Source organism: Schistosoma haematobium, chromosome 6 (genome assembly GCF_000699445.3).
Source record: "Schistosoma haematobium chromosome 6, whole genome shotgun sequence".
Lineage (NCBI taxonomy): Eukaryota > Metazoa > Platyhelminthes > Trematoda > Strigeidida > Schistosomatidae > Schistosoma > Schistosoma haematobium.
In genome coordinates, this window is record NC_067201.1 from 1,474,486 (window position 1) to 1,618,664 (window position 144,179).

Genomic DNA, 144,179 nt, shown 5'->3' on the forward strand with positions numbered 1-144,179 from the left:
ATGTTGTCCGGTCCTGCTGCTTTGCCACTCTTGATTTGTCCGATGGCCTTGCTGATTTCTTCAATTGTTGGTGGGCCAACATTGATTGGGAGGTCCGTGGGTGCTGCTTCGTTGTTGGGTGGGTTCAGTGGAGCTGGTCGAGTCAACAGTTCTTTGAAGTGTTCTACCCACCTGTTTTGTTGCTCTTCAATGTTGATGATTACCTCGCCTTCCTTGCTTTTCACTGGTCGTTCTGGTTTGCGGCGATTTCCAGAGAGTTTCTTTGTCGTGTCATACAATTGTCTCATGTTTCCTTCTCTTGCAGCCTTTTCCGCCGTCGTTGCTAAATCTTCCACATATTTACGTTTGTCGGTTCTGATGCTCCTCTTCACTTGTTTGTTTATTTCCGTGTATTCAGCTTGTGCCTTGGCTTTTTCTGCTCTTGTTCGGCTGGTATTGATCGCTGCCTTCTTGTTCCTTCTTTCTTGAATCTTATCCAGTGTATCAACAGTGATGGTGCTTCTTGTGACCCAGGACCTCATGACATGTTGAGGTGATTGTCTCTTTGATCCCCTTCCAGTTGCTCTCCACAGTAGTTCCTTCTTCATTGAGTAGATCATGAAAGGCCTGGAACTTGTTGCTGAGGACTATCTTGAATTTGTTGAGTTTGTTAGTATCCTGGAGAAAGGCCGTATTGAACTTTTGTGATATTGTCCGCCCCGTTGTCCAGTGCTTCTTGAGTTTCAATTTCATCTTGGCGACCAGCAAGTGATGATCTGATGTTATATCAGCTCCTCTCTTGGTTCTCACGTCCTCTATAGTCCTCCTGAACGTTTTGTTGATGCAAATATGGTCGATTTGGTTTTGTGTAGAGTGATCCGGTGAAGTCCATGTGGTTTTGTGAATGAACTTATGTGGGAATATGGTGCCGCCTATGACCAGTTTATTGAAGGCATATAGGTTTGCAAATCTCTCACCATTTTCGTTCCTTTCTCCCAGTCCGTGTCGTCCCATGATCTCTTCATATCCAGTGTTGTCCGTTCAAACCTTGGCATTGAAATCTCCCATCAGAATGGTCAGGTCCTTTGTTGGGCACTTCTCGATGATTGACTGCAGCCTATCGTAGAATTGATCTTTAGCGTTTTCATTGTAGTCGTTGGTAGGCGCATAGCATTGGATGATGTTCATTGAAATGCCCTCTTTCTTTGTTTTAAACGAGGCTTTGATGATCCTTGGTCCATGAGATTCCCATCCTATAAGTGAATTTTGTGCTTGTTTGGACAGCATCAGTGCGACTCCTTGTGTTTGTGAGGCATCTTCTTCTTCATGGCCGGAGTATAACAGGAGCTCTCCTGTAGTTAGTCGTTGTTGTCCAACTTGCGTCCAATGTGTTTCACTGTTCGCAATCACCTATAGGTTGTAACTACTCATTTCTGCAGCAATTTGGAAGGCTCTCCCGGTGTCCTCCATTGTACGATTATTCCATGTACCTGAATAAATGGTTGCTCTAGTTGTCAGAAGGGGCATCGGCTTCGTTACTTCCGAAGGAACTTGGCTCTCATCATGAGGCGTCTTAGTTCTTCTAAATGAAGACCTTCTGACTCTCAGGGCAGAGTTTAAAAGGTTTGAATGATTTTTTCTGGTTAACGTTTTTTATGGAGTTAATTTTCTACGGGATGGGGTGGCTAACTCCATGCCCATGTCCAAACGTAACATGTGCTATCTTGAGATGTAAGGTGGCGGTTGAATTTGGTCGAAACGTAATCCTGGACAAGGATCTCGTGATATTTGTCACTTGTCGATTGGTCGCACCAACGATACTGAGGTAACGAATGCTCCCTGACGGATTCGATTCCTATAATCCACCTCAGCGTTTATAGACGTTATCACTCAACTACTGGGTCCGCGACCAACCTCCTGTAAATATTTGGTGGTGTCGTGACGTCTCTCCGATCTGATCGTATATTCGAAGATTCTGGGTTCGAGCAGCGAGTGTGAGATTGTGGATGCGTACAACTGATGGGTCCCGTTCTAGGACGAAATCGCCATTCAGTGCATCCAGGTTTTCAATGATGTTCTAACATTGATCCATTCATGATAACATTCAAAACTCATTCTATCGTTTGTTGTTTTTTGATGCAACCTTTCTAACTACTCATAAGTAGGATAAGTGTTTTACAAAGATTGTGGAATTATATGGTCTTTGTCGGGTAGTGAACTTAGACGATAGGTGAAAACCAGGAAACACTCGATTTGTCAACAGCTTGCATAAATGACCCCACAAAATTCTGAATCACAGATCTTCAAGTTTCATAGTGATAATAAATACTCTGACTGGTTTGTCACACTACTGTTTGCAGATGTCGGATGTTTGGATATAGCCAGTAAGAAACCCTGGATCCGAACCTCTTTCCAGTTAACTTTCATAAGCAAGGCATACCTGCAATCTTAAAAGGGTTGGTTTTTTGGAGGAGTCCAAACGCGCGTAATCTGTATCATAATTGTCCTAATAGTTTAGTCCATGATGATGATGTAATGCAACGATAATCTGAATTGATTAATTTATACGAATCCATACTCGTTGGATGTTTAAATGACGATTTTGTTCAATATCATTTAATTGATTGTTTGAATTTTCATAGAACAGCATATTTACGTGAAATGATTTTGAAAGAACGAAGGAATCAAAAAGAAAAGAAAGGAGAAGCAACAAACCAAAAGAATGAACTAATAAGAATATGAACTGAAATCAAAGTAATGACTAATTATTGTTGGATAGTAAATAGTTTAGTCAGTTTGAAAGTTATCATTGTGATGTTGGGGAGATTGGTAAACTTTTGATTGGGATCGTGAATGGATGAATATTAGACCACTGTTGAGAACCTGGAAGCATCAGATGGCCGTCTTGTCCTAGTATGGGACTCACTAGCAGCGCTCATCAACAATCGTGCTCTCAGGATTCAAACTCAGGACTTTTGATCTCATGTGCAAATGTTTAACCTATAGACCACTGAGCCGGTCAGCATCCAGTGGTGTTAATGTCTGTCTTCGCCCAATCTACAATATTGTGAGACTGTCAACCAACACAGCACACACGGTTGAACTCCACTGGTCACGGCTTCTTACTAGAACTCGACGAAATCAATCTTGGAGTCAGTCACTAGCGAGTATATGATGAGGAGTCTATTACTAGAACGAAACAACCGTCCAGGACTTCCAGATTTTCAATTGTGGTCCAGATTACATCGACTCACGAATTCAACTATTAAATAACTTCAATCCCTACTATCTCTCGCTCTGGTTTGTTGAGTTGAGAGCACTGTTTTACACATATAATACTTTTAAAAAGAGAATGACATGATAAAATAGAGGAATCGATGGTTGGCTATCATGCTTAAACTAACAGTTTTAAAATATCTGCAGAATATTCAAACATAAGGATATTTGAGCATACAATGGATTCTGTAATAACTTCATCATCAGACACAACAATCCATAAGTCCATAGTTATTTTGATATTTTACAAAAACCAAATTAAGGCATGCATTAATGAATTTCACAATGTTATATGTGAAAGACGGTGAGCGTTCTTACCTGTCACTAGAGAAATTCTTCAAGATGGTGTGATTTGTAAATTAGCAAGCTTACTTAATGAGGGTCAGAATGATTTGTAGTAAAGTGCCAAGGTTTTAACGATATAATAATAATAATAGTGGTGATAATAGTGATAATGTTGTGTGAATACAATATGTAATAAGAGGGGTATGGTCAAGGTAATTATGATATAAAAGAATTATTATGAATTGTGGCAGAATAATGGGTGAATCAAGAAAGATGTAAACACGTAAAGAATTTTCAAGGGGTAGATCGACAGGAGCTGCCGAACATACTTACTTACTTACTTACTTACTTACGTCTGTTACTCTTTGTGGAGTAGCATAGACCACCCACCAGCATTCCTATCCAACTTTATCCTGGGTAATCCTTTCCAGCTCTTTCCAGTTATTTTTCATCCTTTCCATATCTGCTTCTATTATCCGACGCAATGTGTTTTTTGGCCTTCCTCTTTTTCGCTTCCATTCAGGATTCCAAGTTACGGCTTGCCTCGTGATGCAGTTTGACGATATGCGTAATGTATGTCCTATCCATTTCCATCGTCTTTTCCTAATTTCTTCTTCAGCTGGAAGTTGGCTTGTTCTCTCCCACAGAAGGCTATTGCTGATGGTAACCGGCCAGTGGATGTTGAGTATCTTTCGTGAGCAGCTATTTATGAATACTTGTACTTTCTTGATTGTGGTTGTTGTAGTTCTCCAAGTTTCAGCTCCATACGGTAGAACTGCCTTGACGTTCTTATTGAAGATTCTCACTTTGATATTGGTTGAAAGTTGTTTTGAGTTCCATATGTTCTTCAATTGTAGGAATGCGACCCTTGCTTTGCCGATCCTCACCTTTACGTCTGCATCTGAGCATCCTTGTTCATCGATGATGCTTCCCAGGTATGTAAAGGATTCTACATCTTCCAAAGTTTCGCCATCAAGAGTGATTGGATTGCTGTTTTCCGCTTTGAATTTGAGGACTTTGGTTTTCCCTTTGTGTATACTGAGGCCTGCTGATTCAGAGACTGCTGCTATACTGGCTGTCTTCATCTGCATCTGTTCGTGTGTACGTGATAGGAGGGCTAGGTCGTCTGCGAAGTTCAAATCGTCTAATTGATCCTGAGCTGTCCATTGTATTCCGTGTTTTCCTTCAGATGTCGAGGTCTTCATAATCCAGTCGACCACCAGAAGAAAGAGGAAGGGAGAGAGTAAACAGCCTTGTCTAACTCCGGTCCTTACTTGGAATGCATCTGTCAGCTCTCTTCCATGCACTACTTTGCACTGTAGTCCGTCGTATGAGTTCCGGATAATGTTGACAATCTTCTCAGGAACTCCGTAGTGTCGAAGAAGTTTCCATAATGTCCTCCTATCTACACTGTCAAATGCCTTTTCATAATCAATGAAGTTGATGTATAGTGATGAATTCCACTCAACTGATTGTTCGACGATGATCCGTAGTGTTTCAATTTGGTCTGTGCACGACCGATCCTTACGGAACCCAGCTTGTTGATCTCGAAGTTGGGCGTCTACTGCATCTTTCATCTGGTTCAGCAACACTCTGTTGAAGACTTTTCCTGGTATTGACAGTAGTGTAATGCCTCTGTAGTTTTCACACTTGCTCAGGTCTCCTTTCTTTGGAATCTCGGTGAGGTGTCCTTCTTTCCAGTCCATCGGCACTTGTTCCCCCTCCCAAATCTTTTTGAATAGAAGATGAAGCATGTTTGTAGTTTCTTCGATGTTTGACTTCAGTGCTTCAGCTGGTATGTTGTCGGGTCCTGCTGCTTTCCCGTTCTTGATTTGTCTGACGGCCATTTCGATGTCTTCCTTCGTTGGTGGGTTGACGTCTATGGGAAGATCTATGTGTGTTGCTTCGATGTCCGGTGGATTCATTGGAGCCGGCCTATTCGGGAGTTCCTCGAAGTATTCTACCCATTTGTCCCGCTGTTGTTGAATTTCAGTTATTGGCTTGCCTTCTTTGTCTTTGACCGGTCTCTCTGGGTTACTGTATTTCCCTGATAGTTTCTTCGTTGTATCGTAAAGCTGTTTCATATTTCCTTCTCTTGCAGCGTTTTCCGCCGTCGTTGCTAGTTCTTCTACGTATTTATTCTTGTCTGCTCTAATGCTCATCTTCACTTGCTTGTTTGCTTCTATGTACTCAGCTTGTGCTTTGACCTTCTCTGCTCGTGTTCGAATGGGTGCTGTTACTTGCTGTCTTCTTGTTCTTTCTTTCTTTGATCTTATCCAATGTTTCCATAGAGATCCATTGCCTATGATCATGGTTCTTGAGGCCATGAACCTCCTGACACGTTGAAGTTATCTCTTCTTTGATACCTTTCCAGTTGTCCTCCATAGTAGTTTCTTCTTCTTTCAGTAGATCCTGTAAAGCTTGGAACCTGTTGTTGAGAGCTATCTTGAATTCATTGAGTTTGTTAGTATCATGAAGGAAGGCTGTAGTAAATCCTTGTAATCCCGTTCCTTCAGTTGGCCACAATTACATGGTGATCTGAAGCTTTGTTAGCTCCTTTCCTGGTTCCCACATCTTCCATAGTCCTTTGCGATTTTTTATTGATGTAAATATGATCTATATGGTTCTCTGTAGTGTGGTCCGGTAGGATCCATGTAGCTTTATATATACGTTTGTGTGGAAATATTGTGCCTCCTATGACCAATTTGTTGAATGCACACAGATTCGCAAATCTTTCTCCATTTTCGTTTCTCTCACCCAGTCCATGTCGTCCCATAATATCTTCATATCCGGTGTTGTTTATTCCGACTTTTGAGTTTAGATCTCAGAATGGTGAGGTCGTTTCTTGGGCACTTCTCTATGATTGACTGCAGCCGCTCGTAGAACTGATCTTTAATGCCGTCGTTGCTATCATTAGTGAGTGCATAACATTGGATAATATTCATTAAGATCCCCTCCTTCTTTGTTTCGAATGATGCTTTGATGATTCTGGATCCGTGAGATTCCCATCCTACAAGTGCATTTCGTGCTACTTTGGACAGCATAAGAGCGACTCCCTGAGTATGTGGAGCATTGTCCTCCTCGTGACCGGAGTATAGCAGCATCTCTCCCGTAGCTAGCCTTTTTTGTTCAGCTTGAGTCCAATGGGTTTTGCTGATTCACAGTACTGACAAATTGTATCTCTTCGTTTCCGTCGCTATTTGACTGGTCTTCCCGGTCTCCAACACTGTTCGGACGTTCCATGTACCTACAAAAATTTTTGCCCTGGTTGTTAGAAGGAACATCGGCCTCGTGGCTTCCGAAGGAACTCGGCTTTCACCATGAAGCGTCATAATTCTTCTAAATGAAAACCTTCTAACTCTCAGGGCAGAGTTAAAATGCTTTGAACTATTTTTTCTGGTAAGCGTTTTTTTAGCGAGTTAGTTTTCTACGGGATGGGGACGCTAACCCCATGCCCAACCCTCCTCCTTTACCCGGGCTTGGGACCGGCAGTTACTCTAGAAGAGCTACAGGCGGAGTTGAGATGTCGAACTATTATACACATATTAAAGATCCTATCATCGTTTAACTATCGTTGATTTCTTGTATGGCTGCTGGTTTGGCTGAGAATATGTGTAACATGACAGTGGGAAGTGTTTTTTCAGCAGATCATCTTAGTCGAGTTGTTTAAATGTTACCTTCTGTGACCTCACTGAAATCGGGTTTTTGATAGGGGGTTTCATTACGGACCGTGTCAGAAGTGATTTTTCACAAAATGACTCTAAAATGTACCTTGTAATATTGAAAGAGATGATCGATTTGGATTGAGTGAATATACGGGTTTTACTCTAAATATTCATCAACCAGAAACCAACTACATATGCGCAGTGATTTTATTTGGTGTGATCAAATGCAATAAACAAGAACATTTAGTTCACTTAAATTGTGTGTAGTTTGAAAGTACACCGATGTTTATTCTTCAGAGCTCCGACAATTTTCAATATACCTGCTGGTCTACTTCCCAATGGAAACTGACATAGATTCTAATTTCACAATCACTGTCAGTTCCTTCAACGTAACAGATACATCTTTTCAATCATTGTCAACTAACACGAAGCCTGCGTTTAAAGGCTCTTCTCGATTGCTTTCAATCACTCAAGATTGAACCTTGTAGCATGTAACAACAAGACTGATGGTGACACTAAAATAGAAGCATCAAAAAAACATGATTCAGGTAATCAGTAATCAGTTACTCTACGTATGGAATTAAAGAAATCATGGTTTAGTTGCCCAACAAGATTAAGTCATTCATAACTTATCAAACAGATGATTGATTCTAGAATATGTCTACCAGAAGTGACTGAAGCTGAACTTCATGTTCATTTTCACGCTATAATAAACTATCTGTTATTTTATAGTAGATCAAGTCACCATTTTTCGAAAGCACTCTGATCATGCATGCCATTGTAAATCTGCCAAGAAATCCTCCACATCGTTTCGTGAACCTCTACAATATTGCAATCTGCAGGCACTTAGAACCAGTTGAATTTCAGTTTAGAGTTATCAGAAAAGGAAAGTTACAGAATCTTGTGATTTTGATGAAATTATATAAATCTATATCACATATGTTACATGAAGCCAACCCGTTTTCAATGATTCAGTTTTTTAAAGATGGAACTACTATTCAATATATTGTTGATTGCATTAAACTTTTAAATGAGTGAGTAGCGAAATATCACAGTATTCGATCTGTGTAGATTCCATCTATTTAAAGCACAAATCAAATTATACACTTGCATTTGATGGAACACAGAGATAACTCTGTGAAATACATTATCAAGCAGATTGATATTTGAAGACACGAATTATTGAATTGCGATCCACTTTTGAATGTTGCATAAAACCTAAAAGTAACTTGCTCGATTCTGATTGCTTCATCCCCATAATATGGTTCAATCAAGAGATAATCCAGGTAATCCAGGTAACAACAAGAGTCATTACTGAAATAAAAACAGGGAAATTTCCACGGAAGGTATCCACCAAAAGGAGAGGGAATTAATGTTTCATCATAAAAACAATCAGGACAGCTTGATAGACTAAATTACATCATTCGTAGCAACTGTAATTTATTGAAAATTTATTTTTTGAATCAATTTTAATAGTTCCTATTTATTTGTATGGAAATTTGTAGAGATTCTAGCATATCAACAGTTGATTTGATGAGTCGATGAATGCTAGAACACCATTAAAAACCTGGGAGCACTGGTCGGCTGTCTCTTCTACGTATTAGACTCCTTGCAAATGCGCCTCCTCGTCGAGTATGAATCAGTTGCCCACACCAGACACTGGTTGAAGTGTTCAGCAAAATCATAGGTTGACAGAAGTTAGACGTAAACAGCGTTGAATGCCAGCCCAGTTGTCTAGAATCTAGTCGTTCGTGAGTGTGGCTGAGTGCGAGATCGTGGACACCCAGTGCTGAGGAGTCTCGTACTAGGACAAGAAAGTCATCCAGTTGCACACAAAAAATTTTAATTTTTCCGTACTATGATCTCCTAATATTACTGCATTTCCACTTTGTAAATCAAATTAATCTAAACATTTCTGATGCAAAATTTGTACGCTTGTTTCGTCATAATAATAAATACTACTACTGACTTGAAGTTGTGAGCAGCTAGGGGGAACTCGCATCATCAGTGAATTCAGTGTTATTCTGCTATGATATTTGTTCTTTCTATATGCAAATTCTGACTTACACTACACTGCTGTTATTGTAAGTTTTGACTTGAAAAACTAACTGTTTACATGTCATTCACCCATGTTCATAAATTACAGTTCAATTAATTAATGACATAATGGTAACTAAGCAAAAATCTCATAAGGCTTCATGTAAGACAAAGAGAGAAAAGGTGTAAATATAACACAGAGATGAAAATTTATGGTTCAATGAAAAAACCAAACTGTTCTCTCGAACAACTAAGTTCTCATTTACTTTTTACTTACCCTGATCAATTTTCAAATATGAATTATGACTGTTCACTAAAACCGAATCACTTACTGGGTTATAAGAACACTTTTAGCTGTCGTTTCATATTTTCCGCGCATCATCTCATGAATATTAGCCTATTAATTATATTACAACAATAAGCGGTAGTTTCAGTTCATCGTCCTATTTGGTTATCAGGACTCAGTAGCTAAGTGGACAACGCGATGGAGTTCGAGGCGAACGGTACTGGATCCGAGTCCCTGAGTGAACATCAAATATGGGATTGAGTTACATCTAGCTGGCAAGTATCAAATCGAATAAAATTCGTATTCTGGTTTCCGCTGCTAGCCCCTTGTTATAGGAGAATTTAAGACATTTGGTCGACTATTTGTGAATCGCGAATAAACTTGGTGTCTAAACTGGGGTTTGGTTCACTTGTTAATTAGGGTTCGTAATTTGCAAATAGATCGATAGTCCATATTTCAATAACTGGAACGAGCAAACCTTGGACGTGTTATAAAGTTTTTCAACTTTTTAGGTTCCCGGAGCAAAACTCCCAAGTACCAAACCAAAGACAAAAGAAACCAAACTGTCGAAATAATAATCTTTATGTCATGTCCAAGTTTTGCTCCTTTCAGCTATTTAAGCATGGACTGTCGATCTACTTGCAAATTACGATCCTAAATTAACAACAGAACCAAACTCCAATTTATATACCAAGTTTATTCGCGATTCACAAATAGTCGACCAAATGTCTTTGGATCTCCCGAAACACTCCTACCCGTCTTTTTGTTTATAGTACATGTGACTTGATGCAAGTGGGTCCTTCAGTTTTGTGTGGGAACACTTAACTTTCACACCACTGAGTCAACGTCATGGACGCACACTTCTGACAAAACGACCTTTCAGTGGTCTCAGGTTTTCAAGGGCCGTCCAGTCCGAACAGGCTCATGATTTCGACGAATTCAACAATCTCCTTAATCCATTGCCAAAAAATGATTGGTAAAAGAACATACACACTTTTGAATTAACACTCCCGAACGAACATAGAGATCCCTTTGTGTCACTAAATAAACAAGAAGGGACTTTTATAAGGAAAAATAGATAGTGGCTGTCAATGGAATCCGGTATACGCGTTTCATCTCGTTTGGGACTCGTCAGTTGGATGTACTTGCATTTCAGAGTTCGGGATCACTCTGGGACTCGAACCGAGTACCGTTCGCTTCAAGCGCAATATCGAAGCAGTTCTCACAGGATGCACATATACCGATGAAAGTGCTAAAAGCCAAACATTGAACATTTCATCATGAACATTGTAAGAGTTTTCTGGGAATTGACTGAGATCATGAATCGATTGATGTTATACCACTGTTGAACAATTGGAGACAATGGACAGCCGCTACGTCCTATTATGAGACTTCTCAGCAGTGCGCATCCACGATCCCACCCGCGGGAATCGAACCCACAGCCTTTAGTCTTACGCGCGAGCTCTTAGCCTACTAAACCAATGGACCGGCATCCAACGGTGTTATTGTATAACCTCAACCAATTCACGGACATTGCGCGACTATCTTCCATTGTAATGAGGCAAATACCTGTCCCTACCCAACACGGATTAGCTGAGTTGGTCACGGCGTTAACGCGCGAGACTGAAGGCCGTTGGAAGAAATCCTGCGATCGGAATCATTGGTGAGCACTGCTGAAGACTACCACAATAGGACGAAGTGGTCGTTCAGTTCTTTCGAATTTTCAATGGTAGTCTAACATCAAACGTTTCATGACCTCAACCGATAACTTACTAATCTTCAAAACCCTATACTGATAATTTCTGATAATTTTTGAATAAACATATTTAGACAATGATTAAAAACCAGAAAGCATTAGGTAGTCATGATAAATCTGAATGAATTCTATAAACAGCCTGAAAGTCAACATGATTATTCGTGAATTAAGTATAGTACATTCGTACTTGAATTCATCAGTCGGTTTAAACTGGACCACAATGGAAAAACCGTTTTGGTCCATTGTGGGACACCCCGGTAGTGCACATCCACGATCCCGCCTCGCGAGATTCGACTGACTGGTTCAAGCTCAAGATGTTAGTGGTGACTGTCCATTCAGTAGTCTGTATCACAAGCTGGCTTCATTTGAAAAGTCACTGAAAACCTATAAGCACTGGAATGTTATCTCATCCAAGTATGCAACTAGTCAACATTGTGCAATCATGATCCTAACAATGATCAGCGCTGGTAAGGAACGACAAATGCGCCATACTGCCAGTTGACTGAATGTAGGAATATAAACAAATAGATGTCAACTTATTGGCCATAAGATCGACTCCTGTTGAAGTATTAGTTGTTTCAATCGTTAAGCGTTCCATGCCACTACAAAGCATCAGTTCAATACTTAATGCTCTTCAATGTTTATTTAACTAAAAGTCTTTTAATCATATGAGCTATAAATGAAAGTCATTTAAACATAAAACCTAATCATGATATTCAACTGTTTCAGAGAACAGTTCAGTCTTTGAACTAGGCATTACTTCCACTTCTTCTTAATATCACCTTAGAAATTCATTTCTCATTACCAAGTCCTATACACATTTACAGTCGTTTGTAAAGACTGCAGAAACCGTTTCATGAGCAAACTGACTTCAGAAATAATTCACTAACTAACCACATTTAACAATTCAAACTGTACTGGATAACATGAACATTCAAACTATACTCTGTTTAATGAGTTTGAGTGAAATTAACCGATTGTCCAATAGTGGAACTGTTTCTTCTCTACTTCATTGAAGTGAATTAACGATCTTCTCAACTAAATATTTTGCTTATTTCTTCATTCTATACTTCATCTCCTCTCAACCCACAAAAAGGTTATTGTTGAAATAAATGGATTACACGTTGTTTATTTTGAGATGATGGAGATCAATAATTCAAGTGGATGATATCGATGGAGTTTTATTTTCTGAGCTGGACGGTTTCGGCATCTATCACCACACTCTATCTCATAATTCTAATGATATGGTGTTCTCTTTGCTCTATTCTGTACAGTGGGCGTAATATGAATCTTGGTTAAAATAAGAATATCAATTTCTAATGATTTGTTTATATGACTGACAGTGAGCCACACACACACACACAGAACAGAGATGAGTGAAATTCTTTGGTTGTCTTTTGGCTGAAAATTCATAGACAGTATTACTTAAGGTAAGAATAAACACAGTGACCATTTACCATTTAATTTAAAATGAGTCTAGTGGTCGTTTATTCGTAGAATCATCTGGTTTTTACGTCCTCAGCTTGTCAATTGATTATTCCGATTCCCTGAGACATTTGTAGTTTGAAATATTCCCATATTGTAAATTCAGAACAACATATATATAAGCGAACAATATTGTTTTCGATTACATCCTCATCAGGCTTTACTCTAATATACAGTAATATTTATATGCATATACGAAATTGGTGGAGAAGATTTGTAGCTCAGGTGGATGATTTTGATGGAGTTTTGTTCTCTGAGCTGGATGGTTTGGTCGTGGAGCTTTCATCGTTCTTCTGAACGACATCATCAGCACAAACTTCAGATAGAAGTGAAGTGTTCGAATTTCTCCATATGTGTTTCACAGCTTGTTCTGTGCACCTCGATGTTGATTGGTTCTTGTTGACCTTAAATTTATCATTGTTTACTTCTTTGTTTTGGTTGTGTCTCCCATTGGTTTGATTTTTGTTCCCATATTTATGCATGGTTTTCCTGATTGGTTGATAAATTGGATTGATTTCAATATGTTTGTTGATTGCTGATTGACCTGAGTGCCAGGCTTCTAAAAATTCTCTGGTGTTTTTGGAGTTTTCTCTGTCTAAGATTTCTACATTTTCCCAATCAAATGAGTGTCCGTAGTTATCCACGTGTATTGAAATAAGTGAAGAAATATCATGGCGTTTGACTGCTAATTGATGTTCATGTAGGCGTAGGTGGAGGGGACGTCCGCTTTGTCCGATGTAGTGTTTGTCGCAGTTGGTACAGTTTATTTTGTAGATAATGTAGATAATGATCAAACATTATCTACAAAATAAACTGTACCAACTGCGACAAACACTACATCGGACAAAGCGGACGTCCCCTCCACCTACGCCTACATGAACATCAATTAGCAGTCAAACGCCATGATATTTCTTCACTTATTTCAATACACGTGGATAACTACGGACACTCATTTGATTGGGAAAATGTAGAAATCTTAGACAGAGGAAACTCCAAAAACACCAGAGAATTTCTAGAAGCCTGGCACTCAGGTCAATCAGCAATCAACAAACATATTGAAATCAATCCAATTTATCAACCAATCAGGAAAACCATGCATAAATATGGGAACAAAAATCAAACCAATGGGAGACACAACCAAAACAAAGAAGTAAACAATGATAAATTTAAGGTCAACAAGAACCAATCAACATCGAGGTGCACAGAACAAGCTGTGAAACACATATGGAGAAATTCGAACACTTCACTTCTATCTGAAGTTTGTGCTGATGATGTCGTTCAGAAGAACGATGAAAGCTCCACGACCAAACCATCCAGCTCAGAGAACAAAACTCCATCAAAATATACGAAATTATCAAACCAATCAAGGTAGTTTATAAGTCAATGATAACAATGAAAACGATTACATAATAAGTAAAATGTGAAATGTACAAATTGATGGTGTGACAACAGATGCAGTAGTTTTTGGTAAGCAATAATAATAAAGGTTCAAATCAATGTTACATAATCTGAAATAGGTCAATGATTAGAAAAGTATAGACAGTGAGATAACAATTATAAAATTATAAGATGACGTAATAAGAAATGTTCAGATAATTGGACCATGAAACGTATAGTTGAGAGAAAATAAAGTGGTAGGAGGGTGTGAAGAAAAACAATAAAAGGAGAGAAAGTTAGAAAAAGAATAAATAAATGAATAAATTCATTAATTACTTAAGGCCAAGGGAGAGATAAGGGAGTTACAAATCTCTTCTGAACACAAAGATTTGGCTTGTTGGCTCGGATTCCCATGGCTTCTGCTATGGGAAACGAATGATATCTTGAGATGTAACTTCCCTGTTCACCAATGTACCGTTAACAGAGACTATCGACTTTGTGTGCCAACAACTGCAGGAAAAACAAATCAAATCCCTTCGTGGTTAGGAAAAGGTTACGTCAAAACAATACGCAGCTCGGTTCTATCACACTTGATCGTTAGCGGTCATACAGTGGACAGAAACAAGTCGTTCAAACTTATTTATCGGATTCCTACTAGTTTTCCTTATGGTGTTCGATCTCGTCTCTTACACATAGCAGAAGCTATGGGAATCCGAGCCAACAAGCCAAATCTTTGTGTTCAGAAGAGATTTGTAACTCCCTTATCTCTCCCTTGGCCTTAAGTAATTAATGAATTTATTCATTTATTTATTCTTTTTCTAACTTTCTCTCCTTTTATTGTTTTTCTTCACACCCTCCTACCACTTTATTTTCTCTCAACTATACGTTTCATGGTCCAATTATCTGAACATTTCTTATTACGTCATCTTATAATTTTATAATTGTTATCTCACTGTCTATACTTTTCTAATCATTGACCTATTTCAGATTATGTAACATTGATTTGAACCTTTATTATTATTGCTTACCAAAAACTACTGCATCTGTTGTCACACCATCAATTTGTACATTTCACATTTTACTTATTATGTAATCGTTTTCATTGTTATCATTGACTTATAAACTACCTTGATTGGTTTGATAATTTCGTATATGCATATAAATATTACTGTATATTAGAGTAAACACTTGTAGTTTTTACGTGCTGTGCACATTGGTCCATCGAACTGTGGTGAATCATCCTGATAATGCCATCCACATTGCGTTCTGTGTATCGTTTTATAAAACCCACTGAGATGGAAAAATGCATCTCTATCCGATGTTCTGGATATAAACATTTGGCTGTTGACCAAATGTATATTTCCATTGAATAATAAAAAATACTAGCACGAAAACGTCGTCCACTGCTTTCAGGTTCTTGATGGTAGTCTTGTCATCGAATGACTTTTTCAAAAATTTGGGCTTTTACGAATCAGTGTATTGTCCTATGCAGGTCTAAATATAATTTTATCATTTACAAACCTCCGATTCTCAGCAACTGAAAACCATATAATTACATAGGTGATAATTTTAAGAACATGCTAATGTGTATACCACCTTTCACTTTTCCTCAGTCAAAGGTGTGTCATACACATTGAAGGCTATGCCTAATTAGCGGATGGGTAGACGAGATTCCGCTTGTCATCTGACATGGTTTCTGACAACCTTGAATGTAATAATGGCAAATGGAACAGCGCTGAAATGTTAAGCAGTGTTATCATAACAATTCATAGGCACACTAACCATTACATTCAACTAGGCAGATAAATAAGGACTAGAAGAGTGTGAACAGTTTCTCGTGCCATACCTATTGCGAATAGAACTTGATCTATAATGACACAGTTGGTAATTTTATAACGAATTGTCGTAAACTACAGATTATTTACTTAACGAGTTGTATTTTTTAAATGACTTCATTTTTATGACTAGAATAAGTCATATTTGCGACTTCTGTTTTGTTACACTTCAGATAGATTTACATACACTAGATAAGCTGCATAATGTAAAACGTGGATTGTTTGTGTCTGAAGATGTGAGACAAAATTACTTCAGTGAATACAACGATGTTTGAATTCATGAGTCGATCCAAGCTAGACGACCATTGAGAACTTGGAAGCACTGGACAGCTGTTTGGTCTTAGTATGAGACTCATGAATTCAACTGTTAAGATCACTGAACTAAGCAAATCCTCACTCCGATATATTAATGCTCTGTTAAAGTTTATCAGGGAAAGGAAGGCTGCAGATATATCTCAACATTCAATACCATTATTAACCTGATTGCTGATAGACGGCTTTTGAATCAACAACTTGATTGACACATCTTTTTCATCAACATACAATCCCATGGTGATATTGTTTCACGCAAGGCAGTGACAAAAGTTGCGTAAAGATACTGACCTTAAAAATCAACGTTTTATGAAACAAATAGTTGAAAACCAAACTGGCCACTTCAAAAATGTTTCTTCAAACTCGATGGATGATAGTCATGATACTTCACAAAACTAGTCATTTCACAATATTAGTGATGGTCCGAGTGTTTAATATGTAGGCAGGTGTTTAATCACAAAATGACATGTTCTTCAATGTTCGAACCCTTTATTACAACTCGCTAGATTGTCGCTCACTATTTGTGAACGTGTATATCAGCTGAGACTAATGCTTCCGTCATACAAGCAACCCTACAAACTCTGACTCGTTGAACATATAGACGATCTGCTGTAGTTTCGTTTTGAATACTGCCAGAATATATTTCGAAATTAAACAAATTATTTGTGTCCACCAGTAATGTAACAGATATTTATGCATAAGTGTGCTTATACGTTGTCACTGTCAGAAGTGTTTGTGACACGATGTTGTTGCAAAACGGCTTGAACAGGCTGAAGGTAGCGTTCAGTGATGGGTGATTTGATACTGACAAACCAACAGACTACTAATGCATTTTAGTTGATAGTTTGTTCAGATTACGAAGGAAAGTATGCAACACCAACCAGACGTGAAATGCCTGGCAGCAGAAGGTTGAGAATATCTTATTGAAATGAACATGAATGTCAACGGGGAATATTTATAGTAGAAATAGGAATGAATGAATGAATGGTACAGTTTTTGAGGGTGAACTATTTAATTTATGGTTTTTATATTTTATGAAGACACTCTGTGAGTCTGCATTAAACAATAAATTGGTCTTGCACACCCGCATTTACACTCACTACAGCCACAGTACATGAATATCGCTGAAGATTAGTCTACGTTGCTTATTAATAGGAGTCTGCAACCTTGAGGTAGGAGAGAAGTTCACAGAACTCCTACTCAACTCGAGTAGACAGCGATCATCGGTATAAATTGCAAATACTGATGATCTATATGCTGATTGTGAAGAAATGAATGACCAGCTAAATTCATTGATATGGACCATTATAAAGTGGAGAGATTTAAAAGAAAAAGGAACATACACATTCCTTAGTAGTCGCAAACACTTTGTACAACGAAGCACACAATATATTTCAGTTTAGTTTTCCATCCATTTTGAATCGAACTTCCTCCTTTTCATAATTGTTGCTTATATTTTAATCCTGTGAGAGTCTTAAATCTGATTAAAATTTGCAGTTAACTTTGCAGCTGCTGTGAACTGATTCAACTTGAAGTGACGTTTCTTCAGGTGTTATCATCAATCAAAGTATTGAAGCGGTATTAATAACACGTTAGACGCATTAGTTTCATGTGTTTACAGGGCTTCACAGGAATCGGAGCACCAGCTTCTGACTTAATGAAAAACACATAATGTATCCATGAGACTAATGCACCCAAGAGGAGTGTCTTAATGTTACCAAGTTCTTCAGGTCTCAGGTTGTTTGTTTGATGTTCTTATATTGACTAATACATTGTGAGAGAATGCTATCGGAAAGGTAAATAGAGTGAACCAACAACCTTCCTGTGGTCGCTACCTTCAAATTATTTGTGTACTTTTAGAGAATGTGAAATGATATCTCTACAAGTTACTTGGTCGAACTCAGTATTCTGTTTTCTTGTAGAATGAAATCATTGTGACATGTAGTGCGTGTCCAGTGTTGCTAAGTATTAATCATCACGTGACTGACCTCCATCCGTATTTTAGTGTGCACTAAAGTAAGTGAAATCTTACGTTTTGTTCTTCCTACTAAAATTTAGAACAGAACTGTGTATAAATTCATGAATTATCCGATCGTTTACAGGAGCGGGAACGTGTGTGACACTGTATATATAGCTCAAAGGTGAAATATCAATGATGTTGTTAAGTTCCACTCAGGCCGATTCAAATAAGTTGTTGAGAACACTGTTTACACCTTATTTTCTGTGAATTACCGCAGACAGTATATTTGACACACAACTGTGGATTTACCTTCTCTGAGATGGAGAGAAAAGGCCAGAATATACAACTGAAAGTTTAAACCTGAGGAGAAACATTACGAGTTAGTGAAAAGCATGAGAGCTGGTCTGTATGATAATACTCTGGTTCTTAGTGGCGAAACTCTATTTAGAAGTGAGTTTGAAATCGTATGTAGTAGGTTTGAGAATACAGTAATGTTGTGTAAAATAGCTAGTAACGTCCGCATGGATGTTGTTTGAATTAGCTTGTGCTACACTGTGGTTTAGTTCGGGTGTCGGATCGTCTCGAACTGTCATCACAACGAGGAATAGGGAGGAAGGAACTATAGACTCTATTCTTGGACGGGAGAAATTGACGTTTTCATATCGATTTGATACAGATCTAAGATAGTTGTACGATATTGGCCATTGGGTCCATTTCGAAGGATCGTTTTACGACCGATAACGATTCATAATTATTAGCTGTGTGAAATAAATATGAGTGTATCTTCGTCACCAATATGTGAGCCTTGCCAAGGATTTTATTTTTTCAACGCTGAAATACCCACTGCGACGATCAAATTTACGACATAAAGTATGACTAGCGGCATTATCATTTAGGCAGGAAATACTATCAGGAGTAGTGAATTATCCATCAAGCTTGTCAAAATACACCAGAAATCTACGTTCTAGGACGGCATCTCAAAATGTTCTGATAGTTCAAAGTACATATCTCAAGTAGTGAATTAGAGAGTTTGTACGATAAATAAGACTGGAAATAAAAAATAACTATAGTGAGGAGCATATGCTAGTGGGAGTTATTGAGTTAGAGTTTTTGTAGATAGTGAAAATGTATGTGGGGCTCATATCTGGTCTAGAATCATTAACGTCAGCCTAATATCCAAGATATTCAAAACCAGATAAAATAAAATGAACATTTTTATTTGAATTAACGGCAAATGTTTCTCGTGGAGACGACGTAAAGAAGTAGCAAGTCACTGGTAATGAGACATTTTATGAGAACCACGAATATTGCAATTATCTGGACAAACGTCAACACTTTCAAGATCAGTGAATACATTATAGATCAGTTCATGAAATATGGCTATAGAACAGCCTAAATGTGTGGAAAGTAGTCCTATTTGAATAGACAACAAAGAGTGATGGTCGTTGTTAAATTTGATGAAAGTTTATCCAAACGATAATGAAGATTGACATCGTTTAAATGGGGTTCACAAAATACTTAGGAAAAGTGAACATGACTGGAAATGTCTTCAGTTTCAACTGTGGTGCGTTTGTTTCAAAAAACGGGAATTCAATGTTAAAAATTGAAATTGAATCCCTTGAAAACACTTAACTTAGGAGGCCATGAAATCTGTAATCGAAGCATCGAAAATTGCCTTAAAGCTATTGAAGGCGAGTGAAGATTTTGTCCAATTAAGACAAAGCCCGGAATAAAATTATGAACTGTATACTGCCTGCTTCAACAATAAAATTATGGACCGAAACATAGAGGTATATAATGGTCCTTATATGTGGAAGTACACTTCGAACTCATGGTTAAAGAAAAAATACGATCATCAGAGGCTCGAATCTTATTAAGGTTCAATAACAGGATTTGATATTATTATTAGCAAAAGGAACAATAGGTCTACATATCAAATTTGTCTATCCAAGTTTCTCACAAAACTCAAAATTCAGCATCACGAAGAAGACAGGATTTCCGAGGATGCAGTTTGCCACTGGAAAAACATTTATCATTCCTGCGTTCATCTTATTATGGTTTATTGAATTTGTTTGTGGAGGCCAGTGGGTATCCATAGTGAGTATCAAAGTGGGTAACGAGACGATGTGTCAAGTTATCAATACTGAGTTCAATCAATGACCAATGATTGACATAAACACTGCAGTGTATTTGTTTCCAAAAAACTGTCATCTTATTTTGCAGTGCTGAGGCAAAACTGTTACTAGTTCATTCAATCCAAATTGTTCGTCATTCCTCCTTGAATATCAACGGAACTCCAGAATTATTTCATAATCGGCATTCCTAACACCTAATTTACGGTAGTCTTTCATCTAGCTTTCATTAAACATTAATATTCAAATAACGAAAGATTTGAGGTGCTTAATTAACTATTGATACAGTATTGCGACTTTTCAATTTCGAACAATCAACGTCGTCAATTTAAATGATATTTTCCGGTAGTGAGACTTCATAAAACTGGACATTCACAATGAACTCTTTGTTGATCGCAATTGTTACAAAATCACATATACACGATATTGTTATTTACAAGGGTAATTTTTTAGGCTCAAGTAAAAGTTGTAGTGACCTACTTTTATGACGAGAACACGATTGTTATAATGGAAACGATTATAATTATAACCACTTGTACCAGTGATTGTTTTTGTGTACCTGTTTGTGTAAGTGCACGAAAAGTCACTCCCTTCCATTGCTTTTTGAATTTGCATGAACTCTTGTACGCTCAGTAGTTCCGCTTGTAAACTTTGGCACGACCTCGGTATTATTTCAATACCAAGTGATCGCCAAAAAATACATCTTAATGCAACCTTCAACTGCCCTCTGATATTTGGTTCACGTAGAGATTCAACCTGATAACTTGCACCTGGTATTCCTGTAGTTTTGAACATAGTCACAGACGCCCACTACAAACTTATCAATTTTACTTGACGGAAAACAGTGACTTAGTTACAGACAACCATGTTTTATATTCTATTGAAAAAGTACATCAGTTAGTACGCAAACAGTCAAAAACGTGATATGTAGTTTGATGAAAAACTATCCGATTTATTGAAATGCTTAATAAAGTGTAAAGTGCTTTTAATAAAATAAAAAGAGAAAATGACAAAGTCACCAAGACGAACACAAATGATAGGACGTTTGTGAGAATCATGGATTAATGTTTATTTCTTCTGTAAAGCGATATGCATATGAAACAGCCAATACATACAATGATGGAAGTAGCAACTATTGGGATAACAATGTTAACATAATGACTTGACTTGGTCTTTTGTGTATCTTCAGTTATTTCAATAGTTGTATTCTGAAAAATACGAAACTACTATAATTACAAAATACCAAATATTTACCAAATGAGTTTCAGTGTTTTGAGTAGTTAACTCCAATTCTTTTCTTATGTCAGCTTCAGTAGTCCGTGAAGTCGTTTCTTCTTGTCTGATGAGTGGTGGTTCAGTTGACACGTTGATGTTTGAGCTATTCTGTAGAATGAAACAGTGGCATTATTGCTAAATAATTACTTATTATTCACTATACACTATTGTCAGTTGTGATAACAGAACAGAATTTAGCAAACAGTTAAATAATTTACTTTGGCGCAATGTGGTCGCTGAATGATAATATAGAATATCTGCTGTCGATTTGACAACAAATATTCTATGAGCTGAAAAATTAGCATGTTTCCAGGCATTAATGTTGAACAACGATTCTACCCATCGTTGGATATTCACATGTCAACGAAGCGTTGTATTCATATGTGACTAAATTTTGCCAACGTATACAATGCTTTGATTTATGCACTGTGTTGAGTATACAAAGAATTACCCATTCGTCACAATAAAACATTCCTCCGAGTAAACAGATTTACAATGTAGTATATGCAAATATTGAAAACAACCAGTGAAGTCTACCAATTACTTACTTTATTCTGACAACCATTTACTTTGAATTCATGGCTATCCATATCATTGTTTGTAATGCACTTGTTTGCTCTTTCACACCAAATACACGTTGTATTTGGTGTTTTTGCGTCTTTACATGCTTCAGTTGAATTGTGTTTTGGACAATCTTCAGTGAAAAGAATATGGTGATTGCATGTCAAATGATCAAACAAACGATAAATGAATTACAAAACATGTGACTATAACTCAATGATATTATGGCGATTTCGGAGCTGAGTGACTGTTTCCCTTCACTAACCATTGATCATCACATTGCGCAATGAGAAATCCAATACACTTTCAATGTGATTCACATTTCACTGTACATACTCAGCAGAACGGAAACACTTTCAAACCATGAAAATCGTCAATATTTGTGAAACTGTACAAGTATCTACTGCTTATGATAAACTGAAATATGAACACTTGACTTGCCTATACTTTCGATTAATCGGATGAGTAGGATAATGCAGAGATTTAGGAAATTAAGCTTCTATTCTCAAAGTTATTACCATTTCATGAAATGCATCTACGATTAAAACACCTCACACAAAATCAGTATTTGTGTACCTAGTATAAAAACTTATATCATCTAATCCATCGTTTCGTAAGATTTCCTTCAAGTGAATTTCATCAAAGTGATGGCTTCTATAATAGTTCAAAATCCGTCCCTCATCATTTTGAATATTCAACAGCGAATTGATTTGTAGTGTAACGTCAGTTGAGACTCATGTCTGGTTATCATTTAATGACTGGCTGAATTTACACAATAAATTTCCAATTTAATGAAACACAATTGATGTGTTCAAGTGTGAAACTGATAAAATTCGATAAAATAAGGATTAACATTCCCCCGGAAACTTCATACTCCACCAACGTTCTACTTTTGATCCACTCACCAGGGACATCCCTATTAATCTTTCTCCCATCTAGTGCGATAAAATATACAGAAGAAGACACTTGAAATTCCGATTTCGATTTTAAGTATAACAAGTTGTAGCTCGTTTAAGGCGCGATCTAAATGAAAAACTCTTTTATTGCTGATAGCCGATACAATGGCAGTCAAACAACATCCTCGCAAAATATGCTTTACATCTTTTTTCGCTCCGAAGGTGGCCGACGATATACCAGCAGGTATACAAAACCGATACCATTAAATTTCTGATTTGTTTCACAAAGGTGTTAGTGGAACATCTTTGAAAATTACGTTTACCTCGTTATAAATTGCTTTACAAATAGTCAAAGTTGAGAATCCGCAATACGTTTCAACCAGTCATCACGTACCACTTGACGAAATATTGAATGAATTTTCCCATATTCACTCATAAAACACTGCATCCGAACTAATCGCTTACACTGAAATCTTTTCCTGGAACCCAACTCCATCTTTCAACATCATATAATCGTGTCAGTGTAGCATGACGTTTGAGCGTTGAATAAAACAACAATCGGTTCTGTATGATAAAAAACACTTCGTTTTGCATTTGTAGTGATATAAGTATAGACGGAAAAATTGACCAGTCGATTAGCTGGTGAGTGAATAAATGAGTATATATATATATCGTGTCAGATACCATCGTTCATATATTTTTGTCTGGATGAGTCAATCGTTAAACATGTACGGAATACTTCTCCAAATATACATCCGCTCTTTTGCGATGAAGATATTCACACATCTTCGTTATAATACTCAGTATATCATGTTAAGCAAGCGCTAGCAGACGTGGATCGTGAAATTCATTCAAATCTGCTACATGATTCTAACAAGGATGAAGCTTGTTGAACTGATGACACAGATACTTTGATTTCAACTTGGAAAATTTCATCTGTCTACTGTTCCGAAGACTTCATCACAAACACTAGATATTTCCAGGATGAGGTTCGACTGTGACTTTTGATCACATCTGATACTACAGTCTTGCATCAAGATGTCTAAACATTTATCTTTCGCTGAATTTCCAAATAACAGGAACGCGAGTTAACGAAATCCATCTTGATTTAATTTCTCATAATTTTCCTTAACACTTCAATGACATATCGATCAATTTATTTTACGTACGTAACAAGCGATTATTGTAGACTGTAATAAAGGTGTATTACATGACTATGATAGATTATAGCAAATATCTGTGTTGGGAGAATGACGATAGGGTACAAATAGATAGTAACATAAGGCAAACAGATTATAGTTCATGTAGGTCAGTTTGAATTAGAATATAAGTAATATTTCTTACCTTTTTCTCCACACTGAATTTTACCGTAAGCGAATATTGTTGATTGTACATTATTAGTTTTCTTGGGAATCTGAAAAGAAGTTATGTAAGTCTATGTGAAGATCTATCAACACACAACGACCTATATCAAAACCAACTGATCATTGAAGTAATATGTCGTCATTCACATTATCTTACACAAAAGCAACTAGCACACTCACAATAAGCATTCTGATCTCCTCAGTTCCCTGAGAACTATGCTCTATCTAGTCTACAAAGATGTGGTGGATCACTTCAGTTTTCAACTTCTGTGAAGTTAGATTAACGATCTATTTAACATTGGTATGAGGCAATAGATTGTGAGATCAATATCTACGTCCGTTAATAATAATGTGGTTGTGAATAACCGCGATGCATCTGCATGTGAATTTGTTGTCATGTGGTGGAATTGTGTTCATGTGCTCACTTCCATCCATTACACTTGTTTTCCCAAGATGGTTCTTCCTATAATGTATCCTGAGTACCTCGAAACAATCAAAACTAATTCAGTTCAACACACATACATTCCTTCATCTCACAATCTATCTCTACTTATCCAACATACATGATGTTGAAATTAGAGTCCAATATCAAAAATTGATAATCAAATATCTACACAATGAGAAACGATCGATATTTATCCACAAATCACGTAGAATATTCAGCAATAACTTTTCAAAGCAGCCGATTATCAAAAGATGATAGCATTCAGCTGTCTCTGCACAGTAATCTAACATGTTCTCTTTTTTTCTTTAATAGGAGCGAAGACTGAAGTGCTTCCTTAGATATCACGTCACTTCTTCTTGTTCACTGCTTCAAAAACTGGCTGGAATAAAGTATGTTACCAAATGACGGTTGATAGTTTCATGTAGTTTCTTTGCACATCACAATATTTTGACCCCTTTCTATCGTGTCTAATGAATATTGATGCATTCGACAGTATAGCTATGCACGATCTAGTTGAATAATCTGAAGTACTCGAAACAACACAATATTGACACTCAAATGTACAACTTACGTTCTCATAATAGAAAGATATCTTCCCATTCGAATGTATCACAGTGGTTATCTTGGCTGTAACACCTGAAAACAGAGAACGATCGATATTTAAATTTTGAGTGATTAATGATGAACATGTTATTGTTAGACGTGAATTTGTATGTGCCTACTCACAAAGTGAACAGATTTGAGCAGATATTTACTGTTTTATCTCAAATAATTTCTTCGGTTGAACTCGTAATAAATATAATCTAGTGAACGCTGTTTAAATGAAACATGGATGCGTTCTTCGAAATGAATGTCGGATGATTCGTTTTTGAGGATTTATTACACCCACATTTTCTTATTGAAACAACCACTTATCAGGCTTCTGATTAGATCTGTTTCTTGAAGACATCTTCACATTGTTACAATATTCCCCTTAAATATCCATGGAACAATCGATCCTAAGTACAGATGACATGAGCGGTCAAATATTTGCATACAAACACCACTTGGTATTTGAGTTGTTTATGCAACATATAGGCATATCAGTGTTTGTTAGTGATTTTTACGGATATCACAGTGTGGTCACACTTGATTACTTCTGTCAGTTTTTGAAATGAATTCAATTAAGCAAACTGAACAAATACAATGTAAGTAAATACAATGAATGATGGTGTAAGTGTAAGTTTTTCACATGCGATCAAACATTCATTCTATGGATACATACTTTTATCACCAACCGTTAGATTATAAGAACTTCTGACAGCTAAAAATGTCGCTAAAATAATTAAAACAAAAGAAATTTTTGTTTACATATCTGATTGATGAATGTTCATTTCTTTCAATAAACTTATTTCAATACAGAATAACTTTGCACCGGTTTAATTAAATAAGAGTTTCAAGGATCCAACACAGAATGACTTTGACTTCAATTAAATGATAGTTTGAAGGATCATTATCATTATTTCATCGACGTGATGTATGTTTCAACCCAAAAAACTGAGAAGAATATTTCACTTCTGAAAGGTTGGTTTTAACAGCTTTTGGCTAATTAAGAAACCGTATAAATATACCAGACAATACACATACAAAATTGTTTTCTAAAATTGTGTCATTCCAATGGAACAGTGTTCTCTCAATCTGAAACTAATCATTACACAGAAATGCTACTCAAAAGCCATTAATTCCGATAAGTGAACAAAAAGAATGAACTTCATTTTGATGTTCTGAGTGCTCCGGTACAAATTACTCATGTTGAACTTGTTGAATGTTCATGTTTGTTCGTTGGTTTGATGCTTGAAGATGAGAAGGAGTTCGAACTTCATGGTCACACAAACGTGATCACAGAGAAAGTGTTGAATATCCAATGTTCCACAGGTAGTGACCAAAAGACATTAAACTTATAGGAACCGTGTAAATGACAGAGACGATTTGAAGGACAATACAATTTGATAGTTCATGTGCCTCATTAATGCAAACTGATTTCTCACACAACATTGCTTATTGTTCTACCTGTGATCAATTCGACTCACTGAATCTACCAAGACAAATCATATTAATGAGATATCAGTTTTATGGTAGTTTGAACAGATTGAAGAGTGGAGGATTTCAAATTCAGCCATTACATCAATGGACATATTTTTACACTCAATCGATTTGTGTTTATTTTGAAGTGGGTCGCTGTTTTATTTAAGATTATCGCTTGACAGTGATGAACAGTTGTTGTGAACATATTTGAAAGTATCAAATCGCCAAAACAAAATAATCACTGTGTACTTGTCAGCTCTCATGAAATAATCAAGTTAAATATTGAATAATTTATGCAAACAAAACGTAAGAAATAAAACACAAAACAAAATATCACTGAATAATTGACGAACTTACGATCAATCAAAAACTCGGATTCAGGTGATTGTTGGAAATCTACAAAACTTCCAATTGATCCTATGACCGTTTTATTGAACAAATTCATTGTACCTGTGTTTATTGAATGAGAACATGAAATTGGATTGTTAATCTATAGTGAATGAATGAATGAAATACCATGAAATTAACTGGACATTAAAATGAATTGCATGAACAGCAACCAGTTTACTGTAAGACGTCAAACTGTTCAGTGCTCAAAGATGGAAAGACATCAGTGGAAGTTTTAAATTTTCGAAAAGCATAAAATGGATTTACTAAAGAAAATAAAAGAACTTTGATTCACAAAATGACGTGTGAATAAACAAAACTCAGTAACAATTTTATTTCATAGAAGATGATTCTCTTACCATAAGTGAGTATAACGAATTTGCTCACTTCAACTCCGTATATTTGAAAAGGGAATTTTCTAACAATTTCCTTGAATATATACAAGCATAAAGATTAGTACCTCCACCGCAAAATGTAGTGAACTCACCTTTTCAGTAATCAATTTCTCGAACTTTGCATCATCAACTGGAAGAGTCTGATTAAAGCGAATAATTTGGGAATAGTGGTAGAAATGTGACTGAATATGTATATTGGAACATGACTGACTACTTACATATTTATATGAATCACTTTGAAAAATTACTTCTTCATTTGTCCCTACTGCAGGATCCTCACAGATGTCCTTACAGTCACAAAATGTCGAAAATAAGACGACGACTGAAAAGAGTGGTACCAACTGGTCAGATGAAAAGGTATATCTGGAATGGTTCAGTAAACAAAACAACGTTATCTCATTGAATGAAATTAAAATTCATACAAGTCAGCCATTTCCCTTGGCGGCGCGTTCAATACTCACCTCATTTTGATCAAAGCGTTATTAAACGTTTGCAGAAATTGTAGTGTTTATATATATATTTTGCAAGTGCTTGTATGTTTCTTTCTGTCTGGATGATTCAAAATGACCATTGAGACGATTGAATGTCATAGAATGATATGATTATTGTTTAGTAATTCACGTGGTACATGAACTGATTGGTATGGAATATTCTTTTAACTACTGAGGTATGTAATCTGATATTTGTACACCGTTAATTAAAATCTCCCAACTGTAATGATGAAAAATATTTGGCTTTTAGGGTTCAAAATTTTGTGCGTCTAATTACAAAACATATTTCTATTGACCTCAGTTGTCTGAAGAAATATGAAGGATCATACTTTGTTGTTGTCTAACACCACATTCTATCGTATTAATCAATTATTATGGTATTCTCTATTCTCTATTCTGTATAATGATTGTAATATGAATCTTATTTAGGATAAGAATATATCGCTTTCTAATAATAAGTTGTTAATGTAACTGACAAACACGTACACACACACAAAACAAATATGAGTGAAATTCTCATTTAACTAAGGATCACTACTTTTCTCAGAAAGAAATGAAAACAAATCTTTTGGCTGTCAATTCATTTAAAGTATTACTCCAGACAAGAATAAACACTGTGACCATTTACCATCTAATTCAAAATGTATTTAGTGGTCGTTTTCTCATAGAATCTTCTAAACTACACCTCCTCAGTTTATCAATCTATGGATGGCCCATTACTTATTCCGATTTCTTGAGATTCGACTGATGAATACGTTCTGCGCATATCTGTCTGTGGGACTGTGATGGATCATGCTGGATCTATAATTCACATCACGTTCTGTGTATTGTTTTATAGTAATCATTGAGACGGATCAACTCATCACCACCCGATATTTTGGATAAACACATTCACCTGTTGACCAAATATATGATTTCATTGAATATTGATTAAGGTTAGAGATCATCGTTTTGTGCATGCGATCAAAGTTTACATGAGTTTGAATAAACTTCGTCATGTCATTTCCTATTGAAAATATTCGTAATTTGTCTACAGAATTAAAGTGGATTTGAACGGAATGATGAGTTCTTAATCCAGATAGCGTTAGTTCACTCGAAACTGTGTTGACAAGATAATTCACATAGGTTTTTATTATATCCTTTTTGTAAATGTTCTAGGATTATTGCCGATTCTTATTCCAGGTAAATGAGGAGGGCTCGGAATGGATTCATCATTTCCATTCTGTTGAAAATAATCTCGCCAAAACTTTTGACTAAAATAAACAAGTTATACCACTCGAAATCTGACCTGGAAGTTGGAGGATGTTCTTTAACGAGAATTATGATGCTTCATTCCAAAAGTCGAGATTCTTTAGAAGTCACGAGACCGATTTTTCTTCTAACAACCAAAGCAACAACTAATTGATGTAGGATATATTTTAAAGCCTTATACTACAACATACTACAATGCCAACCTGTGTTGTTTACAGACGAACGGTATTAGATTCATCAATCATTTAACATTCCTTAGCTACAATTAGCTTTGCCACAGGTATATAAATGTCCTTAAGCTATCTACATTAAGTTCATCATAAACGTCTGTAATGTAAATCGTCATGTTCTTAACTGTTGTTCTTCAATTGTCATACACAACATTACCCTACTCGCTAATCAAGCTTATAAATGCACTGTATTATATCATCCATGCCATTTCAATTTAACAATCATTTGAATAACCTTCACGTATTTGTGTTTATGAATTTCTCAATCATATTAGTTGCCCAAAAAGAACGAACATAGTTTAGATAAGAAAGTTATCAAAGTGGGGTACTATCATACAACACTAGTATAATAACTAAGGTATCAGGTAGTTGTTGGCCAAAAATACATCGCAAATCAAAACTTCGGAGCCTACCGTTGAAATAAACCCTATGTAGACGAATATTTTTAAATTGAGATTGATAATGTAGTCAGGCAGCTCGGATTTGTTAACTCTACAAACCTTTGCTGTCTAAGAGTCACCTAAAACCATAGTATCTGTTTCCCATTGGCTAATGCTCAATCAGTACTATAACTAGTTATGCATAATGATTTCAGGATTTCGAAACAAAGCATTGTCATGAATTGACAATCACGTAATATGATTGGTGAAATCGATGAAATTATTAACAAAATCGGTCAACAAATTAACTCATAATTATCATTAAATGGTGCTGTGTTTTCGTCATCTTCATCCATTACAGATTATTTCAGTATGTTTCTCTATCGGCAGCCTATTTAGTAAATATACTGAAGATGACACAGGTATTCAGTGTTTGACAACGCTTCTACCAGTAACACCTAATATGATTTGTACCCATCGAGAGAAATCAAAAGGCAGAGTCGAGGAGATCGGAAGAGTGTGTTTAGCGATAACCAATATATCGGAATTCTCTGATCTAATCTGGCTAGCGATTGCAGTAGCAGTTGAGCACGGCGTTACCACACGTGATCTAGTGCGGATGCCTGACCGAGCGCCTTCAGCTAGATGAGTCCACTAAAACATATGGTCAGCATCCAATGTCGAAAACTTACAGGGCTATTTATTTTGGGGATTTAATTACCGCTACAATACCAAAACCTTGTCAGTCTAATTAACGGTTAAGTGTCACAATCACGCATGCAAATCATCTGTATAAGTAGTCGAGTAAATCTCCTGCAAACTAAACACATCGCTCTTGAATATACCCCAACACTGACTAAGGTTCAAACGATTATCACAGACATGAGTTAGGAGTGTATTCCACTTGGTGAAAACTTATATTCTCACTGATAATCACATGAGCATCGCTCACTGTTAATCATCTTGAAAAGACTTATTTAGAAAAAAACATCTTGCAGCACCACATCACCTATAATTGTGTCACATAGGCATAGTTGATTTCAACAACTTCAATCACTATATCTCAATTGAATCGTTTTCCGCCTCATGCTAAACTGGATACTTGCAAGTAACTTGTATGCACCATCAGCCGGTAGGTATAAATATAAATAAATCTTCTATGGCAGATCAGAACATTGAGTCTAGAGCATGTCTCATACAAATGCAGTCATGTTTAACGAATCGCTCTTAGTTATCTGTCCGAAATTCACATAGTTATCACTGTTCATGCACTAAAAATGTTCTGATAACCATTCGTATGTATTACTAGTATTACTAAATACTAACTGGAAAACTGGTTGAAATCCTTCTCCACGGCTGTACTTTTGTGCTTTCAGTAAGCCTACTCATACAGATGCAATTGAAATCAACTCATATGTACAGCTTACTGGCATAAGCGCCATTTGAATTCATAAGTTAAACTAAAAGTAGTACAAATATTAACATCTCTACAATATGGATTGTTTTTAATCTTTCTAAACACAAAATGTTTGAACTACCTATAAGTTAGAATATCAGTCAGCGGCTATTACTACGCACATTACGGCGATTTATTGAAATACATCTACACGAAATCATTCTTGATTATTATAGTCCCAGTTTGTTCAACTCCTATATAACATTCACGTAGGATTCTATTTTTGCATGTGAGTAATAAAACCAGACATTTTAGAGTTACCACATGTATTTCTCGATCAGTTACTGCCGTCTTCCTTTTGGTTTATCTCTCAGCTCATCAATGGCCGGAGAATTCTTATTATTTTTACAGTAACCTCCGATGCGTGACAATCACACTCAACTCGGTGTCAGATGAACGTCATGTTAACTCTGGTGAGTGGGTAGTGTAGTAGCATTTGACCCTTAACAAAAATCCTCAAGGCTGAACACGAGACAATCGGGAAATTGAAATTGAAAACTTAGATCGATGAAAGACTCAACTAAGGATATCGCGGGAAAATTAATTCAACTCAAGCAGACGGCATGGCTCAGACTTGCTAGCGTGTTCATTCTTGTTTGCTGTCTTATCACTTTTATGATTATTAAATATATTGTTGTGGTTGCAGTTTAAACCTGTTCCCCACCATATATTGAAGATGATTACGATGGTACGAGCCAATGTGGACAATGAAGTGAATTCCACCTAAACTTTTATAGGTTGAGCAATTATGACAAACCTACAATCTTAGAATTAGGTCAATCAATGGAGTGGTACTAATAACGAAATAGACCATAATTCTACATAATCACTCTCTGAGGAAAGCACTTTCATGATCAAATATTTTTCGACCATGATCTTTGAAGCAGCATATGCCTGCTTATGAGATGGCTATTTGCCAATTAAGCTACAGGACAAGTTCCCTTACACGAAAATAGTTACAAACACTGAAGACTACTTACATGAGGAGACGTAAAATACTGAAGTATGAAGAAAAAGCGAGCCGATTTTTGAGGAACGTCCGCTCTCGTTTGGCGATGTGTTCATAGCCCATACCCATGCAAGTAAGTGTTAGAGGCGGCCAAACCAAAACGTGCCATCAGTGCTTGAAGTCGCTCACTTCTGGTCTGAGCCATGTTTGTATAGGCGGATTACTTGGTTGGGGTTCGCGTGACTATCGTATCCAATAGTTGAGGACTGGGTTATATGGCCCAGAACCAGTCACAATGAAACATGTGTATTCACTATTTGCATTCCTTTAAACCGTGAGAATAGAATTATTTCATATTTTGCTTTCTACGAACCAATTGTTTCTTCCTGCATTGTATTCTTCCATATATTACTACTATTGACGTAACTACTTCTATGAATTTGGTGTTAATCTTGTTGTATTAATGAGGTGTGACAACTTGGACCGATACATATATGTGCCCGGTCCTACGTTGCAGCTAACTGACTAACTGACTAAGACTGGAGAAATAATTTTAGTTAGGTATGCCAAAACAATAACACTAGGAGTTGGCAACATACTGAATCGAGTAAAGGTGTTTCATCTCATTGAAGCTGACTGACTGACTTGTCGCTTTTACCAAAGGAGTCCTACTCACTACCTTTGCGATTTCAGGGTATCATTTACTGGAATAAAAAGGCAAAACGCAAACATCGAGCACTAATCAGGTTGATGGAGACGGAGAGTTCACCTAGGGTGGTTGGCAAATCCTGATTCCAAACCGAGTGACACACCAACCTACTTTGGTCACTGACAACTATGAGAAGCCATTTCCTGACCTTACCTCACTGCATTGTGTATAAAACGTCTATTCAAGGGCTTCGGAAGTGATCCTCTAAGAATCACATCGGTTCGGTTGCTCAACCAGTGTTAAAGTTGGACTGAAGACATTTGGCTTACTGAAACGCATATTGAATATTAATTATTTCACTGTGTTTTCTGGATGTGTTTGTTTTACTCATCTTCTGAACTCGTATACATCACTATTTTCAGACATTTTGATTTCTTTTGGTTTTTAGTCTGTTATTTCGAAATTTTGCTCCGGGAACCTACAGATATAAAGGTTTGTTTTTCAGTTGTTATGATAATTGCTAGAACGATATTTGGGTCGACCATTAGTACAATGCGAACAAAAGTTTTCAACTATATTGGAGCTTGTTTCTATTGTTAATCTGGGTTCGTAAATTGTAAACAGTTCAATATACGGAAGCGAGCAAAAACTTGGGAGTAACACCCAGTATTCCAGCACAAATCAGTATTATCTATGTGTCGCATATCTACTTTAGCTGTACAATCACGTTAAATTCTGTTCGAACTAAATAGATTAATAGTAGTTGAAGTGCGCAATCGTGCAGCGACGCGTTTATAGTCCTAAGCAAAGGATAATGTACGAAGACCAATAGTGGTCAGAGGAGAAGGTAATACCAAGATAATTGAACTTCGACACTGTGTTTATCAAAAAGCCTCCGATGGTACAAGCATTATAGGATCCCAAAGTGATGTTTAAATGCTGTTCATGTCTCGTGCTAAAGTTGGCAGCTTGAAATTTAGATGGATTGAGTAAGAGACCATCAACAACAGGCTAACAATCAATTCGAGACAGAAACTCATTCATTTCTACGGGATGTTAATAGGTAGAAATCCGCATAAATCAGTGAGATCATCCGCATATCTCACAAAAGTGTTTTCTATGGAAGATCGCAGATTATGCAGAAAAAGAGGGAAGGACAGGTGAGAGAACGGCTTCTTGTGGTACACCCTCATGAGACGGCAGAGACTTTGAACACTTTTCTCTAAACACAGTGTACTGTTCCGGTGAGTTATCTGTAAATAATTCCCAGTCAATCGTTCAAAACATGTTTTTCAGATTTCGGATATTTTTCTGAGTGATTCCTATATTTGACTTTCTCGGTTTGATGCAAGAGTGTAATTTTTCCATGCTTACCACAAACTTTGGGTAGAACACGAATTATACAGTGATCCGAGCTAGACAATGGAGCCCGTTTAAGAGTCACATATATTCCCACATCATTAATGAAAACGACGTCTAAATGAGCATCCAAACGGGTAGGAAAATGTACTACATTTTGGTGACCTAGTGATGTAAGGAAGCTACAGTCACATAAGTTGAAATCACCACATACAACTGAAAGTGAATCACTGACTGTAGTCACAGCGAATCCAGTGAATTTATTGTGTTGCCAATATTCTCCATTCTTGTTTCGCGGTCCATGACTCTGCTCGCACGTAGTCCCTTCTGCTTTTACCATTTCTTGGCACGATCTTGGATTTCATTCGATATCACGAGATCACCAATTAAATAAACTTGTTTCTATTTCGCCTTCTGAATTATTTGGCACATATTTCTCAGTAGCGGTGTTCATAGTCAACTGGGACTCGACACCACGCTACAATTGGTGAGCCGTTTTCTGGAACATGCCACAAACACTGGTCCTTTCGTCTCCGGAAGTCATGTTGATGAGTCTTTTGTTTTTCTATCCGCGTCTGCCGTGTGTTTTTATGTTAATTTTAATATATACTATACTCGGCATGGTGGATAGCGATAAGAGTGGCATTAATATCATAGACTTTGATATACAGGACATCCACTTTAGACCTGTAGCATTTATTCCCCATGACCCTGAGGTATGATTTGCCGCACTAGAGTCTCAATTCGAGACTCGCCGAATTACGAGCCAAAAGCAGAAATACACCTTGTGATGTAAGGAAGCTACAGTCACATGAGTTGTAATCAGCACATACAACTGAAAGTGAATCACTGACTGTAGTCACAGCGAATCCAGTGAATCCGTCGTCGAAAACAGATAGCGCAGATGATGTGCAGTCTGTAATCACGTAGATGTTGGTAACATAAACATATTTGTATTTATTCAGATGTTTTGGACGACATCTTAAAGTTAGACAGTCGATGAAATCATTTGAAACCTTGAAATACTCAAAAGCAGGTCGATACCAGTTCACGTTTACAAACGTAGCTATACCGGCCACACCTCTTTTTATTGTTTGATCGATCCTGATGATAGATTTTCAACTCGCGTGATGATACTAAGCAATTGTCCTGTAAACCATCTAAGGAAGATTTCTGAATTCTGATGATAACACAATAACGTTACATATTCTGACTTAGTAGGAATTGTAGATAGTCCACCTTGTTAATAATAATTTATATTCTGAAAATAATAATTACAGAATTCACACCAGTTTACAGGCATGATCAATTTGATATAAATAATAACGTTAGACGTGTGATAAAAGAAAGTTTTAAGTATACTGGTTCGGTGAAACTCTATTTTATGGACGACCTTTGAACGTATTTTTAAGTGACCTTGAGAACATTAGTTAATCAGAAGAGAGTTAGTATAAAGAAAAATATATTATAAAAAAGTTATGAATTATAATGGATATTCTTCTTTTACATGATTTAACAACTTGTTGAGGTTTGATAAAGGTTCAGAAGTTTTTAAATCATAGTGCATGTGGTATAAGAACTCGTCCATATGGCTCCATAATTATCGTCTACTGGAGCCGTGGTAGGGTCGTAAAAATACTTCAGCCTAGACTACATGCCTTCAATATTGTTTGTATGACGTTTGTGCACTACAATATCGGTATAGATGAAGGTGCCAGGCTGAACGTACTCCTTGATGATTGGTATTATTGTCATTGCCTGACGGTTTCTCACTCTTAGAAAATGTCCCTTTTGAGTTGAACGATCGTAAAACCCAAGTACCTGTCAAGTATATACACGGAAGTGCTACTTACCCAATCTTCCTTGATAAAACGTCCTTTACTGTATTTTCGCTTTCTAACTACTGTCTCATCTCTTTCCACTGTTTGTTCAACTCCTCCAAATGATTCATGTACTCGTGTCATTTTCATTGCGCATCACCTCTTCTCTAAAATCTGCTGTAAAACGATCGAATGTAAGCATCTCGCATCGAACTTAGCGCCGTGACCTTGAAACTCCTCAAACGCTTCTGATTGGCTCGTCCATAAATTAGAGTCCTACCACTGGTTCAGTAGTTGTTTAAGTAGTACATATATTACAGCAATCCAATGCATCAGCCGTGAATTTTTAATATTTCTTGAATGGACAGCCTTTGGATTTATTAACGGAGTAATTAAGGTAATTTCGTGTGCCAGATAGAATTAATGATAATTATCTGCAACTAGAGAAATTAAAAACGAAAACACAGAGCACAGAAAAACAAAGCAGTAATTACCAAAATATGCAAATCACGTCTACCAAAATGCGTGTGTCATGTGACACAGTGATATACCGTTTATGTTATTCGAATCAGTTAAACTTGCTAGCGACGATGTTAACATATTGACAGCTAGTGGGTGGTTTTACTTAGGGAATTCACTAATAAAGTGATCAGCAACCAGAAGATCGTAAATTGACATACGATTAATGTTCATTCTCTTCAACGCATTTTGCCAAATACTGCCATGTCTTTTATTTTACTTTTTGTAACGTAAGCACTGAAAGGTCGTAGGCTTTTCATAAAAGCACCTGTGTAGTTTTTGCGATTATCAGGTATAATGAGACGTTAAAACAAAATGAAAATAAAATAACCTGTTGAAATAAATAGATACCAGAAACAGGTAACTAAACTTGACTTGTCGTTTTCGTGCAAGTTATTCATGTTATCCATGTTTCTCATTTATTTGAGAATCAGGAGGGGCTTCATAAGCATCGGTTTTTTATTACTTGTTTAAAATATACAAAATCAATGACAAAATCTTGTAAAATCCTGATGTGTCTGACTTCGAACCTGAACTTTTGTACGACAGTGCAGGACGTCACATAAAAAATAAGCAAGACTGAGAAAAATAAATTTGTCAACACTGCTCAGTATTGTATTCTGCAGAAAAGTTAATTGCTTCAATTCATATCAAAGTCTACCCTTGTAACGTGTACCCACAGAATTGTTAACTAGTGGACCTCGATCCCACCTATTTCCTTTTGAATATTATGGTGATATAGTAAAACTTGTCACACAAAATAATATTTGACGCGTTACACTTTTTCTATTATACTACTATTCATATATCCTAATGATGTCCTTCGGGAATTTGGGCAAACAAGATTGGTAACGAAGAAATGTTCAAAAGATTTTAGTATGAGGCTGAAAACATTTCAACTATAATGTATTATTAGACCTTCCTTTCGAAAATTTTTCATTTATCCTTTTTTCAAAACCAAAACAATTATTATCAAAACAATAATGAGTTTTCACTGAACGTGACTGGATTAATATGGAGTGAGCTCGTTGCTCAAACATCAATAACTGATCTATTTATTCAAAGGGAATTGACTATAAAGCAAACAAAATCGATTAAATTGCACGGAATGGATCCAATAGAAAAGAAGTACTACATGGTAAGTGAATGACGCATAAAATCTAGAGTTACAGATAAGTGACCAAGAGTAAACTGCAGATTGTCGATGCTTTGAATTTCGTTGTCAAGGAAGACACTGAAAGCTGCATGACTAAATCATCTGACTCACAGAACAACTGAAGGTGATAAACTATACTACGTTGACTATTTTCCATAAGTGGATTTTTAGTCCCCTAACACTTTCAATCAGATGGTTCATGACTGGCAGTTGTTTTCAATGTTGTGCCATCAGTTGGGGATATCGCGGGAAAATTAATTCAACTCAAGCAGACGGCATGGCTCAGACTTGCTAGCGTGTTCATTCTTGTTTGCTGTCTTATCACTTTTATGATTATTAAATATATTGTTGTGGTTGCAGTTTAAACCTGTTCCCCACCATATATTGAAGATGATTACGATGGTACGAGCCAATGTGGACAATGAAGTGAATTCCACCTAAACTTTTATAGGTTGAGCAATTATGACAAACCTACAATCTTAGAATTAGGTCAATCAATGGAGTGGTACTAATAACGAAATAGACCATAATTCTACATAATCACTCTCTGAGGAAAGCACTTTCATGATCAAATATTTTTCGACCATGATCTTTGAAGCAGCATATGCCTGCTTATGAGATGGCTATTTGCCAATTAAGCTACAGGACAAGTTCCCTTACACGAAAATAGTTACAAACACTGAAGACTACTTACATGAGGAGACGTAAAATACTGAAGTATGAAGAAAAAAGCGAGCCGATTTTTGAGGAACGTCCGCTCTCGTTTGGCGATGTGTTCATAGCCCATACCCATGCAAGTAAGTGTTAGAGGCGGCCAAACCAAAACGTGCCATCAGTGCTTGAAGTCGCTCACTTCTGGTCTGAGCCATGTTTGTATAGGCGGATTACTTGGTTGGGGTTCGCGTGACTATCGTATCCAATAGTTGAGGACTGGGTTATATGGCCCAGAACCAGTCACAATGAAACATGTGTATTCACTATTTGCATTCCTTTAAACCGTGAGAATAGAATTATTTCATATTTTGCTTTCTACGAACCAATTGTTTCTTCCTGCATTGTATTCTTCCATATATTACTACTATTGACGTAACTACTTCTATGAATTTGGTGTTAATCTTGTTGTATTAATGAGGTGTGACAACTTGGACCGATACATATATGTGCCCGGTCCTACGTTGCAGCTAACTGACTAACTGACTAAGACTGGAGAAATAATTTTAGTTAGGTATGCCAAAACAATAACACTAGGAGTTGGCAACATACTGAATCGAGTAAAGGTGTTTCATCTCATTGAAGCTGACTGACTGACTTGTCGCTTTTACCAAAGGAGTCCTACTCACTACCTTTGCGATTTCAGGGTATCATTTACTGGAATAAAAAGGCAAAACGCAAACATCGAGCACTAATCAGGTTGATGGAGACGGAGAGTTCACCTAGGGTGGTTGGCAAATCCTGATTCCAAACCGAGTGACACACCAACCTACTTTGGTCACTGACAACTATGAGAAGCCATTTCCTGACCTTACCTCACTGCATTGTGTATAAAACGTCTATTCAAGGGCTTCGGAAGTGATCCTCTAAGAATCACATCGGTTCGGTTGCTCAACCAGTGTTAAAGTTGGACTGAAGACATTTGGCTTACTGAAACGCATATTGAATATTAATTATTTCACTGTGTTTTCTGGATGTGTTTGTTTTACTCATCTTCTGAACTCGTATACATCACTATTTTCAGACATTTTGATTTCTTTTGGTTTTTAGTCTGTTATTTCGAAATTTTGCTCCGGGAACCTACAGATATAAAGGTTTGTTTTTCAGTTGTTATGATAATTGCTAGAACGATATTTGGGTCGACCATTAGTACAATGCGAACAAAAGTTTTCAACTATATTGGAGCTTGTTTCTATTGTTAATCTGGGTTCGTAAATTGTAAACAGTTCAATATACGGAAGCGAGCAAAAACTTGGGAGTAACACCCAGTATTCCAGCACAAATCAGTATTATCTATGTGTCGCATATCTACTTTAGCTGTACAATCACGTTAAATTCTGTTCGAACTAAATAGATTAATAGTAGTTGAAGTGCGCAATCGTGCAGCGACGCGTTTATAGTCCTAAGCAAAGGATAATGTACGAAGACCAATAGTGGTCAGAGGAGAAGGTAATACCAAGATAATTGAACTTCGACACTGTGTTTATCAAAAAGCCTCCGATGGTACAAGCATTATAGGATCCCAAAGTGATGTTTAAATGCTGTTCATGTCTCGTGCTAAAGTTGGCAGCTTGAAATTTAGATGGATTGAGTAAGAGACCATCAACAACAGGCTAACAATCAATTCGAGACAGAAACTCATTCATTTCTACGGGATGTTAATAGGTAGAAATCCGCATAAATCAGTGAGATCATCCGCATATCTCACAAAAGTGTTTTCTATGGAAGATCGCAGATTATGCAGAAAAAGAGGGAAGGACAGGTGAGAGAACGGCTTCTTGTGGTACACCCTCATGAGACGGCAGAGACTTTGAACACTTTTCTCTAAACACAGTGTACTGTTCCGGTGAGTTATCTGTAAATAATTCCCAGTCAATCGTTCAAAACATGTTTTTCAGATTTCGGATATTTTTCTGAGTGATTCCTATATTTGACTTTCTCGGTTTGATGCAAGAGTGTAATTTTTCCATGCTTACCACAAACTTTGGGTAGAACACGAATTATACAGTGATCCGAGCTAGACAATGGAGCCCGTTTAAGAGTCACATATATTCCCACATCATTAATGAAAACGACGTCTAAATGAGCATCCAAACGGGTAGGAAAATGTACTACATTTTGGTGACCTAGTGATGTAAGGAAGCTACAGTCACATAAGTTGAAATCACCACATACAACTGAAAGTGAATCACTGACTGTAGTCACAGCGAATCCAGTGAATTTATTGTGTTGCCAATATTCTCCATTCTTGTTTCGCGGTCCATGACTCTGCTCGCACGTAGTCCCTTCTGCTTTTACCATTTCTTGGCACGATCTTGGATTTCATTCGATATCACGAGATCACCAATTAAATAAACTTGTTTCTATTTCGCCTTCTGAATTATTTGGCACATATTTCTCAGTAGCGGTGTTCATAGTCAACTGGGACTCGACACCACGCTACAATTGGTGAGCCGTTTTCTGGAACATGCCACAAACACTGGTCCTTTCGTCTCCGGAAGTCATGTTGATGAGTCTTTTGTTTTTCTATCCGCGTCTGCCGTGTGTTTTTATGTTAATTTTAATATATACTATACTCGGCATGGTGGATAGCGATAAGAGTGGCATTAATATCATAGACTTTGATATACAGGACATCCACTTTAGACCTGTAGCATTTATTCCCCATGACCCTGAGGTATGATTTGCCGCACTAGAGTCTCAATTCGAGACTCGCCGAATTACGAGCCAAAAGCAGACATACATTTTCGATCTTGAATCGCTGCCCTGGGACCACACCGTGGCTGTTCGTGAGGTGATCCTCAATACTTATGTCCCTAATGTTTATAATCGTCTCAAGGAGGCGATTCTTCGACATTTTCTCCCATCCAGAGAAGAATGCTTGAGGAAACCTTGAGCACGTCACCCTTTGGGTGATGCTAAACCCAGTCATCACTTTACGCGCCTGCGATCCTCTGCAAGACCAACAGTATCCGATTCAGAATTAGGTAAAGAATTATGGCACGAGTCTCCACCTGCTCACATCCAGCCAACACTGACGGTTCTGCTCGAGGACGCATCAATCCATCAGGTCGCCCTCATAGCAGACAAGATCTTAGCGAGAGCTGGGAGTACAGACGATTACGTAGTTGCAGCAACCGCATGTCCTAACGTAGATCTGGACGCCAAGCATTATTCAACTCACAGCGATCAGAGCCGGTGTATCCGCACACGTCTTAGCTTTCGAGACCGTTGTGACATAATCCAACCCTAAGTCCTCGAGCCCGCTCACGTTCTCGCAAACCCGTCACCACTCGCTTCACGAGGGCATCTTCCAAGCCACGCCGAAAGGCGGCTTCGGAAGTGAAAGAAAGCTGATGCTGGTTCCATCGGTTCTTCGGGTTTAGCGCCCATCAATGTCGAGCGCCATGCTCATACAAGGCGGGAAACTCCAAAGCCGGCGAGTAAAAGCGACCATACTCGCCGACCACTCCCCCTAGGTTGGCCGTTTATTCTATGTACACGATTACCACACAAACGCCAGGTTCGTAGTAGACACCGGGGCCCAAGTCTCGGTCGCACCACGAGGTAGCAGCATGCCACAAGCTACAATGCTTCGACTACGCGCTGCAAATGGCTCAGTCATTCACGTTAACTTGCGGCCAACCTGGGCAACCGACGACGGTATCTGTGATCGTTCATCATTACCGATGTTCCCACGGCCATACCAGGTATCGATTTCCTACAGCACTATGAATCGCTTGTCGATTCACGCAAGCTGCAGCTGATCGTTTCTTCGTCGAACAGTAAATTCATGGGCTGGAAAGCCCACATGAACGCGTACCGAATCCTCGGCACTTTTAACCCGAGTGACGATAAATTCCACGCTCTGTTCGAAAAATTCCCCGCATCAACTAAACCACTCGGGGAGCTTCCATCGGTGACCAATCGTGTGGTACACCACATAGTCACCCGCGGACCGCTAGTCACGGCACGACCTCGCCGACTAGCACCGGCCATATCAGCCTTCGCTAAACCTGAGTTCGACAGTTTACTAGCCACTGGTATTATTCGTCTTTCTCCCAGTCCGTGATTCTCTCCTCTTCATATGGTGCGTAAAAGATGGGGTTAGTTGAAGACCCTGCGGCGACTACCGCGCTTTAAACGTAGTTACGCGCTTTGATAGCTACCTCATCCTGCACATACACGACATCACGGCATCGCTCAAGGGCACGACCACCTTTTCTAAGATCGATCTGGCACGAGCATTTCATCAGATCCCAGTCGCTCTTGAAGATATCGAAAAAAACTGCCATCACCATTCCTTTCGGTTTGTTTGAGTTCCTACGAATGCCTTTTGGATTACGGAATGCTGCTCAAACTTTTCGAAGGTTTATCGATAGCAATGTACGAGACCTAGATTTTGTTCACGTCTATATTGATGACCTGCTAATCGTATCATCAAACGTATATGAATATTGTCAACATCTTACACAATTGACTCCAACGACCTTCGGGTAATGGGATAGTAGTCAACCCAGACAAGTGTGAGTTGGGTAAACCTGAAATAATATTTTTGAATCACATCATTAAGCAAGAGGGTATTCTGCCTTGCGAGGACAAAGTACGAGCAATAAAAGAGTACAACGTGCCGTCCTCACTCAAGGAACTGAAGGCATTCCTCGGTTTGGTTAACTTCTACCGACGTTTCATCCCACACGCGGCAGAACGGTTACGACCACCAGCCAACTTACTTCGTGGCAACCCATGCAAATTAGGAATGAACGATACCACGCATACTGCATTTACAGAGATCAAAACGGCTCAAGCGCATGTCACACTTCTTGCTCACCCCGACACACTAACCACGCTTAGTACAGCGGTTGATGCATCTGATTTTGCTATAGAAGCCGTTATGCAAAAACATCTCCGGTAGTTGGCAACCCCTCGAGTTTTTCTCACGACGCCTTACTCCCACGGAGACGAGATATAGCGCTTTTGTTCGCGAACTGCTAGCAGCTTAATGTGCCATCAAACATTTCTGGCACGCAGTAGGAGGTCGCCATTTCATCTTATTCACCGACCACAAGCCTTCAACGTACGTTTTGCATACCAAGTCTGAACACTACTCACAACGAAAGTGCAGACATTTGGACTATATCTCCCAGTTCACGACAGACATTCGTCACATCGAAGGCGAGTCGAACTGTGTTGCCGATGCTCTATCACGTACCCAAGCGAATGCAGTTACTCTGCCGGTGCTCGATCTTCCTGCTATGGCCGCCGCCCAAGCAAACGATCCCTGTTGTACAAAAGCACCACAATCTACGTCCCTTCAGTATCAGGTAGTACCACTAGCCACGACTTCAGGCACCATCTTCTGCGAAACTTCCCCGTCGAACCCTCTGCTTACCGTCGTCTCGTATTTGATGCCCTGCATGGATTGTCTCATCCAGGTATCACAGCTACACTACGTCTCATCGCTCCACGATACGCCTGGCCGTCCATAAAGAAAGATGTTCGTGTGTGGGCGAAGCAATGCTTACAATGTCAACGATCAAAAGTGCACAGGCACGTAGCCGACCCCTTGACACTTTCGCTAAGCCTGATGCTCGCTTAGATCACGTTCACTTAGACATTTTAGGCCCCTGCCACCATCTCATGGGTATGATCACGTACTCACGTGCATCGACCGTGATGTTCTTCGAGAATTTGGGCAAACAAGATTGGTAACGAAGAAATGTTCAAAAGATTTTAGTATGAGGCTGAAAACATTTCAACTATAATGTATTATTAGACCTTCCTTTCGAAAATTTTTCATTTATCCTTTTTTCAAAACCAAAACAATTATTATCAAAACAATAATGAGTTTTCACTGAACGTGACTGGATTAATATGGAGTGAGCTCGTTGCTCAAACATCAATAACTGATCTATTTATTCAAAGGGAATTGACTATAAAGCAAACAAAATCGATTAAATTGCACGGAATGGATCCAATAGAAAGAAGTACTACATGGTAAGTGAATGACGCATAAAATCTAGAGTTACAGATAAGTGACCAAGAGTAAACTGCAGATTGTCGATGCTTTGAATTTCGTTGTCAAGGAAGACACTGAAAGCTGCATGACTAAATCATCTGACTCACAGAACAACTGAAGGTGATAAACTATACTACGTTGACTATTTTCCATAAGTGGATTTTTAGTCCCCTAACACTTTCAATCAGATGGTTCATGACTGGCAGTTGTTTTCAATGTTGTGCCATCAGTTGGGGATTATGTGTTCTGTGAGTCAGATGATTTAGTCATGCAGCTTTCAGTGTCTTCCTTGACAACGAAATTCAAAGCATCGACAATCTGCAGTTTACTCTTGGTCACTTATCTGTAACTCTAGATTTTATGCGTCATTCACTTACCATGTAGTACTTCTTTTCTATTGGATCCATTCCGTGCAATTTAATCGATTTTGTTTGCTTTATAGTCAATTCCCTTTGAATAAATAGATCAGTTATTGATGTTTGAGCAACGAGCTCACTCCATATTAATCCAGTCACGTTCAGTGAAAACTCATTATTGTTTTGATAATAATTGTTTTGGTTTTGAAAAAAGGATAAATGAAAAATTTTCGAAAGGAAGGTCTAATAATACATTATAGTTGAAATGTTTTCAGCCTCATACTAAAATCTTTTGAACATTTCTTCGTTACCAATCTTGTTTGCCCAAATTCCCGTAGGACATCATTAGGATATATGAATAGTAGTATAATAGAAAAAGTGTAACGCGTCAAATATTATTTTGTGTGACAAGTTTTACTATATCACCATAATATTCAAAAGGAAATAGGTGGGATCGAGGTCCACTAGTTAACAATTCTGTGGGTACACGTTACAAGGGTAGACTTTGATATGAATTGAAGCAATTAACTTTTCTGCAGAATACAATACTGAGCAGTGTTGACAAATTTATTTTTCTCAGTCTTGCTTATTTTTTATGTGACGTCCTGCACTGTCGTACAAAAGTTCAGGTTCGAAGTCAGACACATCAGGATTTTACAAGATTTTGTCATTGATTTTGTATATTTTAAACAAGTAATAAAAAACCGATGCTTATGAAGCCCCTCCTGATTCTCAAATAAATGAGAAACATGGATAACATGAATAACTTGCACGAAAACGACAAGTCAAGTTTAGTTACCTGTTTCTGGTATCTATTTATTTCAACAGGTTATTTTATTTTCATTTTGTTTTAACGTCTCATTATACCTGATAATCGCAAAAACTACACAGGTGCTTTTATGAAAAGCCTACGACCTTTCAGTGCTTACGTTACAAAAAGTAAAATAAAAGACATGGCAGTATTTGGCAAAATGCGTTGAAGAGAATGAACATTAATCGTATGTCAATTTACGATCTTCTGGTTGCTGATCACTTTATTAGTGAATTCCCTAAGTAAAACCACCCACTAGCTGTCAATATGTTAACATCGTCGCTAGCAAGTTTAACTGATTCGAATAACATAAACGGTATATCACTGTGTCACATGACACACGCATTTTGGTAGACGTGATTTGCATATTTTGGTAATTACTGCTTTGTTTTTCTGTGCTCTGTGTTTTCGTTTTTAATTTCTCTAGTTGCAGATAATTATCATTAATTCTATCTGGCACACGAAATTACCTTAATTACTCCGTTAATAAATCCAAAGGCTGTCCATTCAAGAAATATTAAAAATTCACGGCTGATGCATTGGATTGCTGTAATATATGTACTACTTAAACAACTACTGAACCAGTGGTAGGACTCTAATTTATGGACGAGCCAATCAGAAGCGTTTGAGGAGTTTCAAGGTCACGGCGCTAAGTTCGATGCGAGATGCTTACATTCGATCGTTTTACAGCAGATTTTAGAGAAGAGGTGATGCGCAATGAAAATGACACGAGTACATGAATCATTTGGAGGAGTTGAACAAACAGTGGAAAGAGATGAGACAGTAGTTAGAAAGCGAAAATACAGTAAAGGACGTTTTATCAAGGAAGATTGGGTAAGTAGCACTTCCGTGTATATACTTGACAGGTACTTGGGTTTTACGATCGTTCAACTCAAAAGGGACATTTTCTAAGAGTGAGAAACCGTCAGGCAATGACAATAATACCAATCATCAAGGAGTACGTTCAGCCTGGCACCTTCATCTATACCGATATTGTAGTGCACAAACGTCATACAAACAATATTGAAGGCATGTAGTCTAGGCTGAAGTATTTTACGACCCTACCACGGCTCCAGTAGACGATAATTATGGAGCCATATGGACGAGTTCTTATACCACATGCACTATGATTTAAAAACTTCTGAACCTTTATCAAACCTCAACAAGTTGTTAAATCATGTAAAAGAAGAATATCCATTATAATTCATAACTTTTTTATAATATATTTTTCTTTATACTAACTCTCTTCTGATTAACTAATGTTCTCAAGGTCACTTAAAAATACGTTCAAAGGTCGTCCATAAAATAGAGTTTCACCGAACCAGTATACTTAAAACTTTCTTTTATCACACGTCTAACGTTATTATTTATATCAAATTGATCATGCCTGTAAACTGGTGTGAATTCTGTAATTATTATTTTCAGAATATAAATTATTATTAACAAGGTGGACTATCTACAATTCCTACTAAGTCAGAATATGTAACGTTATTGTGTTATCATCAGAATTCAGAAATCTTCCTTAGATGGTTTACAGGACAATTGCTTAGTATCATCACGCGAGTTGAAAATCTATCATCAGGATCGATCAAACAATAAAAAGAGGTGTGGCCGGTATAGCTACGTTTGTAAACGTGAACTGGTATCGACCTGCTTTTGAGTATTTCAAGGTTTCAAATGATTTCATCGACTGTCTAACTTTAAGATGTCGTCCAAAACATCTGAATAAATACAAATATGTTTATGTTACCAACATCTACGTGATTACAGACTGCACATCATCTGCGCTATCTGTTTTCGACGACGGATTCACTGGATTCGCTGTGACTACAGTCAGTGATTCACTTTCAGTTGTATGTGCTGATTACAACTCATGTGACTGTAGCTTCCTTACATCACAAGGTGTATTTCTGCTTTTGGCTCGTAATTCGGCGAGTCTCGAATTGAGACTCTAGTGCGGCAAATCATACCTCAGGGTCATGGGGAATAAATGCTACAGGTCTAAAGTGGATGTCCTGTATATCAAAGTCTATGATATTAATGCCACTCTTATCGCTATCCACCATGCCGAGTATAGTATATATTAAAATTAACATAAAAACACACGGCAGACGCGGATAGAAAAACAAAAGACTCATCAACATGACTTCCGGAGACGAAAGGACCAGTGTTTGTGGCATGTTCCAGAAAACGGCTCACCAATTGTAGCGTGGTGTCGAGTCCCAGTTGACTATGAACACCGCTACTGAGAAATATGTGCCAAATAATTCAGAAGGCGAAATAGAAACAAGTTTATTTAATTGGTGATCTCGTGATATCGAATGAAATCTAAGATCGTGCCAAGAAATGGTAAAAGCAGAAGGGACTACGTGCGAGCAGAGTCATGGACCGCGAAACAAGAATGGAGAATATTGGCAACACAATAAATTCACTGGATTCGCTGTGACTACAGTCAGTGATTCACTTTCAGTTGTATGTGGTGATTTCAACTTATGTGACTGTAGCTTCCTTACATCACTAGGTCACCAAAATGTAGTACATTTTCCTACCCGTTTGGATGCTCATTTAGACGTCGTTTTCATTAATGATGTGGGAATATATGTGACTCTTAAACGGGCTCCATTGTCTAGCTCGGATCACTGTATAATTCGTGTTCTACCCAAAGTTTGTGGTAAGCATGGAAAAATTACACTCTTGCATCAAACCGAGAAAGTCAAATATAGGAATCACTCAGAAAAATATCCGAAATCTGAAAAACATGTTTTGAACGATTGACTGGGAATTATTTACAGATAACTCACCGGAACAGTACACTGTGTTTAGAGAAAAGTGTTCAAAGTCTCTGCCGTCTCATGAGGGTGTACCACAAGAAGCCGTTCTCTCACCTGTCCTTCCCTCTTTTTCTGCATAATCTGCGATCTTCCATAGAAAACACTTTTGTGAGATATGCGGATGATCTCACTGATTTATGCGGATTTCTACCTATTAACATCCCGTAGAAATGAATGAGTTTCTGTCTCGAATTGATTGTTAGCCTGTTGTTGATGGTCTCTTACTCAATCCATCTAAATTTCAAGCTGCCAACTTTAGCACGAGACATGAACAGCATTTAAACATCACTTTGGGATCCTATAATGCTTGTACCATCGGAGGCTTTTTGATAAACACAGTGTCGAAGTTCAATTATCTTGGTATTACCTTCTCCTCTGACCACTATTGGTCTTCGTACATTATCCTTTGCTTAGGACTATAAACGCGTCGCTGCACGATTGCGCACTTCAACTACTATTAATCTATTTAGTTCGAACAGAATTTAACGTGATTGTACAGCTAAAGTAGATATGCGACACATAGATAATACTGATTTGTGCTGGAATACTGGGTGTTACTCCCAAGTTTTTGCTCGCTTCCGTATATTGAACTGTTTACAATTTACGAACCCAGATTAACAATAGAAACAAGCTCCAATATAGTTGAAAACTTTTGTTCGCATTGTACTAATGGTCGACCCAAATATCGTTCTAGCAATTATCATAACAACTGAAAAACAAACCTTTATATCTGTAGGTTCCCGGAGCAAAATTTCGAAATAACAGACTAAAAACCAAAAGAAATCAAAATGTCTGAAAATAGTGATGTATACGAGTTCAGAAGATGAGTAAAACAAACACATCCAGAAAACACAGTGAAATAATTAATATTCAATATGCGTTTCAGTAAGCCAAATGTCTTCAGTCCAACTTTAACACTGGTTGAGCAACCGAACCGATGTGATTCTTAGAGGATCACTTCCGAAGCCCTTGAATAGACGTTTTATACACAATGCAGTGAGGTAAGGTCAGGAAATGGCTTCTCATAGTTGTCAGTGACCAAAGTAGGTTGGTGTGTCACTCGGTTTGGAATCAGGATTTGCCAACCACCCTAGGTGAACTCTCCGTCTCCATCAACCTGATTAGTGCTCGATGTTTGCGTTTTGCCTTTTTATTCCAGTAAATGATACCCTGAAATCGCAAAGGTAGTGAGTAGGACTCCTTTGGTAAAAGCGACAAGTCAGTCAGTCAGCTTCAATGAGATGAAACACCTTTACTCGATTCAGTATGTTGCCAACTCCTAGTGTTATTGTTTTGGCATACCTAACTAAAATTATTTCTCCAGTCTTAGTCAGTTAGTCAGTTAGCTGCAACGTAGGACCGGGCACATATATGTATCGGTCCAAGTTGTCACACCTCATTAATACAACAAGATTAACACCAAATTCATAGAAGTAGTTACGTCAATAGTAGTAATATATGGAAGAATACAATGCAGGAAGAAACAATTGGTTCGTAGAAAGCAAAATATGAAATAATTCTATTCTCACGGTTTAAAGGAATGCAAATAGTGAATACACATGTTTCATTGTGACTGGTTCTGGGCCATATAACCCAGTCCTCAACTATTGGATACGATAGTCACGCGAACCCCAACCAAGTAATCCGCCTATACAAACATGGCTCAGACCAGAAGTGAGCGACTTCAAGCACTGATGGCACGTTTTGGTTTGGCCGCCTCTAACACTTACTTGCATGGGTATGGGCTATGAACACATCGCCAAACGAGAGCGGACGTTCCTCAAAAATCGGCTCGCTTTTTCTTCATACTTCAGTATTTTACGTCTCCTCATGTAAGTAGTCTTCAGTGTTTGTAACTATTTTCGTGTAAGGGAACTTGTCCTGTAGCTTAATTGGCAAATAGCCATCTCATAAGCAGGCATATGCTGCTTCAAAGATCATGGTCGAAAAATATTTGATCATGAAAGTGCTTTCCTCAGAGAGTGATTATGTAGAATTATGGTCTATTTCGTTATTAGTACCACTCCATTGATTGACCTAATTCTAAGATTGTAGGTTTGTCATAATTGCTCAACCTATAAAAGTTTAGGTGGAATTCACTTCATTGTCCACATTGGCTCGTACCATCGTAATCATCTTCAATATATGGTGGGGAACAGGTTTAAACTGCAACCACAACAATATATTTAATAATCATAAAAGTGATAAGACAGCAAACAAGAATGAACACGCTAGCAAGTCTGAGCCATGCCGTCTGCTTGAGTTGAATTAATTTTCCCGCGATATCCTTAGTTGAGTCTTTCATCGATCTAAGTTTTCAATTTCAATTTCCCGATTGTCTCGTGTTCAGCCTTGAGGATTTTTGTTAAGGGTCAAATGCTACTACACTACCCACTCACCAGAGTTAACATGACGTTCATCTGACACCGAGTTGAGTGTGATTGTCACGCATCGGAGGTTACTGTAAAAATAATAAGAATTCTCCGGCCATTGATGAGCTGAGAGATAAACCAAAAGGAAGACGGCAGTAACTGATCGAGAAATACATGTGGTAACTCTAAAATGTCTGGTTTTATTACTCACATGCAAAAAATAGAATCCTACGTGAATGTTATATAGGAGTTGAACAAACTGGGACTATAATAATCAAGAATGATTTCGTGTAGATGTATTTCAATAAATCGCCGTAATGTGCGTAGTAATAGCCGCTGACTGATATTCTAACTTATAGGTAGTTCAAACATTTTGTGTTTAGAAAGATTAAAAACAATCCATATTGTAGAGATGTTAATATTTGTACTACTTTTAGTTTAACTTATGAATTCAAATGGCGCTTATGCCAGTAAGCTGTACATATGAGTTGATTTCAATTGCATCTGTATGAGTAGGCTTACTGAAAGCACAAAAGTACAGCCGTGGAGAAGGATTTCAACCAGTTTTCCAGTTAGTATTTAGTAATACTAGTAATACATACGAATGGTTATCAGAACATTTTTAGTGCATGAACAGTGATAACTATGTGAATTTCGGACAGATAACTAAGAGCGATTCGTTAAACATGACTGCATTTGTATGAGACATGCTCTAGACTCAATGTTCTGATCTGCCATAGAAGATTTATTTATATTTATACCTACCGGCTGATGGTGCATACAAGTTACTTGCAAGTATCCAGTTTAGCATGAGGCGGAAAACGATTTAATTGAGATATAGTGATTGAAGTTGTTGAAATCAACTATGCCTATGTGACACAATTATAGATGATGTGGTGCTACAAGATGTTTTTGGGTAAATAAATCTTTTAATGTTACATATTGGAAGTATATTTGCTCAATATTCTCATGTTGAGGTTTGAGAGTTTTTGTTAGGATCCAATGCTATTACACCACTATACCATCAGGATCATCTTGATGTTGATTTGTTACCGAATTGGATAGAATTTTTTTGTACCGGTGGTTATCTAGATTATTAAGAATCCTTTGGGTATTCATAAGTTAAAAGATAAATTAGCAAGAGAGCGACAGTAACTTATCAGGAAATGCATATAGTAATTTTAAAATGTTTCGTTTAGTGCTTAACATGAAAACCCAGCTGAACATTATTTATACATCAAGTTGTTATGCCCCGATAACAATAATGAGTTATAATGTTTTCGGATCCAGTTATGGACCAATACTAAACGTATATCTTTATTGTATCATTGTTAAATAACTAAACAATTCATATTCATGTCTCTCTTTTATCATAAGCTTTTTTTTAACCTATGAACTGTTATTATACAATTTTCCATTCTTGAATCATTCCCTGTCTATTAGTCACTGCCTCCATCATTCACAGCCACATCTGGCCAATTCTTGTACAAATGTTGTTTCATATTTTATTGGTACGTTGTGGTCTGTTTGATTGGTATATAAACTCAGTATGTTTTAAATATAATGATTCACATTGCAGAGGCTCGGATTAGGGTTCTGGACTTAACTGGCTGGGCTAGGCGGAAAGCAGGACCAATCAGAGCTCTAGGCTGCTCGCACGTGTTTTACGTGTCCTTAATCCGATGGATAAGTTACTGCCCTCTAATCGGCGGTTACAAATTATAACACAAGTAAAACTGGATTACAACAAAGAAAAACGATTTAGTATAGAAATATTTTAACAAGTCACACAGGCCACACGCGGAGCCTTCAACCTAAAGGTCTGATCCACAAGGTAATGGAACATCTTAAGGAGTCCTATGGTAGTCGGTGACCAACGATTGGTTCATACGTCATTTGTTACTTCAGCATACTGGAGCCCATGTACATCATTGGTTTGGAACTCGGTTAAAGCGCCGGACATTCGGTTTTCGTCCTCTAAATTTCGTAAACAACACCCTCGCTATGAGAAGGCAGTGAGTAGGACTTCTCTGGCAGAGGCTATATACGCGTGGCCATGTGAGAGCATTTCGAGAGGGAGAGCGGACTCTCCCCACTCTCGGCCGTACCAGGGCATTTACTGTTTCAGTAAATTTGTCAAGTTTGGTAGGGTTTATTTAGTTATATGGAGATTTTTTGACCTCGTTATTACTTAATAGTACTAATAATATATACGGATGAATATCAAAAGTTCTTTAACGTGAAAATGGTGATAATTGAATGCATTTTAGACAGATAGCTAAATGCAGTTCGTTAAACATGAGTGTATTCATGAGAGACATGCTCCAGACTCAATTTTATGATTACCCATTAACTATTTATGCATATTAATGCCTACCACATGATGTTGCTTATAGGTTAGTTGCAAGTATGAAGTTTAACATAAGACGGGAAACTGTTTAATAAGGATAAACTGATTATAAGTTGCTGACAACAACTAAGCTTATGCGCCACAATTATAGATGATGTAATCTATTTATTACTTTTGTAGTGAACAAGAACATCGGTGGGGACAATCGAATGTATTTAACACAAAATTACAGGACTTGTTAATATAATCTAACAATCATAAAGCAAATGCTTAATTTGCAAAATGTCCATCAATTGTCTCAAAATGATTCAGACCTCATAGTTCTTGCATTTTCATACAAATTGTTGAGAAGCCGTGACCAGTAGAGCTTATCCGTGTCGGGTAGAAACAGGTGTCTACCTCAGGACAATGGAAGATGGTCGCTCAACTTTGTGGATTGGTTGAGGTTAGATATTAACACCATTAGATGCCGGCTCAGTGGTCCAGTAGGTTAAGCATTCGCGAACGAAACTGAGGGCCCTGGGTTCGAATCCCGTGAGCAGTATCGTGGATACGATTCGTACTGCTGAGGAGTCTCACAATAGGACGGAACGGCCGTCCAGTGCTTCCAGGTTTCCAGTGGTGGTCTAACATCAATCGGTTCATAATCTCAATCAAAAATTACATTCTGTTTCGATTCTTTACAGTTTGATCCTCTTATCTCTCTGCTGCCAGACATTCTGTTCACGACTAATATCATAAACTATCTATGTCAATATAAATAGCATACACCACACATTCAATTCTTGTTAATATTCGCTTAGAAATTCATTTCTCATTACCAAGTCCTATACACATTTACAGTCGTTTGTAAAGACTGCAGAAACCGTTTCATGAGCAAACTGATTTCAGATATAAATCACTAACTAACAACATTTGCACAATTTAAACTGTACTGCATAACATAAACATTCAAACTATACTCTGTTTAATGAGTTTAAGTGAAATTAACTGATTGTCCAACAGTGAAACTATTTCTTCTCTACTTCTATGACGTGACCTAACGATCTTCTCAATTAAATATTTTGCTTATTTCTTCATTCTATATTTTATCACTTTTCAACTCACAATGATATTTTACTTGAATTAAGAGAGTTATAGATTGTTTATTTTGAGATGATGAAGAAGATTTATAGTTGAAAAGTATGATTTTCATAGAGTTTTATTCTTTGAATTGCTAAAATCATTCAGCTCATAGAATAAAACTTCATCAACAGGATTGTTCACTTCTATATTCTACATTAAACTTACATAGTTTACTGTGTTCATTCATGAATGAAAACAATCAACTGATTATTTAATGATGATCATCTTTATAATCATTTGTTTCATATTGTTCATTTGAATCTTCCATCCTTAATATTTTACACTGTAAGTGATCAATCTCTTATTGGGAAGATTAAAACAATCTCTTAAAATAGACTGATGATCCATAGGTCATGTGATTGTAGTGACTCATATTTATCACGAGAACACGACTGGTTTAATAAAAACGCTTATTATTATAACCAACTGTACCAGTGTTTGTTTTAACGTGCTTTTGTTTGACTGTGCTAATGACAGCCATTTTGTGCTTCCATTCTTATACTCACACTTTTGATTGTGACTTCGCGCGAATTCGGTTACGTTCTGTAACCAAGCTTGTATCCTGGCACGATCTCGGTATCCTTTCGATACCACGAGATCGCCAGCGAATATATATATGGACTTGGTCCATTAACTGCCTTCTGATATTTGGCTTCTCGGAGATTTTATGGATTTGTTTGGTTACGTCCAACCTTCGCCTTCTGATTAACTTGGCACGTGTTTTTTGGCAGCAGTGTTCATAGTCAATCCCGACTCGACGCCACGCTACATGATAATTACAAGTTGTTGAGTTATTTTACCAACTCAGAATTCAAGAACAACGGAATTTCAACCGAACACAATTAAATAAGCACGCAGATGAACGTATTGTATACAGAATACAAAATCAAGCAGTCAACAAATACAATGGGATCATTTATTCATACAAACAGTACAAATCATTAAATTGTTTGTATTCACGTATACGATTTATAGAACAAAGGAATTTTGTCCAATTCATCAAATTGAATAAAACACAACACCAAGTTCTATCATTCCAGTTACATCAATTATAATGTCAAAGTGAATAATCTATGCATTTAATTAATCAACACATTTCTGTTGACCTCAGTTATTCACAGACATATCATTGATGATTACACTTTGTTTTCGACTATTGTAGTGATCAAGAACACGGGTGGGGACACTCGAATGTATTGATCATAAAAATTACAGACTGTCTCAATAAAATCTGAATACCATAAAGTCAATCGTTAATTTGCAAAATATCAATGCATCATATCAAACTGGACTGTTTTCGTTGCAAACACCAATCCATTGTCTCCCATTCCATTATACATGCGTTTTCTTACAAATTCCATTGTGTTCTCGCTCTTCCTTTTTTGATCTTTACCTCATCTTCTGCTGCCAGACATTACGTTTTAACTCGCGTCATATACTACTCATATTAATATAAGTAGCTCACACAACACTATCACCGCATTTCATTTCATTAATCAAATAATATGGTATTGTGCATAGTGACTATAATATGAATATAAAACTTAGTTGAAATTAAAAAAACAATATCGCATCCTAATAATGTGTTTATGTGACTGAAAATATGCCACACACACAGAACAGAAATGAGTGACATTCTCACTCCACGAAAGAATGCCACTTTTCTAAAAAGAAATTCAAATACAAATAAATCTTCTAGCCGTCAATCCATAAAAAGTATTACTTCAACTAAGAATAAACACTGTGACTGTTTGCCATCTAATTTCAAATGGAATTAGTGATCGTATTCTGATGAAATCATTTAGAATTCACGTCCTGTGTTTATCAATCTATGGATGACCCAATAATGATTCCGATTCTTTGAGATTCGACTAGTTATTACGTTCTGTGTACATTGCTTTATGAGATTGTAATGAAACATCCTGATGATATAATCCATATCACATTCTGTATATCGTCTTATAGTTATCAGTGAGACAGATTTACTCAACGTTACCCGATGTTCTTGAGAAACATATTTCACTGTTGGGAAAATGTATGTCTTCATTGAATATTGATTAGGCTTGGATATCATCGTCTAGTACATGTGATCAAATTCTACATAAGGTTGAATACACTTCTTTATATCATTTGATATTAAAGTTATTCTTTATTTTGGATAATGATGTATTCTGATTACAGAAAACGTTAGTTCCCATGGGACTGTATTGATTAGACAATCCACATACATTCTTATTGAAGTCAATTCTATGTTAAGGAATAAGATAAATTACGCAAAGCTTTAGTATATTTACATGAACATTATACTAACACATCAGCAGACCGCATGTAACTTTTCAAATAGATGAATTGATTTCCACTTTGAGTCACTTCATTCTTTATTGATTTGAAACACTATCCTAAGATTGGAAGATTCAAGCCAGCTGCTCAGTTTCATATAATCATTTTTTGTAGAATTTACATATTATTAGTGTTTTCATTTAATATGAATGCACCACAAATGGACGGTCAATTAATTAGATTCTTGATTTTATTAAAGTTATGAATGTTTACTGATACGGTTGGAAAACACAAATCGATAAAGTATCTAATGCTTGTTTAGTGCATTCAAGAACTATGTCGAATTTTTTGGAAGGATCACGTTTTTCCACCTGAAGATTAACTTACAAAAACACGTTTAGTCAGTGTTATATGCAACAATCAATTGATGTAAGCGTCTTTCAATTTAAGATTTAAAGGAATTCGAGTGATTATGTTACTTAACCATCAATCTAGTTGTTTAAACATAATGATTAATCTATAAAAACCAAACAAAAAAAGATGGACCAAGATGTCGTTATGTGCCAGTATAAGGCGTCATATAAAAAATAAGCACTATTGAGAAAAATAAACTCGTCAACACTGCTTAACTAGTCCGACACAATGTCAGTCTATCTATGTGTAAGATGATCAAAATCGTATCCTGTATATTATATCCTAGTGAAGATTACATTACGAGTAACTTCTGCTGAGACATATTCATTGACTAATATTATCTCTACATTCTTATGCTATGATTATTCAATAATTAGATTAGGTATATTTATATTCCTCTTATTATAAACTTTATTTTGACCGATATATTATTATTGTACGATTTACTGTGCTTAAGTTATGTTCAGTTTATTGACTACTGCCTTCCACATTCACAGTCACTTTATGGCAGTTTAGGAACCGAATATAACATCTAATTAACAAGACTTATCATTTGAAAGAACAAACAAACTGTGGTTTGAATGTGTTGATAATTTGCTAACGAATAGTTTCAGTTTTGTATAGGAATATAATTGGAAATGCATATTGTGACAATATATTCTTTTTTAATTATTTCATATTATAATTATTATTAGTAATAATAATAATATAAACCATAGTAATAAGTGATTAACTCCGCCTGTAGCTCTTCTAGAGTTTCTATGGATACTATCAGCAACAGCCTTCTCTGGGAGAGAACAAACCAGTTTCCAGCTGAAGAAGAAATTAGGAAAAGGTGATGGAAATAGGTAGGAAATACATTATGAAAATCATCAAACTGCATCACGAGGCAGGCCCTAACTTGGAATCCTGAAGGAAGGTGGAAAAAAAGAGGAAGGCCAAAGAACACATTACGTCGGGAAATAAAAGTAGATATGAAAAAGATGAATAACAACTGGAACAAGCTGGAAATGATTGTCCAGGACAGGGTTGGATGGAGAATGCTAGTGAGTGGCCTATGCTCCTTCACGAGGAGTAACAGGCGTTAGTAAGTAAGTAATAAGTGATTGATGCCAAATAACTCATATCATAAAAGATAATAAAGAAATAAGAAACAATCAAAACAATGTATTCGACTAGAGATAAACAAAATATTACAATCATATTTGTAATATAATAAAAGAAGAATAGAAAATAAACAAATTGTGATTATGTCATTGTTATTATTATCGATAAGAATAAAGATGAAAATGTAGAGGTAACAGCAACGGCGGCGGTGACTGCTGCTGCTGCTGCAGCGGTGGCATCCAATGCGGTGGGGATACAATACGGACAAACAGATACAGTTAATTGTTTGTATTTAAAAAAAATTTTTGATAATTTCTAATGGATATTTGTATATTGTGAATGACTAGCATTATGATTATGATGATTATTTATACCATTGGCTCGTGTTTTCTCCCAATTGATTGCATAATTGTTACTACTACTACCACTACTACTACTACTATTAGTAGTAGTAGTAGTAGTAGTAGTGGTAGTATTACTATTTCGATGATTTAAACCTGACGTTGAAGAGATTATTGAATTAGGCATTGTATATTGTATTGTACGAGTAGTATATAATGTTTTTGGTGTATAATTATGCGTTAATAATGTACTTGACGATGTATTATTTAATTGATTATGAGAATGATTAGGATGATGATGATGTTGATGTTGAAAATATTGATTCGTATTTATGGTATTTAATTTATTATTTCTATTTGACATTGTTGTATAACGTGTATTATTGATAATGTTCATAGGTGTTGTATTAGTCTGACTGATGATTCCACTGTTTGATTTTAAATGATTACCAGAAACAGTAATATTATTAGTATGATGATTATTAGTGTTTATAGTGTTACCACTACCGGCTGATGTTGCTGGAATAGCACCAATTCGTTGTAAATGACAATTTAAACATAATAAACGTTGTATAATACGTCCAGGTGTTCTAAGATCTGGTTCATTAAATGGATAACAACGATTATCCGCTTCATCACCTAAATTACGTTTACAATCCTAAATAAATAAACAAAATATTTACTGTAAACATCAACTATGAAACGCATTTATATCCAACTGACAAGTTCTAAACAGAACACAGAGATTGTCATTGGATTCTATTGCTTGTCATACAATAATGTAAACCAATATTAAGTTGAGTCAATTAGGACATACCTAAGCTCCGTTCCTAGAAATCATAAGTTCTATGTTGAATCAATAAAATGCAACCATCATTTTTCATTTATTCCTTCAATCATATTCTACACAGTTATCCTTTCAATGTTCTTAATCACAAAAACAGTCAGTCAGTCAGTCAGTCAGTAACAACGCAGAACTTCGTACGTACGTACATCAGTTCGAGTTGCCACACTACTTTAGCACAGAGATGCAGTTGTCGATTCAAATCCCATAGTGGTAGAGGCGGTAAGAGTATAAGCAGTAATCGGAAAGATTAGGGTTTGAAGATGTTTAGGCAAGTTTTTAATAAACATGATACATAATAAGAGTATAGAATTTATTTTGCCATTCGTTCAATTAATAAGAAATCATTGAACATCGAAGGGTAACTTCTATTAAAAATCTTCTTTCAAGCTCTAACTTTTACAATGTTTGTTTGTTTGTTTATTTTTTCATCCAACATTGTTGCCTATGAGACATAAGACATGTTCATTATAAAAGAAAGTTTTGGATACCTCTAGTCATCTTTCAATGATTCTGTAAATCTACTGAAATTCTCTGAATACTTGTTACGTTTGTTTTACAATGTTCTTACTCACTTCACCTCCAATAAATTGCGTATTGTTTTATACTACTTATTTATATTCAGTAAGTAGTTGTAATCGCAGAAATTTTTAAGCTTACGTTGTTAAAGCCGAGTTCTTTCAGAATTCATGAGACCGATGCCCCTTCTAACAACTAGGACAACAATTTTTAAAGGTACATGGAACGTCAGAACAATGTGGAAGACCGGGAAGACCAGTCAAATAGCAACGAAAAAGAGGAGATACAAATTGGCTGTACTGGGAATCAGAGAAACCCACTGGACCCAAGCTGGACAGAAAAGGCTAAATACGGGAGAGATGCTGCTATACTCCGGTCACGAAGAGGAAAATGCTCCACACACTCAGGGAGTCGCTCTAATGTTGTCCAAAGTAGCACGAAATGCACTTGTAGGATGGGAATCCCACGGATCCAGAATCATCAAAGCATCATTCAAAACAAAGAAGGAGGGGATCTTAATGAATATTATCCAATGTTATGCACTCACTAATGATAGCAACGACGGCATTAAAGATCAGTTCTACGAGCGGCTGCAGTCAATCATTGAGAAATGCCCAAGAAAGGACCTCACCATTCTGATGGGAGATCTAAATGCCAAAGTCGGAATAGACAACACCGGATATGAAGATATTATGGGACGATATGGACTGGGAGAAAGGAACGAAAATGGGGAAAGATTTGCAAATCTATGTGCATTCAACAAATTGTTCATAGGCGGCACAATATTTCCACACAAGCGTATACACAAGGCTACATGGATCTGACCAGACCACACTACAGAGAACCAGATAGATCATATTTACATCAATGAAAAATCCCAAAGGACAATGGAAGATGTGAGAACCAGGAAAGGAGCTAACAAAGCTTCAGATCACTATCTAGTTGTGGCCAATTTAAAACTGAATCTAAAGCAGCACTATTCAACTGAAGGAACAGGATTACAAAGATTTACTACAGCCTTCCTTCATGATACTAACAAACTCAATGAATTCAAGATAGCTCTCAACAACAGGTTCCAAGCTTTACAAGATCTACTGAAAGAAGAAGAAACTACTATGGAAGACAACTGGAAAGGTATCAAAGAAGCAATAACTTCAACGTGTCAGGAGGTTCATGGCCTCAAGAACCATGATCATAGGCAATGGATCTCTATGGAAACATTGGATAAGATCAAAGAAAGAAAGAACAAGAAGACAGCAAATAACATCACCCATTCGAACACAAGCAGAGAAGGTCAAAGCACAAGCTGAGTACATAGAAGTAAGCAAGCAAGTGAAGACGAGCATTAGAGCCGACAAGAAGAAATACGTAGAAGAACTAGCAAGGACAGCGGAAAACGCTGCAAGAGAAGGAAATATGAAACAGCTTTACGATACAACAAAGAAACTATCAGGGAAATACAGTAACCCAGAGAGACCGGTCAAAGACAAAGAAGGCAAGCCAATCACTGAAATTCAAAAACAGCGGAACATATGGGTAGAGTGCTTTGAGAAACTATTGAATAGGCCAGCTCCAATAAATCCAACAGACGTGGAAGCGGCACACACAGACATTCCTATAAATGTCAATCCACCAAAAACCGAAGAAATCACGATGGACATCAAACAAATCAAGAACGGGAAAGCAGCACGACCTGATAATATACCAGCTGAAGCACTGAAGTCAGACATCGAAGTCACTACAAACATTCTTCACTTCCTATTCAAGAAGATTTGGGAGGAGGAACAAGTGTTGATGGACCAGAAAGAAGGATACCTCATCAAGATTCCAAAGAAAGGTGGTCTGAGCAAATGTGAAAACTACAGAGGGATCACACTACTATCAGTACCAGGAAAAGTTTTCAACAGTGTCGCTGAACCGGATGAAAGACGCAGTAGACGCCCAACTTTGAGATCAATAATCTGGATTCTGTAAGGATCGGTCGTATACAGATCAAACTGAGACACTACGGATCATCGTCGAACAATCAATTGAGCGGAACTCGTCACTATACATCAACTTCATTTACTATGAGAATGCGTTTGACAGTGTAGATTGGAGAAGATTTTGGAAACTTCTTCGACACCATGAAGTTCCTAAGAAGATTTTCAACATTGTCCGGAACTCATACGACGGACTACAGTGCAAAGTAGTGCATGGAGGATAGCTGACAAACTCATTCCAAGTAAGGACCAGAGTCAGACAAGACTGTCTACTCTCTCTTTTCCTCTTTCTTCTAGTGGTTAACTAGACTGTGAAAACCTCGACATCTGAGGGAAAACATGGAATACAATAGACAGCTCAGAATCAGTTAGACTTTTTGGACTTCGTAGATGACCTAGCCCTCCTATCCTATACGCACGAACAAATGCAGATGAAGACAACTCATGTAGCAGCAGCCTATGCATCAGTAGGCCTCAACATGCACAAGGGGAAAATTAAAGTCCTCAAACACAACACGGAGAACAGCAATCCAATCACACTATATGGCAAAATTCTGGAAGATGTAGAGTCCTTCACATACCTGGGAAGCATAATCGATGAACAAGGAGGTTCAGATGCAGACGTAGAGGAGAGAATTGGCAAAGCAAGGACAGCATTCCCACAATTGAAGGACATATAGAACTCAAAACCACTTTCTACCAATATCAAAGTGACAATCTTCAATACGAACGGCAAGACAGTTCTACTGTACGGAGCTGGAACTTGGAGGACTACTACAACCATCGTCAAGAAGGTACAAGTAGTTATAAATAGTTTTCTACGCAAAATACTCAACATCCATTTGCCGGATACCATCAGCAATAGCCTTCTGTGGGAGAGCACAAACCAACTTCCATCTGAAGAAGAAATTAGGAAAAGACGATGGAAATGGATAGGATATACATTACGCAAACCATCAAACTGCATCACGAGGCAAGCCCTAACTTGGAATCCTGAATGGAAGCGAAAAAGATGAAGGCTAAAGAACACATTACGTCGGATAATAGAAGCAGATATGAAAAGGATGAATTACAACTGGACGGAGCTAGAAAGGATTGCCCAGGACAGGGTTGGATGGAGAATGCTGGTGAGTTGCCTATGCTCTTTCACGAGGAGTAACAGGTGTTAGTAAGTAAGTAATAAGTGGTTGATGCCAAATAACTCAATTCATAAAAGATAATAAAGAAATAAGAAACAATCAAAACAATGTATTCGACTAGAGATAAACAAAATATTACAATCATATTTGTCGGGAATCAGATGCAGATATCAAAAGAACGAATAGTAACTGGAAACAACTAGAAAGGATTGTCCAGGACAGATCTGGGCGGAGAATGCTGGTGAGAGGCCTATGCTCTTCCATGAGGAGTAAAAGAAGTAAATCAGTAAGTAAGGTTGGAAGTAGTGATTAAGTAACCTTGGACATGGTTTTCGTGTTAGCTGACACTTCGTGAAGCTCGAATAGAGGTTACACGACGCATTCTACTGAAACATATTACAACTGCTCTATTCGGACCGACTGGCCCCAGTCACTTAAGATTGAAACACAGTCCATGAAATTTCTTGTTACTTGGAGCAGTGGCCACAGTACTACTCGATTGGTTAAATTTAGGTCTACTTAGCTGATTTTTTTCTTGGTAGAACTTCCAAAATTCATACCCGCTAAACAAGCTAATAGCTATCTGAACCCAGTAGCTCAATGGAAAACACGTTAGTGTTTGAAACGATATGTACCTAGTTCATATCTCAATATGAACATGAACTCTCAAAAGTAAAACAAATCGCGTGTCGTGGATTTGCCTGCTAACAAGACTTACTAAGGATTCAGACTATTTTTGAAATACGACTGGAAACGAGAGCCGAGGACAGGGTTAGTTAGAGATTCCTGGTTGGTGCCTCATATTTTACTAGGGATAACCAGTATAAATAAATAACGTAATAATCGAATTAACAATAAAAATCTAACAATATTGTTATTCAATCAATCAAATCAAAGTGAAAATAAAGTTATGGTTTCAAACCTAGAACCCATTATACCTAAATAAAGATTGAGTACGCTTCATTTACATATATTTTTTCTATTTTTCCAAATGTCAAGTTTTCACTTTTTAATGGAAACATTTACAGCCCAACAAATTTGGTATAATCCAAAGTTATGTAGAAATAAGTTTATATTATCTATGAACTTATGGAAATATCATTCAATACCGTAATCAAATGACAATACATGAGAAAAGGTGAAACCATAATCTATGGACGAACCAATCAGGTATAAGATAACAGATCACAGATTATTGGCGAGAAATTCACTCATCCATTTGGCTAAATAGATTCATGGCATTATAGCTGATATCAGTTCGTGATGAGAACACTAAATCGAATTCCTAACCTTAATCATCAAATGCAAATCATAATTCGAATTCCTCACACAAGTTGATAACCCCCATTTGTCCTAGTTATTAGATGGACACTCAGTTCAGCTTCACTCAAAGGTCGTCCATAAATTATAGTCTCAACTATCATACTACTTATTATTTGGTTAGTAGTATACAACTTAAGATTAATAAATTTGATGCATTCTATTCAGAAATGAATATAAACTACTTACAATACAACGATAACAATCAATATGAAACTCTTTACCAAGTGCCACAATCCGTTTCACTTCATTTGAACCCTAAATTTAAGTGGAATAGAGAAGGAAAAGTAAAAAAGACAATAAATACATGAACGGAAATGACGAAAAACGCCGATAATCAGTTCATTTAATACTTTATGATTTACCTACTAGTGTGTGTACAGCTTACTAAACATGATAATTTTTTGTCGCTGATATATGATGATGTTCTCCAAGTAGTACATCTGTTTCAGACGACACATTGTCAATTCTTATTCTTCATAAAACAGTGGAACAATACTTCTGAGAGAAAAATTTCTCCGTGAATAAATGTTAAAATAAATTTTGAAACTATTTTATTCAATCAGTGATTGATAGAAACTTCGTAGAGAGTTCTAGATAAATGATGGATCATATATATCATATTATAACTGAGAAATTGCTTATTTTCAGAGACAGTTGTATGACATTAAAGATACTCATAAGCCCTATAGATATCACTGGTCATATAAACAAAGAAATCTTGAAAATGAATTTTCTTTTCATACTTTCATTCACTGAAGATTTATTTATCTGTAAAGATATTGGCATTCTTGACGTTTCTCCAGTACTGTAGTTTCAATATTTTCGCAGTCTAATTCACGCCTATAATTAAATCCATGGATTGGAATATCAATAAAATCATAGTATTGTTTAAAGGTCACACCATATATAAATATTGGTGAGAACGCTAATCACTTCACAGCTTCTACCTACATGATCAATCTCTATAAACTTGGATACATTTAACTGACAAGTTACAAATAGAACGACTTGACTGTTCACAAATCCGCAAGTGTTAAAAGCGAACATGATTAGATGATTTCTTAACCCATCAGCTAATCGTCGTCAGAAAACTTAGTCTAATTTAATTCTTCCTATTATAAACTATTCACTGTAGGATCTTGAAAGTTGGATACAGATATCAATAAAGAAAGAATATACCATAACCGATCAGAAAGCATTTATTCAAATAGAAGATTTCATCTTGACAAAACATAAAATAAAGAACAGACCAATGAATATCTAAATATGTAACTAAAACCTTTACATACTTAAATTTGGATTTTCCCTGACCACAAATAGTTATAATCAATATAGAACCTACCATATATGTGCTTATCAATCAGTTTGCCACAATAGTATGAATTTAAGGAAGATAATCGTTATATTATGCCGAAAATTGATTAAAACTGATCAAAATGGATTTTATATTAGCTACAAATTAGTACAGAGAATAATACTCAAACTAGTTGATATTCGAATTCTATAGGATTGAAATTACCAAAGAAGACAACGTCATCATTAAACAAGATAGACGTATATCTATCTATCTAAACTCTATTATAGTATTCTATAGCATCTTATTACCAAATTTTATTGTTATGTTTGTTGGGGACGTTAGATCCCCAGAACTCACTTGAGAAAGGACCTAATTTTGTAATTTTATTTAGATAATTTGAATTTCTTCGTGTTCGCGTTAAAGGCGCTCTTGTCATTTTCATGTCGTATTTCCCACTGGGAAATATCTTAAATGGTATTAGTCCGTTGCATTTTTTAGTATGCTATTTGGTAACTCTCCCCGAGGACGATTTTGTACTGTATATATACGTTTTGAATTGTGTTTTTTGTTATCACTCGTTTCTAGCTGTTTGCAGAATATACTTTCCCATTCCAAGCTTGGACTTCTCCCTCTAGTTAGTGGGGCTGGGACTCATTAATGGCTAGCTTACTGGTCTTTGGTCAACGAGTCTTGTTTCTTGTTCGCAGATTAAGTAAACTCGTGATAGCTTCAACCCTAGCAATGTTACATCACAATAAAAGTTATCTTAAAACTGATAATTTGAAGAAAAAAAAGTAAACAAACTGAGAAACTATGCTTTTATACACATTCATTTTCAAACGAAATCTCGATGTACATTTATAAATTCATTTAGCTTTTATCAACTGAGGTTACTTGTGATGTCAATAAAACATCCGTCCGCCAGTCAAAGTACAAATATTTCACATAATAATTAGTTATGTTCTACTCTACTACTATGAAACGTGACCTTTTAGAACAGGATAATCGTAGATTATCGATATATGATCAGAGATACCTTCGAAATATTACACCTGTATGCTGGAATAGTTGAATGAGCAACGTTTTGTTAAACCATAACAAAATTAGCCAAATATGACAAGTCTATTAATGGCAAAGTGAGTCTTCATTAACTGAAGGGACTGAAACATGTTTTGTACATATCTCAACCACTACCTACACGGCCGAGAGATGTCAACTGAAGTGAAAATAAGTGGGAAGAAAGCTGGAGTCTTCCAAACCATTATATGATATTAGTTCATGTTGTTATTGATATCTGCATTAAACTTTGTAGTTTGATCCAGAGTAATTAGTTGTATTCCGCACGATTATCATAACCAATGTTTAAAGACTTTACATAACATGCATGAGAATCAGTCCCAAGAATACAGATTCATTCACTTTTTTATCTTTTCGAAGATCTCGACTTTTGAAATTACCTTATACCTTTACTTCAGAAAATTCATTCTCTCTTCCTTGAATTACTTTTTTGTGAATAATCTTACCCATTACCAATAATACTGCTAACCCCTCCTGGGGCCCCTGCGGGGCTACTGACGGTCCCAAGCACGGATAAAGGAGGAGGGTTGAGTATGGGGCTAACGATCCCATCTCGTAGAAGACTATTTCGCTAAAAATGCGCTAACCAGAAAAAATAATTCAAACCATTTAAAGTCTGTCCTGGGAGTTAGAAGGTCTTCATTCAGAAGAGTTATGATGCATCATGGTGAAAGCCGAGTTCCTTCGGAGGTCACGAGGCTGACGTCCGTTCTGACAACCAGAGAAGCTATTTAATTTCATGGAATGCTCGTACAATGTGGGAGAGCAGGAGATTCATCCAAATTGCTACGGATTAATTCTACTACTACTACATTGACTACTCTTATATTTGTGTTGATCGTTATAACATGTTTCACTAATAGGGTTACAAAACTTGAGCTAATATACGTATAAGGTTCCAAATTGCTAGTAAGTAACCGATTTAATGAATTCCCATTGTAAGTCAAAATTTGTTTTCTAATTAATTATCAAACTTACCTCATCTGGCATAATCACTAATCCACAAACAGCGCATAATGGTCCATTAATTAAATGATAATCCGGTAAACAATAAATTAAATTATTTGAATCAATAGTAAATGGTATTCCATCTAAACATTTAGTACAAATACAACATCGAAAACATCCTGGATGATATGTTTTCCCAACAGCTAGAAGTATCTATTAACAACAACAACAACAAAGAACAAATACATTGAAATGGTGATATCTCTTTTAAGATAAGAATCATCATTCATGGTGTAGTTTTAGTTGCTATGTTTAGCTCATATACCTTACTCTATCCTTCGTACAGACCGATCTATTCATTCTACTTGAGTCACATTTTGACCTTGTTAATTATTCACATATCAACTTTGACTGTTTTTATATAAGCGTGTATATGTGTGCCCTTTTTATCTTATTCATCACATGTTTGTAGCTTAATTTTGTGTGACTACAAATATTGATTAACGCTTGACTAAAAGGAGATGGCTCACATGCCTTCTCCACTGCGTGTCGTTTCACTCTCATCTTCACTACCTTCGCTACATTCCGATCAACGATTGTACAAAATACATGTATTGGGAAATCCATTCTCCTGTTTGACTTATTTAATTCCGTTATTCACTAACGTGATTAAAGTCGATAATTATATACGAGGAAAGACGATATGTATATCTCAATAGCAATCAGAAACGATCAAACTGGAATCAGATCCCGGGTCATTAAAATAGTTTCGCTACAAATTAATACTGACTAAAGAAGAAACATTGGAGATCAAGATGAGGAGGGAAAAGAACATTTGGAAAGAGTGAATAAGAATTCAGGTGGGGATAATCAACTTATTGTCTAGTATAAAATTACAGAGTTCTTTCGTAAAAATATGAAAACCTATAAATTGAATACTCCATTTGCAAATCCTTTATCAATAGTCTTAAGCTCAATCGTTCCTTCATTGCTATTATGATTACTCTCGGTTTATATTCCCGTTCTTTTCAATTTGACTTTTTCAACCTTCTGCTGTCAGGCATTTCACTTGTGATTAGTGTTATATACTACTTATGTTTATTGATATAAGTAGCATACAATACGACAGTACACACCGATTAAATAACATGAAATTCAAATACAATACATTTCAAAATTCCCTGTAAATGAATGAGTTTAATGTTGTCTAAGAGTTAAACCCAACATTTTTCAAACCGTGCAATGAACTCTAATTTGTAGTGTCTATCAACGACAAGGATGTGTCATAAATATATTGATGAAGACTTCTAACTTGAGAGTGGAACCTTCACTAGCTAATAATTAATGTCAGAAGGGGTTTTATGTAGATTTTAGTAATTTCAATAGTTGACGTCATGAGTCAATGAAAGCTAGACCACCATAGAACACTTAGAAGCACTGGAAGGTCATTTCGTCCTAGCATGGGACTCCTCAGCAGCGCACATCCACGATTCCGCCCCCCGCGAGACTCAAACCCAGGACCTATCAGTCTCGCACGTGAACGCTTAACCATTAGACCACTGACCCGGCATCCAACGGTGTTAATGTCTAACTTCAACCAGTCCACGAAATTGCGCCATCGTACACCATTGTCTTCAGTGAGCTGATATCTCACAACAGACCTGGTTGAACTCCACTGGTCACAGCTTCCCATTAGAACTCCAGGAAATGCAAATAATCACACTTCACACTTTAAGTTTTATTCGAATAGTCAAACTGATGAGATCAGTTGTACAAAACAGGTTAATCTCAATGTGAAAGAAACTCCGTATTTGTTTATCTAAATGAGGTCTAATAACTGATTCAATGAAATGCAGTAAATGTGTACAATAAAACTATATGGCAAATTGAATAGCAAACCATTAACATCTTGAAAACTCTACAGCAGCTCACATTTAGTTTGATTAAGCCCTTTTCGTTGGCTTATTTAAAAATCATTCGTACAATAACAACTTATACCATTGTACCTTTATTATCGTTGCACTTGTATGAATATGTATGCTTGAGCATTGCTTTGCTTATTGCCTACGTATATATTAATTGTGCTTAATTGTTTTGATGATTCATTCATTTCATTATTTATATACATATACATTTTAATCATGTTCACTGACTCGCCGACTCGCTCATTCGACTCACTCGCTTGCCTGTTTGCTTTTCGGCACTACTCTTTCATACTTGCTTAACGTACCTGTAGATTTAGTTATCTGTGCGTGGTGAAATAAAAAACTGAATCAACACTTCGTATTCGCCTTCTGATTAATATATCGCTGGGGCTTTATTTAGTGACGATTACCACGACGAACTCTATACGAAGTTTAAGGATTATATTGAATACCGATCACCACAACTCTTCCTAACTCATCCTGTATAACATATAATAGTTTAAACAAGGTATCAGTACCATGGTGATCAAGTAATATTCATAAAAAATGTACAACACTTTATCATAATAATCGATATTTTTATGTATCATAAATTCTTGGTGCTACAAGTAATCGATAAACAAACAGAATAATCACACAAAAATATCAAACTTATTTAGTAAATAATTTTGGCAGTCATTTTAACTGACTAAAAATATATATTTACTTAGTGCTCAGAAAATTTACTCTGTTCCATGAAATCTAAGTTGAATACTGGAAGTGAACGATGCCAAGACTGATTTATACTTTACTTTTACTTACGCCTGTTACTCCTAATAGAGCATAGATCGCCGACCAACATTCTCCAACCCACTCTGTCCTACGCCTTACTTTGCACTTCTATCCAATTGTTGTTCACTCTTCTCATGTCTGTCTGTCTGTCTCCATTTCTTGGCGTGATGTGTTCTTCAGTCTTCCTCTTTTCCTTTGGCCTTGAGGATCCCACGTGAAGGGCTTGTCTTGTGACACAGCCGGGTGCTTTCCTCAATGTGTGTCCTATCCACTTCCAGCGTTTCTTCCTGATTTCTTCCTTCACTGCAGTCTGGTATGTTCTCTCCTACATTAGATTGCTGCTGAGAGTTTCTGACCAACGGATTCGAAGTATTTTGCGTAGACAACTGCTAATAAACACTTGTATATTCTGGACGATGGCTTTCGTCGTTCTCCATATTTCCGCCACATACAGTTGAACTGCCTTGATATTTGTACTGAAAATTCTGACTTTGATGTTGGTTGACAGAAAGTTGTTATGAGTTCCAGATGTTCTTCAATTATAAATATGCTGCTCTTGCTTTGCCGATCCACCCCTTCACATCTGCGCCAGATTCACCGTGTTCAACAGTGATGCTGTCCACATATGTAGATGTTTTTATATCTCCCAAATCTTCTCCATCAAGTGTGATCCGATTTTTGCATGCTGTGTTGTATCGGCGAATCTTGCCTTTCCCTTTATGTATGTTGCGACCTACTGTTGCTGAGGCTGCTGCTACGGTGGTTGTCTTCTCCTTCATTCGTTGCTGCGTGTGCGATAGAACAGCCAGATCATCTGTGAAGTCTAGATCGTTCAGCTGCATCCTAGCTGTCCACTGTATCCTGTGCTCCCCCCCCAGATGTTGACGTCTTCATGATACAGTGGATCACCAGAAGAAAGAGAAAGGATGAGAGTAAACAACCTTTCCTGACATCGGCCTTTACTTCGAACGAGTCTGTCAACTGTCTTTCGTGCACGATTTTGAAATTTAATCCATCATAGGAACTCCGTATGATATTAACTATCTTCCCAGACACGCCGTAGTGTCGAAGAAGCCTCCATAGTGCTGTCCTACCCAAGCTATCAAATGCTTTCTCGTAATCAATGCAGAGGGATGAATTCCATTGAATCGATTGTTCGACAATGATCCGTAGTGCTGCGATTTGGTCTGTACGCACTCAGGTCTTGATGATTTCCCTTTATGTAGTAGGTACATCAAAAAACATTCAATCTAATTAGTTTAGAAGTATGAATCAGACTAGTTCTAAACAAATTGGATTGAATATTTTTTGACGCTCGCACTACATAAAGTGAAATTATTAATACTTGAGTAGACAGGTAGATGGATAGATATCAATAAACCCATTAGAGAATAGTTAAACTTACAGTCTCAGCAATAATATGTCCACATGCGAAACATTTCTCCACTGTTTGTTGGAACCCACAATACTGAAAATAATAATAATAATAATTAGATAAAAACTGAATGTTAACACTACAGACAATGAATCTGTATTCTCTGAGTTTTCAATCTATAACTCTTTTGTGAAAATTGAATAGAGAATAATTAACACAGTGTTGTATAAATGAATATATTTACAGTTTTCACCTAAGTAAACTTGAGTCTTTAATTAAATTTCCACTTAGCATTCAGTTAAAACAAACAAACCAACTTCCAGCTGAGGAAGAATTAAAGAAAAGAAGATGGAGGTGGATAGGACATACATTACGGAAATCATCAAACTGCATCACGAGGTAAGCGCTAACTTAGAATCCTGAGAGGGAAACGGAAAATAGAAAGAGGAAGGAACATACTGAGTTAAAATTCGGAAGCAGACGTGAAAAGGATAAATAATAACTAAAAAAAGAACTGGAAAGGAATGCCCGGGATAGGGTTGAATGGAGAGTGCTAGTGAGCGGCCTGTGCTCCTTTACGAAGGGTAACAGGCGCAAGTAAGTAAGTGTACATTTTACTTCGAAACGTTAAAACATGCATTTTACATCTCATTCACTCAGATAAAATGAAAAAAAATAAAGCATCCAAACAGTATGTCTTTCTACACACAACTAATCTATTTCAATTAAGTGTAGCTCGCATCTGCTGGGATCACCGGGTAAGTAATAGTAAGGTTAGGAGTACGGTTTTAAGGAATGATGGTAAATCGGTTGATGAGGTTGTGAATTATCATCGACTGAGATTACTGAGCCACGTGTTACGTATGACTGAACACCAACTACCAAGACGCGCAACGCTGACTAGTGTAGGGGATGGTTGGAAGAAAGTTAGGGGTGGCTAAACCAAAACGTGGCATCAGTTCTTGAAATCACTAACTTTTAGTCTGAGCCATGTTGGTAGATGCAGACTACTTGGTTGGGGTCCGCGTGACTATCGTAATCAATGGTTGGAGACTCTTGGTGACATGGCTCAGAATCGATCACAATGGCGTCGGTGTATACACTCTTTATCTTCCCTTAAACTAAGAGATTAAAATCACTTCATATCTTTCTTTCTACGAACTAATTCTTTCTTCTTGTACTGTATCCTTATATGCAATCTTTCTTTTATATATTACCACAACTGAATTAACTACTTTTATGAATCCAGTGTCCATCTTGTTGTGTTAATGAGGTATGGCAACTTGGACCGATGCATATATGTACCTGGTCCTACGTTGTAGCTGACTGACTGACTAGTGCAATCTTTCTTTTATATATTACACGATTTAGTTAACTGCTTTTATGAATCCGGTGTTCGTCTTACTGTGCTAATGAGATGTGTACTAATTATAATAACAAGTTCAATGTTATAATTTAATTTGAATTACGAAACAATCTGTGTACAATATTTTCAAATACTGATTAAATAGTTTTTTCTGTGAGTACTTCTGTTTTTTTCATTATAAAAAAATATAATGTACATCATATTTGAAAGGGTTAATATCTTTATGTTGTTTTATATCCGAAACTACATACAAGTAATCAATATTTGTTGATATAGATTCGATCTTAGAGAATTTCCACGATAATGTTGTTGCGTGGGAAAAAAAAAGTGTTTGGTGTAGTAGATACTGAATTCGACTTTCAGTATGAATGTCGATCCTGAAATATGTAGATACATGTAAATGATAAGTCCTAAAAATGAAACAAAACGAGTAATTTGGATTCTACTTCTAATCACAATCCAAATATTACGTAAGTATCATTACAAAAAAACTCCACCCGAAGCCTCTCTGAGGTTACTACCGGTCCCAAGCACAGATAAAGGAAAAGGATTGAGCATAGGGTTATCGACCCCATCACGTAGAAAACTAATTCGTTAAAAATACGCTAACCAGAAAAAATAATTCAAACCATTTAAAGTCTGTCCTGGGAGTTAGAAGCTCTTCATTTATAAGAGTTATGATGCATCATGCTGAAAGCGAAGTTCCTTCGAAAGTCACGAGTCTGATGTCCATTCTGACAACCAGAGCAACTATTAAATTAGGTATATGGAATTCAAGTACAATGTAGGAGACTGGGAGAGTCTTCCAAACTTCTGCAATTTAAGAGATACAAGCTGGAGGTGCTTGGAATCAGTGAAACACATTGGACGCAGGTTGGACAACAACAGCTAGCTTCAAGGGAGCTTTTTGTTATACTCCGGCCATAAAGAAGAAAATGCTTCACATACGCAAGGAGTCACACTTATGCTATCATTACAACAAAATGTGTGTATATCGAGTTCGACTATAAATGTATGTATATGTCATTGCATAGTAAAAGTAAACTATACTATCGAATTAATAAGATTTCAGACAGCAGCTATTGGATTTTAATGAGATATTCAAAACACATTGATAGTTAAGTTGTAACATATTTGAAGCTGTGTTAGAACTGAATAAAGTCCATCTATTTTTTGTTAGGCATGTTTCCACTCAGGCGGAAAATATGATAAGATTAAGGAATAGCAAGGCACTTGAAGGATTCTTGAGGTAAGTGTGGGAAATTTATGGACTCTTCAGGGAAAAAAAGCACAAAACAAATAGATTTCAATTACGCAACATATTGATAAGATTGTTGAATTAGTTTTGGATTAACCTCAAAGTTTTCAATGTGGCACTATACCTGATGGATGAGGCAAACAGATTTACGATAGAACTTCTAAATGTTTCACACAAAATCTGTCCAAGTATAAGGTTACAAACCATTCTTACATCATAGATGTTGCCAGTTCATGATCCATCCCTTACTTTTATCCTTATCCGTCTAATGTAAAAAATAATTAACATTAAGATTCATATCAGAAGGGAATTTTGTGGATAGTATAGTAATTTCAATAGTTAAGATCATGAGTCAGTTGAAGCTAGCTCACTATGGAGATCGTGGATGCACACTGCTGGGGAGTCCCACGATAGAACGGAACGGCCATCCAGTGCTTCTAGGTTTTCCATACTGGTCTAGCTTCAACTGACTCATGATCTTAACCCCTGAAATAAAAAGATTCATCATAAATTCTTTTTACAATTTAGTGTTACTTTCTGATTGGCTGACACAATGTTCAAGGTTAGGTGTACAGTTTAATTTTACCGTTTGTATATATAATATATAAATATGCACATAAGTTTGAAAATGTTTCTAAATCTTACCAGATAATCTTCTTCACAATAGATTTTATCTTGATCTTTGTAAAATACTTTCCCGCGTAATGTTCTCTCTAAATTAATCAATTAAAATATAATAGATAAATGAATATTAAAATCCAAAAGCATTAGAATTAATAAACAAATGACAATTGATACGGGTTCGATGATATTTCTATTCCCTTTCCATTAAAAAGAACTTTTTTAAAGGTCAATTATAATTCATAAGAAAATCTGTAGCCATTGGAGGAATCAATGGCAGCATGGAGAACTACCACAACTATCATCAACAAGTTACAAGTATTTATAAATAGTTGTCTACGCAAGATACTCAACATCCATTTGCCGGATATCATCAGCAACAGCCTTCTGTGGGAGAGAACAAACCAGTTTCCAGCTGAAGAGGAAATTAGGAAAAGATGATGGAAATGGATAGGATATACATTATGGAAATTATCAAACTCCATCACGAGACAAGCGCTAACTTAAAATCCTGAAGGGAAATGGAAAAGAGGAAGTCCAAAGAACACATTATGTCGGGAAACGGAGTCAGATATGAAAAGGATGAATAACAAGTGGGAAGGATGTCCGAAGACAGAGTTGGATGCTCCTCCATTAGGAGTAACAGGCGTAAATTAGTAAAGTAAGTCAATATTTACTCATTTAATCAAGATTTACATCTTTACATAGAGTGTAAACATGAAAAAATCAATTGCTAGATTGGAATTCATTAATTTAATGTATAGTGAACAGCTATTCAGAAAGGAGATGTTTTGACCGACTTCCCTACCGAAAAGTAATTCTAAGATTGATAAATTATTTCAGTAACAGTTTGGATTAACTTGTAGTTAATTCCAAGAAATAAATCTTAATCAATTGTAGTTTATATACATAAATCTTCAACAGATCGACCTAATATAGCTACTTGGTCACCGGTTGTATAAAATTGATAAATTATGTCTAGTAGTGAAATCCAAAATAAACATTTCATTTCTTACTTTCCAATGTTTTTGCTCAAATTTAGGCTCAAAGCCAGTACCTTTTGTTTCCAATTCTAGTACATTATCCGCCTGACCACTTAGTTCAGATACCTACTCACTTGTTCAGTAGGGCAAAATAAACTTCTGGGATTCCATTGCTGATAGAAATTTATTTATCCTTTAAAGTTTTGGCAAAATGCCAATATCTAGTTAATGCACTCACGATTCACAGATGAAGTTGAAGTAATATTCTGGTTCCTGTATCGGATAAGCCTAAATGTAAGGCGGACCTCAAGAGATCCTAAACACACTATTGGCTAAACCATGAATCACAATAAGTACACTCAATGTGTAATTACTGTATTTCATATCATCTTATAACTATTGTATGGTTTCACAATAGACATATGTTTATCTAATTTAAACGTTTTAAGAAATAAATATAGGCAAGTTTTATTTACCATTTAACAAAATAGAAATTGACTTTATGTACTTAATTGAATTCAATCAATCCAATTTCACTGGGATTACTAGTCTAAATGACTAAATATTGAGTAAATTATTTTTTTCTTGGTACTAAATGGTTGTAGTCCATAGGCAGCTTTGAATCTAGATTTTGTATAGTTTGCACTATTCACCCCCTAATAATGTCATTCTTACCATAATAACAACTCTCTACACAAGATTTGAACACATCATACTCAACATCACAATTGAAAACATTGCAACTGAAATAGTAGGTGATCTCTGCTGTGGAATTGTTAAAACCAAACCACGTTACTTAGTTTCTTGTTAATTATCTCTTCAAAGGACAACCTCATCGTCATATTTCCGTAAATAACAATTGCCGCCACCTGATTGGTTATTAATGTTTCTAATTTTTCATTTTACTATGTGCCCCAATGTCATTGGTTATGACTATGAATAAAGAGTTGTTCCTTTTTTGAAAGTGACTTCTGTACAATATATAAAGTTATCCTGAAAGTTCAGTCTTCCCTATTAAAGTATGAATTAATAACATTGAAATGTGTCTGTGTGATAATCGTCCAGTCTATTCGAGTTCCTATTCGTTTCACCTCATTAAAAGAAGACTCAATTGTTCGTAAATAGAATTTACCATGGGCCAACCGAAGCCGAAGTACTTTAATTATTCATTTTATGATTTAACAGTATTTCCATATTGGAATAAAGTGGCTGTCTAATGCTCCATAGTTTTTAATGGTACTCCAATTATGATTATTCTAATGGCAAATACAGCTTACAGATTCTTCTATTTACTTATTTATTTGAACACACAGACATTGTTACGAGGGGGCACTAGATACATATGCGCCATACAAATCTCATTTGATTTGTATGAGGGCTGTGATACTGCCCGGGTGTCCAAATCGAAACATGTGGTTTTCTTGGGGGGCCACACCTGGAGCCTTCGACATGAAGGTCTGATCCACAAAGCAGTGGAGCAACGCAAGGAGATGCGGTCTCATGGTAGCCGGTGACCAACGATTGGTTCATACGCCATTTGTTCCTTCAGGATACTAGAGTCCATATGCACGATTGGTTTGGAATCAGGGTTTTCCAACTCCCCTAAGTGGACTCTCCGTGTCCACTAACCTGGTTAAAGTGCCGGACATTCGCTTTACATCCTCTCAATTCCGTAAACAACACCTCCGCCACGAGAAGGCAGTGAGTAGGACTTCCTTGACAGAAGCTATATACGCGTGGCTATGTGAGAGCATTTCGAGAGGGAGAGCGAACTCTCCCCACTCTCGGCCACAGCAGGGCATCTTCAATCTAAAATAATCTCTCTACACAAATCTTGGTCATTTCTATATTCTTATTAGTGCACATTAGAGTTAGGTCATTTTTGAACACAACAGCCCCTTGGATAACTCATTGGCTATTTGGTGCAAAAAGTACTAGATTCGGGTCCTAATATGAACGTCAACACTCTGAAGTAGATCTTAAATAAAATAAAACGTGAGGTCCATGTTCGACTAATAGCTAAAAACCACTTAATCATTTCTTTTTTGATCTAACTTTAAAATATAAATGACATTTATTACTTATATCATGTAAATAATTAAATTACCAATCTTCATACACATTCCAATAACAATTAAATCATGATAATTTTATAGGATCAAATGGACTAAAAGCATTCAACAGTGCCATCATAAGACATCTCCTTAACACAGGATATGAAGTCGATATACTGAAATCCTTCAAGGTGATGAACAAACAATCAAACTCCAGCCTTTTGAAATTTACCGAAGCAATAACAATCAAACATCTAAAACCAGATTTATGTATACCAAAAGAGAGAGTAATAAATGTTTCTTTTCTCTGGTAACACTACCCCCCCTCTTTTATTTATTTATTACATCATTCATTATTCCAACTCTTTCTGAAGTTGAAATTACATCATACATAACTGACTGATTTCAATTCATATAGTTTCTTTTTTACCATTCATCTGTTTCCAGCCGCCTCATCACATAATCATCTAATGTTTGTTAACTCTATAAGTTCTAATCACTGGTTCAATGTTCTGGAATTTTCCCTCCCAAACTTTACTTATCTGAAACAAACAATTTCTAATGACCTTATTAAACTTTATTGAAATCTTGGCTACATCATGATATACATAGATTCATTCATTAATCACCCTCTTATGTATAAGTATTGTCAATATCCTGTAAGCATCAGAATGGGTTTTGTGGAGAGTTTTAGAAATTTCACAGGTTGAAATCATGAGTCAGTTGAAGCTAGACCACCACTGAAAACCTGGAAGCACTGGACGGCCGTTCCGTCCTGGTATGGGACTCCTCAGCAGTGCGCATCCACGATCCCGCACCACGCGGGGCTCGAACCCAGGACCTACTGGCTTCGCGCGCGAAGCAGTTGATAAGAACTTAACGAAATATAAAATGAATTCATTTATTTATTCTATAGCAGTTGTCATTTTTGTTCTATTTAACATGATCATTTCATTTGATCTTTTGAATAAATTTCAAATATGTGCTTATTGATTTCGTTTTGTTTCGCTTTTGTTTTTTTTACCTACACAATTCTGTATCATTTCTACTTATACTCTCATTCATATCATGTATGTCATTACATACATGGATACACAATATCCACGTATACTCAAATAGTACACCATTAGCAACAACAATAACAACAACAACAATAAAATATTGACTTTTTACATAATCGTAAAAAAAATTGTTCTAATTAATAGATGTTAGTTATCAATCATAATGTCACAATCTATTTAACTGTATTACTTCTGAAAAGTTAATGATTTATATGGGGTGAATATGATTTGAATTATTAATTATATTTCGTACAATAACAAGACTTCTAGCAATACAAAATGATCAATACCATTAAATGACATAAATAGGTAAAGATACTACTACTTTAGTGAACAAGAATACGAGTGAGGACAATCGAATGTATTACAGAGCATCTCACTAAAATCTGAGAACCATATAGTAAATAGCTGATTTGCAAAATATAAATCCATCGTCTCAGATTTCATCATTTATGTATTTTCATACCACTTGCTTTCCGTTTCCGTTCTTTCCTTATCGATCTTCTGCTGAAATACATTCTATGCCTCACCACCGTTATATACTACTTAAATGGATATAAGTAATCCACACCACACTATGAGTCAGTCAGCTAGGACCTGATGCACATTTGTTGTGTTACTGTTATATCCTAGCGAAAATTAATTTATGAGTAATAGTATCTATACATTCTTATGGTATGACTATCCAGTAACTAGATTGTGTATATCTATATTCATTTTATTATTAACTTCATTGTGACCTATAGATTGTTATTATTATACGATTTACTGTTCTTCAGTTATGTCCAGTTTATTAATTACTGTCTCCCATATTCACAGCCACGTTTTGGCTTTATTTTGCATAAATGTTATTTCCTATTTTGTGGTGCGATCCTGTCTGTTATAGAAACCAAGTATGTCTGAAATAAAGGATTCGTATAGCGGGAGCTGTTATTGGTGTCCTGGACTCAACTTGGACGAGCTAGGCGAGTAAATGACCAATAAGGACGCTAGCCTGATCAGACCGGTTGAACATCATTGGTTTGGTACAGTACAAGAGTGGATAAGGCGTATTTCTATTGGCGAATTAATTATGTGATAACTAGCTTCATTTAAAGTCACAACAATTACCATACTAAGACTGTGCAGAGAAATTTCACCCGATACCAATCTAACTGAACCTTGGGAATTATTCTTGAGATCGATAACTCTTTATCACATTATTCTCGTAAGGGAAACGCTTGTGAAGATTCTTCAATTTGGAATTAATTTCCACTCGTGTATAACATTCCCAATCATGGTTGCTGCCTCGATGTAGTGGTCGAGCATGACTTTTGTGATGACCCAATATATTGGCTGAAACGTTTATTCCTTCAGATTCTATTATCCTAACCAAGTAGGTTATAGGTCAGCACATCAGTCGGTTATTGTTGATTGATAGACTAAATCTAGCTAGAAAATCAAATAAAACCAGATAGCAATTGACAGCTCTTTTGTCCCAATTTGTAAGACTATTTAGTTTTGAATTCACATGATTGAGCACACTGAATGGTAACCAATGTTATTTAAGTCTCTAAATATGGACAAATTTTAATCAATCACATCACAATATGACTACTAATCTAAAAGACTTAATATCATATGTTGTAAATTTTGGCTGTTATATGATTGGAGTCAATCAGTCTAAATAGCTTGATGATAACTTCATTGAATAGTAAGACTGAATGATGCTTGTTCGAATCTCAAAAGAGAGTATCGATTCTTTCAGAATTTCATTAGATTTGTTCTTCTAAAGACATTTAATGAAGCAAAAATTTCATGTCAATTAAGATCCCCTGCCGATCGCTTTCAATCTCGCTTGATACTAAAAGAAAGAACTTTAATAATTATTTGTTAGTTACTAAGTAGTATCTATACTAACATTAATTCAAAATAGAAATCTTCACTTGTTTTGTATGTACATCGAATCGGATAAGGAAATATATATATATGACATTTTCGAGAATTTGATTAGAATTCACTTGATACTTATCAGTATAGAGCTGTGATTATTGTTTTTGATTGAAATCATGAACTGATTGATGTTAGATCCGTGTGGGGTAGAGACAGGTATCTACCTCAATACAATGGAGGATCATCGCGTAATTTCGTGAGTTGGTTGAGGTTAGACATTAACACCGTTGGATGCCAGCTCAGTGGTCTACAGGCTAAGCGTTCGCACGCGAGGATGAAGGCCCTGAGTTCGAATCCCGCGAGCGGGACCGTGGGTGTGCACTGCTGAGGAGTCCCACTATAGGACAAAACGGCCATCCAGTGCTCCCAGGTTTTCCATGGTGGTCTAACATCAATCAGTTCATGATCTCAATCACTTGGTATTGTTTACTTGAATCTTTTCATTGATGTTTAAGACTGCAGTCTCTTATTAGCGTTTGAGACGAATGGTACTGGGTTCGAGTCCCAAAGTAGACATCAACTCAGATGCAGGTACATGCAGCTAATGCGTTCCAAATGGGACGAAACGCTCGACCTGAATTTCATTGCTAGCTACTATCCATCTTTGCTCATAATCTGATTAGAAGTTTGATTATCCTTATTTATTATGTTTGATGTCATGGATTTTTCTCTAGTACATTCTCGTTTGTATTTCCAACAGTTTTTATTTCTTTTCAACTCCATTAAATTTAGTCAAATTGATAGTTTACTATAGATGATATACACAATCACAACAAAATAATTATACTAATATTGTAGTGAACGAGAACACAAGTAAAGAAAATCGAATGTATTTGAACACATAAATTACGGAACGACTTGGTAAAAGCTTAGAAGCATACAGTCAAAACTTCATTTGCAAAATGTCAATCAATCATCTCAAATTACATTGTTCTTTCGTTTCTACACTAATCATTTTCTGTTCCTGTTCCCTTTTCTTCTATCTTCTTAACCATCTGCAGTCAGCCATTTCATTTTCTATTGATGATACATACTACTTATATCTGTTAACATCAGTAGCGCACAACACAATATGTGTATATTAGTTCCTGTGCATAATTTTGGTACTAAAGCATAGATTGTAAGCACCATCTAATGAGAACCGAATGAAATAAAAAGAATTTTTTAAATATTATTCTCTTCAAATGCTTGTTCTTTTTGTCTTCAGTGTAACAACCTGAACTAGATTTATAATTGTATCATTTGCCTATGGTGTAAAGATACTCTTAAGCATAGATGGTGGTTGGAGGTAGTCGACAGGAAACCCTGGACCCAGGTTTCGTGCTACTTGGCACTCTTCAGCAAGGTGTGCCTGTAGTCTTAAGGGAACTGGTGCTCTCCGATGGATTCGATCTCGTGTCACCCAGCTTCACAATCAGAGACGTTACCACTGAGCTATCCGGACCGCGACCAACCTCCTGTAGGACTGAGATGTAATCACAATTGTTTGATCACTGGGTGGTGATCAATGTCATGTGTGTCAAGTCCTTATTTAGTGCAGATCGAATGCTATTGACTCAGTGATCAATCAATCGTGATTACATCTCAGTCCTACAGGAGGTTGGTCGCGGTCCGGATAGCTCAGTGGTAACGTCTCTGATTGTGAAGCTGGGTGACACGAGATCGAATCCATCGGAGAGCACCAGTTCCCTTAAGACTACAGGCACACCTTGCTGAAGAGTGCCAAGTAGCACGAAACCTGGGTCCAGGGTTTCCTGTCGACTACCTCCAACCACCATCTAATCTCAATATATAGTGCACTCAGTGTCGAGTCACCTAGACTGGTGGACACATTGCAACATGATCGATAGCATTCGATCTGCACTATTAAGGACTAGACAAGCATGAGATTGATCACCACCCAGTGATCAATCAGTTGTGATACTGTTAAGGTGATACACGAAGGAAAACATCATTATTTCTTAGATGTTTGATGACACACATTGAGAAAAGCACCCAACTGCGTCACTAGGCAAGCCCTCAATTGGAATCCTCATAGCCAAAGGAAAAGAGGAAAACCAAAGAGCACATTACATCGATAAAGGGAGACAGATATGAGAAAAATGAAGAAAAATTGGATAGAACTAGAAAAGAAGGTGTAGAACAGAGTGGATTGGACAATGCCGGTCTTATATTGTGGTGTATGCTACTGATGTCGATACGTATAAGTAGTAAATATGATCAATAGAAAGTAAAATACATAGCAGTAGAAGGTTAAAAAGATAGAAGAAAAGAGAACGACAATAAAGAATGATTGGTGTGGAAACGAAAAAAACAATGAAATCTGAGATGATTGATTAAGATCTTGTAAATGAAGTATTTACTGTATAGTTCTCAGATTTGACTAAGATGTTCTGTAATTTATGTGTTCAAATACATTCGATTTTCCTTATTTGTGTTCTCGTTCATTACAATATTAGCTAAAAGTTATCAGTCAGACATGGTGTAAACTATTACAGTAAAAAAAATCGTTAGTAAATGACTTAAGCTACGAATAATCCCAGTAGAAAATGAGTCGTCTTAAAAAAACCACGAAATCTTGTTAACATAACGAATAAGGTCCTGGGCTCGGATCCAGCGAACATGATGGTGAATACGCATTGTTAAGAAGTCTCATACTAAAACGAAGTAGCCGTCCAGTAATTCCAGGTTTCTCATAGTTTAGTCACTTATATACGACTGCTGTCCCCAATGAAGCATAGGCCGCCAACAAGCATTCTCCAATCCACTCTGTTCTAAACTTTCCTTTCTAGTTCTATCCAATTTTCCTTCAATTTTCTCATATCTGTCTCCCTTTATCGATGTACTGTGCTCTTTGGTCTTCCTCTCTTACTTTGACCTTGAGGATTCCAATTGAGAGCTTATCTTATAACGCATTTAAGTGCTATTCACTTCCAGTGCTTCTTCCTAATTTCTTCCTCCACTGGAATCTGATTTCTTCTCTTTCATTGTAGATTATTGGTAATAGTGTCTGATCAACGGATCCGAAGTATTTTGCATACAACTACTGTTCATAAACACTTATATCTTCTGGATGATAACTTTCATAGTTCTTCAAGTTTCCACTCCATACAGTAGAACAATCTCGACATTTTGTTTTGAAAATTCTTACTTTGGTATTGATTAACAATGGTCTAGCTTTAATCAACTCATTATATTATAGATAATATTCATAAATATATATTATTTATAAAGAATCATTTCAACACTTACTACAACAACAGCATACAAAACATGAATTATGATATAAATATCCCATTGCATAACATGTATCAATTAAATTAATAATTCTTAGACCACATTCAGCACAATTACTAAAAATTCTTGAATTAGATCCTAATATAGATGATGTGGTTGTATAATTTCCATTTGATTCATTACCATTTATATAATCATTATTTCTTGATGTATTAACACCTATATTACTATTAGTATTACTTAAAACTGTATTAGTATTCATTGAATTTGTTATGAAAGATAAACTATTTCTTGGAGAAGATAAATTCCCAATTGAATTATTTAATAAAGTTATTCGGCTGAGATGATCATTCTTCTTCTGATTATTATTATTATTATTGCTAATAGGAATTTGATATGATGATAACATTCAGTAATATCAATTCAGTAATATAGTTTTGTGTATTTTTATTCTTCTATATAATATAGAATGAATTATTCCACAATATTATCATACATATTCATATACTGAAATATCATATATGAAAAAAATATTAACTTTCAATGATAATATAATAGGATAATATGAGTTATTTATATTCATATAAGTAGTATATAATGATCGTCAAGAATAAAAGGTATTTCAATAGAAGATTAAAAAGGAAACAACAGGTTCATATAAATTGATGTTTACAAATATCCCTCCAAAATTTATTTACATCATTTAAATATTGAACAAAAATGTTTCTTCATTTAAACAATCATTACGTTCATATATATATATATATATATATATATATATATATATATATATATATATATATATATATATATATATATATATATATATATATATATATATATATGCATATGTATATGCACATAGGTAATAAATAGAGTGAACAACCCCCTGGTACACATTAAAACATTTTGAACCAATCAATTTAATGCGTTCAACTGACATACACATCATATAACTTCATTCTTATTGGTTAAAAATATTTTCTAATGTGTTATAGATTGAATGATTGTTGTTGTTGTGTTTTTTTTTTAAAAAAAAAGAAGAAAAAATCAATATTCCAATAAAAATCGATAACATGAAATTTATCAAATATGCACATAAGATACACATAATAAAATTTTATAATTATATTATTTATTAAAAATCTAATAAATTGTGATATTAATAAAGAACAACAAGAAGAAGAAAATGAAGAAGAACAAGAAGAAGAAGACGAAGATAAAGAAGAACAAGAGCAAGAAGTAGACAAAGATAAAGAGGAACAAGAACAAGAAGGAGATGAAGATGAAGACGAAGAAGAAGAAAAGGAACAAGAACAAGAAGACGAAGATTGAAGAAGAAGAAGAAGAGGAAGAAGGTGTCTATAAAATTTCAAAGAATGTTTCACCTAACAATCTGGTCCAAAGTTTTTTTCGAAATTATCGAAAATACTGAATATAAATAAGGAGTCCCAAAATAGGATGAAACGGTTGTCCAGTGCTTCCAGATTTTCTATGGTGGTCTAGCTTCAATTGACTTAATTGAATTCATCTATTGAAGTAATTCGTTCTCTGATTAATTATGTATTATTTATTTATCTGAACACATGAATATTAGTACAAGAGAGCGCCAATATATATGCGCCACACAAAACTATGAGAATTCGACGGGAAATAGAAAAAAAAGAAAAAAAGAGAACAATAACGAAGAGATTGGTGTAAGGTAGTGTGGTAGTAACGAGGGAATGGAAAGGTACAATCAGAAGAAATCTTTCAGGTAAGGGAGACACAACCACTTTTTATGAAGAAAGTAAAAGAAGGTTACAGCAGGATCGCCACTGGCTTCTATTCTGAGCCATATCTGATAACGTCTCTAGCCACTGTGTAGCACCATCTCTCGGACCCCAACCAGGGAGTCGTGAAGGACCAACAGAAACCAGTCCTTTGCAGCTTTCTTTCATGCCACGACACCATGTCATGCACCGACTACCTCTCCGTCTTTTCTAACCAGTCCCAGAGTCAGAAAAGAATTCACGACGTGGAATTCTCTGGGACGACATTCATAGAACATATCCAAGCCACCGAAGTCGGTGTTTCAAGATGGTGACACCAATTGAATTATCATCTCTGTGCCCGAACACACGATGCCGAACCTCTGCATTACTGATATGATGTTGCCACTGAATGTCAGCAATCCTTCGGAGACAGCGACGATCGAACACAGAGAGTCGTCTAACGTCCTCAACTCGGAGAGACCAGGTTTCACAAGCATAGAGCAAAACTGCTCTCACCGACGCGTTGTAGATCCGACATATCACAGCCAGACTAACATCACGAAGGCGCCAAAGGTGGCTCAGATTGGAATAAGCCGCTCTGGCTTTCACTATACGTGCATTGATCTCATCACTCACACCCCCACCAGCACTTATACAGCTACCCAGATACACGAACATCTCGACTACGTCTATCTGCTCACTATCCAGGGTGAGTACAGGATTGTAATCCTGCCAGTCTTGTAGAAGTACTTTGCACTTCGAAGGTGCAAAGCACATACCATACCTACGGACACTGATTGCCAACTGATTAAGTGCGGGTGTATGTATTATATAGGTAATCGATTCATAATGCAGGTCTATTATACATTAAAATAAAGATGTAATTTAAACATTGTTAATGTTGATTAGATGACCTATGTAGTAGGATATAGTTAACCAGTGAACAATCTGCTTATTGATATGCGATAATTTTGAGGTTTGATTATAATTCCTTGAAAAACTTTGGACAAGATTATTATTTATTTGAGCACATAAATATTGATACAAAGTGGCAGCGAATAAATATGTGCCACACAAGTCACTTGATCTGTGTATTGGCTATGATACTGCCCGGGTGCCCAAATTGAAGTAGGTGGTTTTCTTCGGGGACCACACCCGGAGCCTTTGACCTAAAGGTCTGACCCACAAGGTAGTGGAGCGACGTTAAGAGATGCAGTTCCATGGTAGTCGGTGACCAACAATAGGTTCATATACCATTTATTCCCTTAGGATACTGGAGCTCATGAGCATCACTGGTATGGACTCAGGGTTTTCCAACTCCCCTAAGCGGTTCTTCCACATCTATAAACCCAATGAAAGTTCCGATATGCGCTTTTCATCCTCTTAATTTCGTAAACAACAGTAATGTCGCAAGAAGGCAATGAGTAGGATTTATCTGACAGTGGTTGTATACGCGTGGGCATGTGAGAGCTTTTGGAGAAAGAGAGCTAACTCTCCTCACCCTCGGTCGTACTAGGGCATTTGGGGTGGGGCGATTAAGAGTCAAAACACTGGATTTACGTGTGATTTTACAAATGTATTCTTCCACCTTAAATCAGCGCCTAAACACTGTAAAACTATTCGATCATCTCTAGGATAAAAGTTCTTATATATTCTATTGGGATTAAAATTCATTTAATTAAGTACAAAATACAGAACATAATTATGAATCTATTATATTGATATATTTATTAGTTAATTTTGATCAACTTAAACTTTGGAAATTCTTAACTCTCATAGAATCATACCCTATGATACCCTAAAACCTTCAGATGTTATTCATTGTTGTGTTGTCAATATACGTTACTAAGATCAGTTCTTTATGAATATAGGGAGAGAAAAATCTTTTCGTCATTAGAAAGTTCATGGAATGTATCAATTTAGCATTAATAAGGAACGATAAGCTAAAGAGATATGTGAAAATCATTGGACCCTTTATGCGTCTATAAAGATGCTTCCATTTAATCTTTTATGAAAGCATCATCATTATAGAATATTTATCTTGTTAAATGATCTAAAAGTGTTCTCAGACCAATGATGATGAAATATAATATGTCATTCCATTCTGTGTATCTTGGTTTAGTGTCACATGTGTATAATAAATTAAGGTAACCTTATACTTTAACAATGAATATTCAAAAACTTCTCCAACTACTTTAATTTGAACATGAAAACAGAACTTGATGCACAAATGTATACGTGGTTACTGATAAATGTAACATTCCACACAACATGATTTTCTTTTATTCTCAGCTTCTCATACTTCAGGATTTATCCTGATTTATCCTAAACTAACTAAGTCTAACTTGACTAATTTATTTCATCAAAGAGTAAAATTTTAAAACTATACAAAATTATATCATCATTAGTGATGTGACTACCCTACTTTGTATATTTGTTTCAATTATCGCAAACTACTAACTACTGAATTTAGTAGTATAAAATCAAGGGATAATTATAAGTGATCATGTGTTATATTCAGATATTGAATGAAAATACATTGACAATATTTTATTTAATTAGATAATGATTTTGTGCGATTTAAAGCTAGATAAACACTAAAAATATCGGCTCAAGTTGCCGTTCCTCATTAGCACAGAGAAATAAAGTTATCAGGCCAAATCCTAGAATAGTAGAGGTAGTAACAGTATCAGGAGGAATAAGGAAGATTAGACATTGAAGATATGACCCGAAAAGGAGATATAAATTAGAGAAATGAAAATGTTGTGGGTAATTGGGAATCAAAGGATTTAGAGGAAGACAAATCATGGACATACTAGCCCATTTAAAACGATTTTGAACCATATTACTCAAAGTCCTTAAGCATTGGTTACGACAGTTACACGGACCTCAGCCAGATAGTCAGCACATATTAACATAGCTCAGTCCATTTATCAGTGACTTCATAGAATAATGCAATGTTTTGGTTTAGCCGTCACTAGCTTTCTTCCAGCCTATTCCTACACCACACAACATCACTCGTCGAGGTAGGCGGGGGATGGACATTCGTAACACATGTCCCAACCATTTCAGTTGATAAAGATTTACTACATCATTAATCAATTTACCATCTTTACCTAGTACTGTATTCCTAACCCAGGGATTGCTTAATTCATGGTCCAAAAATACACGACCAGTTCTTCATAGACACCTATTATCGAATACCAGTAACCTACGACTATCCTAAAATCCTAATGGCCGTATTGCACATCCATAGAGTAGAATGGAGTGAACTGATGCGCAATAAAATCATCCTTTGGCTAAAGACAGATACATCACCTACGTCTACGTTGACTCACAATAAAAAAAGTCGATCGAGCCTCATGTATCCTTGCCCAGATTTCATTAGACACCAAACAATCATGACAAGTAAAGCGGACTATATGTTCAACTACTTCACTCCCTATCATCAATTCAAGCAATGACGCGAGCCGATCCTGAAGTAACATTCTGTATTTGGAGGTAGAAACCATATCACAAATATCCTTACATTGTCACTTAAAGTGGTCAGAAGACTATGAGTTTTGTCAGAGTCTTCACCAAACATTATTATATCATCTGCGTATTCAAAGTTAACAAGTGAATCCTCTGGGAGAAGATCAATCTCTTAAAAGTCAGACGATGAAGGCGTTGTCTCTTAAATCATGTCTATGACATATTTGAATAAGAATAGGTAAAGCGGAAAACCCTGACGAAAACCATTTGAAGTAAACAACTCCGATGACAGTTCGACATAAGCACTGACTCGAACATTACTGTTCAAGTACGGAGTCTGGACAAGAGTAATGCATTTCTTTGTTGTGCCTACCAGTGACAGATATTGCCAAAGAGCCTCAAGACCAGAGGAAACGAACCCCACCCCAAGGTCGAGGGATAGAACTATAGTTGGACGTCGAAAAGTATGTCTATGTCCTAGAATCTACCGAAAGGTGAACATTTGGTTTATATATCCACGCTCACGTCTGAAACCAGTCTGGTTTTATCGGGTTCGCCTTTAGTAAACTCTAGTTAGACGTTGAACTGTTATAAAGGCGAATATTTAGGACGCCATATTAGTCAAACTGATTCCTCTGCGATTTTCACAAGAGGAGTTTTGTCCTTTCCTACAGACTGAGGCGATCAGCGATCGAGACTGGTCAAATGGGACTACATCTAGTTCCCAGGTTTTAGTTGGGATTTAATCCAATCTAACTGTTGGAACTGGGCCACCATCCTTGAAAATCTCAGGGGCTAGTATATTAGACCCTGGTGCTTTTCCTGGCTTTATATTACTTGCAGGCTTTTCAACCACACTAAGTATTGCAGGACTTACATCAAACTGCCATTCAGGTTGCCTGAAGATAGTGGGTAACTGGAATGTGGCTGAATGTCAACTGAACTGTTCCTTAAAATGCTCTGACTATCAGTCCAATCTTCTGAATTGAAAGCGATCCATAGTAGGCATTCATAACCCAGTTAAGAATCGAGCCCAGAATCTTTCATTCTCACGGTTGATGTCTAAACATTAGAACAATAGAGTAGGTTTGCAACTGTATCATTCCAACTTTGACGAAATTTCGATTTAGTGAGGTGAATATTCAATCTCACTGGTAATAACAGTTTCATTTTAGTTATGCATGAGTTCTGACATGAAATTTATCGACATAGATCATTACAAAATAGTTGCACAAGATCCTAATTTTTCTATAACCTACTAACTGTACAGCCTGCTAAATCAAATGTGATCAGCACCAAATAGGACAAGGGAAGAATGGTACTAATCACTAACTCAGTAACTTAAATACCACATTAGTAACATCTCCGACTACATCAATTTAGATGATGAGTGTTCGAGTCTCACAGGAAACATCAACCTTCAAAATCGGAAATATACCTTAACAATAAATACACAACTAGTGAATAGTTTAGATTCAAAGATTTAAACCAAACACCATTACATAATGTATCTTTCACAAGACAAAACCCCATTATTTTTGTATGGCAGTCGGAACTGTAACGATCTATATCATTAATACTTTATGAATGTTAATAGTCAAACATTTTTCTACCAAATCAAATTTCAGAAAGAAAAAAAAACAGAATTTCATACGAGAAACTGATACTTAGTAATAAACGAGATGAACACATGAGATTCAATGCGCTATGTAAACATAAATTACCAAATATGTGCGATTATCCACGCATACATAATCATAGATATGTACATATACATGTGGTATACAAATCGATCATCACTTATATGCGCCCACTCGGTACATTCATAGAATAAATGTGAATTTGATGATAGAATTGATTTGTGTGGGTTTTTGTTTTCTAGAATGTAAGTTTTCTAATTTTCATCTTCTTTATAAATTCATTCATTCATTTATCAGACATAATTGATTATTCATTAAATGAGTCAATAAAATATTATATCAATAGTTGATATCATGAATCAATTGAAGCTAGACTACCATAGAAAACCTGAAAGCACTAGACGACCGTTTCGTCTTATTGTGGGACTACTCTACAGTGCACATCCACGACCCCGTCTCGTGAGATACAAACACAGGACATATCAGTCTCGCTCGCGAGCGCTTAACCACTAGACCGCTGAGCCAGCCGGCATCCAGCGGTGTTAATGTCTAATTTCAACCGATCCACGAAATTAAGCGACACATCCACTATTGTCATCAGGGAATTACTATCTCACAACAGGCTCAGTTGAACTCCCCTGGTTACTGCTTCTCACTAGAACTTCAGGATATACCTCTTGAAGTTAGTCACTAGTGAGCATATGTTGATCATTATTAGAAGGGGTTTTGTAGATATTATAGTAATTTCGATAGTTGAGATCATGAATCTACTAAAGCTAGACCACCATGGAAAACCTGGAAGCATTGGACGCCTGTTTCGTCCTATTGTGGGACTCTTTATCAGTGCGAATCCACGATCCCGCCTCACGAGATTTGAACCCAGGACCTATCAAGATTGTCAATTACTTACGTAATCACGTATAAATAAATTCTAGTATGTGTTCATAAGATAATTAGAAGTATTTGAATTATTGTACTAACTGAGGATTCCCGAAATAGTGCAATTTTACAGAAAATAGAACTACATGAGCACCAATGAATGCCTTATATTCGTAATTTGTAATGAGCGAGTAGTCGAGTACAAAAGAATCATTAGTTCTGTTATACCCCAATAAGCATAATGAATGGTAACTTTTGGGATCCATTTATGGATCAATACTATACGTATATTTTTTATCGTATAACCGATAAATAATTAAACTATTCATATTCATGTCCTTCTTCTTATGAGCCTTATTTTGACCTATGAACTATTATTATACAATTTACCATTCTTCGATTATGCCCTGTCTATTAATCACTGCCTCACACATTCACAGCCACATTTGGCCAAATTTTGTACAAATGTTATTTTCTATTTTATGGTATGATGTGGTCTGTCTGATTGGTATATAAACCCAGTATGTTTGAAATACATGATTCATATTGCAGAGGCTGAGATTGGTGTTCTGGACTTAAATGGCTGAGCTACGCAGGAAGCAGGACTGATAAGGACTCTAGACTGCTTGTACATATTTTTTGAGTCATTAGTCTGATCGATAAATTACTGTTCTCTAATTGGGGGTATCATAACGTATACATTAACAGAGCACACAGGCTACAAGTTATAAAAAGTTCATATAAATACTACAGATAAATATTTCAATATGTTATTTGCTTATCCCATTACTTGTTTCTTTTCTCAACTATTTTTTTAGTAATAACGAATACAACTTTATTCTACCTATTGTGGAAATCCAGAAAATTCCTCGAAAAAAAAAATCCGAAAAGGGATCTAAAAACGCTGAGAAACATCTTATCCAATCAGCATTGAATAGAATTTTTACCAGAAACATCTAGAAAGTGAAAAGCTATATGTCAAATTTCTGATTGGATGGTTACTTATACTGTTACTATGTTTGGTAATGTTCGAGAATTTCCCAGAAGCCCAAGGCCATCTAAAATGTTACAAATACCCTAGATTTTCTGTACGAAAACGAACCTTGCAGAAAAGCCTTCTTTCTATATTTCGCACCTTTTCTATCGTATTAAGCAATGACTAGTATTGGAATTTAAGAAACATGTTTGATTTGATTTGAGATTCATCTACTAGATACATTTATATCTGAGGCCTGAATTCAGTACTTATCGTTTCAAATTACAACAAGTTATCCAAACAACTTTTCCATCGATACTAATTATTTAAAAAGAAGGATACGCTTGTCAAGTAGGCTGGTCAGAGAGTAATTAAACTAACATGAATAAACTCAAGATCTGACTTAGAAAAAACTTATACCATTATCCGCAATAGGGTGTAATAGGAATAAGAGTTTTAACGTGAATAACCAAAACTTCCAGAGATAGCTCATTTCAACAACAAAAGAGCGACAAGAAAACATTCACCTTAAAAAATACATCACAATTAGTGTCTATTGATAAATTTCGAAAAGAATAACGTTAATACACTAAAAGCTAATTACAAAGAGGTTGTCTATGACCGATTTCAAATAGCTGTATTTTAAACAATGCTGTTACACTTCCAAGTTGAGAAACCACTTATCACCCAATTTCATTTTCAGACAACCAGGATATGATGAGTGCTCAAACAATTCCAGCAGTACTCGATTTCATTTGAATGTATTTCTGCATCAAGATGGCAAGTTTTTGCGAAACCTCGAAGATATGATGATAGAGGCAGGACCTTGTCTACTAATATATCATATATCTTAATATGTAACACACTGGAGATAGTAAACCATAGTTACCAAATCAACTGATGATACTGCTTTGCCTTCTTACTGGATAATGATTTCAGTTGTGTATGAAAGTATATTCTTGATGATTACACTGTATTACAAAATTAGGAATTTTCACTCATAACTGTTATATCCAAGCAAAGAGTAAGTTATGGGTAACTTCTGAGAACTATTAATGGACTAATACTATACATATATTCTTATTATATGACTATTCAGTAACTAGATTATGTTTATCTATATTTCTCTTATTCTAAACTTTATTTTGACCTATAGACTATTATTATAAGATTTAAGAGCCTATTAATTGCAGTCTCTCACAATCACAGACACTTTTTCTCTCGATCTCCTACTAATGTTATTTCCAATTTTATCGTATGATGTAGTTTGGTTGACTTGCATATAAACCAATTATGTTTGATTCATACAGTGGAAGCTGGTATTGGTGATATGGACTGAACAGGCAGAACTAGTCAGAAAAAGGATCAATAAGGACATTAGGCCGCTCATACCAGTCAACCGTCATTGGTTTGGAACAGTACTGAGATTGTATAAGTCGTATTCTGATTAAAGAATAAGTCACGTGACGTTCAACGGGCAAAAGTCACAACAATAACTTCATTTAGAACTGTTCAAAATCGATTCTAGTTCTGAAAAAATATAATGAGAATCAAATTCTTCTCTGAATCCACTTGGTGTTGTTTTACTTGTATCTTCTCATTGTTATTTAGGACTGCAATCGATCAATCTCTTGTTGGCATATGTGCATCCTGTGCGGATTGCTTCGATATAACCTTAGGTCACAAGCTTTTTTAAGCAAAGATGGATAGTAAAATTTAAAAAGGACTCGAACCCAGAGTGGACATCAACTTTGGGATGCAGGTACATCCAATTGACGAGTCCCAAATAGAATGAAATGCGTGTCCTGGATTCCACTACTAACCAATATCTATCTTTGCTCAAATTCTTCTCTGTTAATACATTTTCTCTTACTATCCTATTGATTGATTAATTTCCACTACTGACAGTAGAACTTGAAATTGAGATTCTTCACTTAATGACTGGTTCAATTTTATACAACCTATTCAACTGCTTAACTCCAATCAATAGTTATTCACTTAATGAAACAGTATTATATAATAATTGAGTGACTGGCTACGACAGAACCCTCATCTTCATACGAGCTTATGTTTGTTCAAATTTATGAAACTCTTCAATTAACCTATTTCGTTTTATTTTATTTATTTATTTGAACACATAGAATTTGGTACAAGGGGGCACTGGATACATATGCGCCACGCAAATCTTATTAGATTTGTATGAGGGCTGTGATACTGTCCGGGTGCCCAGACCGAAGCAGATGGTCTTCTTAGGGGGCCACACTCCAAGCCTTTGACCTAAAGGTCTAAACCCACAAGGCAGTGGAGCATCGTGAGGAGATTCAGTCCCATGGTAGCTGGTGACCAACGATTGGTTCATACGCCGTTTGTTCCTTCAGGATACTGGAGTCCATGTGCACGATTGATTTGGAATGAGGGTTTTCCAACTCTCCTAGGTGGACTCTGTATATCCACGTACCCGGTTAAAGGGCCGGACATTCGCTTTTCGTTCTCTGATTTCCGTAAACAACACCCCCGCCACGAGAAGGCAGTGAGTGGGACTTCCCTGGTAGATAGACAGACAGACATATAGTACTTCTTTTAGTTCGTAATTAAAAATGGCATTGTATTTTATAAGCATAAATATATTTCTTAAAAATATATATCTTCAATATTACTTCCATTTGTAATATTGACCGTCTCTCTCTCTCTCTCTTTCACACACACACACACAAAGTAAGGACGATAACAAAAAACAAAACAAAAAAGGGAACGAAGATCAAAAATGAGAAGAAACAAGGCAACAAAAGCACTCATTACACTACTATTCTTTTTGTCAATAGTGATCATAGCTGTCAAATATCTATATGGAATAATAGGTGGAAATAAATACAGGGCAACTAAATCCATGGTAAAAATGTATGTATGTATGCTTTGTGTCCCTTTACTCTCGTTCACGTGTACACCCGTATATGTACATATGTATATCTCTTATGTTTATACATATGAACAAGGTTTTTTTTTATGAAAAAAAGTGATCTGAATCTTCATTAGTCGATCAAAAATTTGCTGGTATTTTAACTATAAGGATCATAATGAAACGATAAGACTATAAGGTAGAAAGATATGCAATAGATCATCATAAGGCTATGCCATTGATGTTAGTATAGTTGTTTTTTTTTTAAATAATTAGCAATAAATAATGTTTACTATTGATAGTGACATGGTAACTAAATTGTAAGCTTAGTAATAAAATTGATTAAATAAAGGCAATACTAAGTGAGAGGGGTGGGTAGAGGGTTAAAGAAGCACATTAATAAAATAGGCGTACTACTCAAATAGAATGAGTGTGTGTGAAAAAAAGGAACTGTCTTGAAATAAACAGAACAAAAGACTATACAAACACCTGATATCTGTATGGATTATGTATATGTGTATGTATACATGTTTCTTAGAGTACTGAAATGAAGGAAGGTAAGCCAACAAACCGGAAATTAACATATACAAATATATATATATATTCTACATCTAATAAGGTTATCCATCAATATATAAAGATATTGAATAAATCCTATTCGGAAGACAAATGACTGAGCTTACTAGTTGTGATTCATTTAAAATTGATAAGCATATTGTTGATTTCTATTACTATTATGATTACTAGTAGTATTGATAATATTCATAGTGGAATTCATCAAATGATTGTTTTGTACAGGAAAAGTTGTTAATTTGCATGAAGTGAAATGTTTATGTGGACTACTATGATAACTGATATTGCGATTATTAATTGTAGAAGGTTTAGTAATAGAATCTTCTCGATTACACTGTTGACAATGTTGTTCAGATGGTAACCAAACAGCCATATTTGATGAAGATAATGAATGATGATATGCATTTAAAGGCATAAAAGATCCACCTGTACAAGGAGTAGTTTGCTGATCATATGTACTTTCTATACCGATCCCTGTGTCTGGTGATGAATTAGTTAATTCAGTACGTTTAAGTTTAGGCGACTGTAATAACAACATAGTGGATAATGGTGAAGGAATTGTTGAATGATTATGATGCATACCGAAATCTAAATTTGTAGTTGAAGTCACATGTTTATACGATGGTCGTGCAGTGATTTGTTTCCTGTCAATAGATGGAGATATTATAGTGGATTGATACAGTCGAGATGTGTGACTCGTTGTTACTGGTGACGGGTATAACAGTGGCATAGGTGGTGGTGGTTGTATTGATGAGGAGGAATTCTGTGCAGATTGATGACGAAAACTTGCTGTCATAGAAGAAGGTTGATCTTGTGATGTGAAATAATAACCTACATTGTTATTATTTTTACTAATAGTAGTTGTAGTAGTAGCACTAGTGATCGTTGAATGAGGAATAACATTTGATGGAATACTCATTGATGGAATAATTTGTATACAATTGACTGCAGTAGTCATTTTGTCGTTGAACATATTACTAATCGACTGGAAGGTAGTACTACTTTTACTGATATTCGTAGTAGTGGAAACACTGGTTTTATTATTATTATTATTGACAGAAAACGAGGAAGTCCAAACATTTCCCAAAGAGTTATTACTTTCATGCATTGAACGATTGATAGATGGATGAATGTGAGATGAGGATAAACTAAGATGACGTTTACTATGATGATTCGATGAAGACAAATTATATCCATAATCATATGTTGAATTATTTAATACACCTGTATTCATATTATTATTATTATTACTACAAGTAGTCTTGTATTGTTGTTGTTGTTGTTTCAATGGTGTTGATATTGAATAATATTCTTCCTTTGGTTCATCATAAATACATTCTTCTATGTTATTATCATTTCTATCATATATACAATTATGTTTAGATGATGATATATTCAATGCTGATGTCGTAAACATTGGCTTCGATGAACGATTCATTATATTAGAACAAGATGTTGTTGTTAATCCAGGTAGATATGAACAATAAGATGAAAACATACCAGAATATGATGGTTGTTGAACAGATTGACTAACTAAATATGTACATGAAATGGCATTATTATTATTATTACTATTATTATTATTCAATTTCGTAATATTTTGAGTGGAATAATATCCAGTTGTTATCGTTGTATTCGCTTGTAACAATGATGGTACAGTCAAACTAACACGTCCACGTTCATATATTGTTGTAGAATGAGGGAAACTTTCATTATTAGGATAATTACAAGAAGTGGAAGAATATAACAAAGGAGTAAATGCCATTGAACTACCATTTCGACAAGTACTATTATTATTATTATTATTAATAGTAGTAATTGGGGTAAAAGTATGTGACAAGACATATGGTTTACTATCTACAATTTGACTAGGTTTAATTATATGATCATTTATAGTTGATGATAATGATTGAATGGATTGATGACATGATTTCATTGTAATGGGTGTTTCAGTAAATGAATAATTACCATAACTCATATCATATACATTGAAATAACTTGACTTTTGATTATTATTATTACTATTACTATTATTATTATTATCAGTAGTAGTGCTAGTAGTAGTAATAGTAGTAGTAGTAGTAGTGATAGTAGTATCAGTAATAGTAGTAGTAGTAGTATGACAATTATTATGTTGATTAGTTGTATAAGTTAACTGAGTAATCCCCTTTCTTTCATTCTCATCTATTCGATGATGATGATAATCATGACATGGTTTAGGACGAATCAATAAAACTGGTGCTTTACTAGTAATTTTCACTGGAAAATTACTTAATTGATAATAATTATCCTCTAAATTTTTATAATATTTTTTATTATTTTCCATTGTATTATTAGTTTCTATGGTATGTTCATTGATTATTGATTGATTATTGATTATTTTATTCGATATATATTGATTAGTCATATTAGTATTAGTCATTAATTTATTTAAACGTGGAGATATTGGCGCTGATGAATTATTATTCAAATATGTATTTCTCTTTTCATAATGATGACGATGATAATGATGAGGTTGATTATGATGTACTAAAGAAGATAATGAATGAGATTGCATTGGAAAATGTCCATTACGTACATAAAAATAAATATCTTCAATTTCATCGCATAATGCATTCATTTCATCAACTTCACTAGCAAATAATGATGATGATAAACTAGATTGAGTATGTAAATTAGTAGTATTGATTAAACAATTAGCGGAATGATAAGAATCATTAATATCGATTGATGATGTATGCATGGAATTATAATTACTACTATTATGATAATTAGTAGTAGTTGTAGCGGTAGTAGAGACAGTATTATTATTATTATGTAATGTTAAATAATTTAATATTTTCGGTTGGATTTCATTCAACTGATACGGATCATTTGGTATATCATTAGATTCTTCATGCATAGTTAAAGAAGCAATCGCAGCTATACTTGAGATAGCCGATTGAATAGCAATAGTATTGAAACGATTAGTAATTGGTCCAAGTGTTCTAGTCAATGGAATATATGATGGTCCAGTATTTGATGAATGTGTAATATCTTCTAAATGTTTTAAAATATATGTTAAACCTTGAACAGGATGACATGCAGCTAGAAAGTGTGACACTCTAAATGCATGTATTTCAAGTTGTTGTTGATATGCTTGACATGTTTGTGAGTCTGCAACTAAGAAATTATGATGTAATAACATATCAGTGGTAACTACAAAAAATCGACTTTTAATTGCTTCATTTGATGATTCATTCTGATAAACAGATTTAGTGCAATCGGATAAAGGTTCTAGAAATATGAGGTCCCCATGATGACATGAGAATATCTGTAATAATGAATGCATATTGACAGAGTCTGGATTTGATATTAACGAGTGATTTCTACATTTTCCCATGAAAAACCATTCACTTGAACGTAATCCAACTACAGGACGTGTAATTAAAGGGAGTCGATAAGTGCTGAGTAACGATAAGATACTATGAACTCCATTATCGAAAATGCTGTAATCTGTCTCATTGCCTGATAATTTAATTTGACTAGAATTCTTATTATGATTACCGTAATTATTATTTGCGCTAACTGTGGATGTTGTTTTCACGGGACTGCACATTATCGATTTCGAAGCTAAAGATAAATAAACTAAACGAGGACCAGTACTGAACCAATTCAATGCATCTTGGGAAGATAAATTTGTAATTGATGAAGCTAAAGCAGCTAATGCTTTACCACCAACAACTGCACATTGAAGCATAGAAACTGGTTTTGAACGATGACGCGCAGAAAGCCGATAAGAAATTTGATCTTCTTTGTGTACAAGACGACACAGTCGACAATCAATTAGTTGTAATACAGTTCCAGGTCGAAGAATACCAATATTATCTGCATCTAATGTTATAGTGGAACGATCATCCTTTTTAAGTAGTTCAGTTGAACTCATGGTAAGTGACTGAGTATTAGTTGCAAATAAACACTGAGTATCTTTTCTTAATAGAATAAATTTTGGTTTGGCTCGCCAAACTGCTTTACAACTTGACCAAACAGGAACTTCTGGACAGATTTGAGGCCCATTATCGGATGGTCCAATAACATTTCTTCGTACTAATTCGAACCAAGATGGACAACAGGAAGTAAGAACAACAGAATGTGGACAAGATGATTTAATTTGATTAAAGTTTGGTAAACTCTGGTTATAAGCATTCTTATTATTAGATGTATTATTTACAATATGTTGAGAAGTATGATTCAATCGTGATTTTTCATTATTTGAAACAACAGAATTTGGTAATAACCATTCAGCTTGAACTAATGTTATACCAGGTACAATTTTCATAGCTAGAGCATGTTCATTTTTAAGCACACAACGACATCCTGGTTTACGACATTCAATTTGAACAAGACGTGATGGTTTATCAACTGGATAATTTGATGAACCAATACAACTTTCTTGTTGAACAAGATCTTGAATTGTAAAACGCATTGAATCCATAAATTGATTATAATTTATATTATCATTATTTATATGACGATTGTTTTCTTCATTCATATCAACATTATTACGAGTAATCCATTTGAAATGTGGTCCAGAATCATAAATATCTACAGCACAACTCATGAGATATGATGTTATAATAAAAACATTATACCATTATAATATCTATCCATATTTCTATATGGGTATGATCTTATTTTATAGAATATTGACATTTATGTTATCATTTTAATAAGAATTACATACATAATCAATATTGAATCTTCATTAGAAGGTAAGTAAATAAGAAGGAATTAAAACTAATTTCATATCAACTAAGAAAATAAAAATTAGTTTATATTTAATAAAAACTTTTTTCCAACCAATCAAAATGAAGGTCATTATCATAGGGAATTTCTATATCAGCTGATTTTGTTGATTTCTCATTGGTTATTTATTGACATAGTATCATAATCAACCAATGAAAATAGAGTATTATTATTCATGTCATTCGAGTAGTAACTAATGTACATACAAACACAAACTACACACACACAAGTATGTACACACATACATTAGATGATATTCAGCTTAGATTTCTTTGTTAAATTTATGGATACCTTATGGTTATTTTGTAGTGTTCACCAGGGTAAAGTTTAGTTTTTTTGACAGTGAACAACATAAAGTTGCTTATTTTATGCAATATTAATGAAGAATAGAAACAAACTAGTGAATGCATAGACTGTTGAATTGGAAAGAAACAAACTAGTTATGTATTAATGTGTAAATTATAGTATGGCAATTAGTGTTTAGCTCTAGTTAATTCAAACGAATAAACCTGAAGAACTACGAAAGCCATCATTCAGAAGATACGGGTGTTTATTAACAGTTGTCTACGCAAAATACTTCAGATCCATTGGCCGGACAATATCATCAACAACCTACTATGGGAGAGAACAAACCAGATCCCAGTGGAGGAAGAAATCAGGAAGAAGTGCTGGAAGTGGATAGGACACACATTAAGGAAAGCACCGAACTGCGTCACAAGACAAGCCCTCACATAGAATCCTCAAGGCCAAGGGAGAAGTGGAAGATTAAAGAACACATTACATCGAGAAATGGAGACAGAAAGACAGACATGAGAACAATGAACAACAATTGGATAGAACTGTAACGGAAGGCGTAGGACAGAGTGGGTTGGAGAATGCTGGTTGGTGGCCTATGCTCCATTAGGAGTAACAGGTGTAAGTAAGTAAGTAATTCAAACGACTAAGTGATGTGAAGAGAGAAACAAGAAGTCCTGACAATCTATGGAAGCTATTTTTCGGGGTATTATTTAATTTCATTCAAAGCTTGTAAAACATTAGCATTGATTTTTGTACCTAGTCTATTCCATAGATCATAAGCTTTCGTTTGATGCATCATTCACTGTCATAGCCTTTTCTATTCCAAAGTTATTGTAATTTAAACATAATCTTTTGTACTCGATTTTTTACGCTAAACTCCAGTTTTGGACATAATTGTATTTTCCTAATTGTTTATGCGTTGTGGTCTGGTTAGTCATCTATTTATTCATGTATCATTTTACACTAATCTGAAACAGGAAACCAGATCGAAATTGAGAATAAATCGAGTGGTGTTCCAGTTGACTTAACTTCTCTCACTTACATGCTTGTCAGCCAACCAGGTGATAGAATAGTTTTCATCTCTTTACTCCAAGCAGCTAATGTCACTTCGAACTCACGCATACCAGCCTCGAGGTTGAGCCCACCAGCCTATTACGTCAAGGTCTTAATGTAGACTTAGACATGTTATCCTCTGCATAGAAGTGGGTGGATAGATCAAGGATGTAACACTAAATCATTTGTCACATCACTAGTTCATACGCCAAAGTCGTTGAGAATAACTTAGAAATAGAATTTGTGCATTGTTGATAAACATGAAAAAGAATCAAACATGAATTAGTTACAAATTACATAAGACTGACATCAAACATTTAGTTTAAAGTTTTACTGTCTCTGTATTGTCTTACATCACATTAAAGCGATTACGATATTAAAAATCTGAAATCTAATTCGTTTCCAAAATCTTTAAGTTCTACTAACTTCAAGGAACCAAGATGTAAAGACACTACGTTATTTAACCCAACGGAGATAAGAAGGATATGTAATGACTATAAAAACAATACAACAAATAGAAAAATAAAACTGTTCTGGAATATAAGTGATGATGAGGATGTATTTAAGGGATCAATCATTGTCGTCTGCTTTCATTACGGACTGAATGAACAGTTTTGATAAACATGAAAAGAAAGGGAATCAGTATTGATAGTCTCATCGAGCAAATAGTCTCAGACCTGAATTGTTAATTGATTGATGTCATTCATGTGCATTTGTTTTGAACTATTTGTTTTCAGAATGTTAATTTCGAGCTTTTGTACACTTTACTATGTACATTGTAAATCCATGAAACCAGAAAAGATGTGATATATTATATAATCAGGTTTTCTGCGATATTCAAACTCTAAAAGTCAATACTGCTGAAGATGTTGGTTATTTGCGGAAAAACATTTTACTACTACTTGTTTTCATCCATGAAACGAACCACAATCCACCTTAACTCTATCCACTTGACTTTTTTTCTATAATAGAACCCTAAATAAACATTTGTTTCTATTTAATATGACCAGTAATTGACAGGTAAGAGTCAAATTCATTTGGTCTACTTACATTTTTTTTTGTAACTGATGTCATTTTGTAGGGAATTTGTATAGTTTATATTTAGCATTTAACCCATAAACTGATATCAGCTAGTGAGTTAGTTCTTCATAAGCAACGTAGAATCTAGCATACATGTATATCGATTCAAGTTGCCAAACCACATTATTAAGGCGGAATTAAATTGTCAAGATAAATGTCAAAGTAGTGAAAATAGTAATAGTATCAGTGAAGAAGGAGAAACTTCGTGGAATAAAAAGTATAAAATAACTTCGGAACCAAACATTTAATAGCAGATAATGATTTCATATATTTGCTACATTACGATCGTTTCTCAGTTATGTCACTTAATGTATCTGACTATTAGTTACGATGATGACATGGACGCCAACTAATTGGTTCATATATACCTAAAAGGTCCAGTTCAACCGCGAGCAACTTCATGAACTGATATCAAATTTTGGGTTGGCTACTCCCAAATCTTTCATCCTAATTACCCCTGCATCAGAAACATGAACAATCGTGACAAATTGTAGACGGGTATACTTAATACATGTCACAACTACCCTCAATTGATAAAGATTTGCTACCTCAATAAATGAACTGATAATATTTCACTGATTGAAATCATGAGTCAACTGAAGCTAGACCACCATGGAACACCTGAAAGCACTGGAAGGCCGTTTCGTCCTGGTATGGGACTCCTCACCAGTGCGCATCCACGATCCCGCCTCGTCAGATTCGAACTCAGGATCTATTAGTCTCGCGCGCGAGCACTTAACCACTAGACCGCTGAGCCAACCAGCATGCAATGGTGTTAATGTTTAATTTCAACTAATCCACGAAATTGAGTGACACATCCACCATTGTCCTCAGTGAGTTACTATCTTACAAGAGACTCCGTTGAACTTCCACAATAGGTTTGCCATGGTGGTCTAGCTTCAATTGACTCATGATTTCAACTATTGAAATTACTATAATATCCACAAAACCCTTCTGAAATAAAAATTATTTCTAAGGAAAAATATAAGTATATAATTCACTTGTTTCTATATCATAATAGAATGGCGCCATTTTCAAATTGTTGTTTGCCTATAACCGTAATAATCGTTATTTTCACTAAAAAAAATGCCCCAGTTTATTCAATTTGCAATTTCTGATTTATCGATTTTCCTACTATTGGCATTAACAACATTGATAATAATATTGTTATTATGTATTATTCGCCTGATTCTAATATCAGTTGGATTCCATAATCAAAGCCATAGTAACATGGCGGGGGGTGAAGACAAGTGAATACACTTTCTTTGTACATATATGGAGAGAGAGAGGGAGAGAGAAATCAGTACATATTTGGGTATGCAATGTAAATTTTCCAGATCATTTATATGTTGTCCATACATTGAAAAGATATTCTTGATTAAGAATTTTTAAATAGATTAATCAGAGTAGTTGATTTGCTTCGTTTAGGCACATGTTTCATTTAAAATGATAATTTTGTTATGGAATCAAGGTTTACCACGTAGTTGTTTATGTTTTCTTCCATGAATGATTTTGAGATCTTGATTAGTTTCTTCTTTAGGGTGTTTCTTCATTGTTCTCTGTATTGTTTGCATAATATCTCGATGGCTGTTGTCAAGATTTCCAAATGCTCTAATATGAGTATCCTTTGGAGCTTCCTCTTTTGGTCCTCTATAAGGTGCTGGTATTTGTGGATCCTGTAGTGTGCATTATTTATCATTAGGTGTACCACTTTTCTTCCACTTTGTTCAGCTATTTGCCATCCCATTAGGTAGTTGACAAGAGGTCTGTATCTTACACTTGTTGGTAGAACATGTTGATGAAGACACTCGTGGAGAAAATACAGTCGTTCTTGAGTGGAAGCCTGCCTTTTTGTATACAATGAAAACTTGAAAAATAGTTCGATTATAATGTCGAAGTTTTTACCTAATTACTTACTCTCTTGCCTTGCCGATCCTCGCCTTCACTTCTGCATCAGATCCATCGTGTTCAACAATGATGCTGTCTAGATATGTAAAGGTTTTTGCATCTTCCAAAGCTCCTCCATCAAATGCGATTCGTGTGCATGCTGTATTATATTGGAGAATCTTGCTTTTCCTTTTGTATATATTGAGACCAACTGCTGTTGAGGCTGCTGCTACACTAGTTGTCTTCTCCTTCATTTGTTTTTGAGTGTGCGTTAGAAGAGCCAGATCATCTGCGAAGTCTAGATAGTCCAGCTGCATCCTAGACGTCCGTTGAAGTTTTTAGTCTAATTTAAACAAAAGAATTTCATTATTCTTTAATACAGTTGAATGGTACCTAGTAATGGAATCTAAAATCCATGTTACGTTCTGTATGGGACTCATTCATTTCGATGCACCTGTATATCCCAATGTTGATGTTCAGATTGAGATTTGAATCTAGTACACTTCAGTTCAAACATCAATGTGTTAACCACTAAGTTACTGAGTTTAGATAGCTATTAAATTGTTCAACGAGTATGAAGTTATGCGTGCAGTAGTTTCCATTTCCCGATTGTTGATAAGATTCACTGAATTTAAACAGTCTACAATTTTGAGTATACTTGTGGTGTATGCTATTTGTGTTGACAGACAAAAGTAGTATGTAACACCAATTCCTACAGCTAAACACAAGAAGCCAGATGACTTACTTTCTTCCATGTCGGTTAAATGTTAAACATGCTCGTCTAGTTGATGTATATATCGGTTCCATTTCTAAGGAATAAGACACACCATTTGTGGGAAAATGTGGCTTAAATTTCTGAGGGACATATATATATATATATATGCATGGTAGCTAGCAATAGAATCCAGAAGGAGCGTTTCGTCTTATATCGAGGCCATCCCCACAGGATGTATATATGCCAGTAAGAAACTAGTCAATTACAGTCTTAAACATTAATGCGAAGATTAGAACAACCAGTACAAAAGTGAACAAAACTTCACTCTATTGCAGAAGCTATGAGCTACCTGGACACAGTAGCTGAGTGGATAACTCGATGGCACCTGAAACAAGCAGTACTATGTTCGAGTCCCGGGGTGCACGTCAACCTTAGGATGCAAGGACATACAGTTGACGAGTCCTAAATAGGACGAAATGTGCATCATGTTTTCCTATTCTACCCAATAGTTAATATCACCCATCTTCAGTTTCGAATGTTTTCTACCATTTCAAATGTTACAAATACTTATTCCATCCATCAAATGTAACATACATAAATCCCGATTTATCAAACTCTGTTTTCTATAAAGAATGGATAAGAGAGAAATATACCAAACATTGTAGTATTCCCATATAAATTTTTTCAATAATAAATATTTCAATAAATTGTCTCTCATAATCTATCATATCCAAATATACAATCATCATTCTGTTATAATGAATCAATCTGAAATGGTCAAATAAGGTCACTTGATAACAATCAGAAATGACCTGTAGGACATATACAATTCATTAGCTAAGAAATGGACATCATATATCACATCATCGCTATTCAAACAAATCGATAACATGTAAGTTAAGTGATAATCACAGAAACTGATGTTTGTCTCATAGAAGATGATAATTGAACATAGATGACGATTATTAAACTCATATATTGATTGATTTTATTGAAAAAAATTAGTCACCTAAACGTTTGAATAGGTTACTAATCACCATTTGATGAGGATGCATCATAGGCCACTTATCTAAAGTCACTTATGGTCTTCATTATATGGTCGTATTCACCGGAACCAGTTCGATAGCAAGTAGAATATCTCGTAAATATCTCCTAACCTTACAGCAGGTCAGTCGCTAACTAATTTACCTTGCTAATAATGACTCAGACAGTGAATTTGGTTGGTATAGGATCGAATGCTTCAGGGAGCACCAATTACATCAAGATGACAGGTACACTGTGTTGACAGGTGTCAACTGACATGTAATGGAAGAATACCAAACTATCACTCTTAAAAGTTTCTATAGGCCAAGAAATGTCTTATACAATCCGTGTTGAACAGAATTTCCCCAGAAACATCTAGACTATTCGCGATCAAGTGTCGCGATTTAACTTATATACTTACCTGTACTGCTACTATATTTATTATGATTCTAAAAAAATCTAGAAGCGAAAGATCGTGTGTAATTCTGTCGATACCCTCAGTTTTCTCTACATAAACTAATGTTGAAGCAAAACTTTTGCTCACAATTCTCTCCTTCTTCCTATTGTTCCAGTTGATGTGTATAAGTAATTTAGGTTATCGAAAGCGGGAAGACAGTTTAGGCGTATCAATAGCACGGTTTGTTAGCGTGAAACCTAGATCTAGAGTATCTTTCATATTACTAGAAACCAGCTAATATTACATGAAAAAAATAAATCCTTATAAAAAGGTTCAGAGACCATATTGATTACTCATTTATCAGCTACAAATGGTTCACAAGTCAACTAGATCAAAGTTAAATGCATTTAATGCACAAGGATAGATATTTTGCGTAATATATATATAATTGAGATAAAGAGCATCACAGAGAATACTCGATTTTATTTGAAGTAAATCGATATTGTTAGTCGATGGTGACTAGCAGTGGAATCCAGGAAGCGCACCACTTCATCCTACTTGGGACTCGTCAGCTCGATGTTCTTGAATCCCATAGTTGATATTCACTCCTGGACTCAATTCCAGTACCGTTCGCGCCAAACGCCATCGAGTCCTCCATCAGCTACTGAGTCCTATAAGTGTAGCGTCGCGAGTGGGATTCGAACCCACACCCACAGCGTTGACTGCAACCTAAATGCAGCGCCTCAAACCGCTCAGATCTCCTAACCACTTTCGATCCTTGGCTCTCTGAGCTAAGATCATGTGTAGTAACATTGATAATGTGCCTCATCGACCTTCATATCTCATAGTAAGTACAATAACAGATTTAGACTATTGAAAAATCACCAAACAGCTCATATTGTTTTTTACAAAAATATTGTGTATGTTTTGCCAACCAATGCTAGTTCATTATGAAAATTAACTTTCACATTGTACAGCTCTCCTGAATTACTTTTTTGGCAATGGGGAAGTTGGAAATAGTCAAATTTCGTGATTTTACATCACATACCGATCTTAGTTAGGTAACCGTTAAAAACCGGAAAACACTGATCAGTTATTTTATGTGCGGGCAACAATCAGCCTATCACATATTGAACTAATAATCATCAGGCCTTGAGAAGAGGATATCAAGTAATTGCTAACACAGTACATGTAATGACTGTTTACAACGTCATTCTCATTATTATTAACTCCAGTCATCATATTCATATTTTTCAAGCATCCCATTCCGATTTCTCAATCTTGTATTCCTACTTACGTAAAAGAATGAATCTTATTAGATTGGTTTCATTCAAACAACCATTGATTAAAGACAATGATAAAAGCCACTCAATTATCTTTTTTCTCAAAATCAGAGTAATAATCCATGTAGATCACTTTTCCAATATTGAATAAATCTGTAGTTTTATTAGTTGCGATCATGAGTTAATTGAAGCCACCATGGGAAACCTGGAAGCATAGGACGGCTATTCCGTTCTATTGTGGAACTCCTCAGCAGTGCGCATCCACGATGTCTCCTGTGGAGTTCGAACTCAGGAAGCATTGGACAGCCGCTTCGTCTTATCGTGAGACTTTTCAGCAATACGTATCCACGATCCCACCTCGTGAGATTCGAACCCGAAACCTATCAGTCTTGTGCGCGAACGCTTAACATCTAGACTACTGATCTGGCATTCAACGGTGTCAATGTCTAACTTTAACTAATCCACGAAATTCAGTGACACATCCACTATTGTCTTCAGTGAATTACTATCTGTAGTTCTTAATTTTCTTTCTTTTATCATTCACCTTAGTCAATATCAGTTTGTCAATCATAACTCTATTTCAATAATTATGATACACAAACTGTGAAAATATTCAAGAAATGCGCCAATCAATTTAAAACAAGAAACTAATCATTGATAAAAGACCTGTCTATTAATGTTAATTAGTGATTATGTATAAGATGGATACAAATGTAAATTACTACTAATATAAACGTATGTAAGATTTATGATAATTTTTTCTGGTTAGCGTTTTTTTAGCGAGTTAGTTTTCTACGGGATGGGGACGCTAACCCCATGCCCAACCCTCCTCCTTTATCCGGGCTTGGGACCGGCAGTAGCCCCCGGAGGGACTCTACATCAACTTCATTGACTACGAAAAGGCATTTGATAGCGTGGACAGAACAACACTATGGAAACTTCTTCGACACTACGGCGTGCCTCAGAAGATAGTCAATATCATACAGAACTCATATGGTGGATTACACTGCAAAATCGTGCATGGAGGACAGTTGACAAAGTCGTTCAAAGTGAAGACCGGTGTTAGGCAAGGTTGCTTACTCTCACCCTTTCTCTTTCTCCTGGTGATCGACTGGATCATGAAGACGTCAACGTCTGAAGGAAAGCGCGGGATACAATGGACATCTAAGATGCAATTGGATGACCTAGACTTCGCAGACGATCTGGCCCTTCTATCCCAAACGCAACAACAGATGCAGGAGAAGACGAACAGTGTGGCAGCAGCCTCAGCAGCAATAGGTCTCAATATACACAAAGGGAAAAGCAGGATTCTCCGATACAACATAGAATGCACCAATCCAATCACAATTGACGGAGAAGATTTGGAAGATGTAAAAACCTTTACGTATTTGGGCAGCATCATTGATGAACAGGGTGGATCTGATGCAGATGTGGAGGCGCGGATCGGCAAAGCAAGAGCAGCATATTTACAACTGAGGAACATCTGGAACTCAAAGCAACTGTCAACCAACACCAAGGTCAGGATTTTCAATACAAATGTCAAGACAGTTCTACTGTATGGGGCAGAAACCTGGAGAACTACGAAAGCCATCATCCAGAAAATACAGGTGTTTATTAACAATTGTCTACGCAAAATACTTCAGATCCATTGGCCGGACACTATTAGCAACAACGTACTGTGGGAGAGAACAAACCAGATCCCAGTGGAGGAAGAAATCAGGAAGAAGTGCTGGAAGTGGATAGGACACACATTGAAGAAAGCACCCAACTGCGTCACAAGACAAGCCCTCACATGGAATCCTGAAGGTCAAAGGAAAAGAGGAAGACCAAAGAACACATTACGCCGAGAAATGGAGATAGACATGAGAAAAATGAACAAGAATTGGAAGGAACTAGAAAAGAAGGCCCAGGATAGAGTGGGTTGGAGAATGCTGGTCAGCGGCCTATGCTCCATTGGGAGTAGCAGGCGTAAGTAAGTAATTAAGTAAGATTTATGATGTAATTATGATGAGATGATTGAATGAAAAGTAATGGATGTTAGATCTATGAAAATATGAAAATATTTTAACTCAAATTCACTTGATATTGTTTTGCTTGTATCTTTCCATTAACGGTTTAGACTACAATGGATCAGTCTCTTGTTGGCATATGTGCATCCTGTGCGGATTGTCTCGATACAGCCTTACGTCACAAGCTTTTTAAGCAAAAATTGATAGTGGTTAGCAATGGAATTTAGTTTGACGCGCGTTTCGTCCTATTCGGTACTCATCAGCTGGATGTACCTGCATCTTAGAGTTGATGTGACATACGAAATACGGTGATGATATAGGTAATTGCGCACTCTAAACGTGACACGTGATACCTCGTTTTCTTGGATGTTTCTGAGAAGCTTCTGCGTACTGCTGATTGTATAAAGCGTTTCCAGGCGTTTTCTGCACTTCCAGGTACTTTGACGAGGGACATTCTTGGACACCTACCAATACGTGTTGACTGAAGTTATCACAACACAATATAAATAGTAATAGACGAGATTATACATAAACAATATTATTTCACTGAATAAAATATATCAGATAGTTTAAAAACTCAAGATAAATAATGGGTTCCATTACGTCTAATTCTGAGCCATGTCACCCAAATTCTCTTACCATTGGTTACGGTTATCTCATGGATCTCGAACAGGTATTCTACATCGATCTACACGACATAGTCCAAAAGTTATTGGCTTCATGGATTGACGCTACATCTTCATTCGAACTCTCCTAACTTCCTTCTAATGTGTTCCCATACCCATGAATAACGAGCTTCGAGGCAGACAGTGGCTAGGTATGTGTGATATATATTCGAAACACTTTAGTCAATGAAAACTCACTACCACGTCATCTGATTTGTCATTTTCAACAATACGGACACTGTTCCTTGGTTACAACTTGAATTTAGGCTAAAGAAAAGAACTTCGTATTATTGCATAATTGATGCTGTGAGTTACTTCTTTTCGATTCACCTTTGTTTTCTGTTGTCGTTTTGATTAAGATCACTGATTAAAATTTACAACTGTTACAGAAAATGCTCCTTATTCACATTTTTATCTATTTTACCATAAAATGTAGTCAGACCATTAGTTAAATAATCAAAACATGTGACGAAATATATATCGTTGTTTGCATCTTCCCATCGATGGTTAGGACTACAATCGATTGGTCTCTTATTGGCATATGTGCATTCTATGTGGACTGCCTTGATATTACTATCAAGTTACAATCATTTTAAGCAGAGATCGAAGGTGTATGACTGTAGAACCCAAGACGCGTTTTTCATTCTTTTTGGGACTTGTCAGCACGATCCACTTACATCCTAGAATTAGTCTCCACTTCGGGAATTGAACCCAGTATCGTTTGCTCCAGTTACCATCGAATTATCCACTTACCTACTAATTTCAAATAACCATTGCCTTGTTAAATTTAGAAAAATTTATTATATCAACGCTTGAATATAGATACATCCAAATGACGAATCCCAAGTAGGACGAAACGCGTGTCCTGCATTTCACTGTAGGCTATTATCTATCTCTGCTTGAAATGAAGCTAAAAAGTTTGTTTGAACTGTTTTGAAATAATTCTGTCAATAAATCCTCTCACACATATCATTGCCTATAGGCATGTTCCATGTTAAAAAAAGTAGCATTTCGTCAAATTAACTTGTGAAACAATATTGACAGTTTATTGGTTTGATTAAAAGTTTACTCTGATATGATGCTGCCAATGTTTAGGCTTTCTAATGATGAGCTGAACAGAACAATTTCTTATTTACCCTAATATTGTACACTTGTAGTGGAGGAGAATACAAGTACAGACAATCGAATTGTATTATAGAACATCTCAATAACATCTGAGAACCATACAATGAATACTTCATTAACAAAATGTCGATCAATCATCTCAGACTTCATTGTTCTTTCGTTACCACATCAATCATTCTCTGTTCTCATTCTCTTCTCTTTGATCTTCTTAACTTTCCGCCATCAGTCATTCCACATTCAATTGACGATACATACTACTTATATCTGTTGACATTAGTAGTACACATCATACAATTACATGAATTTACAATGATCAATCTATTATCATATGATTATATTGAATATAATCAAATGTAACCTTGTTTAATACACAACTAATCATCAGATATATCAGTGAATAATTAAAGAAAAAAATAATCTGTTTGTTTCACTAAACACAATGAATTACATAAACTGAGAAGAAGAAGAAGAAAAAGAAGAAGAAGAAGAAGAGGAAGAAGAAGAGGAAGAGGGAGAGCAGGGAGAATATCGGGTGTGGTTGATTAAAAAGGAATGAGAAAACAGGTCAAATAAACTTTTGCCACTTAATATTCATTTAATATTTACAAACTCCCTAATAAGTTATAGTTGAATAGTTTAAACAAATTACAGTATTGATCATTGAACAAGAATGTAGTAACGCCCTGGATATTGTTTATTGGTTGCGAATCACTTTTTTTTTATTTTAATAATATAAACAAAATAAGGAATTATTTTAATGAACTCAAATTCACTTAAGATGTGGTTTCATTATGGGTTTGTGTAGATTATTAAGTTTTTGACTGAGATCATGAATAATCGATTGATGTTAGATCATAATTGAAAACCTGGAAGCATTAGATAGTCGTTTTGTCTGAATGTGAGACTCCTTAGCAGTGTTAATCCACGACCCAGCTTGTGGGATTCAAACCCAGGGCCTTCGATCTCACATACGAATGTTTAACCTCTGAACTAATTCTGACAATGAACTTAGATTTGTTAACGCTTTTTTCTCGCTAGTGAGGATTAGGTCTACATGTTCAAGATTTATGACTGAGTTATTATATCTTTAAGCATATAGATTATTTATGTAATAAAATCTTATTGAATTTTTGATTTTACATCATAGATTGATCTTAGTTAAGCACCCATTTAAAACTAGAAAGCATTGGACAACTGACTTTTTATAGGGAAGAGTTATGCTGCAGTGAATATCTATGATTTCAAAGGGAATCGAACCCATAAACTTTTGAATCAGTTAGCCAGTATCCTGTAATGTGCTTGTTTGACTTCAATAAAATCACGATACCACTCAGTTATCTTTCAATGTTATTGGTGAGCAACATAATCTTACTCGACATGAATGAACTCTATTAGTTACGGCTATTCATTTGAACTTATGAATTTATCTCTTATTGAAGGATCCGATACTATGAAGAGAAAGTTCTCCAGTGCGCGTTGATTTTTTAATATGTTTAACATAGATCAGTTGGATGTCTAAACTTAAAAATCTTGTCTATGTAATCCATATTAGTATATGTATGTTATTGTTTTCTTGATTTACTGACACAATAACTTGTCAAGGATGTCAAATAGATTCATTAAGTAACAACAATGAACATATTAATGCATATATTCATAGGTAAAATAACGAACTGCACTTAGTTAGACTACTATTAAAAACCTGAAAGCACTGAACTACCATTTCGGTCCTGTATGTGATCTTGTAGTGGATTTGTGTGAGGACGGTCCATGGGTGAACTAGAGGAAGTTCTAAGAAGCTCAGAAAGAGCCGAAGATATTCCATCCAGTCTTCTTTCGGAAGAATATTCTAGGAGTCCTACGTATAGCTTCCCGATTGGACAATGCTAATAACCCCCTGTATGCGGATTGGGGAACTGTAATGATGATTTCGTTTTTGCTAAAAAATAAAAATACATGACAGTTTTATACTATAATGGACACTGTCTGGAATAACATTCCTATCACTTGTCTTCTGTCTTCTCACTGCATTCTAGTGCTCAAGTTATACGTGGTATATATAAGCTCTAGATATAACAATTAGCTTCGAGATAACTTCTTAGGGTTCGTAAGTCAATCACCCAGATAATCGTTATTAAATACATTGCAACAGTGTATAAATCCAGAAGGCAACACATAGCGCCAACTATTTAATAGCACAGATGATTAAGCCACAAGCACATCAAACGAATTCCAGCAGAAAAGCTAATGTGCGCTATCAAGTGAATCCAGAGACGAATTAAATGTAGATTAAAGACTCTAATGAAGAATTGAATCGGTTAATAAGGTCCAAGCATACACATATATATGGGAAAGAGAATGATTTATCGAGCGATTTAAGCAACCAACGTTTAAGCTAGACAGAAGGTGTGTTCGCAAGCCGTCATATATATAGTCAATAATACATGTTCATACAGACATATTAATAATAATAATACAAACACATGGACAAATTATCAACGAAAAACACTGTCTATTAAGTAAGTTAATTAAAGGGCTTGACAAAATCAACTGTCAATAAACTCAAGTGTAGGAGAAGTACTATAATCTCTCAATAGTGCACACCCACAATCATGCACATGGGACATGAACCTACGACCTTCGGTTCTCGAGTGGGGACGCTTGACATCTAGACCATTGGGCTAACATCCACTGGTGTAGATTTCTAACTCCATTCATTTCATTTTGTCGCACAACCCTCATCTGTTACCTTTAGTGCCAACCGGTTAGTTCAGAGGTTAGGCGTACACACGAGAGAACGAGGATCATGAGCTCAAGTCTTTACTGTGTGGTCGTAGATGTAGACTGCTAAAACGTTCCCCACTAGGACGAAATGATTGTCAAGTGCTTCTAGGTTTCCAATGGTGATCTAAGTAAAATCAATTCGTAATTTAAACTGTGAAAATTGTACTATCTGCACGAACCCCCTTAAACTAAGAAATATATTTATATACAAAAGAAATTGGTTTCTTACCCGTTACATAAATTTTTTTTGATAAATAAACATACCGATTATTTTCAAAGTTCTCCCCATATCTCATCAATCCGAATGTACATGTAAATCCATTAATTTACCTACATTTCTAGATTCTACTTTTCCTTCTGTAACTCTCTCTCTCACACACACACACAAACTCCCCCCACACCAACACACTCTCTCACACACACATTTTATATACAAAGTAATTATTTTGTGATTTAAAATTCTTTGAATTGTTACTTTGACGGATAACATACATATAGAACTTGACCTAGAAGTATTTAAATTATCCCATCTATTGCGCTTAATCTACCCTTTAACGAAAGAATAGGTTACATATAGTATCTATATACGATAGAATATTATTGATTTTCTGTTCGTTGTTGTTGTTGTTGGTATCATCACTATTCATAATTTACATCTCTATTCAACGAACTGAAGTTTTCAATTGCATCTTTTACAATTCATAGGGTAGAAAAAAGAGGATTGTTCTTTAAAATACCCTTTATTATTATTACTATTATTCGTATTAGTAGTAGTAATAATAATAGTAGTGGCAATAGTAGTAGTTGCTATTGTAGTAATAGTAACAGTAGTATGGTGGTAGTAGTAGTAGTAGTAGTAGTAGTAGTAGTAGTAGCCCCGATATGATTGATTGCCATATACATGAATAAATATTAAACAGCGGATGAAATTTTCAATGTTACCGCTGTTATCATTGTTACTATCATAAACTACAAATAGAGATCAAATCATGACCTTGTTTTTCGATATTGATTAAATCAAGTAAAATTTAAGAAGAATTTCAATTTTCATTATATGAATATATATGTAGAGATTCTGTCAGATACCGGCTCATTGTCTAAAGGTTAAGTGCTCGCACACAAGACTAACAGGTGGATACTAGGTTCGAATCTCGCAAGGCGGGATTAAGGATGCGCACTGCTGAGGAGTCTCACAGTAGGACAAAATGGTCACCCAGTGCTTTGATATTTTTCATGATGGTCTAGCTTCAATATCCACAAAAACCCCTTCTAATTTTAATTCCTTACATCAATTTATAAACCTCGTTTGACCCTAGTAAGTAGGTAGGTTTTCTTAAAAGATTCTTTCTAGCCTATCATCTTTCAAACAATGAAATGGTTAACTAAAACAAAGTAAAAATTCTCTATGGCTGACATGATAAATCTCACTCAATAGAATTCAGACAGAATATTTAAAGGTTAATAATATTGGATGAAGTTGAGACAGAGTCAGTAGTATATGTCAGTCAGTCAGTAACAACGTAGAACTTTGTACGTACGTACATCAGTTCGAGTTGCCATACCACATTAGCACACATGTGCAGTTGTCGACTCAAATCCCGTAGCGGTAGAGATAGTAAAAGTACAAACAGTAATCGGAAAGATTAGCGTTATTCAAAGAGCATAATCCAGTGAAATGAATTTGGGAAGAGAAAAAATAGAGGACATGAAAAATTCAGAAGATTACAATTTGGAAGAAGACAAAGAATGGATGCATTTGCGTCATTGCAAAAGATTTTGAGACATGTCATTCAGTATGTGTACAGTAAGATATAATATACTTCAGTCATATCAGATAAATATAATAAGAAATCAACCTGGAAGATAGATTCGAGATTTTTAAAATACTTCCTCTCTCTCTCTAAGTGTGTGTGTGTTTATTTGTTTACATTTGGCTATGAATATAGAACAGTTTAGCTAGTGTTTATCTTAGTTTATCAAGAAAGATGTAGATTCTCTTATTTATTTTGAACACAACTTTTGTCGGTAATGTCAACAAACTACTAGTGTTCCTATGTATCTGTACAAATATTCATGTACACATACAAAAAACATATACAAATGATCATCTTTTTAAATTGAACTTACTTACTCACTTACTTACTTACTTACTTACTTACTTACTTACTTATGCCTCCCACTCCTCGTGGAGGAGCATAAGCCTCCCACCAGCACCCTCCATTCAACCCTGTCCAAGACAACGCTTCCCAGTTCTTTCGAGAAATTGAAAATACCTAACATTAAATTGTCTCATATTACTTTTATTTACCTTACATATAATTTTTTTCTGATCCTGAATTACAGAGGTGTTGCACCGTTATGTCGAAGGATACGTGTTGGCCAAATAGAAATGATAAAGTTCGTTGAAAGGGGTTAGAGATCTGAATTGGAATAAATCTTCATTGATCCATGTTATAATAACACTACAAGATGAAATAGATCAATCTTCAACATAGTTGGTTTTCCTTTAAAGTTAAGTTATGAAGGAAAGAAATAGTAAATAAAACCAATCCAACTGATACTTTTATAATACGATTTCAGATAACAGATTAAAAGCCAACCGCGCAATACTTTTAAGTACTAAAATAAGCATTCACATACACCTTTAGATCATTTATGATGATCTAAAAAAAACTATCTGATCAACTAAATTGTCAATAAACCCCATCATTATTAAACGTGAAGTTAGTCAATCATAATCAATCTACACTAGTGGAATCCTTAAGGTCTCTCAATGGAATATATCTGTATTCTATCCATGTAACGATTTTTCTTTTCTTTCCAGAACCAAATCCACTATTTTACTTACTTTACTTACGCCTGTAACTCCTCAAGGAGGAGCATTGGTCGCCCACCATCACTCTCTATCTAACCATGTCCTGGGCTATCCTTTTCATCTCTTTCCAGTTGTTATTCAACCTTTTCATATCGGTTTCTATTTCCCAAAGTAATGAAATCCATTATTTACTGTATCAATATTCATATCTCCAACTTATTGAAATCAACCATCATTCAATAAGCCTATAGAGTAATTCAGTATAATCAATTCAACATCAAATTGTAACAATCAGAAATATCCCCATCGCAACCATAATAATTCAATACAAATAATACCAAAAATATTTGATGTTGTCATGACTAATATTGTAGTTTTTCTTCTTCTTTAATTTCTGTCATCAAATAACTTGTAGTTGTCAAGATTTCGCATCCAACATTACCATGACCACATACCTCAACTCATATACATACACATGCATACACACTCACACATAGTAACGAGTAAACCATTATTAATGTTTATACAAAGATTTTGTTTCATGTTATTAAATCAAGATTCTGTGTTTAATAGAAACATCGGGAATAAACGAAATCAGTCAAAAGGAAACAGCAAAAAAAGAACTGGACATTTTTTTGATATTATGTAGATGAATTTAGGAAAAGACAATGGAAATGGATAGAATATACATTACGGAAATCATCAAACTGCATTACGAGGTAAACGCTAACTTGAAATCCTGAGGGGAAGCGGAAAAGAGGAAGGCCAAAGAATTTATTACGTTGGGAAATGGAAGCAGACATGAAAAGGATAAATAACAACTGGAAAGTGCTAGAAAGGATTGTCCACGACAGGGTTGGATGGAGAATGATGGTGTGCGGCCTATGTTCCTTCACAAGGAGTAATAAGCGTAAGTAAGTACTAACTTGTATTGTTATTTATTCATGGATAAATGTATAAACATAAAAAACAAGCTTTCACAATGATCAGGTTAATAAAATATTCTTAATTGAGGTCACGAATTGATTGATGTTATACTACCATTGAGAACCTAGATTTGCCATCTTCCACAGAAAATACTTTCGTGAAATATGTGGATGATCTCACTGTATGTATGCTGATTTCTACCTCTTTACATCCCAAAGAAATCAGTGAGTTTTTGTCTCGTATTGAATGTCAGTCTGTTGTTAATGTTGTCATCCCTAATCCGTCTAAATGTCAAGCTGTTAACTTTAGCATGAGATATGAACAGAATCTAAACACCATTTTGAGATCCCATAATGCTTGTGTTATTGGAGACTTTGATAAACACAGTGTCGAAGGTCAATTATCTTGGTGTTACCTTTTCCTCTGATCTCTCTTGGTCTTCTCATTTTTTACTATTATCGAAGAAAGTTTTTCCATATGACTTACTACATAAAGAGACTGCATGCTTTTGGGATTACTCGTCATTTACTCTTACAATTTGTCAATTCTTGCATATTACCTATTATTCTTTACTCTTCTCCATTATTCTTTCACGGTATTTTGAGAAAAAACTTTGCTGTATTGCGGTGAGTGCTGAAGGCAGTTAGCAAGATGTGTGATAAATCTTTCGAGATCATAATTAATATGTTTGTGGATGAACATTTAAATTCATGCAAACTCCTGGAAAGTGTTGTCTTATCAGATACTAGCTATCCCCCTTCATTCATATCTTTCTCCTTCTTTATCTTCAGGTAGAACGTATTGTTAGTAAATTAAAATCCATACACTTAAGCAAAGGTATCAAAGTTCTATAATACCTTACTTAGCAAACATACTCTGTGACGAACAGTTTGTTAGAGTCAACCTAATCAATAACCTGTATTCTTAAATATGTCTCTAATTTAAAAAGTTATACGGATTCAAGTCATTTTTTCACCTTATTTTGTTGTTTTTTGTAAAAGAAACTTGTTGAAATAATTCGTACTGAGAATTCTATATTGTACCAAAAGATAATGCTGAATAAAGCCGTTAATAATCATAATAATGATAAGTACCGGACGCCTGTTTCGTCCTTTTGTGAGACTCTTCAGTATTGCGATACAATATTTAATAGAATCAAAATCCTAACATTATTATTAATGATTCTAAGGATTGTTTGCAAAAATTGGGTACAAATGACTAGTAAGAAGTTGTTAAAGCATTTGTTAAGTATGATGATGTTTGCAATTAGTTCACTATATTCACCGTGATATTTTCTGTATTGATGATATTAGTTCCATACGACAATTGATATCAATGATGAATGTTAACCAGCTAAGTAAGTGAGGTTCATAAATAGAATGAAATTCTGTAATAGTTAATTACATAATCAAACTTTGATTGAGTAATAGTTCCTAGATAGTGATAAAAACTGTATTTTCTTTATCGAACTTCATATAGTCACATTCAACCGTAGTTCATATCAAGAGTAAACACTGTTACAAGTTTATTGCCGAATCGGGATTTACTATGCATTTATCGATTTATAAACATGACACTGTACATTTCTCGGATCTCTTGTACTTTAACCAGAAAACTCAAACTTCTTATAATACGGACTAGATTGGGTTCAATTCTAATGTTTTGTAACAATTCCTTTAGGATAAGTTGTTAATAACGGCCAGATGACAAAATTTGGGCCTAAGGCTTCATCCCGGATTACCTTCAATCAGTTAAAATTAGTACTTCTTCATACACATCTCATAGTCATGGTTATTAACTAGACATATTAGTAGTGCATCGATAAAAGTAATCACTCTAATTTCAAAACTGCTGCTTGTCAGTATAAATAAACTTTTACAAATGAACAATGAAGAAGAACGCCTAAACCAATGAAATTATAGATACATATTGATGCGGCCCAAAGCGGACATTTATCTTTAACACATCAATTCAATAATTGTTACCGCTCAATTAAATTCACTTTAGAAGCAGAGGCAAATAATAAATTTCATTTTCTTGATGTCCAATTGAAAAGAATACTGCATGGCATTTACAGAGATCTATATATAGAAAACCTACCTGGAATGGGCAGTACACGAATTTCTATAGCTGAGTCCCACTAAGTAGAAAGAGGAACTTAATACACTCTTTATCCTGAAGGATCAAGCGAATATATTCCACTGACACAATAGATGAGGAAGTATTTCAACTTCAACAGATTCTCATTAGAAGTAGTTTTCCACCTTGATTCGTCGATAGCAATTTAACACCGAGAATTCATCATGAAAAAGCATTGACAGTACAAAAGAAAACTGTGTTTATGAATATGGAATTTAAAGCAGACATGACTTCTGAAATCTTAAATAAACGGTTTTCAAAATCGTTAAATAAAATGTTCTACTCAGCTAAGTTCCGAATGGTTTTCTCAAGCTGGCCTACCATTCATAGATGTGTTAAGTATCTAATTCCGGCTTTGGGCCACATCAATGTGTATCTACAATTAAATTAGATATTGTAGGAATTTCAATAGTTGAGATCATGAGTCAATTGAAGCTAGACTGGAAACACTGGGACTCCTCAGCAGTGAGCATCCACGACCCAGGACCTACGATCTCCACAAAACCACTTCCGATACTAATCAACATATGCTCACTAGTGATTGGCTTCAAGGTGTATATCCTGGAGTTCTAGTGAGAATTAGCGACCAGTGGAGTTCAACTGGATCAGTTGTAAAATAGTAACTCACTGATGACAATATTAGATGTGTCGCTCAATTTCGTGAATTAGTTGAACATTAACACTGTTGGATGTCGGCTGGCTCAGTGGTCTAGTGGTTAAGCGTTCGCACGCGAGACCAATAGGTCCTTTGTTGTAATCTCGCGAGGCGGAATCGTGGATGCGCACTACTGAAGAGCCCCATACTAGGACGAAACGGTCGTCCAGTGCTTCCAGGTTTCCCATAATGGTCTAGCTTCAATTGACTCATGATCTTAACTATTGAAAATATTTATGTGTTGTTTCTATTTTCTAAATTATAGCAATACTTCATACACCCTAATGAGATACATTATATGATCATGTATGTGCCACATATAGTTGTAATTATGCAATACCATATACACTTACAAATACCCTTTGTACTTCTCTCTCTTAGAAATAAATATTGACATCTAACAAAAACATATTTCTTTTGTTTGTTTACGAATAATTTAGAATTAAATAAACAAATTAGTCGGAATAAATAATTTATAAAGGTCATATAATGGTAATATGTATCATTCAACAAGATTGAATATGGTACTTTCTAATGAATGAACATAGAAATGATTATACATTAAGTTAACATGTAACCATATCATAATGGTTGTCAGTAATTATAAGTAAATAGCTATTTTGTTATGATGAAAGACTATTCAGGAGTGCACATCTAAGCGATTTCATATAGTACGTATTTCAGTCCCATCTATGGGTGCTAACCTCCCTTCAGTCATTATTACCAATTCACTTTATGACCTTAAGTTACTGCTTTTAGTTTTATCGTTTTCCAGTCGACCTGCTTGTCACGGTAGAACCTGCAAGAACATGTGTTCCAGCCAATATAGGTCGATTGAGACATTATGAAAAGCAAGCCCGACCACCAAATCAGGGTAACTGCTACGGTTGAGGTTTATTGGGGCATGATGACAATAAGATATTTCCCTCAGACAACTAGCATCTGCAGCGATGTTGTCTCCTCACAACGAAAACGAGTGGTGAGCAGTAGGTCCTAAAAATGGTATACCTCGCCTTACCACATGGATTCCTTTTGCCAACTGTAGGATTTGAAAAGTGCAGATATACAAATCGAAAACTACTTCAAAAATTTATGTATGACTGACCTTCTGCAGTTGTCCTTCGGTATCTGAGGTTACCCCCAGAGGTTGACAAGATTGCTAATAATCCAATTTTGCTTTTAGGTTCCTGTTAAGGCGACCTTAGGATTACTTAATCTTTAGTAATAATACAAAGGTCTTACTTGTAACCGTAACCGAGATAGACTTTCTTCTGATTAGGTCTTTCATATGAACTCCACTGACTGAATCCCACTACCCTGAGTTTACTTATTTTTGGCGTGTTTTATGGTCGCGCTTTCCGTTACTACTAAGATTAAGTCGCATCAGTTCAAGCAGTCTTGCTTGAATACCAAGATTTTCACGTAATCTTCCCTCTTCCTGTGTTAGCGGGAAATCAGTGAAGCGTTGTATGCTAGCTACCGCTTTTGAGTCCGAAACAGAACAGTTTGTATTAGAACAGCTCAATTATTCCTTAATTAGTAGGTGTCATAGGTTGACCGTCAAGTAGAATTACACATCCTGTGAAATGAACATTAGGGAAGCGACAAACATTCTCATACTTCTAACAGCACTCCAAACAACATTTTTCTAGATCAATTTTTTATTGAGCATTAAGATTTAACACTGCAATCAAAATGTAGCACAGAAATCATCTTACGTCACAATAGTCAGCTATAAGCAGCTTCAGTGAGCTGAATTGCTTAAGTTTACAGCTTTGAATTTCAATAAACAACAATGAACGATGATATAAATATTCTTTGTCAGCATTTTTTAGTCGGGTTCTTTTTAAGGGGGGGGTGTATTAGTTTACCCAAGCTTGGAACCGACGGTAACCCTAGATAGTCTCCAGGTGGTGTAATGAGTATTTCTAGTGAAATATTTTCCCTAAGGAAAGGACACTTTCAGAATAACATGACCATAAATAAAAAAGGTTGATATGAAAGTAACTGAATCAGACACTAAATTAAACCTTTTGCTTGGTATTCCAGATTATCATACTGAACATTCTCTCATTCGGTCCTAATTGTAATCATAATAAGTGAAAGTGATTGCTGGTAATCTCCAGTTACGGAAGAAAATAACTATCTACTATCAAGTAAATCAAACATTTCCGTATGAACGCCGATCTTCACTGCTACTAGTCATGTTCTTCCCAACGACTAACCTAGAAAGATGAGTCCAGCATTTAAAATGATGAGCCTTGACTCGCAGAATTTGACGATATAGAATATGAGACTAATCTTATTGTTGGTGTTGAAAGAAGGCCACTCAAGATTGTGAATCTACTAAAGATAGAAAAAGCTAATCATAATGTACCAAGTCAGCAGTCTGAAGTCTAATCGCTCACCATAAGGCCTGGAATACCTAAATTCAGTCCCCAGTAGATGTACATGTTTATGGAGTCCCATACGAAGACCAGACAATTTTCTAATGACTCTAGATTTTTTAATGGTTACTTGACCAAAGTCATTCAATGTAAGAGTATAAGTTCGATAATCTTCACTACTTCCTATAATAAAACAATGATTCCTGAGAATTTCCAAAATCTAGCCGAAGGAGTTTTATGGAAATCGATTTGTTTCTCAGTTAGTAATCATTACAGGTTAATCTCAGCTGAGATATCATTATTGAAAAATAATGATCACTAAAAAGTCCTTTCATTCATTCTGGCATAGGACTTTACAACAATGCACACCCACTACACCACCACTGATTTAACCTAAGACTTCAGGTTTTGTAGAAAACGCTTAACAACCGGGATCACTGGGGCTATGACGAATACAGTTTATTTTTGAATAAAATGAAGGGAAATAGCAAAAAAGGCATAGTAACAAGTATGTAGGGTAATATTTTGAAGTCAATGTGATCAATACTTATAAAATGTTGTAAAATGAAGTTTTCATATCCATATATGTATTAGACAGGGGTAGTACAGGAGTTTAGCGTGAGTCACCTACATAATTTATAGCAAAAGAAGAACATCCAATCAAATCATGATGACTCATTTAAGCATAAAAATGTATTTTATACTTAGTGAGTTCATGAAAATGTATCAAATTTCCTCGAAATATTCAATAGGTCTTATACTGCTGCTCCTACTACTACAACTACTGCTGTGGTGTGAGCTACTTATATTCATATAAGTAGTATATAACGTGCGTTAAATAAACGTAAGGTCCGGCAGCAGAAGATGGCGAAGATCAAGAAAGGAAGAGCATGAGCACAATGGAATTGTAAGAAAACACATGTACAATGGAATGGGAGACAATGGATTAGTGTTTGCAACGGGAACAGTACAGTTTGATATGATGGAATGATATTTTGCAAATTGACGATTGACTTTATGGTATTCACATTTTATTGAGATAGTCTGTAATCTTTGTGCTGAACACAATTGATTGTCCCCACCCGTGTTCTTGTTCACTACACTGCTACTACTACTACTACTACACTTGCCTTCAAATGTCCTGGTATGGAAGAGAGTGGGGAGAGTCAGCTCTCCCTCTCCAAACGCTTTCACATAATCACGTGCATACAACCACTGCCAGGGTAGTCTTACTTAATGCCTTCAAGCTACGGGGTTGTTGTTTACGAAATTGAGAGGACGAAAAGTGAATGTACGGCACGGGCTTTAACCGGGTAGGTGGATATAGAGGATATACATAGAGGAGTTGGAAAACCCTGATTCCAAAGTAATGGTGCACGCGTACGAAACTATTGTCAGTCACTGGCTACCATGAGCTTGCATTTCCTGACGTTGCTCCACTGTGTTGTGGATCAGACCTTTAGGTCAAAGGCTTGGGCTGTGACCCCTTAAGAAAACCATCTGTTTCGGTTTGGGCACCCAGACAGTATCCTAGCCCTCACACAAATCGAACGATTTATGTGACGCTTATCTATTTGATGCCTCCTTGTACCAATGTGTATGTGTTTAATATTCACTAGGTTTGATTTTGTAAACTTATTCTAATCATCACGACTTTTTAAAGTTGATTTACCTGAGTTATTTTAACACAGCCAGTTTGTAAATTGTATTAGACAAAATAAAATGTTGAAGATGCCACAAGTATTTAGATCTTAACAAGGAATACTTTCTATAATTGAAACGTACCAACCTAGTGAAATCAGAAATCAGTAACACAGAAGTTCCAAGATGTATTTGATAAGCTATCAATATATCAAGAAGTGACTGATCTAACCTGGATAACAGTTGTAAGAGAGATCGAGGCCAAAGTACCCACTTATGATCTGGTACGGATGCATGACCGAGCATCTTCAGCTTAGTGAGTTCATCAAAATGTCAAAGATTTACAAAGCTATTAATTTTGGGGATTTATTTACTACTATAGTGTATTACTCTATTTTACAAGAGGATATCGACAGCTTCAATATTCAATCACTCATATTTTCTTGGTAGTTGAAGAACACATTTAAACCATTTTTTTCTTGATAATTTCTAAGATCCCTCACATATTCAAAGCTCACTTAATATTTCAGTTAAAAGAATGCTGGTCGGCGGCCTATGCTTCATTGGGAGTAACAGGCATAAGTAAGTAAGTAAGTATTCCGATACAACAAACTGAACTGTCTTTTTCATTATATGACACACTGGTATGTATTGTTTATTCTTCACTGTAAAGTATTTTTTGTGTATGTGGAATGAATTTGTATTAGACAAAATTCATCTGTTATACATATTAGGTGTTATATTTGAAAAATGGACCCAACTGTGTTCATTACATCTAGAGTGTTTGGTCGAAGTTGGACATTAACACCATTGGATACTGACTCAGTGGTCTAGATATGAAGTGTTCGCGCACGAGAGTGTGACAGGTTCTGGGTTCAAATCTCGCAAGGCGGGATCATAAATGCGCACTGCTGAAGAGTCCCATACTAGGATGAAATGGTCGTCCAGTGCTTCCAAGTTTTCCATGGTGGTCTAGCTTCAATTGACTTTTGAATTCAATTATTAAATAGACAAACGCTTACCTACATATATGTATATGCAGGAGCTGTTGGACCACATATCTAAATAGATCATTTTAACATTTTTCTAATCTGGAATTAAATTCACTTTAATGTAAAGTCATACAATTTATTTATGTGCAAACAGCTGAACAATCTAGTAACTGGATGTGATCAATATACAATATATTCGGTGAGACCTATAATTTACGGATGATCATTGAGCGACGCTAGATTGACGTTGGGAGTGTCCATCTAATAACTAGGACTAAATGAGGGTTATAAACCTGCTTGAGGAATTAGGATTAATATTTACAGTTGATAGTTAGGGTTAGGAATTAGATTTAGGGTTTTCATCACGAACTGACATCATCTATAATGCCAAAACTCTATTTCGTACCAAAATCTAAGACCTGTTATGCTAAATCTGATTGGTTCATTCATAAATTATAATCTCGCCGAATTTGTTCATTTAGAAGATGATTTTCATCATCGAATATTGATAACAGTGATTCTCTAACAAAATCGTCTATGTCAATAATGATCCAGATAGATTTCTTACAGTTCTAGCCATGATCTGTGTAAGTCGACAAAGTTGATAATTAGGCAATATACTCGACAGTGATATAAGGTTCTTACTCAATGGTGAAGTAGTATCAACCTTCCTGTGTGTTCTGAAAGTTTCAGCTTCAGTTTATGAATATTCCCATGTCAGTAGTTAGTTTAGTGTATGCTTAAACTGAAAGTTTTTATTTCCTCTTTACTAAGAAATATGACAATAAATACTTCCAAGTTCTTAAGTTGACTTGAATTATTCGTATTCATTCAAGCTTTGTCAAACAATTGTTTTCTACAAAATTTTCACTATGAACTCAACTAAATTGCATAACCACAATTGATTGATCACTGGGTGGTGGTCAATGTCATGTGTGTCAAGTCACGGCCCGGATAACTCAGTGGTAACGTCTCCGACTGTGAAGCTGGGTGTCACGGGATCGAATCCGCCAGGGAGCACCAGTTCCCTTAAGATTAAAGTTACACCTTGCTGATGAATGCCAAGTAGCACGAAACTCGGGTCCAGGGTTTCCTGTAGACTACTTCCAACCACCATCTAATCTGAATTACGTAACCTTTGGAAACCGGGAGGAATATTATCCAGTAATTTCATCTTAGTTTAAACATTCTTATCACTGTGTACTTATGATTGTATAAGAGAATGAACTGGAAAACTCCAGGTCTCACAATGAACACCTTACCTGAAACTATTCATTCCAAAATCCAACACTTCAATCACTAAGCCTAATCAAATTGGCAATAAAATGTGGCCACATCAAAAACACTAACGATTGGATTGCAAGATATCACAAATATCTGAATCTGCAATCAAATAACTGGTCAGTACTGTTTGGTTGTCAATGTTAACATTGACTTATATCAGTCCCTGGCAAAATCTAGAATTATTACAACAATTTAGATGGTGAATTAGGTTTGATTGTGTAAGATTGATGTATAAATTTGTTGGAGAGACCTAGAAAATTCCTCGAAAAAAAAGCCGAAAAACGATCTGAAACGCTGAGAAACATCTCATCTAATCAGCATGCAATAGAAGTTTATCAGAAACATCTAGAATGCGGAATGTCACATGTTACATTTCTGATTGGATGACTACCTATATTGCTATAATGTTTAGTAGCGTTCCAGGACTTCCTAGAAACTGAAGGTTATATGGAATGTTATAAATATCTCAGATTTTCTGTACGAAAACGAACCTTGGAGCAAAGCGTTTCTTTCATATTTCGCGTCTTTTCTCTAGTGTTCCAGTTGCCGTGTAGATTAGCCTAGGGGTTACTAGAAGAGCTTAGGAAACTGAGTCTACCGTTCACTTAGAATATTTATCGAAATGAAAGTTTTCATAGATCTTTCGTCGCTTTATTTATTTCTAGTTGTTAGTATCTAAGTGATTCTCAGTTAAACAACTAAGGAGAGTGAGATGATTAGCGGACAAAAAGATCTATCAAGTACAAGTTGATTTCGTTTAACCTTGATTGATCGATAGGAATATTTAAAGGAGTCAACAAATGAATATTGTCAAGAACAATGTATATTTCCAGGAACTGATTTCTTAAATAAATAGCAGTACATATCAATAGTTGAATCAATTGAATTTTATTCACAGAAATTTTAATTGAGAGTTATTGACATATTTAGTTCAGAATGGGATACTAGACTACTATTGAAGTTAGACTTTAACACCATTAGATGCTGGCTCAGTGATATTGAGGTTAAACGTTCGCCCGCGAGACCGATAGGTTCTATGTTCTAATCTTGTGAGACGGGATCGTGGAGGCGTACTGCTAACGACTCCGTTATTAAGACGAAACGTTCAACCAATCCTTCCAAGTTTTCGATAATGATCTAGTTTACATCAACTCCTTAATCCAAATAATTTCTACATGTCATTTTTACATAAATAAAATCATCATTTTCCAAAAAAGATACAAAAAGAAACTATGGCTAACTATTTTCCATCAAATAATTATTTAGAGAAGGATGGGTTTTGTGGAGAGTTTTAGAAATTTTCACAGGTTGAAATCATGAGTCAGTTGAAGCTAGACCACCATTGAAAACCTGGAAGCACTAGACGGCCGTTTCGTCCTGGTATGGGACTCCTCAGCAGTGCGCATCCACGATCCCACACCACGCGGGACTCGAACCCAGGACCTACTGGCTTCGCGCGTGAGCACTTAACCACTAGATGCGTACTGCTGAGGAGTCCCATACCAGGACGAAACGGCCGTCCAGTGCTTCCAGTTTTTCAATGGTGGTATAGCTTCAACTGACTCATGATTTCAACCTGTGAAAATTTAGAGAAGGGTTTTTGTGGATAATATAGTAATTCAAAAGTTGAATTCATGAGTCACTTGAAGCTAGACCACTATGGAAAACCTGGAAACACTGAATGACCGTTTTATCCTCAGCAGTGCATATCCACCATCCCACCTCGCGAGATTCTCTGACCATCATATGCTCACCAATAACTGTCTTCAAGAGGTATTTCCTAAAGTTCTACTGAGAAGAAGTGACCAATGGAGTTCAACTTGGTCTGTTGTGAGATAGTCACTCACTAATGACAATGGTGGACAGTGGCGCAATTTCATGGATTGGTTGAGGTTAGACATTAACACTATTAGATGCTGGCTCAGTGATATTGACGTTAAGCATTCGAGTGTGAGACCAAAGATCGTTGGTTCGAGTCTTACATGTGAGATCGTGGAGACGTACTGCTAAAGACTCCGTTATTAAGATGAAACGTTCAACCAATCCTTCCAAGTTTTCAATATTAATCTAGTTTACATCAACTCATCAATTTCAATAGTTTCTACATGTCATTTTTACATAAATAAAATCATCATTTTCCAACAAAAAAAAGAACAGAAACTATGGTTAATTATTTTTCATCAAATCGATATGTTGTTTTTTGTTGCTAACTCGATCGATTAACTGTCTAATGAGTCATCGAGAATAATTTAAAAGAAACAAAGAAAAAAAACCCTGATTCAATGATTAATTATTGAAAAATTGATTTCTTCTGTCCTCCCCTCTCCCTTCTTACCCCCCTCTTCCCGAAAAAAATATGCAAAATTAAGTTTGTTTTGTTCTTAAGAGTATATGATGATTATGGAATATGATTTGCCAAATTTAGATACACTGAATTATACAATCGATAACAGACTTGTTCGAAGTAAAGGCTGGTGTAAGGCAAGGTTGTTAAATCGCACCCTATCTCTTTCACCTGGTGATCAACTGGATTATGAAGAGGTCAACATTTGGGGGAAAGGATGGGATACAGTGGATAGCTTGGATGCAGTTGGATGATCTAGACTTCGCAGATGATCTGGCCCTTCTATCCCAAACGCAACGACAAATGCAGGAGAAGACGAACAGTGTGGCAGCAGCCTCAGCAGCAGTAGGTCGCAACATACACAAAGAGAAAAGCTATATTCTCCGATACAACACAGCATGCAACAATGAAATCAAATTTGATGGAGAAGATTTAGAAGATGCTAAAACTTTAACATATGTGGACGGCATCACTGTCGAACACGGTGGATCTGATGCAGATGTGAAGGCTTGGATCGGCAAAGCAAGAGCAGCATATTTACAATTGAAGAACATCTGGAACTCAAAACAACACTCCGTCAACCAACGCCAAAGTCAGAATCTTCAATACAAATATCAAAACAGTTCTACTGTATGTGGCGGAAACCTGGAGACCTAAGAAAGCCATCATCCAGAATATACAAGTGCTTATTAACAGTTGTCTACGCAAAATACTTCGGTTCTGTTGGCCGGACACTCTCAGCAGCAACCTACTGTGGGAAAGAACAAACCAGATCCAGTGGAGGAGGAAATCAGGAGGAATTGCTGAAAATGGATAGGACACACATTGAGGAAAGCACCCAACTGATTCATAAGGCAAGCCCTCAATTTGAATCCTGAAGGCCAAAGAATTTGAGTGGAAGTCCAAAGAACAGATTATGCGGAGAAATGGATACAGACGGATATGAGAAGTATGATCAAGAATTTGATAGAACTGTAAGGAAAGGCGTAGGACAGAGTGGGTTGGATAATGGTAGTTGGCTGCATATGCTCTATTGAGGGCAACAGATGTAAGTTTACAAATAAGTAAGACTTTTACGATCCGTCTCATCCAGAGTTTCTCCACCAAGTGTGATCGAGTTGATGTTCTTCGTGTTGTATTTGAGGATCTTGTTTTTTCCTTTGTGTATGTTGAGACATACTACTGCAAAGGCTGGTGTCACGTTTTTTTTTCTTGACCTGCACTTGTTGTTGTGTGTGGGAATCTGTAAAGTCCAGTTGCATCCTGGCTTTCCATTGTATTCTGTTCTTCTTATTAGATGTGGACGTGTCCATAATCCAGACAACCACTAGAAGAAAGAAAACATGATGAACAAGCTGCTGAGACACTCAGATTAGTAACCACACTGAAATTCGATCAACACCAAAAAATAAACGAATATTGCATTAGTGATTACTCAGTGATCAGTCAATATGTGCTATCCCTCTTCAATCGTCGTTTACGATTAATGAAAGGAATACAGCCAGATAACTTGCACTTGCGTTTTATGCTACTTTTGTCGACAGACATATGTAGTATCTAACACCAATTAGAAGTGGATTGCACGCCTTAGTAGATTGGGAAGAGTCAATTGAAGAAAACAGATAGGGAACCTGAAATTAATTATAATAACAACGGAATTGAAAGAGTAATGGAACATTTAAAGGACAACTAATGGAAGATGAGCAAATTATGTTTTTGATGTATGGTTTTCATATTTTACGAAAGCACATTAGATTGGTATCCTCTACCTTAGTGTTCCTTCACTACACACCTACCGACACGGTGCAGTTCAGCAGTCACTGACTTCACTGTTTAATGCTACGTGTTCGATTGCTCGCCCCCAAATATCACTGCACCGGCTAACATCACGTGTTGAGGCGGCCAGTAGTTAGGGTAGATGTAATATATTTCTCAACAATTCACAATGAATTATTGAAGGTAATAATGGATAATTATGAATTATTAAGTCAAAGAATTCGGAAGTCTGTGAGGTTCACTGATGACAATGACCGATTAATCATTACCGTATTTCAGAAATGTAATAAGGTTTGGAAATATGGATCATCTTGTTCCGATTAGTTGAGTTGAAGATTACGACAACAAATGTTCATGAGGTCGTTGACGTATGCTGCTCTTGTTTTACCGATCCACGTCTTCATATCTACATCAGATCCACCGTGTTTATTAATGCTGCTGCCCGAATATGTAAAGGTTTTTCCATCTTCCAAAGTTTACTGGATGGAACATTGAAATTATTTACATCTTAATTACTAAAATACAGTTTTGTTTTTTCTTTAAAACTTAATATCTTTTCGTATCAGAAGGGGTTTTATGGAGATTGCAGTAATTTTAATAGTTGACATCATGAATCAATTGAAGCTAGACCAACATGGAAAACTTGGAAGCCCTGAACGGCCATTTCGTCTTACTGTGAGACTCCTCAACAGTGCGTATCCACGACTCCGGCTCGCGAGATTCGAACCCAGGACCTATCAATCTTGCGTCAGGTGCTTAACCACTAGACCACTGTCCCTTTTTGTACTAATTTGATACTCCCATTTCTGTCAAACTATTCTTTCAAATTTTAACAAATAGTCAATACAAATGAAAAAAACAAACATACAGTTTGATTGAACAAGAACAGAACATACATACCTCACTATCAAAATGTTTAACAATGAATGAATGATGGAATTTTTCGGTTTATGATTTTATTTAAGGTGTAAAAGGAATCATCATAGCAACATATATGTTACGCCCCACCACCCCCACCACCACCCCCATCATCACCATCATCATCACCACCATCACCAAGTTACAAACATTTTTCGGGTGTGTCATCAATAAACTACTATTTGATTAAATCAATTACAAGGGTACATATATCTGTTTGTATTACATTATCGATCAATTAGGTATAATCGATAAGTCAATAACATTTAATTAGAAACAAAACAACAACATAACAACAGTCTTAAGTATTTCATTTGTCCATAATTCAAATCATCAATAGATTGTTACTAATACAATGTAGACAGTATAGAATTAGTTACTAATGGTCTAATGGGAAATCAATACATTTCTATTGTCAACTAAGGATAGATGATGAGTCAATATTAATAATAATCAATATAGGGTATATTATAGATTTGTTCATTATTGTAATGACTCATTTAAGTGATAGGGTAGTGAATTGGGTATGGGGTATGTAGAATAGTACTGTATACACAAGTACATGGTTATTTTAGTCTTCCATTCCTATTCAATTTGTGTGACACTTATGTATCCTTTCCTATTTATTGTGATATTCTAGAAGTTTAACTATGTCAAAGGTTATGACTCTATGATCATTCGTACTAGGGCTAATTCGTTGTTGTTGTCTAGACTAAATGTTGCACAAATGTAAATCATTATCATGGAACAATGTAAAAGGATTGAGAGGAGATAAAATAGGCAAATGGAATGTACTTTGAAAGTGTTTATATACATAAATGAAATTTTCACAGATTGAAATCATGAGTCAGTTGAAGCTAGACCACCATTGAAAACCTGGAAGCACTGGACGGCCGTTTCGTCCTAGTATGAGACTCCTCAGCAGTGCGCATCCACGATCCCACACTACGCGGGGCTCGAACCCAGGACCTACTGGCTTCGCGCGCAAGCACTTAACCATTAGACCACCGAGCCGGCATCTAGCGGTGTTAATGTCTAACTTCAACCAATCCACGAAGTTGCGCCACCATATACCATTGTCTTCAGTGAGCTGATATCTCACAACAGACCTGGTTGTATTATTTCTGTTTTTGCCCCACAATCTAATTCATTATGAATAATTTGATTAAAAGTCAATTGAAGCTAGACCATCATTGAAAAACTTAAAAGCATTGAATGGCTGTTTTGTCCTATTGTGAAATTCATCAGCAGTGTACATCTACGACCTTATCTCTTGAGATTCGAACACAAAACTTATTGGTTTCTTGCGCAAATGCCTAACCTGTGGACCACTGAGCCGGTATCCAATGGTGTTGATGTCTAACTTCAATTAATCCACAAAATTTTGGTGACACATTCACCAATGTCTTCAGAGAGTTACTATCTTACAACAGACCCGGTTGAACTCCACTGATCAATTCTTTTTCACTAGAACTTTAGGAAATACCACTTGGAGACTGTTACTAGTGTGCATATGTTGATTTATATCAGAAGGGTTTTTGTGGATATTTTAGTAATTTCAGAAATAATAAAAAAATATGGAGTAAATAATCTTTCTTTGACACGAATAAAGAATAGCACGATGTCATTTTTCTCCTTACGGAGGGGAGGGGAGTAAAAAAACACTCTTGAATGTTTATTAAATTACATTAAATAGTATGTAAAATTCATGTTGACAATGTTACCGAGAATCACTGACTAATTCAATTTTGTTCTACCCTCGTACTTACTTACTTACGCCTGTTACTCCACGTGGAGGAGCATAGGCCGCTCACCAGCACACGCCATCCTAACCTGGTAATATTAGCTTATTATCAAGAAATGATCAGGTTTCTTTACTTGTCTCCTGTTACCCTTCATTTCTATTCTAGTTGACCTTTCAATTTTATATATAGATGTTTTAATAACAAGTACAAGTGTGATCAGATTGTTCGAAATGTATTACGCTAATATATATATCATCACATAATTCTGAGAATCTTTCGTCTCCTTATTACACTATTGAAATTTATCAAAGGGACTAATTACTTTAAATTGGATTGGTTGAAGCTAGACATTAGCACCATTGGATTCCGGCTCAGTGATCTAGAGGTTAAGCGTTCACCAATAGGTCCTGTGTTCGAGTCTCGTGAGGTGGAGTCGTGGATATACACTTCTGAGGAGTCCCTCAGTAGGACAAAACGACTGTTCAATGCTTTCAGATTTTCCGTGGTGGTCTAGTTCCAAGTGACTCATGAATTGAATTACTAAATTGCTTTAAATTTACTGATCATGTTAATAATATGCAATTGTTTATGTAAAGGACTATTGTGTTTTTGTTTGTTTATTTCTATCATTAAGTTTATAATTAGAAACTAAAGTAAACGATTTAATCATCAAAAGTGAATGGAGAAATAAAGAGAAATCAGAATTAGTTATAAACTAGTTACCATTGAAAACATCAATAAAACTGGGAAATATAATCACTTTTTGGTTTTGACCCTATCGATTATTTTCATGTTCAGAATGGAATGGATTAATCTTTAATTGGTTGCCAGATAAATTCAGTGAATGACTGACTTGATAGTTTCTAACTGTTCATACTGATTATAATCTTGAAAATTGACAGGAGTGGAAGGTGAAATACATGTTTCTATGTATGTACTTTCAGTTAGGTCTTGATGTTTACACTAAGACTATACTCTTGTAACTATCAATCCTAAAGACAAGATATCACTCTTCACGTTGTTGAATCATGATAGACAACTATTGTTCAACTGGTATAATAGTATAATTCTTTTTTGTGAATGTAAACGGTTTCAACTCATTTTTTGTCCAAGAAGTATATATTTTGTTATGTTCGTGATCTTATGATATCACATTCGTCTGGTAAACAGAATGTAAACCAACAACGGAATAACAAGACAAAGATAAATACCCCGCCTCTTCTAACTAGAGGAAAGAGATCAGACTCAGCCGGTAAACACATGATTTCACAAGCATCCTGGAAGAATGAATAACAAGCACTCAACTCATGCGTAATACATACAATACAGAAGTATCTATGACAAACCTCACAAAAGAGAAAACAAACCAATGATGTGTTACGTCGTTTCAGGCACGAAACATAAACCGGTGCTAATAATAGGTGCTTTTAGCGTGAAACTAAGAAATTCAAATTTCTACAATTAAATAACAAATATAAGAAATTTACCAAGGAATTCATTGGGATCTAGCATCCCCAACATATCTACACAGATCGGTTCAATATATATCTTAACTTCACTCCATTGCACAAACAAGTGACTATCAGGACTCAGTAGCTAAATGGATAAAGCGAAGGCGCTTGAAGCGAACGGTACTGGGTTCGAGTCCCGGAGTGAACATCAACTCTGAGATGCAGGGACATCCAGCTGGAAATTCAAAAATAGGATGAAGTGGTACACAAGCGTTGATAAACATACAAAATGAAGGCGAACCAAATATAAAGTAAAAGTATACCATTTCAGTACTTCTAGGGAATGGATAAAATAACCATGAGAAGCAGTGACCAATCAAGTTCAACCGAGTCTGTTGTGAGAAAGTAACTCGCTGATGACAATAGTGAATGTGTCACTAAATTTCATGGATTAGTTGAAGTTAGATATTAACACCATTGGATACCAGCTTAGTGTTATAAAAGCTAAGGGTTTGCCCGCGAGAGTGATAGGTCCTGTGTTCGAATCTCGGGATTATGGATGCAAATTGCTGAGGAGTCCTACAATAGGACAAAACGGCTTTCCATAGTGACCTAGCTTCAATTGACTCATGATCTCAACTATGAAAATTTACTTATAATATCCACAAAACCCCCTTCTGAAAATAATTAATTAGCAAGTTATAATATTCTATGTTAATTACAATCGTGATATATGCTACTGAAATCGACAGATATAAGTAGTATATATCATCAATCGAAAGTGAAATATCTGGCGGCAGAAGGTTAAGAAGATCAAAGAAAAGAGAAAAAGAACAAAGAATGATTTGGTGTGGAAACGAAAGTACCATGAGGTTTTAGACAATTGATGAATATTTTGTAAATGAAGTATTTAGTGTGTGGTTCTAAGATTTTACTATGAGATTCCTGAATTTTATACTTAAATACATTCAATTGTCCCACATTTATGTTTTTGTTCACTACACTATACTACTTAATTAAACTTAAATAGTTCTTTCAATAATCTAGTCAATATAATTACGTTGTTAGTTGTGTAATACAACAATAATTTGATCACATATGAACTTGTCAAAAACATTTCCTACTTATCTTTACCTTCTATTCCTCAAGGGAAACGGAAAAGCGGAAGATCAAAGAACAAAATTCTATTGGAAATTGGAAGTAGACATGAAAAGGATGAATAGCAACTACAAAAAAACATCTGGAAAGGATTGTCTTGGGTAAACTTAGGTGGCCTACTCACCACGATGTAGGGTAATAGATATAAGTAAGTTTACTTTCTTTATACTCTTTTTTGAAATTTACCAAAAGGAGCTATACATTATCAAGTTATGTGAAGATATCAGCCTCAGTATATTCTGTTTATCGATTATTCACTTTGAAGTATTATCCATGAATAAAGGATAGTTCTACTAATCAACTGATGTGTTATGTAATAAGGTATTTATACATATTACCAATTAAGTTTTAACCGATGGAACATTTATCAACGGTATAATAGTGAAATTTGAATTCAACATTTAATTAACAATTAAATAAACGAATAAGTATGTATGGCTTCAAGTGGTATTTCCTAGAGTTCTAGTGAGTAGCCCGCGACCAGTGAAGTTCAACTGGGTCACTTGTGAGATAGTAACTCACTGGCGGATGTGTCGCTCAATTTAGTTAAAGCTAGACATTAACACTATTGGTTGTCGACCAGGTAAGTGATCTAGAAGACTGGTAGGTCCTGGGTTCGAATCTCACAGAGTGGTATCGTGGATGTGCACTGCTGAAGAGTTCCATACTAGGAAGAAACAACAGTCCAGTGCTTCCAGGTTTTCCATGGTGGTTTAGTTTTAAGTGACTCATGAATTTAGCTATTAAATTACTACGATCACCAATCGAATCACAAGTGATGGAGAAGATTTGGAAGATGTAAAAACATTTATATATGTGGACAACATCACTGTCGAACATGGTGGATCTCATGCAGATGTGAAGGTGTGGATCGGCAAAGCAAGAGCAGCATATTTACAATTGAAGAACATCTGGAAATCAAAACAACTCTCTGTCAACCAACATCAAGGTCGGAATTTTCAATACAAATATCAAGACAGTTCAACTGTATGTGGCGGAAATATGGAGAACTACGAAAGCCATCATCCAGAAGATACAGGTGTTTATCAACAGTTGTCTACGCAAAATACTTGGGATCCGTCGGCCAGACACTACACTATCAACAGCAACCTACTGTGAGAAAGGACATACCAGATTCTAGCGGAGGAAGAAATCAGGAAGAAGCGCTGGAAGTGGATAGGACACACACTGAAGAAAGCACCGAACCGTGTCACAAGACAAGCCCTCACATGGAATCCTGAGGGTCAAAGGATGAGTAGAAGACCAAAGAACAGATTATACGGAGAAATGGATACAGACAGACATGAGAAGAATGATCAAGAATTTGATAGAAGTAGAAAGTAAGGTGTAGGACAGAATAGGTTAGAGAATGCTGGTCGGCGGCCAGTGCTCCTTTGAGAGTAAAAGGTGAAAGTAAGTAGGTATCTTAATTATGTCACTTGTCTGGAAAGTGACATTTAATTTTAGTCTCTATGTCATCTACTGCAGTTCTTGTTGAGTTTGTATGAGTTTTATCTACAGACATTAACTTTCTGTAAAGTAGAGATTCAGTAGGTAACTCTTCGGAGAAATTTCAAAGATAAACTGTCTGTGTGGTTACCTTCAATGTGCATTTCACAGTTCATTTGTTTTTGCGGAGCAACTTATACTGGATATATAAAATGTACACTTTCCAAACACATGTCGGATCACTAATTTATATAATTATCTGAAATGGGAGTTTATACACATCAACCAATGTAACAGCAACCTTCACAGTAGTATGCCAAAACCCACACAAGGGAAAGAATAAGATTCTCAAATAAAACACAGAGAACATCAACCTGATCACACTTAATGGAGAAACTTTGGATGATATGGAATCTTTCACATACCTGGTCAGCATCATAGATGAACGTCAAGGATTTGATTCAGACCTTAAATCGAGGATTGGCAAAACAAGGACAGTATTCCTACGGTTGAAGAAAATATGGATCTCAAAACAACTGTATACAAGCCAATTTTATTATTTTTCATTCGAACACATAAATATTGGTACAAGAGGGCACCAAATATATATGCGCCACACTTTTTTATGTGGGCTGTGACACTGCCCGGGTGCCCAGACAGAAGCAGGTGGTTTTCTTAAAGGGGCACACCACGAGCGTTTGACCTAAAGGTCTCACCAACAAGTCAGTGGAGCATCGTGAGGAGATGCAGTCCCATGGTAGCCGGTGACTAACGATTGGTTCATACGCCATTTGTTCCCGCAGGGTACTGGAGCGTATGTGCACCATTGGTTCGGAATCCGGTTAAAGTGCCGGACATTCGCTTTTCGCCCTCTCAATCTCGTAAACAACACTCGTTGTGCGAGAAGGCATTGAGTATGACTTCCCTGGCAGAGGTTGTATACGTGTGGCCATGTGAGAGCATTTCGAGAGGGAGGGCGAGCCCACCCCACTCTCAGCTATACCAGGACATTTGGAGGCATGAATGTTATAAATATTTTTGAAGAATTGTGTACGTAAGATAATCAATATCCATTGAGTGGATACTATCAGCAATAACACTAACAATACATTAATATTGATACAAGAGGGCATCAAATACATATACACCACACAATAACAATGAGGCCAGTAGTAGTAGTAGTTATTATTGATTTGTATGACGCCTCTGATACTGTTCAAGTTTCCAAATTCAAAGTATAACACTAATCGAATCTGTAAATTATAAGTCATTCATTGAAACTTGTAAACTGATAAGATAATTTTCAGCTTAACTGTTAATATAAATGTCCGCACAAATTTGAATCATTCATATTGTTTAATCTTCTATATAAATAGGAATATACTAAGATAGACGTATTTTCGTGCTTGTAGACATATACTGTTGATGAAATCCAATCATAATGAAAACTTATTGAATAATCAATGAACATCAACTCATCTAGATGTAAACATTTATCAATAGAGACTTAGTTACTTATGCCTTATTACTCCTCATGGAAGAGCATAGACCATCCACAAGGATTCTTCATCCAAAACTTTATCTTAAACAATCGTTTCCCAGTTCTTTCATCTTTTTCATATCTACTTTTCTTTTCCGATGTTCGGATATTCTTTGGCTAATCAATGGAGAAGTAATAATCTCATCAATTTTAAATGAGACTATTGCTAACAAGTATGAAAAAGTTGATTTATACTTTGACGGAGTAATTGTTTATTATATAAACATTAACTTATAATATAATAGAATTCTTGTCAACCCCTCTATTGAATCAATGAAATGGTTACGTCATTTTCTTTGTAATACTCTCCTATTTCTGGTTAGCGTTTTTTTAGCGAGTTAGGTTTTTACGGGTTGGTGTCGCTAAACCCATGCCCAACGCTCCTCTTTTATCCGGGTTTGGAACCGGCAGTAGCCCCCGGAAGGACTCCAGGCTGAACTAGAAAAGAAGGCCTAAGACAGAGTGGGTTGGAGAATGCTGTTCGGCGGCTTATGCTCCATTAGGAGTAACAAGCGTAAGTAAGTAAGTAACTCTGCTATTTCAGTAATTATAATTTTCGGTTGCTTCAGCCTTAATTATTTTGTTTTTTGTTTATTATTAACGTAGCCCCCGAATGCTTTAGTATGGCCTAGAGTGGAGAAAGTCAGCTCTCTCTCATGAAATGATCTCACTCAGTCACGTGTATACAACCACTGTCAGGGAAATCCTAATCAATGTATTCTCTCAGCATTATTGTTGTTTACGAAATTGAGAGGACGAAAACCGAATGTACGGCGATTTAACCGAGTAGGTGAATATAGAAAATCCACCTAAGGGAATTGGAAAACCCTCATTCCAAACCAACAGTCAACATGGACTTCAGGATCTTAAGCAAACAAATGGAGTATGAATCTATTATTGGTAATGGACCACTATGGAACTGTATGTCCTGACGTTGACTTTTACGTAAAAGGCTCCAATTGTGGCCCCCTAAGAAAACTACTACTACTACTTATTTGTAGTGCATTACTGATTTGTTACTATGACTATTGTAGAATGGTCTTCTATAAATGATTTTCAGAATTAATACTATTTTATTTATTCTTTGTTATATTATCCTGATTTGGGCACCAGTTTATGGAATTATAAATTTGATATACCTTTGTTGACTTTTTTGTGTTTTGTTCATACCTAATCAATTCCTATTCCTTCCATATATGTATGATGGGAGTAAAGTAAACTGAAATAGGATAATTGGCATAGTACGAGATGTAACTGTTCACATTTAGCCAGAAGGTAATTTGTGCACTGGGGGGAATGTGGAGAGTAAAATGAGTGAAGAGAGCTAAAAAAAGACACGTAGACCGACGATCCAGCAAGTGTGTATAAAATACAGTTATATTTAATAAAGAAAGGAATACACAGCCATCAGTAGTAACATAAGACAGGTTAAGACAATCTATTCATAGAAGCTAAAAGTGGGGAGAATATAATTTATGAACGAACCAATCGGGTATAATATAACAGGTTTTGGATTTTGGCATGAAATTCACTCATCCATTTGGATAAATTGAGTTTTGGCATTGAAGCTAATAAAAGCCCTAAATCTAATTCCTAACTTTAACCATCAACTGTAAATCATAACTGATTGGGATAAGACACTAACACCATTGGATGCCGGCTCAGTGGTCTAGAGGATAAGCGTTCGCGCGCGAGACTGGGTTCGAATCCCGCGAGTCTGGATCGTGGATGTGCACTGCTGAGGAGTCCCAAAATAGAACGAAATGGCTATCCTGTGCTTCCAGTTTTTCAGTGGTGGTCTAACATCAGTCAATTTATGATATCAGTCAAAAACTTAATAATCTCTACAACCCTATACTGATAATTCTAATCTCCTACAATGTTTTATAACCCTCAATTATTAGGTGGACACTCTCAAGGTCACTTAAACTTCGTTCGACAGTCGTCTATGAATTATAGTCTCACCTTAAAAGCATATAGAATGAAGCTTTGAACCTGTTATTGATTACTAAAATAAATTTTATTAGTAATAAGTTGGTATGTTTTGATAAGCGCTTATTACACTGATTGAAATCATTAGTCAGTTAAAGCTAGACCACCATAGAAAACCTAGAAGCACTGGACGGCAGTTTTGTCCTAGTACGGGACTCATAAGCAGTGCGCACCCACAACCTCGAACCCCGCGAAACTCGAACCCAGGACCTATCAGTCTCGCACCAGGCGCCTAACTAACTAGATCACTGAGCCAGCATCCAACGGTGTTAATGTCTAACTCTAACCAATCCAAGAAGTTTGCGCCACCGTACGCCATTGTCTTTAGTGAGTTGATATCTCACAACAGACCTGGTTGAACTCCACTGGTAACGGCTCCTCAATTGACTTATGATTTCAATCAGTGGAATTTCTAAAAATCTCCACAAAACCCCTTCTGATAAAACGCTTATTATACTTAGATTCTAATCACTTTCTTTGTATACAATTGTATTTAGGGAAATAGAAATTCGAGTGAAACATCAACTGATATAACAAACAAAGGTGACCTAAGTTGTTTTGTTTAAAACAAAGAGTATTGACAATGGCAACCATCATAAACATGTAAACAAATAAAGTAAACAAATTGGTTAATTATCATTGATGTTGACTATTGTAATTGTAAACTATAATGATAGTTGATTAACATAGATTATGAGTGTTGCTGGCGAGACTTTAATTTATGAACGAACCAATCAGGTAGAACATAACAGGTCTTGGATTTCGGCGCGAAATTCATTCATTCATTTGGATAAATAGAGTTTAGGCATTAGAACTGATGTCACAGTTCGTGATGAAAATCTTAAATCTTATTCTTAACTTTAACCATCAACTGTAAATCATAATTCTAATCCCTCTGCAATGTTTCATAATCCTTATTCGGTCCTCGTTATTAGGTGGACTCTCTCAAGGTCAGTCTAACCTCACTCAATGGTCGTCCATAAATTCTAATCTCACCGTGTTTCCACTTCTTTTTTTCTGTGTATATTACGTAACCAACAAAAATTTAATATTATCTTAGGAAAACCATAGAGGGTGTTATATCATGGGTTTAGTTTCGTTATGAAACTATAAGGGATTGGTAATTACGCAACGATTGAACTTATTCAATTAAGAAAGAGTTAAATGGTGAACTCAATAGGATGCCAATTGGTATATAACATTTCAAGAA

The 144,179-nt window shown here is 35.9% G+C and overlaps 4 protein-coding genes across 5 annotated transcripts; 1 reads left to right on the top strand and 3 right to left on the bottom strand.

The window, feature by feature from the left end:
- Nucleotides 1-21,579: 21,579 nt before the first annotated feature.
- MS3_00011013 (uncharacterized protein) lies at nt 21,580-45,169 on the bottom strand (the record flags this gene model as incomplete). Its single annotated transcript, XM_051219420.1, has 4 exons — nt 21,580-21,768; nt 22,209-22,354; nt 24,462-24,531; nt 45,140-45,169. The coding sequence occupies 4 exons, from the start codon at nt 45,167-45,169 to the stop codon at nt 21,580-21,582; spliced, it is 435 nt and encodes a 144-aa protein (XP_051065238.1).
- A 12,399-nt stretch (nt 45,170-57,568) lies between these two features.
- LIMD1_2 (LIM domains containing 1) lies at nt 57,569-85,191 on the bottom strand. The gene is made up of 7 exons (XM_035732817.2): nt 85,160-85,191; nt 84,477-84,968; nt 75,219-75,286; nt 71,980-72,042; nt 67,909-68,091; nt 64,743-64,811; nt 57,569-59,407 (listed from the first exon to the last, which is right to left on the bottom strand). Exons 2-7 carry the CDS (start codon nt 84,868-84,870, stop codon nt 58,724-58,726), a joined length of 1,461 nt encoding a protein of 486 aa, XP_035585816.1. The 5' UTR covers nt 84,871-84,968; nt 85,160-85,191; the 3' UTR covers nt 57,569-58,723.
- Nucleotides 85,192-96,777: 11,586 nt separating this feature from the next.
- On the bottom strand, nt 96,778-101,442 carry MS3_00008285 (uncharacterized protein; the record flags this gene model as incomplete). 2 transcript variants are annotated; one of them, XM_051216649.1, is made up of 3 exons in its annotated part: nt 101,377-101,442; nt 101,285-101,322; nt 96,778-101,237 (listed from the first exon to the last, which is right to left on the bottom strand). In XM_051216649.1, the coding sequence occupies exons 2-3, from the start codon at nt 101,301-101,303 to the stop codon at nt 96,778-96,780; spliced, it is 4,479 nt and encodes a 1,492-aa protein (XP_051065239.1). In that variant the 5' UTR covers nt 101,304-101,322; nt 101,377-101,442. The 2 variants fall into 2 exon arrangements, with proteins under 2 accessions (XP_051065239.1, XP_035585815.2); XM_035732816.2 differs by lacking the exons at nt 101,285-101,322; nt 101,377-101,442 and having other exon boundaries at nt 96,778-101,284.
- A 28,791-nt stretch (nt 101,443-130,233) lies between these two features.
- On the top strand, nt 130,234-133,199 carry LAMC1_9 (Laminin subunit gamma-1). Its single transcript, XM_051208275.1, has one exon. The coding sequence runs from the start codon at nt 131,130-131,132 to the stop codon at nt 131,595-131,597; it is 468 nt and encodes a 155-aa protein (XP_051065240.1). The 5' UTR covers nt 130,234-131,129; the 3' UTR covers nt 131,598-133,199.
- The last annotated feature ends 10,980 nt before the right edge of the window (nt 133,200-144,179 follow it).

What these genes read in the sequence shown, in the direction of transcription:
- LIMD1_2 (XM_035732817.2), bottom strand. Translation starts at nt 84,870, where the DNA reads ATGTTATCATCATATCAAATTCCTATTAGCAATAATAATAATAATAAT. An exon ending in ATTGTGAAGAAGATTATCTG is followed by an intron (nt 72,043 to 75,218) that starts GTAAGATTTAGA and finishes TATTATTTTCAG; the next exon opens with TATTGTGGGTTCCAACAAAC. An exon ending in GACATATTATTGCTGAGACT is followed by an intron (nt 68,092 to 71,979) that starts GTAAGTTTAACT and finishes TGTTGTTAATAG; the next exon opens with ATACTTCTAGCTGTTGGGAA.
- LAMC1_9 (XM_051208275.1), top strand. Translation starts at nt 131,130, where the DNA reads ATGAAGAGGTCAACATTTGGGGGAAAGGATGGGATACAGTGGATAGCT.